This window comes from Amblyomma mixtum, chromosome 3 (assembly GCF_055824585.1).
Source record: "Amblyomma mixtum isolate Tamu chromosome 3, ASM5582458v1, whole genome shotgun sequence".
Classification (NCBI taxonomy): Eukaryota; Metazoa; Arthropoda; class Arachnida; order Ixodida; family Ixodidae; genus Amblyomma; species Amblyomma mixtum.
In genome coordinates, this window is record NC_143014.1 from 327,207,435 (window position 1) to 327,351,613 (window position 144,179).

Sequence of the window (144,179 nt, forward strand, 5' to 3'; positions counted from 1 at the left end):
CCGGGACTATGACCGGCTGTGGCTGGGACTAAGCGTTCAATTTCCTACCAGCTGTTGCTTTCATCACGTTGACGTCGCGGCCATAAGAAATGGAAATTGAAATGAATCTTTACAGAATACGGCCCCAGATATAGTAACATCATGACCTGGATGGCTGGATACTACATTTTCATAAATAAAAAAACCAAAATTATGTGTATTTGAAGCCCACTAAAAACTGACCAAACTTGAGTGCAATCTCTTCATCCATAACAAATGTAAAAAAATGCTCATGCTTTCCTCTCGCGTGCACTGCAACAGTTAAGTATTTCGGTTGATATATACATAATTTTTTTGAGTTGGGACGAACACATTATTCTCATATGTTAGGCGTTAAGAACAGTAGCAGCATATATCTACAAGTTGCGTGATGGTGAAAATATGCAGACCGGTTATGTACCGTTCGCGAATCTTTAGGAGAGAGCATTCATCGATATGGTGTAACTATATATGAAAACTGCTAGTTCAGTCGGCAAACAAAAATGAGCAAACTTCTCCGCACCATATGTAATAGTGCATTTATGGAATGGAGATTTCGGAAATCTCTAAACGTACACCAAATTCATTTTTTTGAAAATCGGTTTTAACCGAAAAAGGTGAATATCCTTGAGGTGTACGCCACAACTTGCTGGTTCTTGAGTACGTGTTACAATTAGTCACACGAGAGAATTAACAAAGCGCACAAGCCAGGAACACGATGTTACAACGGAATCGCTGGTTTACGTATTGCAGTTATGCGTTTTGAGGCATTGCTGCACTACTTAAGACCGAGAGCCTCCACCACCTCGGCAATCTTGGGTTCCATCACAACTCCGGATAAAATTGCGTTTCTAGCAGCACTGCATAACACAAAGATGGAAGTCCTATCCAGGTCCACGGCAGCACTTTCGCTTGGTGCCGTGCTTCAATTTCTACGTTGTTGTGCGGGATGACGATGAATGCGAGCGGATTATTCCGAACAACCATCTCACCCTAATCAGACTTACCAGCCACGCCGATGCCCACGCCTAATAGCCTCCCTGTGCATAGATAGGTCATGTTTGCATCGTAAGGCGCACCAGATCTTTCTCGACATAAAACGCCTCTTCACAGAGCCCGACGTGATGGGAGGCCGGTGGACATGCGCCACCGACCTTTACGAAAGGTGCAAACACCTACGCGCAGCACTTACCGCCACAGGCGAGTCGCTGAGCGGCTTTCACCAAACTGAACCCGCATAGAAAATGTTTACTTTCGGCTTTCCTCAGCCGCTTCTCTTTTTTCTACACGTCTCTTTTTGACATCTGAAGAAAGAACGAAGCTGAAGGTCAAAGCGACGAAGTCGCCGAAACTCGCGGAACATGGCGTAGTAAAGCTTTCGCTTTAATAGGAGAGGATTATCACGTCTATAGTGGCAGTGGACAGGATATAGCGGCTACAATGCGTTCCTCGCTCATAAACCTTTTTCTGTCTTGCGCGCGGGTTGGTAAACGACCAACTGCGTTCCCGCAAATTTAGGTTGCTGCTTTCCCTGAGACCAAGTGTGTTTGCCCAGTGTTTTTATGGCTGCATACTAGTCGTGAAGACATTACTAGTTTGCGGCGACGTCGACGCAAACTAGTCCAAACGGTCCTAGGATGGCCCGTTATCATACTAATGCGCATACGAGGTCTGTTAGAAAAGTATCCGACCTTTGGCCGAAGAAAAAAAACTGGCATAACTGGAGCGTTAGAAACCTAATCACCTTCGAAGTAGTCTCCTTGGGACTCCATATACATCTCCCAGCGGTGCTGCCATTGTTGGAAGTATTCCGAAAAGGCCCTTTTCGGAATGGAATTTAGCTCTGCTGTCGTTGCAGCCATAATGTCCTTTCTTTTTCTGAAATCGCGCTCCTTTCAATGACCTCTTGATTTTAGGAAACAGCCAGAAGTCGTAGGGGGACATATCATGAGAGTAAGGAGCCTGTTGAACTAGTACTGGTTTCTCGCCAGAAAAGTCTGAATCAAATGCGAGGAATGTGCAGGTGCAGTGCCGCGAGGGATGCGCCAATTTCTTGTTGACCTCAATTCCGGTCTCTTGCGCCGCACAGCACCACGTAGGCGATGGAGGACATCCCTGTAGTACTCTTTAGTCATTATTTGATCCTGTGGGGTGCGTACTCGTGGTCTGCCACACAGAGGGAGTCAAAAAAGCAGTCAGCATCACTTTGACATTGCTGCGCACTTGGTGGGCCTTCTTTGGTCTTGGTGACGTGGAATGCGTCCTCTGTGACGACTGAGATTTGGTTTCCGGGTCGTACCCGTACACCCAAGACTCGTCACTAGTGATTACGGCGTCGGTGAAGTCAGGGTAACTGTTTGTGGAATCCAGCATCTCCTGTGAGACTTCAACATGAAGCTGCTTTTTCTCCACCGTCAGCAGCTTCGGCACGAATTTCGCCGCAACTCTCTCCATGGCCAAATCTTCGGTGATAATGGAATGTGCAGAAAAATTGCTGATGTCCACCTCTTCCGCAATTTCTCGGATAGTCACACAGCAGTCCCGCATCACCACAGCGTTCACTTCGGCAATTACCTGGTCATTTCGGCATGTTGATGGCCGACCGGAGCGTGGCTCTCTCTCCACAGATGTGCGGCCGTCTTTAAACCACTTGCACCACTGCTTAATCTGTGTGCTGCTCACAGCATCATCACCGAAAGCCGTGTGAACATTTCGAATGGTTTCCACTTGGCTATCGCCAAGTTTCTGGCAAAATTTGAGGTAGTAGCGCTGCTCCTCTCGCTCCGCCATTTTCCTTGCAACAAAAAACCGACGAGAGCACTGCGCACTGCCTCACTCAAACGCTGCTTCCCAGCGAATGACGCTATCGGCAGGCGGGAAAAAATTCGTGCATGCGCACGAGGGTTCAAGGTCGGCTGCTGTAAGCGCGCTTGTTTCATATCCAACAGGTGTTCGCAAAAAAAAAAAAAATAAAGTCGCTGGTCTGCCCTGTGCTTTGACATTATTTACATATAAATACCAGCGCAAACCAGCAAGACACACGACGAAGAACGAGGACACACAAGCGCTTGTGTGTCCTCGTTCTTTGTCGTGTGTCTTGCTGGTTTGCGCTGGTATTTATATGTAATGGATCACCAGCTAGCCCGCACTCTTATCCTATTGACATTCTTGCATTTGGTTTAATGCTTTTGCCTGACTGGTTTGCCTGGTTCTGTTGCGGTTGTGACAGATCCATACCCACCTCAGGCAGACGACAAAATGGGCAACAATACAGTTTGCTTTGGTTTTCGAGTTTTCACTGCCAGTTCATCAATTACCAAGCGTGCCAATGACGGTCTTGTGATTCGAGAAATTAGTTGTAAAATATTGTTCATTGTCGGCACATGACAACGACGGAAGAATACTAAATCGAAGTATGCGTTGCGCGACGCAGCACTGTTCATCAGAACTTCAAGGGATGTAATCGCCGTTTAAGTCTTTCTGGTTTTGCCCTCCCTACTGCGCAGGCCCACAGGATGACGTCCAGTGACTGCCGGATGTTATTGTTTTATGAGAGGCATTTCAAGGCGTTTTGTGTCCTGTTTGATCGTACTCGCGCCACACTTGATGACGACGAGGTTAGCGCAAGGGGCCAGGCACGGGTGTCCGCGGGCGGTCTGGCCTCACCGCCACTGCTGCTGAGCACGGAGGCTGGGAAGGTCGCTCTAACTGCTGATGCTTTAAAATCCGAGTTGTACGTAACGCGTTAAAGGTAGTTGATTGATTGTAATAATTTACACTTTCTTGTAATTTTATAATTAATCGATTACTTCTTCCAAACGGTAACGTTCCCGGTAATTTTCTTTCTGTCTTTGCCTTTATTTGTTCCCTTCCATTAGAGAATGCCGGAGAGAAAGTTAAAGGTTGCAGTGCCTAACAAAGGCTTTCACTCCGGGTGACGTTCGGCCACCAGGTAAAGGAATGTGCTACAAGAGCATTCGGCATGAGCGCTTCAAATCATAAATACAATCCTAAACAGATAAATTTGGTCACATGAAATTCAGGTTACGCTAGGTCAGAAAAATAAAAAAAGCATCTGAAATAAGAAATGTAACGACCTAAGGCTAGCATAACATTGTTAATGGTTTTGCAATAACCAACCACCAGGAAATAAAACAGACATTACAAAAAATAGTCAAAATACTGTTACAGGTGATAATTTTAAAAATATGGTACTTCGTGGCACTGCCAGCAATTTTGCAGAAAACAATATACATTTTCAGGGCAATAAAGCCGAATGAACAATGTGTAAACCATACAAATGCAATGTCATGCTTGATCAATAGGGCTTTAAGGAACTTTTTGGTCACTGGTTTGTTAAATTTACAAACGCATCAACAAGATTTAATAAAAAAAGGTATCTGGTAGTCTGTATGTTGCCGGCCGTAGCTGGTTCTTATAATAGATGTCCTTCTGAGTCCTCTGCGAAAAGCACACTGTGAGCTTGACTTTGGTTTGGTAGTTATACAAAGAATATTGTGTTTTATGTACTGTAAGAGTTTGCAATGATAGACCTGGTTTGCTTTGATAGATAAATGTTTGGAAAAGAGCAGACGTGTGAGAAGAAGATCAGTTTTGCCATATACATTTTCAAGTATTCTGAAAGTTTCCTTCTGTGATGAAATTAACGGTATAGTTTTGAAGTGTTGTAATTCCCCACACCAGTGTGCAGGAAGACAGCCTGGAGTAGAACAGTGTGTAATGCATCTTTTTAACCAATGTGCAACGAGGTTTTTAATCTTATAGAGACATCCAACTGCCCGACTTAGCTCCCCTACTAAGCGGCTGACATCTGTATTCCAAGATAAGTTGCTTTGAAACCAAGCACCCAAAAATTTTTTGCTTCATTGCTTGATCTAACTGATTATTGCGGAAGCATATAGCGATTATCTAAAATTGAGGCTTATTTATTGGTGCAAAGATTGCATATTCAGTTTTGTTAGTGTTTAGCCATAATTTATTAATATTCTGCCAGCGGGACAATGAGCTGAAGTATTTATTCACTGTATCCTGAAGTGGAAGGAGTGATCTGCCGGAAAGGAAAAAAGTGGAACCTTCTGCATACATAATTAATTTTGGTGAACTTCGTATATTGCATACAACATTGATGCAAAGATTGAACAATATCGGTCCAAGAAGTGACCCTTGCGGCACGCCATACAATACTTTTTACAATTAAAGAAGTTTCAATATTTATTTAACATATCGAGATCTATTTGTTAAATAACTTCGCATTAGGTCTATTCTAATACCTCGCATACCGTAGTCATAAAGCTTAGTTAATAATATTTCGTAAATTGACACAAACAAAGGCCTTTTGTAGACCCAAAAGTATCTCTATTGTATACAGTCATTGTTTCATATTGTGTATTATTTCACTTTTAATGTTCAATAATTCCTGTTTAGTTGACTTTTTGTAATCATTATTGTACCTCACTGGTTATCTTATGTTATGCTACAACACCTTCTAGTCTTATGCTTATGACACCTTCGAAAACTGATAAGACGGGGAGCACTGATATAGTACGGGAAGTATTCGCTGAGTGATCAATCCCACCTTTATGAACTAGGTACACTCTTGCTATCTTGAGTTCATCGGGGAATATCCTAGTCTGAACTATACTATTAATATTATGGGTTAGAACACCACAGATAATATGGGAAATACATTTTACTGAACTGAACCTAACATCATTGAATCTAGCAATTGTGTTATCAAGATTCGCTATGAGTTTCTCAACTTCAAGCAGTGTTGTTCGCGACATTGCTGCTAATGAGTTCAGTATAGAAGGTTTCGGTAAGGCGAGCGCTTGTCCAGGTGGGCATGCAGGACTATATTTTCCACTGTGTATGGAATGATTACTGAGTATTCGGCAACTTCATCGTCACTAAAGTTTCCTTGTGGCGAGGGAACATGGGTAATACCGGTATTAGCGCTGCAGTGCGTAAGGTTTCAAACCTCTTGCCAAATTTTCCTAGGGTTGCACGCCTCAATAACTTTTCGTAGTAGTGTAAAATTTTAGTTGATTAATTAATTAAATAATTGAGCTATTTTTTTGTTCCAAAACAAATCGTAACTAACACTAAAGCTATGACAACCTCAACTTGACAGCAAACACAAGTGGTAGAGGGAACGTTTCCTTCTTGGCCAAGCTACAACACACCTGCTGCGCAGAAGCACGCGTGCAATCACGTCCAGACCACAACCGGGTCATCACCTTCTTCTACGGCAGTTATCGTCACGAGAACTAGCACATGACCGCGCTGTAGGGGCCCCCTGTCCTGTCAGATGACGCCACAACTTGCCTCCCACTACACCCAGCTTCGTAGAGGACCAGGATACTAGCATCGTAGTAGTGCGCAACTACGAGCTGATGCGGAGGCGTTCATACGCTAGAATACCACCCTTTCCTTCAGAGCATACATTGAAAGAGTGTTCAGTATAGCTGCTGATATCTTCACGAGGAAATGCGGAAAATTTACCGAGGACAACCTTGAAAACAATTCCTCTTGGAAACTGACGTGTGACAGAACATCAAGCAAGCCGCTATAGTTCATTGCAATCTGAGTATATTTGTGTTATGCCAATAAAAGATGGAAGGAAAATAGCGCACTAGAAATCGGTTACTTTGGTTTTCTACGCGTTAATTATTAGACCCACCGTTCTGCTCTCCCTGTCTAACTAACTGATTATGCTTTTTAGTTCATCTGCTAAATGACTGAGCAAGGCAATGTCATCAGCGAATCGCAAATTACTTATGTATTCTGCATTAACTCTTATCCCCAGCTGTTCCCAATCCAGGCCTCGGAATGGCTCCTGTAAACAGGCGGTAAATAGCATCGGCGTGATCTTCTCTCCCTGCCTGACATCCTACCTTACTAGAATCTTATTGCTGACTTTATGAAGCAATATGGTAGCTGTGCAGTCGTTATAGATATATTCAGGTATATTAACACAAAACTACACTACACTCTGATTCAGCAATGCCGGCATGACTACTGAGGTTTCAACGGAGTCGAATGCTCTCTCGTAATCAATGAACGCTGTATATAGAGATTGGTTATATTCTGCGCATTTCTCTTTCACCTCATTGACAGTGTGAATATGGTCTGTTGCCGAGTCTGCTTTACAAAACCCTGCCTGATCATTTGGCTGATTGAAGTCTAAGGCTGTTCTGATTCTATTAGCGATTACCTTAGTAGAAAATTCAGGGGGGCACTTTGTTGACCTAAAGTGCGGTGAGGCAAAAGCCGCACAGTGTTGCTGCTTGTGTCACTGATGTGTGGTTTATGATGTGAAGCTTCGCCTCCAAGAGTGGAACGCGACAGCGTTTTGCAACTCTGCCAGGGAGTCCACAGAACGCCATCGCCCGTTCGGCTCTTCGCCTTGCTCGTCGGTAAATAGGTTTTTGAGGAAAGGAAATGTATCTTGGAAAGGAGGAACCAACTGGCCCAAAGCTTCCCCTTGTGGAAATGTATCTGTCTCGCATATCTCGATGGACACCTGAACCTCGCCGTAACGGGAAGGGAGGAAGATGGGAGTGAACGAAAAGACCGTATTCACTAGACGCGCCTTTGTTCATTCCAAACCATCGAGCTGGCATGGCGGAGTGGTTAGCATGCTCGACTCGCATTCCGGAAACCGGGGTTCGATTCCCGAACTCGACCAATTTCCTACTCAGTTTTATTTATTCCTCTGGCCTGATTAGAAAGGTTAATTAGGCTAACTGGGTGATTAAGCAATTGACTAAACTTATTCCCGCTTACTTGGAGCACCACTATACGATCCCTTTAATTGGTTGCATGGTTACAGCCAAAGTACAATTGGCCCCGTTTGAAATTCGTGCACTGTGACGTCACGACCGTTTCGACCAATTGAAAAGCGGGACATTTCTGTCGACGACTCCTGCTTACAACGATGAGGCATTAAAGGCTCCCGCCTTAATACCTTGCAGGCAACTGACAGTAAGCTGATCGGTCTGCAATTTTTCAAGTCCTTGACGTCTCCTTTCTTAAGAATGAAGATAATGTTAGCGTTCTTCCAAGCTTCTGGTACGCTCGAGGTCATAAGGTATTACGTATACAGGGTGGCTAGTTTTTCTAGCGCAATCTCCCCTGCGTCCTTCAACTGGCCTGCTGTTACCTGATCCTCACCAGCTGCTTTCAACCTTTGCGTTTTTTCTAAGGCCTTTTTTACTTCCTCCTTCGTTACTGGCGGGATGTCCCATTGCTGTGTTCTACTGCTTCTATCATCAACGTATGATATAAGGATATTAATGATATATTAGCAGCATATGATATAAGTATATTAATGAAGCGCCTATATTTATATAGCCGTACCTAATATCGTCTTACCACGTATTCATAGATAGCCACCTGAGGTATCTACAGTTTCGTGTGGAGGCACTTCCGCGACTCACTGCACATAACTTTCAGTCATTTCATGACAGATGCCTCATCTCTTTTCTGCGCTCCTTAAATTTTATCATTGTCATATCGGTACAAGTATTTCTACATTTTGCTACTTAGGTACAGCAATGACGACCTTGCTTATCCTGTAACTAACGCCATTCAGATACCTATCCACCGTGAAGCTCGTTTTGTGCTAAACAACACATTTTTATTTCAATACCCAAAACCACCTACGACCAAGTCATGGCTGATTTTCGTGAATTATTCGTGTGGAACTAATTTTTCTTCCTACAATTGATGCATTTTTTTTGTTCATTCGACTAAATTCCCAATAGACAAGCCAATCCCTCTCATCCACTATCTTTAATCGTTTTTAATTTGCAAAGAATGACTTGTACAAACTCTCCTTTTTCTCCGTATAATCTACGACTTGGGTAGCTTATCTGCCTGTTCTCGCATTCGAATTCTCGTTGTCTGATGCTTGCCTGCTGTATTGACCGTTCATTGTGTTTATCATGTCACGACTTCAATTTATGCTCCCATCATTCAAGTCCTGTCCACCCGAATAACGCGATCTGCCGGGCTAGTTGGTTGCGATCCACGTGTATCAGCAGCGCGAACACAATGAGGGAAAAAATGCAGATGGGCCGGAGCACTGAACTTCCAACTTTATTTGAAGAAACTGAAACCCGCACTTATCCAGGTCAAACGCCCACCAGGCGGAATAATCAGCCAAAGCACGCGAACGGACTGGGAATCGTACGTTGTCCAGGACACCAAAAGATAAGAGGAACAACATTGCTAAAACCACACTAGACAATGAATTCCATGAAATAAAACACAAACGGCATGTGGAAAAAATTGGAAAAAACAGGGTTGAGGCTGACGCAATCAGGGTACCTGCAATCTCTCTCCTTTCGTCTGTAGCAGAAAAAGTACTGAAAGGTATGCAGCACGAAAGCGCAGCCCCAGATGATACACGTCAACGGAACAGAAGTGTTGCTGTTCTGCCTTATCTGCACCAAATATTGCATAATCTGAAGAAAACTGAAAGAAAAGCTGGCGTGGACATAGTCTTTTCAGCTCCACTGCGCCTGTCGAGCCAGTGCAACATAGTTAACAAAAATAAAAATAACAATGGCTGTACAACCAGGCACCGAGACCCTTTTGTGCTTTGTGAGGAGGGCGTTGTATATTCCATTCCTTTAACCTGCGGTAAGGATTACATAGGCCAAACAGAAAGTTGTTTAAATGAAAGGCTAATGGAGCACAATAACGATTTATTTTGGTAAATTTGCCCACCCACAGCCGGGGATCTGACAGCAAAAAAAAAGAAATGCATTCCTCGTTTTTAGAAAGCAACCGTCCTGTAGAAACATAAAAATCAACTGACACGCGAAATGGTTGAAGCCGCGTACATCTCAGGGCATAGGGGAGGTTGCGTAAGCACCCCATCTATCTCACTTTCTGAAAAATAAATCACTTTTATTTCTGGTTTTATCTGATTTAACCTGGTTTTTAGAGGCACACCTCACATGTTGCTCTTTTCTCGTTGTAGCCGTGTCAATTGTTGGCGCTCATCCTTCGTATCGCTATGGGTTTTTTTAACTGTTTTCTTGTCTTCTCGTGTTTTTAGCAAAACCGTGCCCTCAACTCTGTTTTCCCATCTTTTTATTTGTTTTTTATTTGTCCTTTGCGCGCCCTTAACCTTGTGTTTTCCATTCTTTTTTCCACATGTCATTTGTGCCTTATTTCATGGAATTCATTGTCTGGAGCGGTTTTAGCAATGTTGCTCCTCTTGTTATCTTTCGATGTCCTTGACAGCGTGTGATTCTCAGTTCCTTCGCGCGCTCTGATTATTCTCCCTGGTGGGCATTTGACCTGGTGTGTATGTAAGTGCGGGTTTAAGTTTCTTCAAATAAAGTTGGAAGTTCGGCGCTCTGTCCTATGTGCATCTTTTGAGGCGAAAGCTTCACTACGGGACCTCGCGCTTCGATCGTCGGGTGCATAGTTTTGGCCTTCAAATGACCTTGAGCTTCGAAAGCAAAGGAAAGGCGCATAACTGGCACCCTGGGACAGTGGACGCCTCAGTCGCGCGTTAAGCTACGAAACCAATGGAGCGGGAGCTTGGAAAGCAAAGGAAAGGCGCATAACTGGCCCCCTGGGACAGTGGACACCTCAGTCGCGCGTTAAGCTACGAAACCAATGGAGCGGGAGCTTGGAAAGCAAAGGAAAGGCGCATAACTGGCCCCCTGGGACAGTGGACACCTCAGTCGCGCGTTAAGCTACGTGGCGGTAGTGACAGATGTGCGCTGCATGCGTTGGCATTGACAACGCTGTGCCAGAAACGCGGGGCTGAAGCCATAGACCGTCGACGTTCATTGTGTTCATTGGCGTTGACGGCGTTTTACTTCCGATGATTTTAAGGAAAGCAAAGGGCCGATAACTGGCTTCCTTGGTCAGTGGACGCCTGAATCATAGGTACGTGGGGTAATGAGAGAGAGTTGTGGGCTGCATGCGCTAGCGCTGACAATGCTTTGGCAGACTCGCGGCACTGCTGCAATAGGCCGCAGCGTTCATTGGGTGAGCAAACTCTCGCGATCAACCATTAAATGCCACCTGCCAGGGTGGCAGGGAGGGTGCGCTGCCTATCAAGCGTCCGGAACGCACTCAGCGTTACAGACGCCAAGCCGCTTATAGTTGCCCGATACGTCAAAGCTTTCGCTCTCTAACAGGTTCAGCAGTAGTTGAACCTCAGCTAATTTTTTTCCAGATTGTGTTCGCGCTGCTGATACACGTGGATCGCAACCAACTAGCCCGGAAGATCGCGTTATTCAGGTGGACAGGACTTGAATGATGGGAGCATAAATTGAAGTCGTGACATGAGAAACAAGGTGAACGGTCGATACAGCACGCGAGCATCAGACAACGAGAATTAGAATGCGAGAACAGGCAGATAAGCTACTCAAGTCGGCGATTATAGCGGAGAAAAAGGATAGTTTGTACAAGTCATTGTTTGCAAAGTAAAACGATTAAAGATAGTGGATGAGAGAGATCACCTGTCCATTTAGAATTTAATCGAATGAACAAAAAAATGCACCAGTTGTAGGCAGAAAAATTTGTTCCACTCTATTAATTAACGAAAATCAGCCATGACTTGGTTGTAGTTAGCTTTGGGTTTTGAAATAAAAATGTGTTAGCAAATGCTTCAGTGCCCTTTAATAGTGCGTTCTTTTGCGTCTTTTTCAGTTACCTATTTCTGTATGCCACTCCTGCTTGAGCGCTCACCTGCAGTGTCTTTTAAGTGAACAAATATGCATTGCATTTAAAAAAGCTTTTAAATGAGAGGGTAGGTGCCAAGAGCCAAAAGTTCGCCAACGCTGCTAGTACTCCATTCAAACCGGCTAAACGAATGTACAAGACAGGTAAAAGTTTTCCAGGGCACAGGACCTCTTTTTTTTTTCCTACAAGCGTGCCATAAACCACAGGTTTCGATAAACGGAAGGGGATGTAAGAGACATTTAGAAGCAGCGCAGACCAGTTTTGCTCAGATAGCAGCAGTGATAGCAACGCAGCAAGGCCAGGCACCAACAACATTCACCCCAATCATATAAACATGATCGCGCATCCATTATGCCAAACGTATCTTCATTTAATGTTTATTTCATGCTTAATACAGGCGTATTTCCGCAAAAAAAAAATTACGAAAGGTAAGATAACACCAGCTTTTAAAAATGATGAAAGCTGATTACTCTCCACCTACCGACCCATAGGATTATCACCACTCTATAGGGAAAATCAGAGAAAATTATTTGAAACATTTTGTAATTACCTCAATACCTTTAACGTCCTCTTCCCACAGCATTTGGGTTTTTCAACAAAGCTTGTTCTTGTTAATACTGGCCATTTAAAGAAATCGACGAAAGAAGGGCTTTACGCTTCATCAGTTTTTAATCACGGAGCAATTATTCATTAGCTTCTGACCAAGCGCAGCCATACGGCTAGAAAGGAAAGCTATACAGCTTCCATAGAAACTTCTTAGTTCAAGAAAAATTCGTCCTCGTCTGGGGTTCGAACCCGGGACCACCGCCTCACCGAAGCAGTCGCTCTGCCAACTAAGCTAATCGGGACGGCTAACATATGGTAGTGGGAGTCTGAAATTATTAAACAACTCTCAGTGGGAACGACGTTAGTCCAGTGGGTCCAATGTTTAGGGGGGAAATCGCCCAGGGTGGAGTATATTTGTAGCAAGAGAGTAACTACTCATTAGCATCTACCCAAGCGCACTCATACGGCTACAAAGAAAGCGATACAGCCTCCAAAGAAACTCATTTATCAGTTTTTGCTGATCCAAATGCGTGCATGACACTATTTATCACAATACACTCTTTGGTAAGCTTGAGGAAGTTAACATCTCTGGAACGCTTCCTAAGCTTCTAAAACGCTGTTTACATGAAAGTAGTCAGGTTGTCTCTATCTCCTATATTTCTTTTTTTCTAGTGCGGGAGTTCCTCGAAGATCCATCTCAGGACCACTTTAATGTTTATATTGAGGCTGACTTAACTTCCTTTCTTACTCTAGGCGTATTGATACGTGAATGACACTTCCATTTCTAGCCCTGATACATGTCATCTCTCGTTTCCAAACCAAGTTCTGGCCTGTCAACATCTTGGAATGCTAAGACAAGAACATACTTTTTATTAGCGCCTCTCAGACAGCGTTCCCATTATTCACCTTCCGTCGACGAAATCTAGCACCATTTCACTTGTCACTATTTTCAAACCAAACTATATTACCATGTGACCTTCATGTTTCTGGGTGTGTAACTCAATAGTCATCTGAAGTATCATCACCAGATTGCCAACACAAGCGATAAAATAGCACCTGGAACTTTCCTTTTTTTAATGCACGCCCACACTTTATCTTTACCAGATTATTGTCAATGTACAGTTAATTTGTTCACGGTGATATCACTTGCGCCATCACATGTCGGGGAAAAAATTTTCATACACTTGTCTTGAATTCAGGTAGTGTATATAGATTAAAGCCGTAAGAAGTATCATATCCAGCCCACGCTATGCCAGTGGCACATCTCTAGCCCAAGGAAATATCTTCACAGTTGCTGATATCTTTAACACAATTCCGCCATTTTTCTATTCAGGATCCTCAATAATCAATTGTCACGTGTCGCATTCTTATTGGCAAACCTAATAATTCACGTCCGCTTTTAATAACAATTTTCTTTTCCCAAAACTAAGAAGTATTCCAAGCAGATCATCCACTTCACTTCAATGTTATTTTTGAACGCCCTGTGGTCATTAAAGATTTATGGGCATTGCATCGTTTTAAAAAAACATGACATCCCTTAAAGTCCACTACACAACGATGCACACCATTAACTTTTCTTAGGTCTTCTAAATGATTACTACCAGCGGTTTTTTATTATAATTTTGTTTTAGCATAATCTTCGTTATGTCCTCAAGCTTTATTCTTATGTACTTATATATCTGCTAAGTTCACATTTTTATATATCACATTCTTGCTTACTGTTGCTAGATCCTTGCTAGTTAATGTCTTGGACCGGATCTTGTTTGATTATTTTCGTGGTTTTCGTCACAGCAGGTCTCCTTACAGTCGTCAACTATGGGACCTTTTTTTGTGTGCAGCTTTTTGTAATCACCATAAATATCTCTAATAAAATTTCAATTCTGAACATACCTGTCAGTGTCGAGCGTTCGTTTCCTGCGTGCAGGATTGCTTTCAGAAACGTTGCCGGCTTTGAACTCGTAAGAACGAATCAACGTTATTATTTCTATTTTCTTGATTAGCGGCATGGCTGTCAGATTAGCGCGTTCATAATGTGCTTTAAGCATAACTGCATCAGCAATAAGGGAGTAATTACTCATTGACATCCACCCGAGCTCAGCCATACGGCTACAAAGGAAAGCTATACAGCTTTCCTTTCCTGGTCCCGGGTTCGAGCCCAGGACAAGGACGAATTTTTCTTTAACTACGAAGTGTTTGAGAAAGCTGTATAGCTTTCCTTTGTAGCAGTATGGCTGCGCTCGGGTGGATGTCAATCAGTAATTACTCCCTTATTACAAATCTAATCCACCTTGGAGGATTATCCTAAACATTTGACCAACACTGTTCCCTCTTCGAGTTACTGATCGATTCGCTCTCGCCCTACCATAAGCTTGCTGTCGCTATTAGCGCAGTTGGTAGAGCGACTGCTCCGGAGAAGCTGTGGTCCCGGGTTCAAACCCCGGACCAGGACGAATTTTTCTTTAACTGCGAAGTTTTTGAGAAACCTGTATAGCTTTCCTTTGTAGCCGTATGGCTGCGCTCGGGTGGATGTCAGTGAGTAACCCTTATTACAAATTCTACTCCACCTTGGGGGATTCCCCTAAACATCTGAACCAGAACTGCATCAAGACTGCCAGACTCTTTCTTGTTTTTCAAGGAACACTCGGACGCCAATCTGCGTCTACATTCCTTCCTCTCTCCGAGTAGACAGGCACGAACGGTTAGAAAAGCTGCCCTGTTTTCGTCTGGCAAAATAGCCTCTACAGGTGTGAGAGCTTTCTGTGCGTTGTTAAATGACATGTCGTCTAGAATGTACGTGGAGTTATTTTGTTTATGGATTACGACTATGTATGGTAATGCCTTATAGATCCAGTTGCTATGGAATCCTCTCGAATTGAAAAAATATATATGCATTGGACGTCCGCTTTTTTACGTCACGTTCATTAACAAAAAATAAAAAGAATGCAGGAACTGAAGGGAAGCAGCTGGCCCGTGTCAAGCCGGAATTTCAATCTTCAGACTGACGTTGGTCACAAGTCACTGCGTAAACAGCACTAGGCATTTTGTGATATGCGCTGTGTGAAACAGTTCAGATAATATTTGCCAACTGAAAAGACCACACTGGCTTTTGGCTATTATCGGCTGCTGCCAGGTCAGACCTAGGTTTGCGACAGATAGGAAAAGGATTACTGCACTTTGATTTTGTGCCACGTATATAACAACCAGCGCACCTCTTTCATTAAATTTTCTGCGGTAAAGCGGAGAATAAACTTGAGTGACCAATGGAAGCGTAACCTGCGCAAGAATTTGAAACAAAAGGTGCGCCTAGTTCCAATCTTTTGTCAAATATTTAGGAGAATCCCCCAAGGTGGAGTAGATTTGTAGTAAGGGACACACAGTTCCCACTTCGAGTTATTGATCAATTCGCTCTCGCCTTACCACAAGCTTGCCGTCCGGGTTGGCTCAATTGGTAGAGCGACTGCTCCGGTGAAGCGGTGGTCCAGGGTTCGAACCCTGGACCAGGACGAATTTTTCTTTAACTACGAAGTTTTTGAGAAAGCTGTATAGCTTTCCTTTGTAGCCGTATGGCTGCGCTCAGGTGGATGTCAATGAGTAATTACTCCCTTATTACAAGTTCCAATCTTTAAAGAAAACATTGTAAATAGCGCACGAAACAAATTTCGAAAGATCAAGTGTTCACACGAACAGAATCCACATTTGCGGTTACCTTCAGATCGAATATTGCGAATATTTTAATAAGCTTGCGAACTCAGATGCATATTCATAGAACATAAGTTAATTATGTCGTCCTTGTTGATGCTTTAAATACGCGGATTACAAAAAATATAAGCAATGATAGGACAGATTACTCAATACTTACAGCGCTGAATATTTCGCAAATAACCGCAAATGGCCTGGCCCACAAATTGAAGAAGGTGTAGATAAGGCCGGAAGTAACGGTCGTCTGCTCTGTACCACGAAACGGTTATCCCAAGCGTTGCGATACAAATGAAGACAAGACAGCCAAAACAACAGGGTAAACCCCCCAAAAACTCGGGATACTCTGTAAGGCATTGACATCGTTTACTCAATGTCATTTTTATGCCGCAGAATATAGTGTGGGCAGACCGGGCGTAGTGTGAATGAACGTGCGCGTGAAACTTCATCGTGAATGAAAGCGATGAAGGCAGAACACCGGCCCGCACTGTTGACAATATGTATTAAACCTCCAACATCACAATATTAGGATTCTGGCGGAATAAAAAAAAATGTCGCAGCACGCGAAATCATTGAGGCGCTTGCTAAAGAAACAATAAAATAAATAAATTAACGTGTTAACGGAATTTCATAACCAGGCCTGGGGTGCGGCCTAATCTCGGTGACCAGAACCCAAAACGCATTCCCTCATCAGGACAAGTTTTGGCAACCCTGGTGTAGCACTTGGCCACAACCTCCTATATGAATGCACCAATTAACCCTCCACCCTCAGTCCCCACCGGCTGCGGAGCAATTGACCAAGGCGGCGGTCAGACCTGTGACGCAGCGGAAGGTGCTAAGAAGCTCTGACTTCGGACAGGCGCCATTGGAAACGGAACCTGGCAACGTTTAACGCTAGAACCTTATCCACTGAGGCTAGCTTACCAGTGCTGTTCGAGGAACTAGCTGGTATTAAATGGGATGACATAGGGTTTAGTGAAGTTAGGAGGACAGATGAGGCGCATACAGTGCTGAAGGGTGGCCACGTACTATGCTGTCGCGGATTAGAGGACAGACAACAACTAGGTATGGGATTCGACATCAATCAAGATAGAGCTGGCAACAGAGGATTTCTATAGCATTAACGAGAGGGTGGCAGTTTCGTAATTAAGTTTAATAAGAGGCACAAACTGAAGTTAATGCAGGTATACGTGCCTTCATCCAGCCATGAAAACTCGAAAGTGAAGAGTTCTTGTAAATACGTAGAACCGGCAATGAATCATGTAAAAACACAGTATAGTGTACTGGTGGGTGACTTCAGTGCCAAGGGAGGCAGGAAGCAGGCTGGAGGCCAAGCAGCGGGGACTACGGGAATTAGGAATATCATGGAGTAGTTATTAGTAGAGTTCGCGGAAAGAAATACTTTAAGAATCGTGAATGCCTTCTTCCGCAAACGAGAGAACAGTAAGTGGATTTGGAAGAGCCCGAACAGCGGAACTAAAAATGAAATAGACTTCATGCTCGGTTCAATCCCGGCCGCGGCGGTCGAATTTCTATGGAGACGAAATTCTAGATGCCCGTGTACTGTGCGATGTCAGGGCGCGTTAAAGAACCCCAAGTGGTCGAAATTTCCGGAGCCCTTCACTACGGCGTCCCTCGTAGCCTGAGTCACTTTGGGACGTTAAACCCCCATAAAACCATAAACTTCATACTGCGCGCGCATCCTGGCATAGTGAAGGATATAGAGGTGACCAGAGGATGGTGAGGTCTCTAGTTAGCCTTTGAACAGAAAGCGGAGGAAGCTTGTAAGGAAAAATAACATCAGCGAGTGAGCCGTAAGAGGGAAAGCGATGATTTTAGGATCTCGCTGGAGTACAGATATTCCGCTTTAGCGGATGATGCGACCTCAGTGTTCAGGAGATAAATAATCATCTCATAAATATCATTACGGAGACCGCAGCAGAAGTAGGGGGTACGGTAGCTAGACGAGATACTGGCAAGCTCTCGCGGGAGACGAAAGAACTGATAAAGAAATGCCAAAGCTGTGAAAGCCTCAAACCACATAGATAGGATGGAGCTGGCAGAACTGTCAAAGATAATCAATAAGCGAAATGTAAACGGCATTAGGAAGCATAATACAGAGAAGATCGAGCAGGCTCTTAAGAAGGGAGGTAGCTTAAAAGCGGTCAGAAGTAAGTTAGTCAGTGGCAAAAATCGGATGTATGACCTAACAGACAAGGAGGGAACCTCATTGCCATTATGCATAAGGTAGTTAAGGTAGCCGAAGAATTCTACACAGATCTCTACAGCAGCCAGAAGCAGGATTCTAATGATGAAGCGAGCGGTGTGGGCACCCCACAAGTAATTAAGAGAGGAAGTAAAGAAACCTTTGTAAGCAATGGAAAGAAAGAAAAGCAGCGTGGGTGGGTCACGTAACTGCAGATTTGTTGAAAGACGGCGGGGGCATTGTGTTAGAAAGACTTGCATTCCTGTATACGCAGTGCCTCAACACCTCGAGAGTACCGAAATCTTGGAAGAACGCTAGCATATTCTTAATCCATAGGAAAGGAGACTTCAAGGATTTAAAAAGTTACCAACCGATCAGCTTATTGCCTGTTGTTTATGGTTTGGTTTATGGTTTATGGGGTTTAACGTCCCAAAGCGACTAAGGCTATGAGAGACGCCGTAGTGAAGGGCTCCGGAAATTTCGACCACCTGCGGTTCTATAACGTGCACTGACATCGCACAGTACACGGGCCTCTAGAATTTCTCCTCCAAAGAAATTCTAGCCGCCGCGGCCGGGATCGAACCCGCGTCTTTTGGGTCAGCAGCCGAGCACCATAGTGAGCCACCGCGGCGGCGCCTGTTGTTTACAAGATCTTTACTAAGGTAATCGCTAACAAAATTAAAGAAACCTTAGATTTCGGTCAACCAAGGGACCAGGCCAGCTTTCGTAAAGGCTTCTCAACAGTAGACCATATTAACACCATCCATCAGCTGAGAGAAAGGCGCAGAATGTAGCCAACTTTTGTCTATATATCTTTCATAGATTACGAGAATGTCATCTCGTAACCTGAAAAGGCACCCTGGGGCTCTCCCCTCCATTGTTCCCGCTGTGTGTGTCAAGAAACCATCTGGCTACCCACTCTCTGCCATAGAATGTATTTGACTGAGTCGAAGACTCTGAAGTCACGCAAGCATTTTATAACCAGGGCGTAGAATAAGCATATGTAAAAGCACTCGAAAATATCTATAGCAGTTCCGCAGTCACCCCAGTCCTTCACATGGAAAGTGATAAAATGCCAATCGGGAAGGGTGTCAGGCAAGGAGACGCGATCACTCCAGTGCTATTCACTGTGTGTTTACAGGGAGTAATCAGAGAACTGTAGTGGGAAGAGTTAGGGATAAAAATCTAATGAGGACTACCTTAGTAATCTCCCACTTGCTGATGCCATTGCCTTGCTAAATAACTCAGTGGCCGAATGGCAACGCATGATCGAGTAGCTGAAGAAGCAAAGCAGAACGGTGAGCCTAGAAATTAATATGAAGAGTTCTAAATTAATGTTCAACAGTCTCGGAGGGGAACAACAGTTTATAGTAGGCAATGAAGCATTCTTTGTGGTGAAGGAATACAACTACATAGGAAAGGTAGTTACCACAGATGCAGACCATGAGAGTGAAATAACTCGGAGAATAAGAATGGAGGGAGTACATTTCGCAGGTACTCACAGGTGATGAATAGCAGTTCACCAATATCCTTCAAGAGGAAAGTATATAACAGCTGCATCTTACCGGTACTAAACTAAGGGACAGAAACATGGAGGCAAAAGGAAAGAGTTAGACTTAAATTGAGGACAGCGCAGCGAGCTATAGAAAGTAATATGATCTGTAACATTAAGAGGCAGGAAGAGAGCAGAATGGGTCAGGGGAACAAACGCGAGGTAATGATATCGTAGTCTAAATCAGGAATAAATGGCCATGGGCCGGGCATGTAATGCGAAGGAAAGATAACTAATGGTCGTTAAGGGCAGCGGAGTGGATTACAATAGAAGGCAATTATAGCAAGGGGCGCAGTTGATATCCCCTCTGGATCTCGTAGAGGGAAATTGGGTTGATGATAATTGTTGTAGGATGCTTGACGTCTTGCAGATTCGAACTGCTCAATCACAATGCAAGAGGACACTTCTGGAGAGGTTAGCTTTATATAACAATTAAAAGCACAACGGAAGATACAAGCAAGGAGAAAACATATTTACACTTGACTGACTCGATGTGACGAAACCAGCCCTCGGTCCTGCCGAAACAGCTGGCTTTAAACCCTATGTCCCCGCCCTCAGTGGGGAGAATAACCAATCAGGCAACTGCACAAACCTCCACCCAATAAATTATTGGGTAAAGGAAAATATCACCAATCAGCAATTTGGAAAGGACAACACTACCAATCAATGATTGGGGAAAGAAGGTAACTCATCGCGACAAACTGTACACATATGTACACTTGCCACCATCACGATTTTGGAGAATTATGCTTTCCGGCTGCGAGCTTCGCGAACACTCTCACTTTCCCAGCGTCCGGTTGACCCAAGTTCCAGGAAAGCCACTTCAACCCATCTGTTAAGCATCGTCGCTCCCCATGCTCGCAGCTAGCGCGGCAATATCCTGTTGACCGCGCTTCAAGCAGTCAACGCACGCCGCTGCAGACATTGGACAAATGCCACGCACTGTGACGCGGGTCCGCCTCGCCGCACGCACGTGCACACAGGATGCGACCTAATGAATCCCTCCCTGAAGGGAGTTTGACCTTTCCCGTAATCCTCCGCTATCCGGCGCCCCCCCCCCCATATCCCGCTGTGTTGAGCAGCTGAGCTCACCCCTTCTCTGCGGTTGTGCGGAGGGCCCAAGAAAGAACGTAACGGGCATTCCACTAACGCGAACCGGATGCGGCAAACGATGTACAGCACCGCGAATTTCACTGGCGCTAAAGAATCAGTTGGGCGGATGAGATTAGGAAGTTTGCACTTATAAGGTGGCCGCAGCTGGCACTGTGCTGGGTTAATTAATTAGGAGGGATATGGAAGAGGACTTTGCCTTGGCGTAGACTTAGGCTGATAAAGATTATTATTACATGAATTCATTCAGCTTGTACGTTGTCGCAGTCAATCTCAGCGTACTGTCTTTCACTACACAAATGGGACACTTTCAACCTTCGCGTGCTCATGTCCAGCATGCACATGATCACTTACGGCATCTGGGTGGTCTCGTTCAGCTCGCAAATGGTCGTGTTCATCCTCAGCAAGCTGTCGCTCTGCTAACAGCTGGTCACGTACAAACTCAGTCATATCTATTTCAACCTGTACTTGATCACCTACATTTTGTTGTGATCAGACGCAAATCACGTACAATTCACGTTCACATCAAAGAACTTATTTATTTTTACTTATTTATTGAATACTGCGGACATGCTATGTGTCGAAGCAGGAGAGGGAAATACATACAGGGGGAAAAAGCAAAGAAAGTGCGATAGTACCGAACAATACAGATGCCACAAAACAAGCAACGCAAAAGTACAATTGAAAATGTGGTTACAGTACAGCTACTTAGCCAGCAGTGAAGATATAAAGAATGATTAGGAAGCAACGGGGAGTTCTCCGGTAGAGCATTGTATTGAGAAACTGTTCTCGGAAAAAAAGAAAACTTGTATGTAGAGTTCACAGCTTGTACGATCACGTGCAGGTTTTTTAGTAGGGGTAGGATTATTTACATATTTTTCTCTTCCTACCCTTCCGATGATACTAGTAGCTGTAACATTGAAGAGACAACTGAGCCCACAGCCTGTCGCCATTCAAGTCGTCAGTCGAGACCGACGCTAAGAATGCAAATGTGGCTAGCTTGGCGACTGGACAAACTGTCAAGGCCGATTTTCAGTCGCGGGTGAATTTTTCTGCCAACAAATTCTACAGATCACAGACACTTATACTGTAATGAGCATCTGTTGGATCACTGCCAGTCGCTTGTGTGGATGGAAAACAAAATACAGGCGTCGTCAGCAAATATTGGCATGAGGACTGGCTTGCGATATTAAGGCTTCGGGTAGCTGTTAAAAAGGTAAGGGAACAAAACTCTTCTCTGAGGCACACTTCGTGTTAGAGCGCTTTTCGAGCTTAAAGTGTACATTAGCCGTCTGTATTCATATGGAATGGTCACATATACACTCGTGAATTAATCGGAAATTAAGACTGATTAGGCGATTTCGTGATGGTTGATAGCTTAAAACAGATCTGAGACAGACAGGACGAACAGAAAGCGAAAGTACACAAGCCATGTCTGCTTTCGTTTTGTCATCTGCACCGTATTAACCTACAAATCAGACAGGGTCTAATACCGATGCCTTGAAAACGATTCAGTATGCAGCTTTGGAGAACGTATTCATATGCTCTCGTAACATAGAGGATATATACGTAGTGTAAAAAGGCCATAAGCGTACTGGTGGTTAGTGGCTTACTAGATTAAATCCGTCGCCTTGGACACTAAAAACCGGACGAAACTCAGTCACACACAACAATACAGTGCCTTCCTCTCTTCCAGGCACCATGGAAACATTACGATGGTTGCACTACGTCCCGTCGTTGTTCTACAACGGAGGAAGATCCTCGGTTTCCAAAGCGTGGCTCAAGAAGGTCAGAAGAGAATTCTTGTAGTAGCATATTGCTAGCATTTTGTTGATTATACACATAGAACCAAATGCACATCGATGTCTCGGGCTGCTCAGGAGTACATGTCGTCCTCTGAACATGAACGGCGAGTCCATGAAGGAAAGGTACGTAGCAGAAGGACATCGCCCCAATCCAGAATTTCCGTCAGTAAAGGAACTTGCTTACTCTTTATGCAAGCACGCTGTGGCCTTCTGCTTACTCAAAGCAAATTTATCAAAGGTGTTCAGAGGGCGACATTTTCTAGCAAGGTTCCCAGTGAATCGCCATATTCTTGCCATCAGAGAGAGCACACTCAAGCTAGTGCGAACGCGGGCCCATTTCGATGTGCACAGTTTTTATTGTGCCGTGAAATTCCAGAGTTCAGCCTTCTGAATTTCGTTTTTGCGTCCGTCTTTCATCCTCTGCACAAGTTGCCATTCCGCCTTCGTTCGTGCTTTCGCACAAGTTTGTGAGATTCAAATCTTGGGATGAAAATTTTTTGGTAACTTTACCAGGGAAGCTGCCCGCCTCTAACTTGCAGGCGCGTCAGCAATAACCTGCAGAAATGAATCTTAGTAGCTGAGTACTTCTCCCACGTGACATCATGGCTGATTTTAAACCACGTGTATGGAAGACAGCAGCTCACATAAAACAGGAAAATGGTCGCTATCCATGCTTTCGGGTGCCATGGTCTAGGTAACCCGAACATCAGTAGAATGCAGTGTCAAGTGTACGGCTGTCGCTAAAGAAGGAGGCTCAAAGAATGTGGGGTTTCCATCTTTCGCTACACTAGGTACAAATTTTTTCTGGTGTTGTGGGGTTTTAAATGGGGAGATAAATACGTTTTCCCCGTTTAACCGCGGCTGACCCAGTTTAAAGCCGCCCAGTCCCAACCCCGCGATCGCGTGCGCTATTGAGCGCACGCCGACCACGGCAGGCCTTGCTCGGAGGGAACTAAGGAACGACACACTGGCTGACACAAACAGGCATTTATTGCTACAACAAAATACGCTAAGGAACCGAGGGCGTCCGACTCACCAGCAAGGTTACGAGCGAATGTTCGCCCACGCCAATGCAGGGGAGATACTCCACGGCCGGACGGGACGAGATGCAGGAGAACGTTCCTCCCCATGAGGCCTCGCCACGCCAGCGGAAAGTAGAGCTTCGCGCCTGAACGTCAGCGCACATCCAAGTTCCCGAGCAGAGAGTGCCATCCACCCCCCCCCCCCTCCCCGCGCAGTAATCACGCCGTCCGTGGCGCTTGGTGTCGGTACGACGCCCTCCCTTGTTATTCAAGGTAACTAGCTATGCTAGGGAGGGTGCATCGCGGGGAAGCCAACCGCAAAGGACCAGCGGGGGTAGATCCCCACAGTGTCTATCAGTTGTTGACCACGTGCACCTTTTTTACGCCACAAACAGAACTATGGGCGCTGATATCGCCGAAGATCGTTGGAGGAGATGCGCAAAGGTCACAAAGTTGTTGCAGAAAAATATCTATCGTCTCCTTCTTCCACGCAGACACGTACACAACTGCGAGAGATTTGCTTGCGTCTAGCAGTGTCATCACCACAGCGATTCCAGTATCGGCCGAGTATACAAAAATATGTTCGAAAATTCACGGAGTATGTATAAGCCAGCACCTTCGTATGGACAAATCCATGTGCTATGTATTTTTTTATGTGCAATGTATCGAAACAGAGATTTGTTACTTTACAATCCAGCTTCTGACAGTGCGTAGACTAGAATAGGGTTTCTATCAAACAAAAAGATTCAGTTCTGCTAATCCACTATTTTTTTTTCCGGCAGTACTGCATTGCATAATAAAGGCACCACTTTTCGGCCGTCTGGAGCGCCTTGCGGTTCGACATGCATGCTACTGTAGCAAAAAGGGGTCCATTGCGAAAGCGACTATCACCGTCACAAAGAAAAGCGCCACCTAGAAGAAAGTTCATGACCGTGCAGGGTGGCATCATTGGGACATGCGGCTGCAGTGCTTCACAGCGCACGTTGAAGCTCGGATAGATCTTTGTTTTTGATCTCGTTATTTCAGCAACACATCGCTTCGCGACATCAGAAAATCTTTCGCGTCGGGGCCCACTGTGGTCAATCTTAAGCGGAAGCTGCTAATGGGAGATTCCTCAGGGGCGTCTTCTTTGCCGTTTAGTGAGGCTGTTATTGGGTAGTTCAGGAACATAAGCCCTGTTTATTGCGGCGACTCGGATATTCGATTCCAACGCAGGAGACGAGACTTTTCTCTGTAAGGTACAGACTTGGCCGCAGCACACATTTTTGCTCCAAAGCTTTCCGACGATGTAGCCCGCAGGCATGGAAGCGGCAGCCCTTTCCGCTTGCTGGATGGTCGCTGCAGTTGGCACAAACAAAGTTTGCCGTGCAAGACTTAAAGTCGTCCGCGCCACCGCACCGTTTTCAGCACCGTTCTCTGGCGCCAAACCTTGCAATATGTGAGTTGATATCCTGACTGGAGGGGTTATGCGTTGAAAACACAAAGGAGAGATTGTTGTAGGATGCTTGACGTCTTGCAGATTCAAATTGCTCAGTCACATTGCAAAAGGACACTTCTGGAGAGGTTAACTTTTATAACGATTTGTCGTGTCCGGTCGCTGTGTTGAATGCAGCGAAAGACGCACACGGTACTTTAAGACTTCGTTTATTTAAAGCCGATGAGGGTGCGACCAGCGTCGACCGAGGCAGGAGCCGAACTGGCCGCCCGAAGAAAGGAGGGAGTGGAGAAGCGTCCACGGCAGGGAGTGGCTTCCCAGAACAGGAGGAGGGTGCGGGGGCGCACCGTGGGGGGGCATCCGGCGACAGCGTGCGACGAGGGGCAAGCGGTCGTTAGGAGGGGATGCGAGTGGTCGTTAGGAGGAGGATTGAGTGGTCGTTAGGAGGAGGATGCGAACTGTCGTTAGGAGGGGAATGCGAGTGGTCGTTAGGAGGAGGATTGAGTGGTCGTTAGGAGGAGGATGCGAACTGTCGTTAGGAGGAGGACGCGGGGGCGCACACACACAAAAGCAATAAGGGGACACAACACTTCCTTCCCCCTTAGAAAGTTGCCTGGTATCGTGCAGGGGGTCGGCGCTCACGCGTGGAGGCGCGCTGGCTTTGTGCGCTCGGGGGAGAAACACTTGTAGGCTGGCTGTTGTTCGCTGTGCCTCCTAGGTCTGTCCTGGGCGAAGTCTCTTCTTCCGGGAAGAGGGGCCAGGCTATGTGGGAAGATGGTGCACGTGTTCTCTCCGCTGGCGGACAGCTCTCAGACGGCGTCGTAAATCTACGCAGCTGGTTGAGATGTCGGCGTGCTACTGTGCCATGTATGTTGACGAGCCAAGAGCGCAGGCCTATGCGTCTGACAATTGTAGCTTCCTCCCAGCGTGGCTTTTTCAGAAACTGTCGGGCGAGGACGCGCTGCCCCTCATTAAGCGTGCCGCAGCGCGGAATTGCTTTTTCTTCCCGGAACGTCTCTGCCTTTGGCTCGGGGAGGATGGCTGTGAGCTGGGGTCGCATTTCACGCTCGAACATCATTTTCGAGGGGGTCTCGCCTGTTGTGCTCTGAACCGTCGTGTGCTGCTTGAAGAGAAAGCGCGCAAGGCGGCGCTGCAGCGAGCCTGTCTGATCTCTTTCAAGGGCGCGTTTTAGCTCGGCTACGTAGCGCTCGGCTTGTCCGTTTGTCGCTGGGTGGTAGGGGGCCGATGTAACTGATGAGATCCCGTTGTCGCGATAAAACTTGAGGATCTCCGCAGACACAAACGGTGTTCCGTTGTCCGACACTACCTTGCGCGGCAGGCCGAACGTTGCAAATAGTGATCGGAGGTTGTCAATGACTGCTGCCGAAGTCGTCTGTCCCATTTGCCTTATCTCAAGCCACTTTGTGTAGGCGTCTACGACCACAAGGAAAGTGCAGCCCTCAATTGGTCCTGCAAAATCAATGTGCAGTGTGTGCCATGGTGTGTCTGGCTTTTCCCATTCTGGGACAGGAGCTTTCGGCGGGGCGCTCCGGCTGCTCTGGCAAGGCTTGCATTCTCGCACCACTGTTTCGATGTCGTTGTCAATGCCAGGCCACCACATGTAGCTTCTGGCACACTTTTTCATTGCAACGATGCCCCGATGTCCGGCGTGGATGAGAGACATAGCTTGTGCGCGTAGTTCTCTCGGCATCACAACTCGGGACCCAAATATGATGCAGCCGCGATGGGTGCTCAACTCTGTAGCTCGCCTGCGGTAAGCGTCGAAGTTGTCCCCTTTGAGTTTATGCACGTTGCCTTGTTGAACAGCTGTGTAAACTAGCCGGAGAGCTGCGCACTTCTGCGTAGATGCTGCAACTGTGCCTGCTGTAAGCGGAGGTTCTGGCAGTGCTTCGAACATCAGAACGTCTCCTGGTGGAAATGGTTCGTCAACAGTTGCGTCTAGTGGCAGACGGCTTAGCGCATCGGCGTTTTGATGTTTACTCCCATTGCAGTAGACCAGAGCGTAGTCGTACGCTGAGAGTTTGATGCAATGCTGCGTCGGCTCGATGACACCTTGCTGCTCCAGTTTGTCCAACTCTTTTTCAACTGAATCTCGGAGAGCAAACGGCACCGGCCTGGCCTTCAGAAATTTGGGTTGCGCGTTGTCCAACAACTCCAGTGTGACCGGGGGCCCTTCGTTTCCTGGAATCTCTTCCGAGAATACTCTTTCGTATTTCTCTTGGAGTTGCTCAACCATGTTCTGGCTCGGCGTCTGGTGTATGCCGCATATCATCACGCCTAGTGGAGAAAACCAGTTTCTCCCTAGAAGGCTTGATCCTGTGCCCTTCACAACAAGCAGAGGTAGCGTATGGGTCTGGCCGTTGTAGTTAACCTGCACGTTGGCAGAGCCCAATAGTGGCAGATTCTGTCCTGACCACGTTCGCAGGTGCGTGTCGTCTTGTTGCAGGGCGGGTGCGTCAGATGGCCATGAAGTTCGGAACGTGTCCTCACTGATCAGAGTACAGGCTGCGCCGGAGTCCACCTCGAACTTAATCAGCTGGTGATGTACGCTTACTTCTGTAAAAATCTTCGGTCGCGTGCCGAGATTCATGGTGTTCAGGTCGTACAACACAGATGGTGTTGCTGATGTTGTTCCATGGAGATCAGATAGCGGCGTATTCTCTGAGGCGTTGACGCTGTGATTAGGCTGGGAAGGTGACTTTATCTTGGCAAGTCTCCGTTTCGTAATGCATGCTCTTTCGATATGCCCTCGCTTGTGGCAAAAATTACACGTGGCTGACTGGAATCGACATCCCTGGGGGTTGTGTTGGTCGTCACACCGCCAGCAGCGTTGTGCCTTTTTGACCGATTTTACAACAACAGAAGGCTTGCGCACCTGGTTGCTTGTCTGGTGTACCGGCTCGGTGTTCCGGCGAATCCCTCTCTGCTGGTGACCGGTGCTCTCCGCTCGAACGGCGATGTCATAAGCTTTGCTGAATGTGAGGTCCTTCTCAGCGAACAGGCGCTGCTGCAGTGACTCATCACTCAGTCCGCACACAAATCTGTCGCGTAACATCACGTCCAAGGGAAGCATGGTGGTGTTAGCAGAAGAAGCTGCGTCTCCCTCCTGCCCGGTAGCTGTTGTCGACAGCGTTCCAAAATTGCAGTCGGCAGCGAGCTTCTTGAACGCGGCTACGTAGGCGCTCACAGTTTCACCTCCCAGTTGATCTCGTCGTTGGAAGCGAGCCCGGCTGTAGACCTCGGATGGCCTTGGGTCGTAGTGCTTTTGCAGCGCTTTTACGATGTCGTCGTAAGACACTGCCGCTGGTGTGCTTGGCTGAATAAGGGCGCAGACAGTATCGTAGGTCTGCTCTCCGCACAGCGTCAGCAGGTTGGCCCTCTTCAAGGCTGGGTCTGTGATGTTGTTAGCTTCAAAGTAGAACTGAAGGCGTCCAACCCACGATGACCACGATGAGCCGTTGAATTCCGGTATCTGATTGGGAAACCCTCGCGTAGCCATGGCTTGTCAATAGCGTTGCGTAGCGCGGGTCGAATCCACTTTCTCGTCGCCACTGTCGTGTCCGGTCGCTGTGTTGAATGCAGCGAAAGACGCACACGGTACTTTAAGACTTCGTTTATTTAAAGCCGATGAGGGTGCGACCAGCGTCGACCGAGGCAGGAGCCGAACTGGCCGCCCGAAGAAAGGAGGGAGTGGAGAAGCGTCCACGGCAGGGAGTGGCTTCCCAGAACAGGAGGAGGGTGCGGGGGCGCACCGTGGGGGGGCATCGGCGACAGCGTGCGACGAGGGGCAAGCGGTCGTTAGGAGGGGATGCGAGTGGTCGTTAGGAGGAGGATTGAGTGGTCGTTAGGAGGAGGATGCGAACTGTCGTTAGGAGGGGAATGCGAGTGGTCGTTAGGAGGAGGATTGAGTGGTCGTTAGGAGGAGGATGCGAACTGTCGTTAGGAGGAGGACGCGGGGGCGCACACACACAAAAGCAATAAGGGGACACAACACGATTAAAAGCACAAAGGAAGATACAAGCAAGGACAAAGCATATTTACATTTGACTGACTCGACGTGACGAAACCAGCCCTCGTTCCTGCCGAAACGGCTGGTTTTAAATCGTATGTCCCCGCCCTCGGTGGGGAGAATAACCAATCAGGTAACTGCACAAACATCCACCCAATGAATTATTGGGAAAAGGAAAACATCACCAATCAGCAATTTGGAAAGGATAACATAACCAATCAATGTTTGGGGAAAGAAGGTAACTTATCGCGGCATACACTGTACACATATGTACACTTTCTACCATCACGATTTTGGAGAATAATGCTTTCCTGCTGCGAGCTTCGCGAACACTCTCACTTTCCCAGCGTCCGGTTGACCCAAGTTCAAGGAAAGTCACTTCAACCCATCTGTTCAGCATCGTCACTCCCCATGCCTGCAGCTAGTGTGGCAATATCCTGTTGACCGCGCTTCAAGCTGTCAACGCATGCCGCTGCAGACATGGGACAAAAGCCACGCACTGTGGACGCGGGTCCACCTCGCCGCACGCACGTGCACACAGGATGCGACCTAATGAATCCGTCCCCGAAGGGAGTTTGACCTTTCCCGTAATCCTCCGCTATCCGGCGCCCCCCTTATCCCGCTGTGTTAAGTACGACTCACCCCCCCCCCTTTCTCTGCAGTTGTGCGGAGGGCACAAGAGAAAGAACGTAATGGGCAGTCCACTAACGCGAACCGGATGCGGCAAAACAAAGTACAGCACCGCGAACTTCACTATGTGTAAACCATTGGATTCTGAAACAGCGCACAGGTTTCGCGACGTACTCAGCGCTTTAATCGCTTTTAAACAAATCGCAAGGCTAATTTCCTCTGGTCGATCAGTTTCACTCTCCATTCTTTTGCTGAAGATTCCACGCGATGCAGTATTCGCCGCCCGTGAGGTACACCTCGGGATTTAAAGCATGCAAGAATGAATTTTTGCATCTAGCTCACCAGGACGTCTTTGGTAAGCCGCGTGTTTTGCATACAAGAGTGCGGGAGTGAGGCTTGCGCACTGAGGGAACTGATTTTCTTATGCTCTCGAAGGGTACCGGTTTGCTCTTCTGTTGAGACATAAGAGGTCGGCCCGTGTGAAGGGTGAATTGCGAAACGCAGCAGCGAGTACTGTACTCAGCAGCGAATGAACCAATGAGATAAATGTTATGGAGTTCAGTTGTCTTAGATTACACTGCTGCTACCTGAGCAGACAAGGGAATGGAAAAGAGGGGCTCGTTATGACATACATGAAAGCCAACAGTCACGTAATTATTTTTTAATTTGTGGTGTTCATTAATGGGAGACTAATAAAGTGATCATTTTTAACGATAATTAATTACAAAAGCAGAAGAAAAAACAACCCCATGCCGCCGGCGGTATCCGAAACCACGACCTCCGAATTTCGCGTCCAGTGCTCTGCCAGTTGAGCGACGGCGACGGCTGTCCAATCTTCTGCTTTCGGAGGTATTTATGTGTAGCGCAATCGATCCTTGAAAGTGTTCACCAGTGCCATCTTCGTCCCTAACGGCGGACATAATACACCCTGTATAACTGCGAGTGCCACGTAGGAACCCATTTGGTGAGGCTATCACTGGCATCACAACTTCCATTGCTTGCAAAGGCTCACAACGCTAAGTCGTCGTCTTGACGCGTCGGCAGTATCATTCACCACCTCATCGGTGTCCAGGATCATCGCGACGTCCACGTTCACCGAGTAGGCGGCACTGGCCTGGTCGTCGTCCTGGTGCCCGCTTCTTGCCGTGCGTAGTCGTGGCCGCGTCCTCGGCGGAGATGTCCTTCGGCTGTCGCACCCCCCCCCCCCCCCCCCGCCCCTCCAATGTTGTGTGCTTTCCTGACAGAGCAAGACCGCCTTGAGGTTGCGAAAAGTCTAGGCAGAAGTAGTCTGTGATATCAACTGCGAAACAAGCTGAAGAACGCATCGTTGTTATATCGACTGTTGCATTTAATGTAGCATGGAATCACTCAGACAGTCACTGAACATCGCAGGAATGAAACTGTAGCAATCGTCAATAGCAAACTTGTGCAGTTTCTCGGCTGACTGCTTCGTGTGGCAAGAAATTGTCTGAGCACCGCTTGCACTTCACGCTGCACACCGTGCTAGCTCCGAGTGAGGGCGAACAAAAGTCGATGCTGCTGACGCAGCCACAAAAGCGGAGCGTAGGCAGACAGTACAGAAGCCCGAGGTGAGCGAGGCGTCACAGCCCGGCAGAGGGCGGCCGAGCTGAAGCAACGCCCCCACGGCGCGGGCTAGGCACGCCGCAAGTGGGCGCAGTGCCCTTCGGCATCTGCGTGGCACAGCGCTCATCAGAATGAGACACACGCCAGGTTATGGCATGTCCACATCCTTCCCGCTGTAAGACGCTGGTCTTGGGGAAAACACGAAAGCATCCGGCTCGTGCGCGGCAAGTATCTGGTTCAGACCCCAGCGCTGCCTTGAAGGCCATGATTTTTCTCATAAGAAAAAGCGCCACGCACCTTGGTCACCACCCTTCCAGCGCTTGGGAAGGCGCCACACTATTTCCGTGGCGGAAAAGTTATTACACATTAGGTACGTATATTCCACAGCGCCTTTCACTGTGGTCCGTTTGCTCTAATGCGCGTGTGTGTACTCAACATTTTTTCACCCTAGCGTCATTGGTTTAGGTTTATTGAGGTTTAACGTCTCGAAGCAACACAGGCTATGGGGACGCCGTAGTGAAGAGCTCCGGAAATTTCGACCGCCTGGGGTTCCACAGTACACGGGCCTCTAGAATTTCACCTTTATCGAAATTCGACCGCCGCGGCCGGGATCGAACTCGTGTCTTCCGGGTCTAGCGTCATACGAGACTTTTTAAAATAGGGTGACGCTATCGGTTAAGGGCATAGGGTAAAAGCGGGGGGCCATTGCGCAGGCGCAGGACAATAACGCCCCGCCCTCCGGTTGTTGTCCTGCGCCTGCGCAATGGCCCCCCGCTATTACCCTATGCCGCTAATTGCTAGCGCCCCCCCCCCCCCTTATTCTAAACGTCTCTATTATCGCAGGATAAATTTCCCCGCCAACGACATACTAGCTTCGTTCACTTCATATGCATTTAAGCAGCCGCATATCCTTGAATTTCGAGCAGCCAGAATCCCAAACATCTGTTCCGGTCTCTGTGTTTCGCGCAATTTAGTGTGTTCCGTTATTATTGTTTATCCTGCATAGCTGTCGTACAGTGTTCTGACGTGCTGCCTGGCTTTGATAAGTTGTAACACTTTAATAAACCTTGCCATAACACCAGCCGCCGAGCTGCCGCGGTGGCTGTGTGGTTATGGTGCTCGGCTGCTGACCCGAAAGAGGTTGGTTCGGTCCCGGCCACTGCGGTCGCATTTTGATGGAAGCGAAGTGTCACAGGCCCGTGTACTGTGCGATGTCAACGCACCCAGGTGGCCGAAATTATCCAAGGCACTCCACTACGGCAACCCTCATAGCCTGAGTCGCTTTGGGACGTTAAACCCCATAAACCAAACCAAACCGACAGCCGAGATAATCAGACCACCTTGACTTCGCAGGTTATATCTGACCGTCAGTTTTAATATCTCATGTCCTGTACCAAGTTACTAAAGCTGCCCAAACTCGTGGCCATACGTACATGCTGTCTCCTTTTTCCGTGCAGCTTCCGAATGGAACGGCCTTTCTCATTGCATCGCGGCTATCATCTGTCCATCACTCTTCGTAAAAGCTGCAGGTGATCATTTTTTTACGCTGCAACAACGCGCAACCATTGCAGTTTCTTTTCTGTAATCCCATCGCTTATGTACTGTCTCTTACGCTGTTTTTTAAAGAGTACAGACACAGCATTTTGAATGTAAACGAACGATATAATTTTGATTTAACAGCGGAAGGAGATTCCTTATAGCAAGTTTATATCGCGGGCGTTTAGTGGAACACAATTTAAAATGGTTTTGAATGTTGTCCGAGAAGCCGCCAAGCATTCGAGTGACTTCAGTGTGCACCTGCCCCAACTATTGGTACGTCACGGATTCCAGTCATTCTTCACAGGAACAGCCAGTGCTTGCCGACTAGGCCGACGTCACCAGTGTTGTGTTAGTCTCCGGCTGACCGTGCCTTCAAGGTGCACTTCAGCGCTGTGGCCACCGAGACCAAAACTGCCGGTACAGAATGGTTTCTAATTAAATAATCACGCTGCGCACTGATATTTGGAGCTCATTTTCGTGATTACTAGGCGTGTAGGCCTCTTTCAAGGCAACAAAACGCACGCCCAAAAGGAAAAACGTGAACTGACCGAAAGTAGCGCAGAAGAGTAGAAATATCTGCGGCAACTTAACCGCAATTGCAAGAACCAGAATGCACACTGACGTATGTCTGTTAGGCCGGCCGGCCGCCCCTGAGATGGAGGCACTTATTTTAATTGTCCGCAAACCTACTCTCCTGAAAAATAGCTTCGCGAACGAAGAGCGGGAAAGAGACGATGCGTTCATCAAGTCGTGCACCTTCACGTCACGTATCCGCATGGCTGCGTCCCGCATACCGCGAGAACCGTCTTCCCGGCTGCGAAGAATGCGCGCTGGCGGCTCGCTCCAAAAACGCCTCTCGAAAGAAAAACTGCGGGGCCCTTTCCCGGGCGGCCAGACGGAGGAGAGGAAGAGGCGGCGCATGCGCACGCGGCAGCCAATGAGCGTGTCGCACGCAACATGGCGCCTGCTCAAAAGGAAAGTCTGAGCCCGAGACGAGCGAGATTATTTCACTCGGTGAGGCCGCCAACATGGGATCACCGCTCGTGCTGCTGTTCCTCGCAGCGCTCGTCTGCACCGGTGAGTCGGCGACCCACATTCCGCCGCCCGGGCGGCGCCGACGTTTCGGCTCCGTTTTCGTTCTCCACGACCCAAATGTTATCTCGCCCACATGTCGCCTTTCGCGCCTCTGTGACAATGACGCCTTCCTCCCCATTTTGCGCAGATATCACATCTCCGCAAAATGAGAATCAGTTTTTTTTCGCCCCTCGTTTTTATTTATTTTTTTTTTTTATTTTGAGGGGCCAGGAGCAGAAACGCCCACGGGATGTATGACGTTCCGTCTGAGTTGTCGCGATGACATGGCCTGGCTGCTCTGCGCCTGTTTCAGTCGTGTATGAGGGCGAAGCACTGACTTAAAGGTCGGCTCTGCTCCCCTGGGAAGCATTTTGACGCGACTCTCTGGGTCGTTTGGGAATTTGTTATTGTTGTTGTTTCTTGGCGTAGAGGTGAGGGTGGGAGGTGCCACATCAACCTGGGGTTGCTCAAAGACCGCTGCTTTTCGCCACGTGCTCACCTTCTATGTTTCGCTGTTTGTTGGCTCGAGAAGACTATTGAGGTATGCATGCGCCAGAGTGAAAGAGCCGGATGACGGAGTGCAAAGTTGCCGAGAGTGGTCGCTCTCGATTTAATCCCCTTACCTTGTGATCCTTCTACCTTGTGAAGATAGGCGCGCCGTTACATTTGCATGCATGTTTACTTCCTAGTCATGACGATGCTACAGTGACGGCTCGGGTGACAGTTCCTCCATGTGGCAAGCAATGTGTTCTAGCCTCGCGTTTGTGTTTCGTGGATCGCGAACACTTCCTCTTCGTTTCCGTCTTTCCGGTCGGCCAGCGGTTCAGCAACCAGCAGGCGCACGGCGCGACCACAGCAGGTGACAGCCGCATAACCGACACTTCTGTGTGCGGCTCTTGCCGATGTGTCGAGCCAGCACGCGTTCTTTGCTACTCCACAGAGAATGGCTGCCTGCACGCGCGTTGCACCAGGTGATCGGTTAACCGACCACCTCGGACACGAAAGTGGCCCGAAAGCAGGGCGTTTCAGCGGGTCCCAGAAGCCAAGCTGGCGGCATCAAGCGAACGCGGCAAGCGGAACTGCCGTCACCTACTCTGGGCGCCCACCGCTTCCTCGTTTCCCGGCGAATGCATGCCGCGGGGCACGTGGCAGCCGGTCGCTCAAACGGGACGCTCCAGAGATCGCTTTCGAGAGAACGAACCGGCTGCTGGGACGAGCACTCTCTCGGGAAACGAGCTTCGCTTACGAACGAGCGCAGCGAAGGTGGCGACGACTGCTTTCGTAATGCAAACGCCCTACTGTGGTGCAAGAGCCAGAGCGAGAATCGACAGGCTGCCTCGTACGACCTGTTGTGCGTCCATTGCATGCGACGCAGTCCTGCAGCGCCCCTTCTGTGACAAAGAAGGCGCATGAAAATGGCTAAAGGAAAAATAACCGCTTCCGTGAGAATGTCCATTTCGTCGCGCAGTTGCTTGCTCCCGTGGAGGTATTTCACGTTCGCGCGGTATTGTATTCGTGCATACAAAGCATGCACAGGTGGAATTCAGCACGATTTTCGATTCAGCGATAGGACACGTTGCGTGCTGATGCAGAAAGGAACGAGTGGTCGATGCAACTACAGGTTTCGTGGCAAGAGAATGCCCGCAAAAATAAAAAAATACATGCAGTCGTAACCTCATTAACCCTCTTTCATGAAGTCCCGGTTTAAAGAAAGGCTCGGCTCTCCACATTTTAAAAGTATTGACAAAAGAACTGGACGAAAGTCATGACACCGTGTCAATTGTAACTCCTACCGCTAAAAGCGGCGCCATTTTTCATGCAGTGATCGAAGTCAGCTTTTGTCTTGAGCTCTTTAGTGCTACTTGGGGTACTACACATTTTAAAGGGCCAACTTAACAACGCACGAAAGGCATAAAAATGCACGCTACACAGGCCCTCAACGTGGTGCGCCTGTGTGGCTTGCATTTCTGGCTTTCGTACATTGTTAAACTGGCGCTTTAAACAGCTTCTCAGTGAAGTCGCTGACGTAAGTGAAACTCGTAATGGGCGTGAGGAAGACCCGTGCCAGCAGTGGTTGTTCCTCCCCCCCACAGTGCAAGGCACGCGCCACCAGGATGAGGATCTCTCCAACCGCCCTCGAGTCGAAAGATAGCAAACAGGTTCTCCGCGGTCAGGTTGCAGTGGCTTCGCCAGTGACATCACTGCTATCGGTTGGCTGTTTTTACGAGCGCTTATAACCACCACCGCCGCCGCCGCCGCAAATATGCAGGCCTTGGTCGGACAGCGGCGCTATATACAGGCCGAGCGTCATCGCGCCCAAGGTCTTCGGAGCGCGCCTTTCAGGCTGCGTGACACATCGCTAAGATCACACGCAAGGACGTTGAGGAACCAGTGGTCCTCGCTTCTTCCCCAACCAGAGCACACCTGGCTGCCTTCCGCGGGCGGCGGGATGCTCGGTCCCACCTACTTTCGATGCACCACTCGAAGTTACGCAACGCGATGCCGGCGGCAGCTTTCTTGCCGGCCTGGTTCTCCCTTTCTGAATGCGGCAGCGACAACACGTGGACCCGAGGAATGTGGCACGCCCGCTTCTCCTTGAATCGGTATAGTTTGCAGAACCCGGCTGCAGACGTGCGCGACATATCGCCTGAGTAGCGGCGACCTAAATTAGGCGGCCGCATATGCGGCGTCTCTCCGCAACCATTCTTGAGGCCGAAACGACGGCTGCGACCATTAGGAGAAGGAAAAAGGGCTCCAGTCAAACTGGTTACGGGCGTGACTTGGCGGCGACTGCATTCTCGGCAGGATGCGCGCCTACGCACTGGGCGTTGTGCAACGAGGAAGCCCTTCGGTAACAATATCACCGCAGCAAAGCCCACGTGTGCCATCCTCTCTAGACCTCGCTTTCGGACTTGGTACCAGCCCGCCCTGCTGCAACCTGGGACAGGCCGCGTTACTGCTCGCACGAGGAATTCGCTAAACATAAACCTGCAAACAAAAACTTCTGGCATTGTTTGTTTGTTCTTTTCTCATTCCTTAAGAAGTTTTCTTTATTTCACCCAGACCAACCAAATATTGCGCGGCGACCGTTCATCGTAAATGGATGAACTGCTGGCGTAAGCGGCCCGACTGCCGACAAGCGGACTCCTTCCGGACTGTCGAGCAGTTGGCGCGTCGTCTGTCCACCGTCTCGGTGCCGCAGTGCTCGGGGCGCCGTTGAGCAAGCGGGCGACCGGGTTCCCGCGGCGCTCCGGGCGAGACTTCCGCCGGGGAAAGTGGAGCGCCTTTGGGCCGGTCTGGAAACGCGCCGCGCAGCCCGGCTCCGTCCTTCCACTGCTGTCAGGCGAGCGATCACTCGCGCGACTCTAGCTCCGTGAGGGACTCGATACCGGACTCTGTCGCACGTTCGACGCGTCTCGGCCACCTTTGAGCCTATCGCCCTGGCATTCCGGTGGTTCGTGCTTTCAGTGCGACGCGGTCCATTAAATGGTGCCACTCGCCCGGGCTCGCTAAGAAGCGCTCTTTGGACCGTGTCGGCCGTGCGTAAGAGAGGGGGGGGGGGGGGGGGGGCGCAAGAAATTTCACGTTAAGAACTTGACCTGACGCACCGAAAAGAAGCTCTCCCGGAGAGAGCCCGGCGCATCTGCGCGGAGAATCTAGCCGACCTCGTCGGCCGTCCTCGAAAGCACAGACCTGGTTTCTTTGACAGTCGCGTCGAGACCTGTTTTCTGGGCGCCAGACGTGGGCCGAGAAAAGTAAAGGGAGGACCGGCCGGGATGAGCAGCCGCGGGTTGAACGCACGTTCTTGACCCCATTCCGGCCGTTTGTTTTCTCGCGCGCTCCACATTCATCGGCGCCGCTCTTCTTGCAAAGCGGGCTCCCCTGCGGCCCCCGCCGCGGCGCCCCGCTGCGCCAGAGGCCTCCCGCGCAGTGGGCGCCCGGCGCGGGGTCCGCGGAGGAGCGCCAGGTATTTCCCCGGACACTTGCAACGCGCCGCTGTGCGCCATAATGCGGGAGCAGCACTAGCGCGGGGTGGAAGCAACGCAAGAGGGAAAGGATCCTCCTGCTGTTATTTCTGCACTGAAGTGGAAAGTAATGTGGGTCCAGAGGAAAATAATCCTGAACGAGCCGAAAAGTGCGCTCCTCACTCATAATGGTAAACTGATTTCTTTCCTACTGCCGTTACACGTGAAGAAGTCCATGACAGAAACAGGTTGCAGAATTCAGCGAGGCAGCAAAACGCAAGAAAACGAAAATGCTTGCGGCTCCATTGCCTTCGTTTGTTCAGCGATTTGCAATGCAGGTTTAGGACTCGGCTCGGTTTTGAGGGAAAGAACAAGAATCGAAGAGTGCTGATACCGGCGCCCTCACAGCGTTGAGAATTTACTGTCTCGCTGCGAGGGCTCATCGATAGCTCGTGATTACCCCGCATGAAAACAAGTCGTGTCCTTCACCGTGCGTCCAGTGCCAGTGCGTCATGTCCCCGAATTAGTCTAGTGGCAGTGGCGCCAACAACCAAGGATCGCTTATCGTCGTATCATCTCTGACTCATGCGCGCCGAGTTTAGCGGAGCCCTCCAGAGCCCAGAAATTCAAATTTGGCCCGACGACAGTTAAGCCGGCCTCCGCTGCGGAGATGTCTTCCCTGAAAGCTAAGGTGCGGCGTTGCTTCTCCAACCTAGAAGCTTTCTTATATTCAGCATCCGCGAGAGGCATTCCGTATATTCGTCGCCGCGGGAGACGACTCCGACAGCTTGCGCCTGAGTTCCGCCGCCTCGTAGCCCCAACAGTCCTTGCGTACCTGTCTGGCAAGTGGCCACCGTGCAACCGATGCTTGGGGCGTGACCAATGCGTGACTTGAATAGGCTGCCCGGCATAACCATCGGGTGTCGTGTTAGTCAGCGAGTGCAGGAGGAAGCATGGAGTTTGTATAGTTTCTCTAAATTACCTGGAGGGAATATTGGCGCCGCTGCTTGCCCAGGTATACTTCAAAGGGCGCTTCATGCAGGACATGAGTGCTGGCAGTCGCCGGCTACAAATTTAGCTTCACTAGTGTTTGGTCTAAATGTGGATGCGGCTCATAGGGGGAAATGTGGTTGATGCTGCAACCAAGATCAGCACTTGGCGCTAGCAGAACCATTGCTGCAGGCGACGCTAATGCAACAATTTCAGTGCTGACGGTAAGGTCGTCATTGCGATTTAGGTTATTCTACATTTTGAGCAATGTCAATTATGACCAGAGAATAATACTGCTAAACCGTAGTGTAACCTCAAATGTTCGTGCACAGATGGAGCAGAAATGTGATAACCTGTTGTATTATTATGCATGTCAAATTTTTTTCAAAGGAACGCTATGAAGGCAAAGAAAATCGATTACACTGGTATGCTATTCTTCCGGAAACCCCCGACAGATTTTTTTCTGGGCGAAGCACATTGGTACTTTAGGGTAGCACTTTCCTTTACGGAACCAAACCTCTTTCCAAGCCGGCCGGCAGATTTCAGAGGCAGAAACAATTGATGCTGCAGTCCGATAATTGCTTAGGTGAGCCAGACGTAATCCTCTACCGGAATCCAGCCTTATCGTCACCGAAAGTAACTGCGCTCGCAAAGAGATGGATTTGTGGACAACTCTCGAAGGGGGCAGGGGCTCGGTGCATTTATTGCCCTTTCTTCGTCTACAGTAGGCGAGGCAATGCGGTTTGCCTACTGAAAATATATAGAATAGAGGGCGTGGTCGTCGCATCCACGCTTCCGCCCTCCCGCAAAATTCTGCCCTGCACGTGGGCGAATCCTTCCTCACTGCTTTCATTATCTAATCAGACTCTTGATTCTCTTTAGTTGGGAAAAGATCCTCCCTCATGCGTTTTCGCGACGGAGGCGAAATGACCGAACAGCGGCGACAGAAAGCCTTCGACGAACCACGGCGCGCTGTAGCGCTGTTTGACTTAGCTCTGAGTGGGATACTTGCGAGCTGAGGCCGAAATGCGCTGGAAGGCAAGCTCGTGGCGCCAGCAAGCGGAGAGAGTTTTACTATTGCAAAGGCGGGCGCATCACCGGTATAATAGCTCTATGGCATCACCTCATGATAGCTCTCCGCCGTCCCCTTCTGTCCTTGAAGCCACGGCGCCGAGCCGATCAGATACTAACGCGCCTCAAAGCGTGCGCTCGTGTCAGCTGCGTCGTTTTTCTTGTCAAGGCAGCCTGTTTCGCTTTCTCTACTTTCGCTCGGTTGTTTTACTTCCTTTCGCACAGCGACAGCGACATCGCTGCATGACATGCACAGACACGTGATCAAACGATCGACGGCAAAAGCCACGCTCTGGGGTCGGTGTGCGTCTTCGAGATGGCAACGTCCTCTGCTCTTCGCCTGCTGGCGCTTCGCGTAACGGCACCCGGAGCGGGAGCGTGACGTTGCTGACGCATCGCTAGTTGTATACTGCGGACTTTGCCACTGAGTATCATCAGTGGTGTCGCTGGCAGTCGTCGGCTTTGTTGCGTAACCATGGAGTTTCCAAAGCTCTGTTCTCGGAAGTCGTGGCACTTGACCTCGCTTCACTTTATTACGTCAAAGACCCCACTTTGGGCGTATTACGTTACGTAAGGGGTACGAAAGCTGCTCGATTATTTTTGTGCAACGTGACATCACTGAACTGACTCTTTAAACTGTTAAGAAAGCTGGCTAGGCAGGTGATGGCAGCTACGTCGTGCATGGGAAAAGCCGTTCCAGTCGGTTGCAGTCCTAAGCACTTGTGGTGTGTTTCTTTCTGTCCGTGTCTTCTGTGCGCGCTCAAGAAATTGATGAAGGAAAAAGCAGGCGGATAAAGTCACATTTGTTTTTCGGGTTATTATTCTGAGGTAACGCAGTCAGGAAATGCGAATCAATAGAACGAAGCCACATTTTTGACTGAATCTTCCAACGCACTGTCCATTTGATTTGGATTACGGCTTATGGGTGTTTAACGTCCTAAAGCGACTCAGGCTACGGGGGACGCCGTAGTGAAATGTTCCGGCAGTTTCGACCACCTGGGTTCCTTAACATGCACTGACATCGCACAGCACACGGGCCTCTATAATTTCGCCTCCATCGAAATTGAACCGCCGCGGCCGGGATCGAACCCGCGTCTTTCGAGTGCACTGTCCATTTAAATCGTATCTCATTTACATTTCAAAACGTTGTGTAACGGCTAGCGTTAGGCATGAGGCGATTCTTCTAGAAATCAGCGCAACAGGTTTGTGTGCGTGTTTGTGCTTGTGCTCGAGAAACAAGCCGAATCCGCATCTTCGGTCAAACAGTGGACAAACCAAACACCAAGTTCACGGTTCCCGGCATTCCCGTGGCTGCTGGGCGAGCACAGCGCCGGTTTTCCCTCCAGGAAACCGCTTATCGCAGCGACTGGGCAACGAAAGCGTTTCCGGTCCCCCCCGCTGATTGATTACAAGCGCCGATGCCTATCGAGGCTGCACCGCCGACGGCGAATTCAGGAAGTGCCGCGGATCGGCACACATCTCTGCAAAATGGGCCACGGGTTTTCCGGGCTTTTCTTCTTTTCTCGCTCGTTCCCTGGCGCGCAGCGACACTGTTTCCCAACCAGCATTACATGCCGCGCGTGTCCCCTGGGTGGCCAGCCAGGATTGTCGATGCATTTCACCGGAATAAGGACGATGGAGAAGCGGACACGGCGCCGTGGTCACCGATGCTCGGGTTTCGCGTCACGGCACCTTGCGGATAAGCCGCATCACGCTTCCGGCGCATGATGTATGACTGCGATACGCAACGAAAAATTATGAGTTTCAGGTTGGTTTTGGGGTGCACCCGCTACGCTACACGTCTCGGTGGTTACGGCGTTCGGCAGCTGAGCAAGGCTTCGCCGGTACGATGCCGGCCGCATTTCGGTGGCCGGCGAAAAGGAGGTTTGTGCATGGAGATGAAATGCACAAATGCCCCTGTATTGGGATTTCGACGCAGCTTAGCAACCTCCATAAAAATTAATCGGCAGCTCTCCACTATGCGCTTTCTCGTTGTCGATGATGCTGCTTCGGCACGTGGAGCCTCAAGTTTCATGCTGCATTAAATTTTGCGCACTGTCTTCCCTTGCGGGCTTGAAACATCGGCAATTAGTTCCCCTGTTTCTTTCTTTGCACGGTTACAAAGCTCGAACATTGGGCATCCATGAATAGGCTGCAGTACTACCTGAATACTTCACGAATATATTCCCTGGAGCCTGGAAACTGGCTATTACCGACGCGCGCCCCGAATGGTCGCGGCTCGCAGTGCTTTCAGCCCGCGCGCACTACCGCAGTTGATAAATGAAGTATCAAATCAAACTATCCGGTCAGCCGCAGGCTTACGCTATCGGCATGCATCGAGCAGTCTCGTTCCACAAAACAGAGATGACAATTATGTTTCGGCAGTGCGGTTTTGCTTTTTGGCGGCCACGGTTTAAAAATTAGTATGTGCCAATTACCTCCTCCAAAATGCGTGCCGTTTTGAGGAGTGGCCATTCCGCTTTCCTCCCCAGCGTCGTCGGTCGGAGCTGCTTCAACCGCGGCTCGGCTACTGACGGTGGCCGGTCCAGAAGAATAACCCGAAAATGGAAGGCTAGGTGCAGAAATTCTAACTGATTAATTGCTGGTTAATGATAGTTCAAAGATGGTATGTCAAATACAGTTAATTGTCGAGTTAATGTTTCGTGTTCGACCGAAGGCCAACAAGATTGGCATACCGAAAGGCGTGGTTATTTGAAGCCCTCTGCGTGTATAAGGTATATTCATCGCTCGAAAACCACTCAGAAAATATTCCAAGTGCATTCTTCCTCTAATCCAAATGCCGTCAGTGTGCGACTCGCGCACCCGCACTCAGTTCGCTGCCGAGCTAGACTAAGTAATAGTAGGCAGCGATATCTAGAAGCATGGGACACTTTCGTGAGCACAAAACAGCAATTTACTGCGCCTCGTTTCGCTCGTGCCGCGAGTGGAGGAGATCATTCGGCATGGCGGAAGAAAGCAGCGTCTCCGCCGTCCGTCCCTGCCACGTGCGCAATCAGGCGTCCAGGATCTCAGCGGGCTTCGCGTGACGAGGTGCAGAGCCAGCACCAAGCGGTGTAGGAAGAGCGGTTGGCCAGGCGCCGCAGTTATTAGCTGATCGGCGCTCGATACCCTTAGCTACTTCTGCGCCATAAAAACCAATATAACTAACTAACTAACTACTCTATGTACACCGCGCAGTGCGTCTCGGTGCCGGCTTCATTTCATACGATGGCACGCTGCCAACGGCCGATGGCACGGTTTGAGCCAAAACGACGCGAGCGGGACGCGTTATAGACGTGATGTAAGAGGAAGCCGTGGCGTTTGACAACAGCCTCGCTTTTGCGCGTTAAATAGAAACTCCCCACCCCCCTCCCGAGCTAACTTTAACGTATGACGAAAAAGTAATCCTGCTTCTCGTGGTCACCGCATGCTGATATTACCTTTGGCAACGCGCAAATATATGATCGGCTAAGCAGTGCAGCGGCTGCGTACTGTCGTACACCGTGTCAATGTGTACGCGTCAGAGAGCCTCGTTTGGAGATGGGCCTCTTTTAACGAGTTAAAGTTCGTAGGTGCACGAGGTGAAGTCATCGCCAGCATTTCATATGAGCTCAAAGTGCGCTGTCGGATTCTCAAACGCTCGAGGTACCTTTAGTGACCCGCAGGTTCATGCTAGACCATCCCCCTGCGGAGTACGACAGTGCATGCCAGAGTTCTGTACTGTGTTCACGACAGCCTAAGTCGTCCAGTCCCATACGTAGCGTCTCCTTGAGCGGAGAGAACCGCATTGGTGACAGGACTCGTGGAGAAACCGGAGCAAACGTGCGTACAGCCTAACGGGATTTGAAGGTGATCACTTCAGGCTTAACCTACACGGATTAAACTGCTTTCGAACGGTTTATTATCGCAAGAAGGCTGCCGCAAATACATGAGCTTACACAGCCTAAGGATTCCTCTACACTGCATCGTCATGTTTGTTGCGGACTAAGTGACCGTCACGCGAGAAAAAAAAATGCTGGTCAGTTCTAGTCGAAACGAGCGTGGTAACCTTCATACCGCTCTAGGCTGTACCTGCTAGCTGCGCTGAAAATTAAGATGGTGTGAAAGCACTTCTTTTAATTCCAGCTATATTGTAAGGTTCCGCTCTGCCTGTGGTAACGGCGGCAATGGCACTGCGACTCTCCATGCAAGTGTCACATTGGAACAGCCACAGAAAAGTGCAAGCGCTTTTTTTTTTTTCATTACGCGATCGACCTCATGCCATTATATCATTATGGAATGACTTGGGCGACATGTAGCAGCACTAGAGAAGTGCCTATTTTCAAGGCCACACGATATCAATTTGCGCTGCACCTCTTTCATATTTAGGGAGAGACTTCTGTATGAGTCAACGCTGCCTAAATCTCCTAATTGCGTGTGTCTAATGACATATTTATTAATACGATAATTTTGAAGGCAAGAAAACACGACAGCGGTTCTCAGGCGCTCAAGAATCTCGTACTTTGTGCGGCTTTTAAAGAGTCTGCAGTCGTGGCTTGGAAGTGAAGAAATGCTGCGGCCGACTTTCATCCGCGATATTGACGCAGCGGTCAACACGGAACCCTTGCAGTTGCTGGCGCCAATGAGCTGCAAATGTGTACGCTGCGCATTGGTAACGAAAGCGCGAGGAGGAATCCAAAAAGAAATGCTTTCTCACTCAATAGGAGATGTAGAGAACATCAAAATATCTGCTCAACCTGATGTGGTTATGTTTGGGCGGGGAGATGACAAACGTTTAGTAGCCATCACTCTACATCTCCCTCCGAAAGCAACAAGCTACGGCAACACCCCATGTGCTCAACTGTCGCTTCGATATAGATAGCTTTAGACATCAGAAGCTGTCTGGTGTTTTGAATTCAGAGATATGCACTATATTTCCCAACAAGCTGTGCGTGTGCGGCTTTCAAGTGAGCGGCTCGGTGTTTAAAACCCCTAAAACGAATCATCCCTTGTTAATTCCAGGTCTCTGCTGGGTACGGAGGCAGACGAGTTTGCTGAGTGTGACAATTTCAGCCTCTTTCTTGCTCCTGTTAGCCCAGGGGAATTAGCTGCCATTTTTCGCCATCTCTAAGGCAGCGCATTCTGTATCGTAAAATGGTACTCGGATGTTGCCGGTAAAGCTTGTTATTGGCGTGACTGCCACAGTTCTTACCTGTATCTGATTTTTATTTTCATTTATACATACCGCAGCTCCTTCAGGGCTGTTGCAGGAGTGGGTATATCACAGAATAACGAGTTTGTTATCGACACGACAACGCCAAAAACACACACAAAAATCAAGAAACTCACACAACCAAGCGCGCGCACACACTCACATCATAGTACCCCAACTACTTTCAGTACTGTCTATGAACTGGTTCGGTGGAAGTGCAAGCCTGCTGCCAGTTCCAGTCGTTCCCGGGAAAAAGCTGCGTCCAAATAAGTTTTCCCACGCGTAGAAAGGAGCAACGTCTAGCAGATGGTAGCTTCGTAATGTGGTTGGTTTAGCGAACATTGGATAATTCTTTTTGAGAGGCGGTAATGAGAATTGACAATGTAGTTAAAAACTTTAGAGAATCAATGCGACCACTTTCTGAAAGAGGAGTTATATTTGCTGATGACAGCGCGGAGGAGAGGGGGGAGTTACTGTCACAACGCCGAAAAATAAAATCAACTGCTTGGTTCTGCACGGTCTTAAGTTTCCTCGTTTTGGTTGCTGAATGCAGGCTCGGATTTGTACATCGAAAGTTTAGTTTCTTTTGGAGCCATAGATTACGTACAAGTACAGAAGTTTCTTCAAGGCCTTACCGCATACTGAATCAATGGGTATAGATCATGACATGTTAGCCGTAAAAGTTACTCCGTGCTGCTGAACCCAGAAGCTGCTTAGTAACGAGCCACTGAAAAAATAATCGAAGTGAAGGAGGCGTTTGTTAGTGAAAGTGAGGACAACAATTTTCTCGACGTTTATGCTCATCTGCCACTTATCGCACCAGGCACATAAATTTAATATCTGTAATATTTTTGAAACAGAAACTTAATATTTGTCTTACATCTCGTACGTTTCCATCCAAGGTGCAAACTGAGAGATTCCTTCGTGTGTTTAAGAGCAACTTAAGAAAAATTAGTCTTTGTCCGGGGATCGAACCTGGGACCATCGCCTGTCTGGGGCAGTCGCCGTGCAAACCTAGCAGATGGCAAAGCCACGTCGAATTGATCAAGAACTCGAATAGGGAACGGTGTTATATTACAGTTTGTTTAGAGGAATCCCCCACGGTGGAGTTCTCTCTCTCTCTCTCTCTCCCACGGTGGAGTAGACGAGAAATAAGAGAGTAATTACTCCTTGGCATCCGTGGAAGGGCCCAGTCATTACTTACGTCGCATTTATTCTACCGTCATTTCGTTCGAGGTGCGGTGACCCAAACCGGTCCACGCAGATTATTCTACACTTTCTTCGAAAGAAAGCGCTTGGAGTAGTTTAAATCGACCGAGAGGCCGTTCCTCTGATGAATTATTCAGTAATGCCTACCTACTCAAAGTGTCTAGCCTATCTATTACACAGTCGGCACAACGCTACAAACATGAATTTAAACATTACAGCGCTTTCCGACCTGTGGCGCTTGTAGTTCATTTTGCAGCACGATCACTTGCGAGGGGTTGAGCAGTTTTCTGCGTGTAGATTGAGGACCAAGTATAGCCTCTAAATGTGGTGCCTCTGTATTTGATCTTCCTTAAATAGTTTTGAAGAGAACTTTGTAAACATTCCTTCCTGCGGTAATTCAGGGATAATTCGTTTTGTAAGGGTATAATTTTTCTCTTTTAAGCGTAATTTGCGCCCAGAGAGTAAGTGAATTTCATATAGGTCAGTATCTCTGTGTTACCGTTGTATTATCATGGCCTTCTTGTTTCCTTTATCAATCCGACTTGTCTCCGAGACTGCATTCGTCTCACTTCGCTGCGCATTGTGTGTCCGTTACCCTCCCCTCTGTCACAGTGACAAATGTTACGGGACCTAAAGCTTGTTAAGCTTGTCGGCGCCTTTTCCTAGCGTCCTCAACTATTTTGGTGGAATAAAATTGACTAATAACCTCGGGATTGTTTACAGTACCGTCGAGCCTCATGTTAAAGTAGTACGGTGTTACAGAAACGTATGCTCACGCAAATCTGCTGCGTTCTCAACATAAGCCACGTGAGGCGGCCTGCGGTAGTGGTTGCGACCACTCGTGAGATGAAATTGCGCTTTTTAGTTTGTTTCTTTATGTGTGCGCGCATGTCACAGCGGCTTGCTCCGAGCGGAGGCGTAGCACTTGAGAGTAATCTGAGCGCCGACCGGCGGTCGCGGCTCAGTAGGCGTACGCATACCGATCGACGAGCAGGGATGTTCGGGACTGTGAGGCAGCGTCCATGTGTTCCTTTCGGAGCGCAGCGGTACGAGTATACCTTGCGCCGTCTATCGCGGATTAGCCTCGCACGGTACTCGTGTCCCGGCCTGTCCACTTACGCACTACTGCGCTACAGATGTTTTGAGCTCGTCGCCTTCGGAGCACAAGCAGCGAGTGCCCCACGGTGACGTCTATGCCGCATACCTGCAGCACAGCTATAGAACAGCTTCGAGGTTCGGCGGTTGTCTCGGAGAAAGATGCTCACGGCACAGTCCACTCCCATTGCCTCGTCGAAGGATATTGCGGAAGGAGCGATAGCATTTCGCATCTCGATCCTTCGCTTGCTTTACACCGCCCTTCTCCCTCACAGTCTGCTCTGCAAAATTGACCAATGCCTGAAAATAACAATCATCATGCCTCCTGGAAACTTACCGTTGACCCAGAGACACTTTACTCTTATTTGTTCTTATCCCGCGTGCACAATAAAGGTAACACTAATCGAGCTAAGCCCAATCGACACAATGAGGTGAGCAGGCCAAGGACTCCACAGTTGCACTCTCGTGCGCCCTACGGGAACTGTCACTGCGCCGCAAAATCATGCACCCTCCCTTAACAACCCGATAACCACACCAGGCAGTTTTCGACAAAAACGACACCCTACCCCGAGCCATGTACGCGACATCATTAGGTTCACCTGAGTCCCGGAATGCCTACACAGGACCTCATCCGCGAACCCAAAAAAGTATTAGCCCGCGGGGTCGGTGTTCCATCAGGCCACTCCCTGCAACGCTTGAACGTATGCTTGACGTGAATCCTTGCGCCCTGTTTTGTATAGCTGCCTGCTCGCAGCGACACGAGCATATTTCTGAGAGCGTGCTCAAACATTTAGTTCGCTTGGTCAAGTGCGCGACCGCGCTGAGCATTCTGCCTCTCTCTGTCGCAGTTCGGTGCCAGCGCAAGGACCAGAACGTGTGCCGCAAGGACAACGGCCTGTTCGAGCACGAGCAGTACTGCGACTACTACTACGAGTGCGACGACGGAGTGCCGACGCTGCAGCTGTGCCCCAACGGGCTGGCCTTCTCGGGCAAGAACCGCGGCCTGCTCAACAACTGCGACTACCCGCACCGCGTGGGCTGCCCCGACGATGACGGCCGCATCATGGGCCAGACGCCGCAGAGCAGCGAGAACTGCCACTGGCAGTACGGCGTGTTCGCGCACCAGACGAGCTGCACGCGCTACTGGCAGTGCTGGAATGGCACGGCCACCATCCAGCAGTGCCCCTTCTCGCTGCTGTACAACGACGTGATGCACGCCTGCGACTGGCCCGACAACGTGCCCGACTGCCAGAAGCACCCCATCTGCAAGGACAACCCCAACGGACACATCCCCATCGAGAAGAGCTGCGTCCGCTACTGGCTCTGCGTGGGCGGATACCCGCGCCTGCAGCGATGCCCCGCTGGGCTGGCCTTCAACCCGACCGCGCTGCGCTGCGAGCTGGCCGACAACATCCCCGGCTGCGAGCTGCCGCCCACCACGCCCCCACCCGAGGAGGCCGACGAGAGGCCCCCGCAGAGGCCCCGGCCAGCCCAGCAGCAGCAGCCGCAGCAGGCCGTCAGGCCGCCCCAGGCTCCGCAGGTGAATGGTGCTATTCGATTTCTTTTGCGGTTTAGACTTCCCCACTTTGGTAGATACAGTAGACGCCCCGAATATTTCTCCCATCCAAGCGTTCACCGCTTCCAAAGTAGTGATACCTGCACCAAGAAACCCCCAACTTTTCTTTTTCCAGAAAAAAAAGGAAGAGCTTACATATCCCCACAATAATTTGCAGCTGACTTCTTCCTATATTTTTTTCCTTCTGGTACATGCACTCATAGGCGTGCATAGGCCTCTCTGTTAGGGGTGGGGGACAAAGTTCATGGTAGCGCCTGTTCATGTCTTCTGGGTAGAAGGAAAAAATATGGTACAAAATTTGCGTCCCCTTTCTCAAGTCTATTAGAGGGTCCAGGTCACCGCCCCCCCCCCCCCCCCGCACGCCTATGCTTGCACAGGAATGTCCAGTTTTAATAACTATAGGAATACAAAGAAATACGGATAGCGGCTACTAATCAATGCTTGTATTGTCATTTTCTTCGCCTCGTCATCTTGCGCTCTTTTCTACTTCCTTTGTGCGGACACGTGTTCACTCACGTGCGCGGTATCACAAGGTCAGAAACGTTTGCAAGCAAGTATAGGAAATATACGGGCTGCCTGACGTAACACGAGCCAGGGACTGTAATCGAACGGAGAAAAACGGTACTTGTAAGAATAAAACTTCCCATCAACTTCTATTTACTTTTTATCCGAACTGTTTGCAGACTTCAAAGCCACTGCAAATACATGAAAGTAGCCGACCGCCAAAAGAAACCGCAAATGACGCAATTTCCGCATCACTCTATCTCAGCAAATCGCAACTACGAAACGCGTAAATAAGTGCGAAATTTAAAAGCGCACCGAACAGAAGACAAATGGAAGCAATAAGCTATGCTAGACTGGTAGATTTGCCTTCGGAAACACTACCAGCGTACTTTTTTTTGTTTTTTCAGCGAAAATGTGACAGCTTGCTAAACAAAATCGCTAATAATTTCCCAGATTTCTTTCCCATTCACACTCCTACGATGCGCCGCTGCCGTTACGTCGTTTTTACTACGTCATCCCTCCGACGAACCCGAAAAGGCGGCGAATGTCCTGGCCAGTGAGAGAAAACGAACGAAACCGAAACCACTTTCCTGCCGATCATACGAGCCTCTGTAGCAAGATTTATCAGTAGAAGCCACGAAGTACAATCTACCACCTTTGAGGCTAATGGTGGCCTCGCCGTTCCCGAAGTAACAACCAAAACAGCTTGCGCTTGGCTGGCGCCCTTGAAATTGCCTGTGCACGAAGACTTCACGCGAGCCGGATACTGGGCAGCATGCGAAGAAGATGGCGCTTCGCTTTCCCGTATTTGAACAGCCGCGCTGCTTTCATAAATTTCGGCGCCATTTCTCGTCATGTGTGGATTTTTGGGTCACTCCTGGAGGGGGTCCATTTGATTTATGCATTCATAGAACTTTTTTCATCAAAAAATCGAGGTTCAGCATGGTCTTCTTAAGCAAAATTTCTCGCTTGGGGAAGAACGGCGGCGCTACCGCCCCCTCCCCCCTTAATTCCGCCCCTGCTGCCCCACCCCCGTCGAAAGAGTAGAGATATTAGGATACTCGAGACGTATTACCGGAAACATGTAGCGGTTTACCGGACACCTCCTGCGCACGCGCAATGACATGGGTGGAGCCAAGCGGGGCCTCTGCGCGTGCGTCTCCGGTATGCTCTGGTATAGCGCAGATGTACCAGAGTAAACGTATACCAGTTTCCTGGACGCCCGCTGCGCACGGGCAGTGGCCGCGCATGACCACGCCCTTGGTAGGAAGCGTCCAGTAAACCGGTATACGTTTACTCTGGTACATCTGTTGTTGGTAAAAATGGCCTCAGTCTAGCTGGACTTCGTACTTCCCTTTGCGTTCCTTTAGGACAAGGTTGAGGATAAGCATATTCTCAAACCTGTACTGTGGTGTGACATAAAACAGGTACGATTTGACACCCAGTCGTTGAAACCGACCTAAAATGTTGCTGAGAAGCGTGAGGACGCACTGGAAGGCCCGTCTGGTATCGAAGGGTGCTCTAGACGCTGCCCAAAATGAAAGGTTACAGGACGACGCCAACTCCGGCCATTGTGCCAGCTCATGTACGTCCTTCGCCGGCTGCGATTCGCAGAGGCTCCTTTCTCAAGGCGCTGCTCCGTCGACCTCCTTTCCCTCACACGACGAGAAGTCTTTGCCGCAACAGCGCGAAATCCGCCGTATCGCAGACATCCAGGTAGATTTGTCGAAAGCCACGCTGGCTTATCAATAGAGAATTTTAGCACCGCCGTACGGTAATTACAACTGCGAAAACTACGACCGTACGGCAAATGTGGCTAGGGAAGCACGGCAAGTAGCTTTACCGTATTGGCGGTAGGGCTGTCCAGCAGTACTAAAACTCTCTTATCTACCCAACTCGGTCGGCGGCCGTCATGCGAGCCGTTCGATCGCATGACTTGTCGTTTGATCGTTGATCGAAATGATCTCCCGAGTGCCACTCGCGCGAAAAGTTGCTCAAACGCTGGCTGGCCGACTAGCCTTAGTTCCTCTTCACCGCGCGTGCGCTGTGGTGAAGCATTTCTGCTGGCCAAGCCTATCGGTGTGCTCGCCACAGCTGTAGCGCCGCGCTGTTTAATCAGAGGTGATTAGAAGGCGGAGTCGCGAAACTTGAAACAAGGACATTCCATCTGACCAGCCACGGAGGACTAGCATAGAACCTCTCGCTGGATTAGCGAAGTCCGATTAGGTGCTGCGCATGGGCAGGACACCCTCTCCCCCTCGAAAATTTCTAACCAAAAACCAAAAAGACCGCCCCCCCCCTCCCCCCATTTTTCCTCGGAATTAAGTTCAAATGATGTGTAGAGGGATCATCTGCAAGGGTTGCCCGTAAATTCGCCCCAGGTGCTGAGCCGCTCACGCGGAGTAGCCCCGAGTCGAGTGGGCGATGGTTGCGAGCAGTAACGGTTGCTTGCAAGCCGCTCTCTCCGCCGTTCACATGTATTCACAGCAGCTTCACTATGCGGGCAGCAATAATGGCCACTTCGACGACGACGATCTTCGCGAAAAGCGCTGCCGCGGTTTCCTAGCCTTTCTTGCCTCGACGTTTCGCTGCAGTGACCGCACTCCGATTCAGCGCAGAAGCGCGGGCGCTACCACGTGCGTGCACGAAATGCCGTAGAAGGATCCGCGGAGAATGAAATCGATCCCTTCATTCGCGATTTTCCCACCTATCGCGCGGAAAAGCGACGGTAGCTAGGGTTTCCAAAAGGTATTGCTAATTCCTGATCAGTGCATCGTGTTTTGCTTTAAAGAGGAATTCTGATTCCAACTACAGCAAATGTGTCAGAAATTATGTCACCTTTACGGAGAACAGGGCTTGGATAATGCAGAAAATTGCGCAAAAGCAACAGTCGCCCCGTGAGAACTTCGCACAGTGCTCCAGGTGAATTTTCCGGCCACGGCTGTAGGCCCCACCCATGTCGCTGCGCGTGCACAAGAATAGACATTTACCTGGTGCAAGCTGAAGACACGCAGTAACAGGTGCGCGGCCAGGTGGGCAGCATACCTGCCATTGCATGTGCGCAGCAGGCATCCAGTAATCCGGTATACGACCAGAACGGTAGGGCGTCTTCCGTTGCCGTGCTTGCCTAGCCCATTACACCGTGGCCTAGCCGCATTTGATGTACGGCAGTACGACGCCCTTCTGATCGTGTCTCTCCAAACCAGCGCAACCATAATATGTACAGTAGTAGCAAATAAACGTAACATATTTTCAAATAACAATCATTCCTTTTGCAAGTACAGTAGTTTACGTATAGTTAGCATTTTTACCGTGCGACGGTGCTAAGACTGATGCTCGCTCGTCACCACTATGCTAAATCTACTGCATCTACTATAGTAGGATACAACTTCAAAAAACAGCAGTTGCTAACACTGAGCCGTGGTCCGCGCCGTCCTGTATTACCCCGCTGGAAAATCGCAACTGTAAACGAAATAAGCTTTTTAATGTCTGACTACACCAAACAATCCACGTATCAACAGACTAGAGCTCATAATTTTTTTCTTGTGATAAGCTCCTTATTTAGGTAACAAGAAACGTTTAAGCAGCGGCCTACTTTTTTGTCGTGAAAGAATTCTGTGCGCGGAGGCTGAATGTGGGCGGAGCTTCCCTGCAGACTTAAGTTGTATAAGCATGCGCATGCGCAGATAGTCCTGTGGGCGCCATATTGCGCAACGTGCCGGACAACTGCCACGTCAGGAGCAATCGGCGCGTGAGCACTTGCAGCGCGCGGTACGCGCTAAGCTAAACGTAGCTACTTTTAGCGACGCACGATACTCTTTCCCCTACCGTGATTCGCTTGCGCGTCACTAGCTACGCCTGCGTAGTGGTGGATAAGAACCCGCATTTAGACCTCCGGGCTGATGCGTATGCGCACTTGACTCCTCTCGAACGTGCACATGCGCAAATGGCTGCTCGTAGAAGCGGATGACGGTAGTAGATCACCGGATCGCGCTATGTTAGAACACTCTATTTCGACGGAAAGTAACGTAGAAATAGGAAAGCAGCGCAGCGACTGCTGTTGACATACGAGAATGTAAAGCGTCGCTAATTTTGCATGCTGTACAGACGGCTCGCGTGAAGCCGTCGTGCGCAGCAACCATTAGAGTCCGGCCGTGGCACATTATGGTGAAGTCGCTGAGATCGGGCACAAGCTAGATAGAAAAGGGAAGGATACAGGCCTTTGCTCCTTTTTTCCCTTTTCGTGACTTCCCACCTACGCACCCCTAGCCCGAGAGAGAATTTCTTTAATGAAAAAACTTAGAATTAAGCCAGCGTCTAAAAATCGCGGCATGCTATTCTACGTGGGGAAGACAATTAGGGATATAATGGCGGAAGGAGGGTTGTGCGGAAAAAGTAAAATAAAACAAAAAGGGGAGAAGATAAAATGCAGCCATTAAATGCGTACTAAGGTGCATCGGCGAGGAATGATGTTACATATGAAATGGTGAAGTGCATAGTCTGACATATCAGCTAAGTTCACTGCGTGAAAGGGGTCGCAAATAAAGTTGTGGTATGCCTGGGATGTTAAAGGACGCCGCTTCACAAATATCCTCCAGCTAAAAATTTCTTATTGCGTTTTGTGGAAGCTGAGATCTCCCGTCAAAATTTGGATTTACACGTGTCTTCGCGCCTTTCTCTCTCGTGTCGTCACTTTTTGCACACCGACATGTCGGCGCGTCCGCCGGCTGCCGACGCGGGCGGGAGGAGGAGGGCGGAGCTTGCGGCCGCGGTACACTCTAGCCGCGGCCATGGGAGCTGCGTGACGTCAGAAAGAGGGGTCACGGCTAACCAATGCCAGCCCTTCGCTGGTTACGTAAAGAGCGCGGAATTGCGAATTTTTAAAATTATACTGTGAATGATCGGTTCGCTTTTGAGGTCCCTTACGCGGCATGACATTCGGTGGTCTGTACTCTACATAATGCAACCGTATTATAAGAAGCCTCGAACCCCCTTTTCATGGACCCTTGAAGAATGGTTGAGGATGACATGCAAAGTGAAATTAGAGCTTGTCAAGATGTCCAGCATCCTTTAAATATGAAAACAAAAAATTCATTGCAAGTCTCTGTTGCCTAGGGCAGGCTCATCTCTGTGCTCATCTCTGGGGTGGTGCATTATCGCAGGCCGTGCCCCAGCAGCGGCGGTTCAGCCCACCCCCACAGCAGGCGCCGGTGGCTGACCAAGAGGAAGACTACGCCGATGCTGCCGCCCCCAACCGGGCGCAGGGAGTGGTGCGCAGGCCGGCCTTCCGGCAGGCCGCGGCCGCCGCGCCAGCTGGCGCCGGCAAGTAGGCCGCGCGGACGACGACGCTGCGGGCGCAACCCAACGCTCAGGCTGCCGACCACCAGGGACAGGGAACACCGCTGCGGCCATCGCAGTGGCTCCACGCCTCAATGTTTCGCCGCTACAACGGCACTCACGCGTTCGCCGCCAACGACAGCTTCCGTTCATCACCCGGCAACACTTACAGATCCGCAAAATTGCCCCCCCATCCTAAGCGACTGTCGCGTGACTCGAGAACACGGCATGCCTCAGATTAACGCGACTGACGAGAAACACAGTGACTGAATTGGCCTCAAACTGCCTCACAGTGTGACCAGCACACGCTCTGCTGTCAACGCTGCAACACGGTTCGGTTCGAGCAAGCACATCCCAAACTATTACAGACAGGTGCAACAATCGATTAGCCCTCTTCTAGTCTTGCCCGATTACGTTCTCATCAAGGACGACCCGAGTGGTTAGCACCATTCCCTCCAAAACCCAAACAGTGCAACCCTTTGGTCAGATGTTATGCAAAGTTTCTACAACTGCACATTTGAGAGATGGTAGTGGAAGCTCAGCTGTCCAGTAGGAGCTAAACCAGCCTTCCTGTGTATTCCACAGGCCATGCAATGCTTCTGCAGCATGATGCTGAAGTGGGAGTGGTTGTTGGGAGCTGCCACTGCAACTGGGTGCCTGCAGTTCCAGTGGGTCTTGTTCTGTCACACTGCAGCGCATTGCGCTTTGCCTTGACACTGCTGAAAATGCAAGTGAGCAGCTGCTTTCCAGAAACCAAGCCAATTATTTCCAGACACCATGAGTCTTCCCTGCTGGCCAATAATGTGATTTTCCAAACCTCATGAAATAATGGCCTGTGCATAAGCTCAAGATGATGACAGAATACGCTGCTATAGGCAATTGCGTCTTGCGTAACCTTTTCACTGGTTGAACACAACCTCACTAGTAGCGTACATAAAAGAAGCTCTCAATCTGTACATCTACTGCGCTTTTATCACTGCATACCCTGCAAGTGGCATATCTAGGCAAGCCTTCCTATTGCACTCGTGTGTCAAGGCAAAGCTCAAGCAATCAACCTAAAATGACATATAATGCTGTGCTAGAATTGGCTTGACGCTTTATAAAAAAACACCGTGGTAAAACACTTCTTGAGGAATCCTCTTACAGTCATACTTTACTCATTTTCCATCTTTTTCAAGTAATACGCCCACCTGTCAGTTAAATGTTAACTTTCAATTGACACTGAGCTAGCTCTAATTTGTCTTTATCTTCACTGTGTAAATACCAGAGAGTCACAAACTGTTTGTCACAGTGTTTCACATGTGAACCACATGGATATGCAATAAAACTTCTTGATACAAGAATAAATGAGGCAAGGCTTCCTTTATTCCTCATAAAAAGGAACGCTTAATAGGTAAAAACATTGAGGAGCTTCCAGGACACACCTTTTTTGCTGAGAACTGCAACACTGCCTACAGCTCGTCAGAAACAAGTGTGCCTGGCCCTCTTGTCAAGTTAATGCCTAACCCGTAAAACTGACACAGTCATATCGGTCTGGTCGGGCCAAGGTGAGTACAACAAAAGGCCTGGATTTTTCAGAGATGTGTCCCCGTGTCTCTGCTGAATGGGCCTTCGTTCACTAAAAGCAGACTGCACTGTCAAATGGGCCTCATTGGTACCGTCCCAGCAGCTCTCGGCCAATGATGAGTCGCTGGATCTGGGATGTTCCCTCATAGATCTGCACACAAGGGAGACAGAGCACAAATCTCATCAGACCAGCACAAGCCACATGTAGGCTGAAGCAAATGCCTTCCAGCCCTCTCTCAGTTCGGCAAGAAATAAAATGATATCCAGGAATCAAACAAACTCCTCCACAGAGTAAACATGTCTGCGATACCGTGTCCATAATCCATGATGTGCCTGTGGGTACTGATAATGAAACAAACGGCTGAACAGAGCAGAAAAGTGCCTGAATAAAGGCAGAAAGACACTGCTAAGTGCTGTTCAGTTGCACTGCAAGTCAAACTTGTCCACATCTGGTGTCATCAACAAGCGTAGCCAGTGTACCTACTGTTCGTAGGAAAGCAGTGGCTACTGCACCAGCAAGGACCTGTGTGAAGTGAAACACCGCAACAGTATGACTGGCTATGTAAAAAATAACCAATATTCTATGCAGTACTGGTAAGGAGAGATTACAAATGCATCTTGTATTGGAAGTGCCCTGCACACATGCTTCAAGAATGAATTGGTTGCTCCAAGTGTACCCAACACTAAAAAGAAAACATGCAGCTCCAAACATAGAACGAAGTTAACTGCCAATCATTAGAGCAATATATTCAAACATATTGGTGTCTTTTTCACAGTGGCAGTCTAGTTCTAACCAGTGTACAGCTAACCTGCAAATTAATAATCAGAGAGCAAAAATTGATAGCTATTTCTTGAGGGGCTAGGGCAAAAAATATTAAACTAAGGAAGAAAAAGTACACATCTGCGTGTGCAACTGCAGCAGTCTTGAATGTGCACTTCAGGAACGGGGCTGGCCCCGGCAGACTTCCCAATGTCACAGGGCAGGGAGGGGCACTGCTCCGAGACTAGCAGGCCACTTTTTTACTCCACAAACACCACCCTGAGACTGCCACTGCATGGGAACTCCAGACAAACAGGATCGTTATCACCTGCCAGACAACTGTACTTCAAGAAACTGATTAAATTCACTTTTGATTACATAATTAAAGCTCAGGCTTTATGCTAAACTCTGGACCTTAAAGTCAAGGGGGCCCAGGAGAGCCCCCCTCAAAGATTCCCGAGGTGGAATGTAAAGAAACCCCACTCAGCTTTTGACCAGCAAATGCCCGCTAAAGTACTGAGATACCATTTTGTCCCAATAGTCTTAACAGTTGACACAATAATTTAATAACCAAGGCAAACTGATGACATGTATATAAAAAATGTCTACAGTGCACTCTAGTTAATTCGAACTGTAGGTTAATTTGAGCCTACACTGGAGCCATCAATGTCAAGTGTACTAGAAAGGATCCCATTAGCTCGAGTTTGTCATAATGACAACAAATTATCAATTCCCTGCAAGTTCAAATTATCAAAAGACAATTGCATTGCACCTACGCAGTGTATCGAACTCAATAGCCCGGCTTCCCCACTGCTATTCAAACGGCAGTCGACCACCATTTACACAACGCTCTCTGCATAAGTCCGTTCAACCTCTCAATCATGTCATCATGCCACAAGCAGTCCATCGGTGGATAAAAATGTAGTATATTGTGTTTAACGTCCTGAAGTGACACGTGGACTATAAAGGACGCCGTAGTGGAGGGTTCTGGATTAATTTAGACCATCCGGGATTCTCTGTGCACTGGCATCATGCAGCAGACGAAGTTTTTGCACTCTGCCTGCATCGAAATGGAGCAACCATGGCCGGGTTTGAGCCTACGAACTTAGGATCAACAGTTCAATGCCATGCCACTGTGCCGCAATGGTGGGTAAATAAAAAATATACATGGCATTTTATTACCTTTAACTTGAAAACACAAAGACGTCAAAGCAAAAAATGTCACACCACTCGCTGTACCGTCGCAATTCACTGACAACCACTGAGTTAATTTCAGACAGTCCTTTTCACTGACTTGGCATTCTTTTCGATGGTATCCCTGGATATTCCCCAAATTCTCCAGGTGTACAAGGTTTTTCTGACAATTGCAAGGTTGGAATTTCCAGGTTGCCAGAAAACACTGGTTGGAAGATGTGCCACCCAGAACACGCCTTGTCGAGAGATTCCAACCCAGAACAGACGTGAACAGATGAAAAACGCAATGCACTGCTTGGATATGGCCTAAGACGTCTGCAATAGGTTACCAATGGCAGTTTACCCAACAACTTCCTCAGCAGCACCCCTTATGCACCTGGCTTTGAGTTTGTCCCCACTACAGTCTTTGCCAAACCCTCAAGACACAGATGCTAGCCTACACGGCAGCGCCTAACCTATAGACTTGTGGTGTGGCCTGAGCAACTGCATGCCTATGTCAGACACGCATGCAAATTGCCTGTAAAGAACGTTTATTCACACAAAGAATGCACTCTTCTCTACAACAAATCAACAAACTGCAGGGTACAGCCTTTGTCAAAAACATGCAGCCCAATGGGGTTTGCTTCTAAATAGAGGGGCATGCAAATATTGAAATCTACAAATATAAACCACATTTCAATATGAAAGAAAAATGACTTCGAATATTGAACCGAATACTGAATATCTGTTCAGTATGAAAAAAAATTTCCGGAAGAGATATTGAGTCTTCACTTAGGGGTGCAGGATGGCCCTACCTGCCTTAGATTGCAACCCCTAATTGAAGACTCGGTACAACTCCTTCCGGAAGTACACAGAATGGTCACTGTCAAACCCCTACCTAAGAACATGCACCCTACGCACCACGAAGGAAGACGCAAGGCGAGAGCCCGTGCCTTACAGGGCAAATACAAGGACTACCCCACGGCCGCTTAAGTGGATGCAGTGGAATATCTGACACCGCTCAAAGCATACGCGGTAGGTGCAGTGACCGGAACTGGTGCACCCCTAACAGCCCCAAATATATACACCACCTCCTCCAAGATGGTGGAGGAAGTGGCAATTGCATTAGCCATAGCCAACACCTCAGCTGACACTATATTCAGAGATTCAAAAGCAGCCATATGCAACTTTGCAAGGGGCTGCATCTCCCCCCCATCTCCCTCCAAATCCTCAGAAGCACCCGCCACACCCCCGCAAGGGAGATCGAGTTCTTATGGGTTCCGGCCCACTCGGGTAACCCGGGGAACGAGGCCGCCCACGATTACGCCCGAGGTTTCGTCGGTCGGGCAGTGGGCTCCTCGGACCTGAGTTTCTCGAGGGATGGCCTGAACTCGTTTCACGAAATAACACACCACTTTCGCCTCGAAAGACGCATCTTCCCTACACCGCACAAATCGCTCACGAAGGCACAGGAGACCACCTGACGTCACTTGCAAACCCATTCCCACCCCAACCCTGCGGAAATTCCGCTCATGTACCCCAGGCAATACTCCCCCATATCCCCTATGTAACAAGTGCGGTGACAGAGCCACACTAGACCATGTTCCTGTGGAACTGTCCGGGGGATACACCTCCCCTGGACCAAAATTCAGCTCCTAACTTCCGAGCAGTGGGAGGCCGTGCTGCTCAGCTCCGACCTGGAGACCCAACTCCGGGCAGTGGAGCAAGCCAACGAGGTCGACGTAACAGTGACCAAGACCTCACCTTAAACCACTTTCTGCTGGTGAATAAATGTTTGCCAATCCAATCCAAATCAGGAAAATATAGATAGGCAAACATTGCTGCCCCTACTTTTTTTTTTTGAAATCATGAATGGCCTTTGCAGCTGAAATAAACAGTCCAATATTATTGCTTGCAAGCGGAACGTGGGGAACAGCAAAGATTGCTGTTTTTATAGCCGGTTTTTCTCAGCAAGATCACTTTTTGAAGTTCACAAATTTTTTGAACTGTTCGGTTACTCGGACCATTTTTCGGGTTCTGCAGAGTCCAGAAAATTGGTCGGTTACTGTATCTGCACACCCCTACTTCTAAGCTGTGCAGAGGGGACTCTAAGTACCCCTTGAAGGTCCCAAGTTTCCAAGTGGTGAGGGCGAGAGTTCCTGTCACCTTAATGAGATTTGGAATTATGGCAATGCAAAATGTGCATCATTGCATGGCCCAGAAGCGAACCCAACGAGCTGCACATTTTTAACAAAGGCTGTAAATTCACTACACGGGATACTATGTTTGTAAGACAGAAGTGGAGAACTAGGAATAAAATGCAGGCTTTGGAGAAGAAGTGCATTCAGTACAACTCACCTTTGAAACTCAAATAAAAAAGGGTTAGCTATTTGGGCAAACTACACTTTACAGGCAGAGCTCACGCCACCACACATTATTGCGGTAAAGCCTACATAAGCTACACTAGCTGATGTGTTAATGACCGGTTAAGGGAGCACCACGAGTCACTGAATTCAGGTGGAAATGCACATCTTCCAAGTCACTGCAAAGAGTGCAGAAATTGTACTTCACTCTTTAGTAATATCAAAATTATTGGTCGCGAATGAACCCGTGCTAGAGAGGGAAGTCTGGGAAGCTTTTGAGATCAAGGTGCTAGGCAACAGGTGCATTAGGCACAACCCGGTTGCATTTCGGGCAAGAATATCAGTTTTTGGAAGGAGATCACAATTCACATGTGGCATCAGTGCCTCTGGGTCGTAACTGACAGCTTTGTCTTATCTCTCGTGTTGCGCATGGCTCATGATGATGCATGTGCACAGGAGGTCCTTACCCTGTTGGAGCATATCTTCATAACGGTTAAAATCTGTAGCACTGTACCACCATCCTTCTGTGCTTCCGCTCTCGTATACATGTTCCTTTCTTACCATTCTTTTTTTGCCACTGTAGTTTCTTGCACTCTTTTGCATCCAGTTTCTTGTGCTCTTTCGTATCCAGAACTGTCAACTCATAACAGCTGCAAAACTCCCTGTAGGTTCTATGCTTGAAAAAAAAATGAGAGGCAAAAGCCGAGGACACTATGCCATGATGACTTCCGGTCGATGTGACGTCACACCAATCTTATGGCTATATCGATACCCAGATTATACATCTTTCGGGGATATTAAGTGTTAATTACGCTTAATTACACATTTCTCCATCTAATTTGACACAAATGCAACGTTTTTCCGACCATTCTGTGGCAATTTTCACTATGCCATGATGACTTCTGGTGAATGTGACATCACACCATTCCCGTGGTTATATCGACGTCCATGCTATTTCGACACAATTTTGTCATTTTTGACTGTAATTAATAAACTAATTACTCTACAGTCATCAAACGTAGCTTTTAGTTTCATTTTTTTTCTTCCTCTATCTGAACCAACCATTGGTTTCCTCCTATCTTTTTTAGTTCCCGAGTTAACACGAGTTAAATGCTGCTAAAGGTGTGACACCCTCTGCTAACGGACAACAGTATGAGCCATTAAAGGCTTTCGCCTTAATACATGTGAAACAAAGTTTGCAGATGAGGACACCCACAGAAGGATTCAAACAAACAGCATGTGATTCCTCAAAGTAAAGTGCAAGAAAAGCTCAAATGCATCATTTTTTACAGGTGCAACATCTAGAAACAAGCAAGAAAACACTGAGTCAATGTAACGACTAGGCAAGAAGGTTAACCTGATAGATTTTGGCGTCACGCATGAGCTTCTCGACAGGATACTCGGAGTTGAACCCGTTTCCACCGAAGATCTGCACAGCATCCGTGGCACACTTGTTGGCAACGTCCGAGGCCAGTGCCTTGGCGATGGAGGCATAATAGCTATTCCTGCGGCCCTGGTCAGCCTCGAAAGCCGCCCGCATCCACGCCAGGCGCGACACCTCCACGCCTATCGCCATGTCTGCCAGCATGAACTGAACTGCTTGGTGCTGCAAAGAGAGGCCGCACGCTCTGTCCACGTGCTTTGTCCGCTTGGTGCTGCTTTCTCTCCCAGCCCCCTCTGAGCACACTTGCAGGCACACCCAATGCTGCCACAAGCAAGCTATGCCTGATGACCACACCCTTTAGATTTGCTACTTTCCTTCCAATTTTTTCTGTCTGTACTATTCAATATATATTACCATACTCGCAAAATGAACACACTTTCTGCCCCATGAGGTCCACAAAAAATTCCAGAAGAGCATTCATTACGCAAGGTAATGTAAAAAAAATTTATATGGAAACAGGCTGGTAGAATACAAACTCCATTTCATGTGCCCCACCACTGATGTTCTTAAAAAATCTGAATCATCAGGATTAAGGTGGACACAAGCACACACAATGCCACCATTAGGTGTCTGACTGCCAATAATAACGGTTTGGCCAATGGTTTGTAACAGCGCCCACATATGCCACTTTCAGCCAGTGGAGTGAGGCGGCTCTCAAAAGGTGAAGTGAAACCTGCCTGGACAGTGGTTCTAGGCAGAGCCTGAGAAAAATGACACACCTTTGTTGGTGTGGTCTTCACATGCATCATGAAGCGTTTCTGAGTCAGGACAGACACTTTTCTGGCACTTCCAAAGCATCGGAATATTTTGACACGCGCCTGTCCCCTTCTCAGCTAACAGTGACATGCGCACGCGTATGCCTGGTGGATGCTAAAATGCCTCCTGCTAGTGCACCTTCTGCACCAATGCATGTTGGATGAAAATTTTGGTGCATTCATTACATGAGGAAAAGAAAAGGAAATACACATTTTTATAGCGAAAATTGCAGTTGCATTCACTGCGCAGGTAAGTATAATATGTCTTTTTCCCACTATACTCTATGAGTCAAGCTGCATAGTTGAGTTGAAAGTCCTTTATTGGGCAAGAAAGGCATATGGCCATGAGCTGCAAAGAATAAATTAAGTTATGCCTAGGGACTCTTCCACAGGCAGGTTAGAAGCTTTCAGCACTGCAGGTATAGAGGGCACAAGTGCTGCCTATTTTCTTCGTGGCACAGGGGAGGGCTGCTGCTGCCTTTGCACAACATGAGGCCAGTACTGCCAGACCTTTAGTGGGGCTACACAAACTGGCCACAGACAGATGCAATTTGGCAGATAAATGCAGACTGTCCACAGCAGCCCACAATGTGCACTGCAGCTCATGATCTATGCACTGCGCAAGCCACAGTGCTCTACTGCCTCCGGAGAGGAAAATAGTCACAACAATGCCTGGCACTGAGCTCCATCCAGCACATGCACTGCCCGCAAGGCACATTAAGTAGAATGGGAGTGCCCAACCAGAGACATCTCCTGCCAGTTTTCTATCTCCTGCACCACTATTTACCAAATCCATATTGCAGTACTGTAATGCGGATGACCGCAAGTGTGGAGACTGGGCCCTAACGTGAGGCCAGTTCTGACAATAGTACTTTCATGCAAATAGTCTAATGCAATAAATGCTGCACTAATGCAGGAAAGGGCATTCCAATTCGCACTGGAACTAAACATGCCTAGAATACTGGACAGCATATGTTAAGTCTGCTTTTGGCCTCAGCACGACCACGCTTCTCTGGGCTGAAACACGGCAATGGAAAACACGTTTTTACACGGCAATGGAAAATTGCCACTCTCTGGTTTGTCAAATTTGCATGTTATTACAGTATTTATAGAGTTGTCATGTGTTTTGGTAATAATTGTTATCTAATTACTCTAATGGCTTTACAAAATATGTAATTCCTGATGTTTCGCGCATGTACTGTGTCTGCCCTTGTCCATATGTAATAGGGGGTGCGAGCTTGTCAAGCTGCCCGTAAGGCAGCTTTTTTCTCTCGCCCCCTCATGTCCTTTCAGTACATGAAATAAATGAAATGAAATGAAAGAGCACTGCAGTAGTGGCTGAGGCAAGCGTAGATGCACTTGTAGTCAGCAGAAAGGTGGCACATGTTTCTGCTTTTCAATACACACTGAAGAGCACAAGACTGTTACACAATATCACAATCTAGTACCTACAAATTTGCTCTGCGGTGCTCAGTCGTGCCGCCCCAGCTAACAGGCGCACAAACTAAATGTAGTTCCTCTGAAAGTGATTTTTATAAAATGCAACCTTTTGAGCTGTGGGCTTTTGGGCACCACCAGTCTGACGATAAGCGAGGCACATGAACGCTAGGACCACGCACCGCACAGATAGGCTGACCGAATGTCTTGCGCTCAAGGCTGTACTTGGTTGCTTCATCCAGGCATCTCTGGGCCACTCCCGTTGCGCCAGCAGCAACCTGGGCATCATCAAACGACACTCATCAGTTGCCACTGTTCGCTCAAGCACGAGGATGCACACAAATGCCCTAGGAATGAGTATATAACAGCTGTATCTTGCCGGTACTCACCCATGGGGAAGAAACGTGGAGGCTAACAAAGAGGGTTCAACTTAAACTGAGGACAATGCAGCGAGCTATGGAAAGAAAAATGATAGGTGTAAGGTTAAGAGACAGGAAGAAGGCAGAGTGGGTGAGGGAACAAACGCAAGTTAATGACATCCTAGGAGAAATCAAGAAGAAGAAATGGGCATCAGCAGGGCATGTAATGCGAAGGCAAGGTAAACCACTGGTCTTAAAGGGAGACTGAAGCACTTTTTTTGAAAATCAGGCTGGCAGCGGCGTCCTATAGACTTTCATGCTGTATACTGGAATATCGCATCGAAATAAGGCAAAAACAAGCGCGAATTGCCTTTTTTAGCAGAAATATGCGGCCTGTGCCGCGGGGCAGACCGTGCGGCGCGCCGCCGCCCGTGATTGGTCAAGAGAGGTCTTGACGACACTTTGAGGACTGGAGAAGCTGCCGATGCGGATCCGCCGCTGCGTTGAGTGCAGATCGCAGCTTTGCGTGGTGTTGTAAAAGCGAATATGGCGACTATTTTTTTACTGACCTCCAAAGAAAAGGATACTACAGTTTGTTTATTCCACGTATCACCTGAAACCAAAATGCAGACCATGCGTAGAAGGTGCCAGTACAACCTCGGCTCGAATTCTCGGAAAGGAAAGGGTGCGAACAATACTCAAGTCAATTACCACCACTGGACGCCTCCTGGCTCGCCCGGAAGAGCGTCATCCTAAAGAAAAGGCCCAAAGCGCTGTGCAGAAAAAATACTGTTCTCAGTAACCGGCGTTGTAGGTTGGGGCAAGAAAGTATTTCAAGGAAACGATGAAGCAGCACAAAGTTGATGTCAAAATGAGCGAAGCGCAGTGGCCAAGCACTGCGAGGCATGTGACCACGGGATAGTGTCACAATCATTGTGCACTCGAAACCAAGCCAAATACGTGCACAAGGCTGCTGCTTCACTCGTAGTGCATTCAGCAGATGCCAGAAAATATTAATCGCTTCCTAGGAACCGTTCGCCCTTCCTAGATTTGCAGTTTAGGTTCAGTGAAGTGGTGGCCGACTATACGTGTGTTTATAGCCACGCTAGCTGCAACTCGCCCGCTGCCACAACTTGATGAAGATACCGAATAAGGTTGCGAAACATGGTGTTTTGTAAAAACTTGTTTGGCATTCATTTCTCTCTTAAATTTGCATCCAAAATCAGAACGTTGAACGCTTTCATTTTAATCGCTTAGCTACGATTAAACGAGATGCCGCATATGAAGAGCTTCGATGCTTGCTTGCTTTGCTTTATTGTGCTTTGCTTTGCTTGCTTGGACACGTCGAACCCAGTATAAAATCACTAACCGAGCCTTGCTGAGCACGCCTCAGGTGGTCTGGCCATCACCTAAGCCGAGGAGAGCGACATATGCTTGAGCCTCTATAAGGTTTCTGCAGGGGCTAAGTGAGCATGTTTCTACTTATAGAAGAGGCGCTTCTTTGAAATGGGGACACGCCTCTCATGCGCGAGAAAATCGAAGGAACTGTGTCATGGTTCAGCCACGCCTTTTCGACAGAAATCTCCAGAGATCACATTAGGGACAAGCCCTGCATGTAGCCGCACTTACAAAAGTGCTTCGAGCAGAGTACGCTTGCTTTGGTCGGCTTGAATTCGTCACAGCAGCGAGCGCTTGCGCTGCGAGCTTATGGCGGAAAACAGTGGAAGACGACACAGTCGCGGCCGTGGTTGTTCATGGACACGACCGCAGAGTAGTACCTCGTGTTGAACATGATTCTTAAGGTCGCTGACACACTTTGTACATCACAATGCACACAGTACGAGGAACAACGTATGCAGCACGAGAAACAAGGCGTGCTGAAAGCTCGCTCGGGTGCGCCGAAGTATCCCCGGCTCCTCAACGTGATGTCACGTTGGCCGACAGGGACGAGGTTTTCCTTTCCGCTGTTCTCCTCTCCTGCGCTCGCGCGGGGCACGGGAGATTTAAACGTCGCGCTTTCAATTGGTGATTGCGGCACTGTTTTAGCCAAAATTGAAAAAATAATTTCACAGGCATGATCAGCAATGACACTACTTCAAAATCCTAAAAAATTGGCCGATTCGAAAACCGCCTCAGTATCCCTTTAAGTGTAACAGAGTGGATTCCAAGAGAAGGCAAGCGTAGAGCAGGGGGTGGCAGGAAGTTAGGAGGGCAGATGAGATTACAAAGTTCACAGGATAAGATAAGGTGGCTGCAGCTGGCACAGGGCCAGGTTAATTAGTATGGAAGAGGCCTTTGTTCTGCAGGGGGCGTAGTTATGATGATGATGATGATGATGCGGCATATGCAGCATCATCATCATAACTACGCCCACTGACGACGTCTGTCCATACTGGAACTTCCCCACCATGGGGACATGCAGCACATTGGCCTGTAATGTAACCCAGTCAGCTCCCTAAGCCTGCAATTGCCACAACTGCTGCAAAGGGGGCCCTGAGAAGAGTCAGCTTCTGCCCAGCACCATGTTCACAGGAGATGCCTCAAACAGCCTTCCAAACATACGACACCTGCTCCTGCGTGAGCAGTGAAAAGACTTGAACACTAAACAGCTCGCGTGCCACAAGCATGCCTGACCTGTGCAACCGGAGAAGTCAAAAACAGCCGCACTCACGGGTGCCCTGGTGCGGTCAAAGGTCCCCATGGCCACCTTGAAGCCATCCCCTTCCTTCATGAGGACATTCTGGAAGAAAACAAACCGCACACAAAATGCCTTGATGCAATGCAACACTTGGGAGCCCTTGATACGACCAGCCCACAGAAAAGTGAGAAATGCACAGGTTGCCCATTTCATAACCTAAGAAGGCTACTATCGGAGGATGTAGCGTGACAAAAGTTTTGGAAACAGAAACCACCCCAGATATAGGACAAACACTAAGAACCCCATATGACAGTGCTGACTGATATCAGGCAAGTGCTGATTTTTTTTAAATTAGCAGCAACATTTCATCTCTGCATGAGCCAGACAAGACGGGGATGTGTTCACGGCACACACTCTGACAGGAAAAAAGGCGGCAGAAAAAAAAAATGCAAAAGTACAGCATATGCACTATTGTCTTTCAAGTCTCATATGCAGCTAACAGCTGCACTCCGGTGAGTCTTCACTCACCGGAGTGCAGACTCCAACCAAAATTCACTCTGGTGAATTTTGGTTGGAAAGTAAGGAAAATGGTTATAAGACCAGTGTCCCCCTTTTAATAAACAAGTCTAGTGCACAGATGTGGTGGTTAGCTTTGTCATAGCAAAATACTATGGTCATGTGGGCAGCACGGGATGGTAAAGAATCAAACAAAAGCCCACCTGCGCTCCCTCGCAGGGGAGCCAATCTTAATGTCTACGCCACCGATGGCACCAAAAATCTCAAATTAATTAATCGGAAAAGCACAAGGGGAAATCAGATAGCGCTCATCATCGACAGTAACACAAAAGTGTAATCGCCATTTTCTTTTCACAGAGCTTCTGCCTTTAGCCCACCACTCACTTGCCCGACATTGAGAGCAACTGTGAACAGGTCAGAACATGCAAAGCACTCTGCCAGTACACTCCAAGACTGGTCGTACTGATCTGGTGCACATGAAAAACATGGCTTTACACCACAGTCTTGGCCCTTTGGCACTGCACGTCATCAGCCCCAAAAGACTCAATCCCCTCATATCTGAAAGCAGACCCACCTCTTCGGGGACGAGCACGTCTTCGAAGGTGACGCCACGAGTGTCCGATGCCCTCTGGCCCATGTTCCACTCCTAGCAGGCAGGAAGGAGTCACTTCATTACACAGCTGCACATCTCACACCCGCTACGCCATGCAACAATGCAGCAAGTGAGCAGCACACTATCGCCATGCTTCTGCTACTACCGTGTGAGAATGTTTCCGCAAGTTAACCGAGTACAGCCACAACAACAAAAAAGTAGAAACTCTGCAGATCAATCGGGGTTAAAGTGAAGGTACAGATGAGCCACAAAGATCCGAGTGAAATGAGATGGGAAGAGATCTTCATAAAATCAGACCGATGCTCAAGAAATCGCATCCTGTCCCAAGTGAATGAGCCTCCTTGACAGCTCACTGCTGAATCAGAGGCTGAGCTTCGCTGTTGTGCTCAGGCACACACGCACAGAAAGTCCACTCTCAGGGGACCTCTCGCCATTCAGGCAATACAACCGACTGGGTACAAGCTGGAGGAATGCTCTAATGCCTTTGTGACTGAATAAGTCAGGCTAGACGGCTAGTGTCCAAAGATACAATAGCGCAACAAAGCTTAAAGCCTTCAGGCCTCAGTTTATACCACTGGAAAAACTGCAACACGAACTTAATCAACAAAAAGAAGGCACAATGGCCCAGTTTATATTTCATTACAGAGCTCACAACAGCCAGCATTTTAGCCCCAGGGAGCACAATCAGCAAATATATGGCAGCATACAGCAAACAGAGAATACAATTTCCTTAACAACTGCTGCCACCTACACAGTACAATACAGTAATGTTGGCAATACAATTTTCACTACCCTTTTGCTACATGTGGCCTCTGGACTCAAGAATTTGGAACAGAATGCCTCTGATCCCCTACTGCATTTCCCCGACAGCAAGCACTGTGATCATTCTGCGTAGTTCTTCCCACTTTTCCAAATCGCCAAACTCGCCAATATTTCCAGGTTTTCCCCCTGGGCAGGCACCCAGCTCAAACAGGCTTGCCTTTCGTCCAGGAGTGACCCCAGGTGTGTCGCGCTCCACAATGAACGCTGTGAAGGCCTTTGAGGTTGGGCACTTGGGGTCTGGATTGGAACGCGCCAGCACAAAGTACCTGCACGCCAAACACAACAACGCTGCACATCGACGGGGGCGAGAGGAGCAAACGGGCACAGACCACCCGGCTATTCTAAGCGCTATATGTCCTGTGGCGCTGTTGGCAAATGCAAGATAAAGCATGAGCTGTAGCGCTAACGCTTGCCACACCACCGCTAGTCACCAGTGTAGTGAGGGAAAGCCTGCCGCCTGCATCCAAGCGGGCACAGCTTGGTGCTCGGATGTTTGATATATCCATTTTATGGCAACCACATTCAATATATAAAGTAAGAAATGCCCGTGTTAAAAATATTTAGGGAGAGTTCTATATAGTAATATCTGTGTTTGTCACAATGAGGTTTGACTGTACCACTCAATAAACTAATGCATTAAGGTATTTAAAGGAGCCCTGCCCGGAGCAACAGCACGTGCACAGGATTCTAATTGCAGTAGACTCTCAATAATTAAAACTTGGATAATTAGTAATTTCCACTAATTCAAATAATTTTCAAAATTGCGGTTGGCTGGCTATGTTTTCAATGCATTTTAAAGACACTAACTGGTACCGCGATTTATCCTTAATTCGGTAAATTCAAACTCAGACAGGGCCTATGCTCCCAGCACACGAAAGAGCGGCAAATAAGGTTGGATGTGTCAGGTTTCTCTATTAGTCCACGATGATTGCAGCTGTTGGCCACGCTTCAGCGACCTAAAGCCAAGCCAAGCCGCAAGGCAGTTCGAACACTAATTAGCACAGCGCTGGTATTTTCTTCCTTTCTAAAAGCCTTCTCGTCATCTGCGCACAAATATGCGTTCCCTCTCTTCCGTCCACATGGTCCTGCGTGTCGACAATGAGCACTAATCATGAGCTGCTCATTGTGTAGTGAAGGCTCCACTGCTACTGTGCCGCACTTGTGAAGGAGGCCACGGAAGACCTTGCTATTCTGGAGCAGTCCTGCTTTGATATTCCTGACAGTGGGCAGGCAGTACACCACAAATGAGTTACAAAAAATTGTAATTGCCACCCAGTTTTCTCTTAAAACCAGACGACCACCGCCTATTTTTGCATCACTTAAATTTGCTGTGGTGTAAAACTGTTTCTGATAGTTTTTTTTTTTTTTTTGTAGCCATTCAACTATTCGACCTTTGGATAATTCGGACCTTTTTTCCAGTCCCTTAAGGTCTTAATGTGCTTTTACTCTATCGGGAAACCAGCATATTATTCATAAATTTTTTTCAACCACACTTGAGCAAACATATACTTTATGTTGTGTTGAAGCTTTTAGCTACAAACAAATACACATTCAAAATATGCCTGGAAGCCAACATTCATCAAGGCAAGCACAGGGGAATGCTTTTTTTTTTGTGGTGTTCATCAATGTGAAGTTAATAGTGTAATTATTTTATCGCTGAGAGATAACTGATTAGAAACAACAAGAAAAACCAACCACTTTGCACTGGTGGGATCCAAACCCACGTCCTCTGAGTTTTGGGTCCAGTGCTCTACCAATTGAGCTACGGTGATGGCTGCCCAATCTTCTGCTTTCAGGGGTATTCACGTTGCACGCAACCTAACCTTGACAGTGTTCACCAGCACCACCCTCATCCATAGCAGCATATGTAGTACGTCCTGCATATTACTGCAAGTGTCACATAGGAACGTGACCTAGCAGTGAGCACAGAAGCTCGCAAGAACCCTCTTATGCTGAGAGACTGCCATAACTGAGGCCCTCGTTTTTTTTCCCTTCTGCTTTCTAATCAATTACCTTTCAGCCATGAAATAATTACACTGTTAATTTTTTACTCACAAACACCACACACACAAAAAAAAAACATTCACCTGTGCTTGTCTTGGTTTCGATGTGGCTTCCTTCATTCGTACGTCAAAACGAGCCACACATTTCCCCACCCTCGTCTGCTGATTTGTATGCATAGACATCCATAAAGCAAACTGCATTCAGTTTTGGTTCATATTAATGTGCACTTCAGGTAAATCAAACTTCTGGTTATTCAAAAATAAACGTCTGGTCCCCTGAAGTTTGAATTCATGAGAGTCTACTGTATATGTGACATTTTCTTCTACCAGCCATGGTCCTCACACAGCTCCTTTCGCAGACTGTCACTATTAAATTTTGATAGTTCACAAGCAGGTTATCCATATCCTAAAAGTGCCCTCAAGTTTTTTTATTGCAGGCAATGCCCATTGCAACAGTCAGAATCAAAAAAGCCTTAAGCATTCATCATTATGCAAATCTGACCTCTTGTGTTGCACTGCTCCGAAGACTATTGTCACCAACTCCAGTCACTTCTAACCGGAATTTTCAAATATAGTCCTGCTGCTAGACAAAATCAAGTGCACTGATTTAACAAGGTGAAAGTGGGACTGGCTGGTGTGTGCCCTACAAGTGAAAACAGGTTTATGGTTTGGTTTAGGGGATACAATGTCCCAAAGCGACAGAGGCTATGACGGATGCCGTAATGGAGGGCTCTGGAAATTTCGACCACCTGGGGTTCTGTAATGTGCACTGACATCGCACAGTACACGGGCCTCTAGCGTTTCACCTCTATCATCTTTTGGGTCAGCAGCTGAGCACCATAACCACTGAGCCACCGCGCCAGCTCTACAGGTAAAAATAGGCTTGCGAAGGACGAAACAGAAGAAGGGAAACACGGCAATGCCTTAATTTCCTTGTATGACTGATATGTATTTAAGCCATGAGCGTGCAATAAAATAGAGTACAGCTCCATGTTGTGTCCCTTCTGCTCCATCGTGTCTGAACACTGCATTCCTCTGTCGAAGTACAGTGATAAATATCAATACGATATCAATACGATCAATATCAGTACATTACGTTTTGTCCGAGCACAAATATCGTTAATGTGACGCCTTGATAAAACACCTTCCGACGGTGGCCAAAAGCTTTACTACATGAGGACAGCCCACCGTGTCTCTTGCACTTTACAAAACAGTGTTTTACCCATGCATCGTCGTGTCATTATTGTCACCAGATGAGCCAAATCCACCGCAGAAAAAAGGCTTCTCCAAAAAATCTCTAATTATTCCTGCATTATGGAGCACACAACTGCCATGCAGTGGTGTGTTCCTGATCGCGACCCTCCACTCCCAGCTAACAAAGAAAGCCGCAGCTTGCCGTGCTTGCCAGATGGTCTTCGTTCCAAGTTAGGAATACTGTGCAGAATGAATAACATGCACTATCTGTGGGAGGAGACTCTTCTCACTCCATACACAGCACAAGAGGAAACACCCAAAGCAGCAACTGCCGCAATGAAGTGGCCAGGTGTGCATGCCCAATTGCACTGCTCCAGCACAGGTACTCAATCTGGCCAAGAGTAAGTGCACAGCCCAGCATGCAATAAGACTCCGCAGAAAGCAAAAGTGGCTTGGTGCCTCTTCGCCAAATGATCCAGCTGCACACACAGCACCCCGGCAGTGGCCCCTGCTCACCAGTTTGCGACACCACCATTGGTGATCCACATCTTTTGGCCATTGAGGACCCACTTGTCACCCTTTTTCTCCGCCCGCGTCTTGATGCCAGCCACGTCGGAGCCTGCACCAGGCTCAGTCACGCAGTAGGCCTGGGAACCAACACACAAGCAGTACGGGTCACTCAAATGGCCTTACCACATCTGGATTGCAATACCCCGCAGACTGGTTCACCTCAGGCATAGCCAGAGCTGGCAGTGCTGTGTTTAGTGATCTTAAGAAAGTGAAATGACACACCGCAGCAGCTCAGTGGCTTTTACATTTGGCTGCCGATTCTAAGGTCGCAGGTTTACTTCCAGCTGCAGGCAGCTGTATTTCAATGGAGGCAAAATACAAAAATGCGCATGTGCTGTCCAATGCCAGTACACATTAAAGAATCCCAGGTGGTTTAAATCAACTGCGGTCCTCCACTACAGCGTCCCTCATAACCTCATAACACCACCATTTACAATTTAAGACAGTGAAACAGAAGCACCGACAAGAGGCAGCGATGTACGTCCGAGAAAAGCCACAACGGAGTACTCACAGCAAGCAGCGGTTCTTCTATGAGACGGCCAAGGTACTTCTTCTTCTGCTCTTCATTTCCGGCGAGAATGACAGGCGTTTGCTGAACAAGGTCAAAGATGAATGAAAGGAAGCATGTCACCATGACAACATTACTGAGCTGTCTTCACAGTTTACAAATGAAGAACACTGAACACGGACACGGCCAGCTATTTAACAAAGAAAGGCCAAGTTTGCAGCAAAACATTAAGATTTCATTAGTGCTTAATAAACAGCCTCAGCTGCAGGAGCCCCAAGTGGCAAAACAGACTAACACCCAATATTTACTCCACTCAAGCAGCCATTGCAAAAAGCCTCCTTAGGTGAACAATAATAAAACTAACGCTGCAACAGTCTGTTTTGATTCTGCCAAATGCCAGATTGAATTCCATGAACAGAAAGCAATTTCCTTACTGCAAAAATACCATTTCATTAGTTACTACGGCTCTACAAGTAAGCTGTACCACAAGCCATCGCAGAGATACACAGCTCAAATGGTAGCATAACTTTTATGATGGCATTTCTGTTCACTCGGAAGCAGCTATGCGCAGTAGACTTTTTTTCTTTTTTCTACCAAGTCTGTTCAGCGGACTACCATGTCTATACCTGCAAGCTTGCCCGATTGGTGCGTGAAGAGTGCAGAAGCACTGACCGAGTAAGTCTGCTACCAGAAAGAATTGGACCACAACAAGCAAAGTCAACTGTTTTGCTACCACGAGTAATGATTTTGCTTTCCACCAGGAGTGAAAATGACAAAACTGTGGCCACCAAGGGCTGCCAAATGATAAAGACGGCCGCATATGCTACAGATGGAGTCTGAAGCTGCAAGCTTTTGATGCATCGTGAACCTTGACGGCGCGGTCACTCATGCCTGCTGCTCCAATTTTCCTGCCAGTGCATGTAGCGAGCCTTAACCAAACGTTTCTATAATTGAGAAGGAGGGGGGGGGGGAAGGCCAGACAAGCTGCAGTGCTCGGCATGACCGGCAGTGCACAGATGCTTTCTTTCCAGCATCAGCACAACGCTGTGCAGACCATTACGCTGCTTCACTCACAAAGAGGCCATCCCTGAGGCTTAATGCCCACATATATACTCTTTCCAATCGCACCCGTGAAGTAGCACAGTGCTACCTTTGTAAAGTGCATGGAATTCACTACCACAAGGATGAAACTGTGCCCCTTCCTGCACTTCACTGATGCCTTCAGCGGCTAAGGTTTTTATTAAGGAGCAGCTCATTACACCCAAGATGGCTGCCAAAGAGGGCTTTTGGGTGAAGTAAATACAGATGCATCACGCAACAGCTCCAACAATTCAGAGAAGGTCACGCTTAATGTGGTGCTGCCTAAATGGCCATGTAACCCCCATCTTGCTCCACCAGAAATTCATAATGTGCCAAGCCTACATGCCAACCTCTTTGGTTGAAGCAGAGCAAAGTATGTGCGCAGGCAGGGTGAACTTTTGTGAAAGTCGCAAAGTGACCCCACATTTTCTTCGCAGCTCCATTAGCAGCCCATATCTCGCACTTGCCCCAATGCCCCTGGTGTAACAACACTGCATGGGGGATGATGGGCAGGCTCCCCTAGGCTGCTGCTTGAGCATGCAATGGCCAGAAGCGGCTGCCAGGAAAATTCACCCCCGTCACAAGGAGCACGCAAGCGTGAAAGATGCACCCAGCACATGCAACACCAAACCTGCACCGTGCAGCAATGGTCCGTGGAGGAAAACTGCGCAAGGCCCAATGGCAACAGCCAACCACAAACAGAGTCACACAGCATGTCCTTTCAATTATGTCTCCCAACAGTACCTAACTCAAGGGGGACACCATAAGCTTTTCTCCATTTTAATTTCGCCTCTACCAAGAAATACTGTTCTTTCATGAAATTTCCATAAGTTTCATAAACTCACACCCTGCGAAACGATTACCACGACAATCTCCTGCCAATAATTCCTGTTCCCACTTTCCATGTGTATGCCCATTTCGGCTGCTGCGCACCAAGGACAACTCAAGATGGAGCCTCATCTCTGTGAAGCCCAACAAGCTCTGAAACTTCTATATGTGCAAAGCCGAAAATCACTGCTGCAGGCTGACACACAGATGGGTGTGGCTAGATGCCAGAGCTGCAGGCAAGGCACGGTGCAAACCAAATGGGCAGGGCACGCAACTTCGTGCAAAGAATCCAGCACTCGTCCCCCTCACTTATGCCAAGCCCTTGTGGCTCTCTTGCGATCAGGAGTGTGGGCCCAACTGCCACAATTAATGCAGGTACCTTAGAAAAAAAACCTGTGCCCCTCGCATCACATTCCTCAAACTGGAAAAGAAACGTCGCTCCCACCCCTTTGTGTTTCAACATCTGCGTACAGGCTGTGTCAGCACAATTTCAAAGTGATGCTGCACAGAAAACTTTTTCCCGGTTAAATGGTATAATTTTACTTAAGAATTCCCACGCCCACCTCCTCTCCAATGAGCTACACGGTGAGTGAGCTCAAGTATGTGGTCATAGAACCTGATGGACCCAGCATGCACTGCTCTCATAATGGAATGGAGCTGCATAGCTACACCTGCCACTTCACTCTGGAGGAGGGTGGATAGTCTCGGACTTTCTTCTTTTTGTAATCCTCAACTCAAGCATAATCCTGGTGCTGTGCACCATAGTAGAACTGGCTCTGGCTTAAAACACATATCCCTACAACCGCAACCCTCGTGTTACAGTAGAGAAAGACTAAAAACTCTTCCAAGTACTGGTCTCACATGCTTACTGTCACAACTTATGCACTGCAGATATTTTGGTTTAAAAAACACTCCAAAACGACATAGTAACTCCCCGTCCCAAACATTTCTTCACACATTCGTAAGTCGCTATGCACAGTAAAAGTGCCAATTTCTGCTGCGAACATGTTTGCCTAAGTGCAGTTCTAAGTCCTAAGCGCAGTTCTAAGTTAAATTCTCAGGAAGCTCATTTGTCACTATCCTCAACATCAGCAACAGTCCATTTACATCCACTGCAGGACAAAGCACTCTCCCATATCTCTCTAATTAATCCTGTCCTGTGTCAACTATGCCCACCTTATCCCTGCAAACTTCATCTTATCTGCCTACCTGACTCTGCCACTCCCTGCTATGTCTGCCTTCTCTTCAAATCTACTCCATTACCCTAAGGGACCACTGGTCATCTGCTCTCTGCCCTTGCCCATGCCCATTCCTTCTTGATTTCAACAAGGACATCAATAACTCATGTTTGCGCCCTCATCCATGCTGCTCTCTTCTTGTCTATTAATGCTACACTTATCGTCTTCTTTTCTACAGCTCACTGCATTGTCCTCAACATGCACAACACACACATACATTTATGACAATTGTGACTTTCACTGTTTATTACATGCCTTGCCCAAGCCCATCAGTTATCTTGCGAAGGCAAGGTAACCGCTGTTCCTTAGGGGTAATGGAGTGGATTCCGAGAGAAGGCAAGCTTAGCAGGGAGCGACAGAAAGTTAGGTGGGCGGACGAGATTAAGAAGTTTGTGGGGATGCGGTGGCCACAGCTGGCACAGGACAGGGTTAATTGGAGAGACATGGGAGAGGACTCTGCCCTGCAGTGGGTGTAGTCAGGCTGATGATGATGATGATTACTGATTATTAATAAATTCAGCAAACCTTCATCCCTTTATTTATCCCAAAGGTTTACAAGCTGTAACAATGTATGAGACCCATGAGTGAGGCAATCAACTGAAAGAGATTATCCACAAGGTTCACCTTTCACACTGGGCATAATCTCGCATGCCGAGTCTTAGAGCAGCATTGAGCATAGCAATATAGTGCATGTGGACGTGGTTAGACCATACTTTGGACTGGCTGGTTCTGCATCTTCCCAGTTAAGAGCATCAGAACCAATTTGGACTAGTGTTAGGACAACTGGTGAAGACATATCTTAAGCCAGACACAGAGCACTACATCAGGCAACCTGTGTCTGTACTTTCCCCTTGACCCACCTGGTTTAAGCACTTCTATGTGAGAAAACCACACGTACTGCTCGTATATCGCATTTCTCCAAAGAAAGCCGCCGCGGTGGCTCAGTGGTTATGGTGCTCAGCTGCCGACCCGAAAGACATGGGCTTGATCCTGGCCACAGCAGTCAAATTTCGATAGAGGCAAAATTATAGAGGCTCATGTACTGTGCAATGTCAGTGCACATTAAAGAAACCCAGGAGGTTAAAAATTTCGGAGCCCTGCACTACAGCATCCCTCATAGCCCGAGTTGCTTTGGGACGTTAAACCCTTATAAACCAAATCTTAAACCATATCTCCTAAGACTCATCCTGCCTACAGGCTACCAAGCCACACCATTGCTTTCATTTCATTTGCAATGATACTTTGAAATGCCAGCATATAAATACTGCTTTCACAAACTAAATAATCTTCTCCAATATAACAATAATAATTTCCATTTGAAGGAGTCTGCCATAAGGTTTTAGCTGCCCGCATCCTGCAAAACATACGAAACCGTTGTTCAGAAGAAATAGGCAAGACTCAGTTAAGCCCCCAAATGGCTTTTTTGGCGTGAATGGCAGAAGGCATTCACGCCAATTTGGCAAAAAGCCCAGAATTTGCAGTACTAACCCTGGGAAATGTAAAATAGTACGTGACCAGGCACAACTTAAGTGAAAGAAAAGCATCAGTGGCCGTAAAATAGGCAAATAACCCTAGCCGGTCCCCCAAGGCTCTTTGTAATGGAATGTGTCAGCAGATCCTTCAAGTGGTAACAAAGTGGTCCCGGCATATTCAACTGTTAGTGCCTACAACTTGACCTAGCTAGGAATGATCTCGATGTCGAAAATGATGGCACACGTTAATAACACTACTAGAGGCAACACACATGCTGATGTATAATTCTGTATATACACTGACAATGAGCAAATTCACTTCTTAAAAAACTTAATTTCTCAGCTAATTGTATCCAGCTGCTTGCAGTGAAGCACGCTTTTCCCGCACATTTCTAGAAAATTTTGCCCGTTAGGAGCATTCACAGCAGGGAGACCGGTTTCCAAACAAAACACAAATGTGGGACACACCAACTCATGGCATGTGTCACATCTCAAGTATACTTACTTGCCTGAAGAGCACTCTTCCTACAAAGAGCATACCAGGCTTATCTACGCAATGCCTGAATCCAGCACATTTCCGACTGGCTGTCCGGGCGTACAAATAGAGGTGCACGAGCATGTGATGCAAGTGCTCCGCATTTTAATCCCCAACCGCTGCTTTGAGCCGTATCATTGATTCTGGTTCGTCGCTGACATCCGACTGCTGATCAGTGCGAATAATCCCCACTATTCATCTTTCTCTTTACCATACCCACACCCTTTTTAGAGTAACTACATAGTGGCCACACACAAATAGGGTGCAAATTAAGAAAGATGCCAGTACTGCAAGATGCCCACAAATACTTACAAAAAGCATGAAGCGTGACCACCAAAGAGAGCAATAGCAAAACAAATAGTGTGTCACAAAGCAAAAGTAATGTCATTTTCACTGCACCCTGTCGTACAACAATTAACGCCATTTTCTTATTATGCCAACAGCAATGGGAACCGTGCCAAATATGTGACATGCCACAATTGTAACAATCTCACTGCAATCAGCCCAACATATAATTTCCTAAGATGAGTTACCCAAGGTGCAGTAGATTTCTACAGAGGGGGTAATAACTCATTCACAGGCACTCCAGTGGAAACCACACTGCTTACAAGGAAAAAACTAGCTGCTCTGGTAAGCTTAACTGGTCCCCAGTTCGACCTCAAGACTAGACCACATTTTTTTTTCAAATGTGAAAATTCAAGAGTCATGTAGCCTTCCACTGCAGCCATATGGCTGCACTGAAGTGGACATTAATGAGGGAATACTCCTTTGACTTATATCTTTCTGTGTATATAATTACACTAAAAGTTACTGACTCGTATTAAAAGGCTGAATCTGACGTTTAAAGACACAAAGCATCACAAATCGAAAAAAGCTAGAAACCAAACCAAGTCGCAGATCAAAACGAAAGATGGCAGCAAAAGAGCCATGAAGCATGGAAATTAGTTTATCAACAACCAACGCAAAACAATGCAAGCCAATGCTGAGGCACTCCATGCCAAATGTACCTACTTCTAATCCCTTTTGAAAAATCTGCGCTTGTCTAGTGATAAAAGGTGCTTTCTCAAAGTATTCCTGAAGAAAAAACTTCCTTTTACAGAAACTGGCAATAAAAAATTTGCAAGCATCAGCCATCGGCATCAGTGCCCTAGCTCAGTTCTCTACAGTACAGGTCAGAGTAGCTGCTACTTTTGAGAGAGGTAAAAAGCGAGGCAGCCATGCGACACAAAGCTATGTCCACAGCTGTAGGAAGAGCACTGGTTGAGAAGCCATCTGCTATAAACCAGACACGAGGTGTCAAAAAAGTTGTGCCACCATTTTAAATCACGCAGACAACAGGTTGACTCTGATGACATTGGCAAAGCGAAGCAGACTGCTCTGAAGCATAGCTCTGGCTTGACAACTGTTCCCAATGTGCTTTTCCAATGAGCGGCCCACACGGGCATCCGGCATTAATAGCCTTGCTTCAGGAAGAGTAGAAAAGCCTGCTTTTGAAGTGCTCTGAACCTTCCTTTGATAGTCAGCAGCAGTGTGCAGGCTTCACTACAAACATCCATTGCTGTCCTCAGCAGATTATGCACTTGCCCGAAAAATTCCTTCTTCCTAACTCCTCAACAATTCTGAACAAAAAAAAGTTTAACGTAGTTCAGCAGCGTAGACGTGCGAAAGCAGGTGTTCATTTTTCAATTGCAGAGGACACTTAAGCTCCACTGTAAGGGCGTGATACAATAGCTTTAGTGGGTTAATGCCCACATATGCAGAATCAGCCATTCTCTACATAGAGGGGCTCTGAAAGGGGCTCTAATAAAGTTGCGGCTTGACTTGGATGTTAAAGCACGCCGCTTCACGAATACTGTCCAGGAAGAATTTTTTTAATGCGCTTTGTAGAAGCCGAGTTATCTTTAGTCAAATTTTGAATTTCAGCGTCATTGCGCCTTTCCCTTTTCTCTCGTCACTTTTTGCAGGCTGGAAGGTTGCCGCTCCTCCGCCGGACCCACCTCCGCGGGCAGAGCTTCCTCACCCCTCGTAACTACGCGGCTTATTGGGCGTGGCCATTTTAGCTGCTTGACATCTGAAAGAATCTAACCAACAGCCACCACTCAACTTGTATACGCAGGTGGGAGCGACAGAGGAGGGTGCGAGCATCAAAAAGTCGTCAGGAAGAGATCACCAACTTTCGTGCGTGATTGTGGGTTCTCTGCTGTGTGTAAAAGTGTATTATTTGGCTCAGGTGTTAATGACAGCCCAATGCAGTGATTGAGAGAGTTGATGTAGTCTCCTCAAAAGGTGTTTCAGAGCCCCTTCAACATTGATAGATCGCGGCGAGTTCTCGCACTACTACCAGCGCAGTGGCACAGCGGATAAGCGATGCGCCACAGCACTGATACACAGCACTGGTAGGTGGCTGTTTCCATCACAGCCACAGCTAGGGATTGCGCGACCCATGTTGCTCTTCCCGAGGAACCTCTCGCGATCAATCATTAATATAACTGCCGCCTCCCTCCCATTGGCTGCGGACTGCATGCTGCTCCTTCGAACTTATCCGGGCTTCCTCCCCCCCACTGGATGCAGCTGGCGCAACGCTCCTCTGAACTTACCCAAGCTAACCGAGCTAACTAGTGTAAGCTTGGGTTAGTTCGGAGTGCAAGACAACACAAGATGACAAGATTCTTGCTCAGGGTTGGCAAGTCTGGAATAGTGCTTTCGCACTAAAAAGCCACCTTCGAACCTTCAGTCATCCTACGTTAACTTTCCTCATCCTCCTTCCAAGGCAACCACCCTCCAGGGGGTTCTTATGGCAACTAACCCCTGGCTGCACATTCCTCCACTCTCGCCATACCCTCCTCCATCTGTGGCAACCACCCTCCAGCTGCGTATTCTTCTGCTGTCACCATACCCTCCTCTTTCCATGGTAAACACTCTCCAAATGACTCCCATGACAGCTACCCTCTCGTTGCACATTCCTTCACACTTACCATACATTCTTCCTTTTGTTGCACATTCCTCTACTCTCACCATACCCTCCTCTTTCCATGGTAAACACTCTCCAAATGACTCCTATGACAGCTACCCTCTCGTTGCACATTCCTTCACTCTTACCATACATTCTTCCTTTTGTTGCACATTCCTCTACTCTCACCATACCCTCCTCTTTCCATGGTAAACACTCTCCAAATGACTCCCATGACAGCTACCCTCTCGTTGCACGACTCAGCTATCGCCATACCCTCCTTCCTCTGCAGTAAGCACCCTCTGAATTGTTCCCCATGGCAAACCACCTTCCAGTAACGCACTCCTCCACTCTCACCATACTCCTTTGCAATAGCCCTACTCCTTCCACAGTAACCACCCTCCGAATGAGCATTCCTCTGCTGTCACCATACCCTCTTCTTTCCACAATAACCCTCCCTCCTCCATCGTGGTTACCACCCTATGGTTACGCCGGCTACTACTATGACACCAAACCCAGGTGACGGGCATTAAAGGGGCTCTGAAAGGGCTCTCAATAAAGTTGCAGTACGTCAGGGATGTTAAAGGATGCAGCTTCACAAATATCCTTCAGCGATAATTTCTTTTATACGTTTCTTAGAAACCATAAAGCATAAAGAAAGCATAAAACATACCCCCTAAAGCAGAAGGTTTGACAGCCGTCGCCGTAGCTCAGAGGTAGAGCACCGGACGCGTAATTCGGAGGTCGTGGGTTCGGATCCCACCGGCAGCATGTGGTTGTTTTTTCTTCTGCTTTTCTCATCAATTAGCTTTAAGCGACAATATATTCAGTAATATTCTTGGTTGATCAGCACCACAAAAATATGAATTAAAAAAAAAAAAATCCCCTGTGCTCCTTGGTTTCTGTGGCTGTTGGCTTCTCTCATATTTATAACGAGCCCCTCATTCCCCTTCCCTTGTTTACTTAATTGCTTAGCGAGGGTCTCGGTTCTGGCAGCCTTGACGCCATAGGAAGCATAAGAGGGTTCTCACACAGCTTCCACCCTCGCCGTTCGATGTCGTTCTACGTCACTACCTGCGGTTACTCAGGACGTTCTACGTCCGCCGCTTACGAACGTGGGTGGCGTTGTTGAACACTCTCAAGGTTAGGTTATTTGTAAAACATAAATACCCCCTAAAGCAGAAGGTTTGACAGCCATCGCCGTAGCTCAGAGGTAGAGCACCGGACGCGTAATTCGGAGGTCGTGGGTTCGGATCCCACCGGCGGCATGTGGTTGTTTTTTCTTCTGCTTTTCTCATCAATTAGCTTTAAGCGACAACATATTCAGTAATATTCTTAGTTGATCAGCACCACAAAAATATGAATTAATTAAAAAAAAAATCCCCTGTGCTCCTTGGTTTCTGTGGCTGTTGGTTTCTCTCATATTTATAACGAGCCCCTCATTCCCCTTCCCTTGTTTACTTAATTGCTTAGCGAGGGTCTCGGTTCTGGCAGCCTTGACGCCTTAGGAAGCATAAGAGGGTTCTCACACAGCTTCCACCCTCACCGTTCGATGGTGTTCTACATCACACCAGCGGTAAATCAGGACGTTCCACGTCCGCCGCTTACGAACGTGGGTGGCGCTGTTGAACACTCTCAAGGTTAGGTTATTTGTAAAACATAAATACCCCCTAAAGCAGAAGGTTTGACAGCCGTCGCCGTAGCTCAGAGGTAGAGCACCAGACACGTAATTCGGAGGTTGTGGGTTCGGATCCCACCGGCGGCATGTGGTTGTTTTTTCTTCTGCTTTTCTCATCAATTAGCTTTAAGCGACAACATATTCAGTAATATTCTTAGTTGATCAGCCCCACAAAAATATGAATTAAAAAAAAAAAATCCCCTGTGCTCCTTGGTTTCTGTGGCTGTTGGCTTCTCTCTTAGAAACCGAGTTATTTATAGTCAGAATTTAAATTTCAGCGTTTTTGCGCCTTTCCCTCTCCTCTAGTCACTTTCTGTCCGCTGAAAGGTCAGTGCTCCTCCAGTGACCACCCGCCACGGTGGCTCAGTGGTTACGGTGCACGGCTGCTGACCCGAAAGACGCGGGTTCAGTCCCGGCCGCGGCGGTTGAATTTCTTTGGAGGCGAAATTCTAGAGGCCCGGGTACTGTGCGATGTCAGTGCACGTTAAAGAACCCCAGGTGGTCGAAATTTCCGGAGCCCTTCACTACGGCGTCCCTCATAGCCTGAGTCGCTTTGGGACGTTAAACCCTAATAAACCAAACCAAACCAAACCAAACCTCCAGTGACCACACACACTCAGCACCACCGCCAGCTGCCAACACACATGGTAATTCCCCAAGGAGAAGCTTCCCGACGCAACAGAGCGATGTCGCTGACTGGCCGTAGCCAGAGTAGCTGCGTGACGTCTGAAAGAATCTAACTAATGGCCATCTCTTAACCAAGATACACAGGAGCATGAAACGAAGGAGAGAGAGAGTATGAAAAAGTCACCAAAATGGCTTAAAAACTTTTGTACATAATTTTGGGTACTCTGCTGCGTGTGGAAGTGTATTATTTGGCTCAGGTGTTCATAACACAATATAGTGATTAAGCGAGTTCATACATAGCTGAAGGAAGCGAGAAGGTAATACACGGACGAAGAAATACAAGGACAGGCACTAACTCCCAGCTGAAGTTTATTCGAGAAAAGTGTGCGTATAAATAGGAATGCAAATGGCCCAAAGAACACAAAGGTAGCAATCATCCCATTTGACACAACGCGTAGAAACCAAGGCACTAAGATTATCATGGCAACCCAAATGGTGAGGCTAAAAATTCAAATTCCCCATCAGTCAATCCTGCGGAAGTTTGACTAATACAATTAGCGGTACTCACGCACATGTGAAGGGCTTCCATGAGTTCACGAACCAATTGGTCACTGTGCCTAAAAAAGGATGGTTGTGCTGCCAAACAGCGGGGCGCACTGTTTCATTTTCTTTTTGTTGTTAGTACCACACGTGCAACAATGCTTCAGCATCTTATTCAGGGAATCTCCCTCAAGTGATCTCTTGTGATCTCCTAATTTTCCTTAATACAACGCCTGGTCTGGCCTACGTATAAAGCACTACAGGCAAGTGGCAACTTGTAGACAACACAGACAGCACACGGAATGAACGCGCATGTGTGCTTGATGATGCTCTTATTTCTTCCTTTTCTTTTTCCATTGTCATTTTCTTGCCAGCGCACCTGAGAACAGATAACTTCAGAGGTGCAGAAAACACCACTGGGACACTGTCTTTGTCAGGATGTGGTTTTTCCTGCGCCTCAGAAGTTGGGTGAATCTGGTCTCAGCAGTGCCGGCAGGAGAACGATGGTGGAAAAAGAAAAGGAAGAAGAGACAGTATCATAAAGCACACTGCCTCGTTCATTCCGTGCGCTGTCTGTGTTGTCTACAAGTTGCCACTTGCCTGTAGTGCTTTATACGTAGGCCAGACCAGGCATTGTATTAATGGTTTGGTTTTATGGGGTTTAACGTCCCAAAGCGACTCAGGCTATGAGAGACGCCGTAGTGGAGGGCTCCGGAAATTTCCACCACCTGGGGTTCTTTAACGTGCACTGACATCGCACAGCACACGGGCCTCTAGAATTTCTCCTCCAAAGAAATTCTAGCCGCCGCGGCCGGTATCGAACCCGCGTCTTTTGGGTCAGCAGCCGAGCACCATAACCGCTGAGCCACCGCAGCGGCGCGTTGTATTAATGAAAAATTAGGAGAGCACAAGAGATTACTTGGGGCAAATTTCCTGAATGACCTGCCGAAGAATTGTTGCACATGTGGCAATAACGACAAAAAGAAACAGTGCACACCACTGTTTGGCAGCACAACCATCGTTTTTTAGGCACAGTGACCAACTGGTTCGTGAACTCATGGAAGCTTTTTACATGCACTTGAATAACGCTAATTGTATTATTCAAACTTCCGTAGTATTGACTGACAGGGAATTTGAATTCTTAGCCTCATCACTTGAGTTTCAATGATAACCTTAAAGGTTTGGTTTCTATGCGTGGTGTCAAATGTGATGATTGCTACCACTGTGTTTTTTTGTGCCATCTGTGTTCCTATTTATAAGCATACTTTTCTCAAATAAACTTCAGTTGCGAGTTAGCACCCGTCCTTGCATTTCTTTTTCTTCATCCGTGAGTTACCTTCCTGCTTTTTCCGGCTGTGCGTTTCAACCAACTTGCCCAACTTTCTGCTCTTCTGAGCAAGTTTATGTACTCTCCTCAGAAGGTATTTCAGGGCCCCTTTAAACAGCTGTCTCTATACGAACACCATCATAAATCTTACACAAAGCATGCAGTTGTTCTCATGCTCACATCCCTCATTCTGAATAGCTCAATAAGCTGGAATGGCAAAGTGTGCCCGATTATACGCCACAAGCTAGTCCACCTGCAATTTACCACCAGTTTTAACTAGAAAAACATCTGGACAAAAAACAGCGGTCATATACGCTCCTCTGAGTGTTCTCGAATCCATGTCAACCCAGATGCACAAGCTGAAAAATCCATGTGAACCAGATTTTGTTTTTGCAATCTGTCTATGAAGGAACAATCAGTGGTCCCTGAACTGTTCAGCTTATCAGGGGATGCAGCTGAGCTGAGTTCATCTTAAAGAGAGTCCAATATACAGGGCGTTTCACCTAAGACTGTCAGCAATTTTTATCAATAGGCTTTTTAAATCAGAAGGGTGCTCTTTTCAGCATAGCACTGTCAGCGGTGTCGGCTGCCGTGGCCGGGATCGAACCTGCGTCTTTCGGGGGTTCAATCCCGGCCGCAGCGGCCGAATTTCGATGGAGGCAAAATTCTAGAGGCCCGTGTGCTGTGCGATGTCAGTGCACGTTAAAGAACCCCAGGTGGTCGAAATTTCCGGAGCCCTTCACTACGGCGTCCCTCATAGCCTGAGTCGCTTTGGGACGTCAAACCCCAATAAACCAACCAACCTATCTTTAAAAAGTGATGACAGCCTTAGGTGAAACACCCTGTATGTGTCATCACTGGACTTTATGGCAAGCATACTTTGGTGCACACAAACATGTCAGCCAATTGCGCACAGACTGGCCATGGCACCACTGCTTATCATGACATATGCAACCACAGCTCAGGAACAAGTCAGAACTTTGATTCTGTTCATTTAGAGGGGGCCCCAAAAAATGCCTGTCCTTGCTCCACACACACACACCTCCTCAGTCCATCTTTCAAGTCAAGACCTTCCAGCCCATGTGTCCGTTTCAAGGCCCTCGAGCTGGCAGCAACCAAGCACAGCAGACAACTTCCTCCGTTTCCTTCTAGTTCAAGAATGTAAAGCCATTATTTGCCCTTACGGCACTAGAGAAGTGTCTTGCAGTCAAAAGCGATTGTAGAGTAAAGGCAACATGAAGCATGGCCTCTCAGCTCAGAAACAACTTTTTCAACTATGATTCAGTCAGACTAATAATAAACAGAATAATAACAATATCGACTAAAACCCTCAAATGCACTACTTCCTACGTCCTCATCTAGAACACCCCACTACACCACTCACAAGTAAGGGTGCAGTGTTCTCGTTACATGTTCAATCTTCGGAGCAGGTTTTCGACCTCTATTCTGCTAATAATCCTTGGAGGAATGCTTTCCTTTCTTGTTCATCAAACTAAGCGAAAAAGAAAAGGGCCTTTCAAGATGCAAATTATTACTTTAAAAAACTTACTAAATTTAACGTTTTGCTCCCAGAATAACTGCCAAAAAAATAACAAATATCTTGTGAAGTGCCTGCAGAAGAGAAATTCTTTTTCTAGGTAATCACCTTACACTGACAACTCCATCCAATTAATGCTCTCAGTCAAAATTGATTCTTCGGCTCTTTCTGGTTACGCTTATGTTTGCCAGGCAACAAAAGACGCATTTTTTGGCGAGAAAATTTGGATGCGAAAATTTTCCCAATCAATTCAAACCCGTGACATCCTTACTGAAATTGACTGGTTGCCCCCGCTTTGAAATGAATGGCGGTGTAGTGTACCCTCTTGGATGCGTGTCACAAAAGCAGTGTCAGTGCACACATTTTACTAGCGGAAATGGCCAGTGATGGCGACAGCTGCACTTCGTATGTTTGTTTGCTCTCCAATTTCGCGGAGAGTGGTCTCTTTGTGATTAGAACACAGCACCCTCTCGATACAGGCCAACTTCTATGTGGCCTCGGTGTCCCTTCAACTGGTTTGTATGTGATGTGCGTGTAAAATTCCACTCTGTAGTTTTTCTTCCACAGCTGACGCCTCCATGAGTTTGAACAATGAACAGAACCTAGAGAAATGGCTTCATTAAAAGTATTCCCAGAAAGTTCTTTCCCCTGATGAATAATCAAGCACATTTGAAGATACGGTAGAATCTCGACACGAATCTCACGGGGCAGAGAAAAATTCATATGATCCAAAATTTCGCACGATCCGAAACAAACAAAATGCGTATGCTGAAGCATGGGAAATGTATTCGCGCAGATCTGTTTATGAATGACGAGATTTATTTACAGCTGCAAGGCCACAGCTTACTACTCGCACTGTATACAGCGCGACTGGAGATCACAACATAAGCAATGTGCACCGCTGCTCCCCCGATTCTTGTGTGCGCAGCGCGACTAGCGGTCATAGAGTCGGTGATGTGTGGGCAGCCTTTAGTGGTCGAGGGTGTGGCCACAGCTCGTATGTTCACATCATTCGTAGTGGCGTAGGAGAGCGTTCGGAACATTAAAAATTCATCACACTGTACGCAATGCATTCCGGCCGAGAATTTTTATGCATTCATATCATCATGTTCGTATCATCGAGATCCTACTGTAAATAGGCTGGTTGAGCAGGACACAATATCTGGTGCATTTTGCACGACGTGATGTAAATGAAAAACTTTTTTTCCCTAAATCTAACACATGCATCACGCTAAAAACAAAGCCCATGCAAGGAAGCGGAAGGCCGAAGAACATCAAGTTAGGGACAAAATTGGGCTCTGCAGGGTATTTTGTTTTCAGTATAATGCAATGAATGCATGCGAGATTGAGTTGCTAGAAGCCCAGCGTCTGCTCTGCACTAACTTCAAATCTAATTCTGCATTCATTTGTACAGCTAATGACGCAAGTTTTGTCTTTGTGAAAGGAGTACAATGAATGGTACAAAATGCAGCTGCAAGCACCAGAAAGCACAGCCACATGCAGACAGCCAAGGCCAGTTTAAGCAGCAGTGCCAAAAAGAACCAAACAGGACCTTTCAACAACATGCGCATTCAGCACTGGCCTGCTACATCTAAAGAGACCTCAGGGGCCAAAACAGGACTCCACAAATAACAAAAGATGCCATAATCAACAGGCAAGCAAGAATCATCATCATCATCATCAGCCCGACTACACCCACTGCAGGGCAAAGGCCTCTCCCATGTCTCCCCAATTAACGCTGCGCTGTGCCAGCTGCCGCGGCCGCTCTATCCCCGTAGGCTTCGTATTCTCATCCACCCACCTAACTTTCTGCTGCCTCCTGCTACGCTTACCTTCCCTCGAAATGCAGTCCGTTACCCTTAACGACCACCAGTTACTTTGCCTTCGGATTACATGCCCTGCCCAAGCACATTTATTCTTGATTTTGACTAGTATATCATTAACCCGCGTTTGTTCCCTCACCCACTCTGCCCTCTTGCCACAGCGTTTCAAGTCACAGTTTGGGCACCACTGCACAAAAAAAAAAAAAAGCTGAACTCTTTTCGAAAATGGTGCACTTTTTCACGCTGAATCCCAACCCAGACAAAGCGAATTCCTTCCAGTGAGGACACAGTTGCCTCCATCGGTGGGTAAAGGGTCACTGGAGCAAACCTGCATCTGAAAGCATGGTGGTTTTCCTACTTTCACACACCGTCTGGTGTACAAGTTACCAGGTCATCGCATCTGTAGCCAGAGAGGCCAATGGATAAAGCAGAGATCATTACCACTTAATGGTCATGAGATAAATGATGGCAAGGCGGAATCCCACAACTAGTCTTGAACTGAACAAAGTAAGCACAGCCCTTCTGCCGTGAGATACAAGCACTCCCACGGTGGCCAAGGACGTGTCGACCTGGAAACTTGTGCAACCGACGGCACCATCAGTTACAAATGTTTACAATCCACCACACCATTCATTTCAATGGTGCGGTGGACTGTAAACTTTTGCAACACACGGTATATAAAGCACGAAGACTGCAGTACACACGGACCTTTTTTTTTTTTTTTCCTGGTATACCAAGTATTGGGCGGTGCCCTTGCAGATTCTCTCAACACCAACTTGCTAGTCTCTGACAAACTAATCATCACCACGTACAGCGACCAGAAGCACTGCCTCTCGCATAAAATTTGGCACACGAACGGCGTTAAGCATGGACTGGAAAGCAAATAAAAATGGCATGGAAGCAAACGTGGCTTCCATGCCGAATGCAAGAAAGCGGACAAGTTCCTACCCCAAGCTCGGTACCTGTCAAAGCGAGACAGATTCCCGAGCAGGCGTGTGCAAACTCCTCGATGCAGAGGCACGTCTCAAAGCTCTTCAAGTCGGGCCCACCTGGTGTGTGAAGGAAGGGAGGACACACTTGAGCAATTCACAGCCGTTGGGGGGGGGGGGGGGGCCCAGGTTTGCACACAGCTGCTGCTTGGCACCCACCACAACGCCAGCCTTTGCGTCCGGCATCATCATCATCATCAACCCCTTTTGAACTATGCAGATGACGCATGGACCAATTTCAATGCATCTGGCATGGCAAACAGGAGCAAGAAGAGCCTTCTTTTGGCCACCTTTGCATCTTGCAGGGCAGCTGTGTGCAAGCCTGGACAGAAGCTATGTTTACGCCAAGCAGATCAATGGCAGCCAAACGGGGTGGCACACAAAAAGCCAGAAAGCAGTAAACAATTCAAAGCACCCAAGCATACTTTGTTGCCACTTTTGTTTGTTCTGCCATGTCTGCTACATATCATTTCTTCATGCCGTCACCAGACTCCCATGAGTTAAGTTTACTTGAACAAAAGTAAAAAAAAAAAAGCTTTCTGCAAAATCTGCAGGTACCAGGACCTGTGCCGGTGAGCAAGTTGTACACAAAAATGGCACGTGGAGTTCTAAATGCTGCCGCTAACTACACTACTTATTCTTCCTTGCATAAACAAGCATTCTTCCAGAGAAACCAGGTTTACCAAAACCTGTCGTCTTAAGACAGCACCAGCAGTTGTAGCTTCAAAAATATAACGTGCAAACAACTGATGTCGGATACAGACTCAACACTGGCATGCGAAGGAGTTACAAAAGAGTGCTCTAGATGATTGACTTCAAGGGCTGCTCTGCTCAGCCACTGAGCCAAAAAGACACAGCACAGCCACAGTGCATGTAGCAAGGAACGCTTGCACCAAACAAAACCTCTGCTTTGCTCCAGAGCTGCTCACGTGAGACTATAAACTAGCATCAATGTTGCTCCATAGCTAATCCAAGATTCCACAGCTAATCCGGCAGCAAAAGCATGCCTGCAAGCTCAGCAGTGCCTTCAGCACAACCTATATAGCAAGTGGTGGGCCTTTTTGCATTCATTAATACCAACCTACTGAAAAATGCAACAACATGCTTAACTACCGAGAGCAATGCTCGGGTGAAACATGACCTCTTAGGTCACACTACACAGAACATCCTTAAACTTGAATTGAGACAGTGGCAAAAGCTACCACACCACACTTCTCCACGACATCACTGGTGGCATAGAATGCCGAAGCACCTGAATATTTGTGTATACAACAAAAGGGCCATGCAACAACAAGAATTAGATCCTTCACTGCACTGGCTATCAATATCTTGGTCCTTTACCACTCTAGAATATGATTAGCAGTAGAAAAATGAAAATAGCACCATGTGATTTATTCCCTCAAGAAATCTGGCAATGTTTACTACTACAGTAGAACCCCGCTATAATATACTCGGACACAATAAAAACTCTGATATAGTAAAGTGAAACAGTAGTCCCATTTCACTTTGCATAGACTGTACATTTTTTTTTTCCAGTCATAGTAAAGATTTTTTTCAAAGCTATGGTAAAGAGCGTATGACCATGGCGACATACTTCCCACGGAATAATGACAACACGGCATGCGTGAGGCTTAACATTCGGAGGCAAATGGATACTAAAGACGACGAAACGGTGCTCTTTGAGAAAGCTTCACCACCAAACTCACAAACTGTGAGGAGAAGCTAAATTCAGGAAGTTTTTGGGGGGGCTGTGAGGCAAAAAGAAAAAATAAAGCAGGCTATGAATACAGAAAGAAGGCGGTACGGGTCGCTGAGAAAGGAAAGACAGTAAAAGTGCAGTGAAGACCAGAAATAAAGGGGGAACATTCGCAACACGGCAGAACGAAGCACAGGGAAGCGGCGGCACTGCACGGCGTTACCGCCACGCCTCGACTGCGTTGCTGAACTATTGCCTCTTAAACAATGCCAAGACTGAAATTAAACTTAAAACAAATTGAAATAAAACTCACATTAAATTCACAGCTGCATTGTATTTGTGCAAATGCGGTACTTCCACAAGACATGAACAAAATCGAAGACGTGATAACATGAAATGTGATAACTGAAAATAAATAATTATCACATAGTGGGGCAAGAAGAGCACGATGGAAGGTGAGTGTTACTTTTACAAACAAGCACTGTGTTTAGTAAGTAGCCAATTAATTACCAGAGAGCATCCTCAGAGCCGTGCCATCACCAACAATAGATATTGTAAAGACCCTGATATAGTCGAGATTTTTGCTGGTCCGACTCACTTTGCTATGCCGGGGTTCTACTTCACTCACCGTTTCATTCCCATCCAACTCAGTCCGCTAATAAAGCAAGCCAGCCAATCCCTGCTCAGCAAATATCCTCGTTTAGAACAGAACATTGCACCTTAACACCCCCCTCCACTAAGTAGGTCCAGAGTGAGCAGAGTCAGCAGTAAAAACCTCAACTGCTTACTACAGATATCTCCATAATGAAAATGGATATTGCTATTTATCAAGTTTCAAGACATGATCAATCTGAGTTCACCTGACAATATGGCAATACACATCTGTTGCCATCGCCCTTCTACGCCCCTTTTTCCTGTTTTGATCAGGTTGATTTCACAACCCACCTTTCATGGGGACAAAGCACTTGTGCACCTGTCTGCCTCAGTGGAATGAAATGAGTAATTTATTATACCTGCCTTTCTGTTTGGCCCCTTGACATCCACTGCTGTCATCTTTTTTTTTTGTGCCCCTTTTTCTGTTTTTGATGAGGTCGAGTTCATTATCTGCCAGCAAAGAGGGCAAAGCCCTTAAACACCTACCTGCCCCAGTGAAGTGGAGTGAGCACATTTATTTTACCTGCCTTTCTGTTTGGTCTCTTGAATTCCCAATAACATGTGTGTCCTGAAATCTTTGTTCACACTTGCATGCAATGTGAAACTAGATTTCTGCAGTGTGCAATCTGCTGACAATTGCAGCAACATTCTCAAAGTCTCAATTTACGCATCTACCTGAGTGGCCAATGTAACTTTTTCTACATGACACAGGCACTTTGCGACACCTGTAGTACATTCAACGCATACTTTTTTTCCAGTGGACAAATAGCAATCGTCTCTCTGAGCCTGGTTTTCATTACCACTTACTTCACCACAAACAGTGTTGTGAATACTACCTGGACATTGTACCGGTTTGCAATCTTTTTCGGTCCATTAGCTACTTCCAGTAATTCATGGACTTTGCTCACCTCAGAGAACATCCCACTGATCACATATGCAACATCATTTGCAACACTGCACAGATATTAAAAATTTATGCCCGTCACAAGCACCAGAACTTTCGGGCAGCCTTGATCCTCTTCCTTGTTTGCATGCAGTAAGGCCTAAATGTCCAACACTAAGGGCTGCCATCCTGGCCTGTGATGGCACATGACATCACTGGCCATGTGACAATACCCAACTGTCGTGCCTCATGAGTGAACTGTAGCAAGAGTTGGCCCCAGTGGCATCCCTTGAAATGGGACAACCCCTCCTCCCCTAGCCAGGAGAGTGCTACCTCTGCCTGGGTGGGCTGCACACAACTTTGTGCCATGTTCAGTGTAGCAAGGCCCAATCCCAATCAATCGGCCTTGGCAGTGATCACGTGCAACTAAGCAGCCTTCCCAAAGTCTTACCCCCAAAAGCCGTGACAACTGCACGAAGCATGCTGAAACTGTTACCATCATAAATAGTTTAAAAAATAAACGCATTCTCGTCCAACCTTTGCCCTGAGCATGCTCTGTGCCATGGAAGTGAGTCAACAAACCCACTGCAGAGTCCTTGGAGCTGCCCCTCATTTAACAGAGCCAGCTAACAGGGAAAGGTGGGCTGGTTTTGCAGCACTTGGTGTCCAGTTCTTATTCTGATGTCACAGGGTCACAGCATATAAGGTGCGTGTGGCTCGCCAGCATGCAGTCACTTAGATGCTCGCTACCATGGCAGAGGTGAAGGGCCACCCAAACCAGTACTCGAAATAACAATACTGCCACAAATGTGAGCACAAGCGACGACTGTGAAAATAGTAATCGCATACCCATGAAGTACAACATAGGTGACAACGGCAACAGGATCCTGCCATGCGAGTTTACAGTGAACAAACACAGCAGCGAGACCAAGAAGTGGGCACTGCTGAAGCTAAACGTGGCAGACTGCCACAGACTGGCCAGCCACAATGGTGCCAACCGGGGCTTTAAATTTCAGTGGTAGCTGTATATCTGACTGCCCCATTCATCAATAACATTGTCGCAAAGCAGCGTTAAGTGACCAGTTAGCACAAAAATTCACAGCAGCTTTGATGGTCACCTTGCAATTTTTTTGCCACAGTAAGCTGAAACTAGACAAGATGCTTTGAGAGACTAGCTAAAATATGCCGTCATCAAGTACAGTAAGAGCAGTGCCGTGATAGCATTGAGTTGAGATGGAAAGCCATTATTAAATTTCCTGTCTTCCAGTTGGCCCTGCTTCACTAACCAGCACTGAGGAAAAAGTGTGTTTGTCAGTTAAATGCTGCACAAAATACCACAGTAATGGATGGAAACTTGGGCAGGTTGATACATGTGCATATTGGGTGAAACACTGCAGCCAGACAAACGACAGACAGAAGAAGGAAACAACACAGACCAGTCCCTCTCTTGTCTGGCTGCATTGTTCCATTCAATATGCACAAGATACTAAGTTCAGGATCTGAGGTGCTGTTCCAAGTGAAACAGTACATGCTGATTTGGTATTTACTTTTGTACCTTGCATTTCTCCTTGCTTCCTGCCAAAAGCAACCATTTCCTTACTGTTCACTTCAGTGATAGTTTTTCTCAAGAGGCCTGCAAGTTGCACTTTTCCTCGGACCATTGCTGCACAGCTCTTCACATCCCAGTTGCAAAACTCGCCCTGAACACAGGCTCTTTCCTGGTTGCATTTTTCAGTCCTCAACCACACTGGCCCATCCAAGGCCCCGTGCTCGGCTGGAGTCCAAGTTTTGGGACACAAATCCCCACTCCCATTGAAGGATATGGTGGATCACCCAAGATCCGACAACCATAATGAACATTTCTGAAAACAAAGAGCCCCTGCAGGCACTCCACATCTGAACTCTCGATACTGTTACGTTCAGAGTTGGAAACTATCAGTACCATGGGTGTTGCGTGACAATGAACACTTCTCATGTGACAAAGTAACAGAGAGTGGCGCTAGATATTGAGATATAGCAACAACCCACGCCCCTTTACAGAATGCATTTAAACCATCACACTAACACAACCGATTAATGGGCTGCCTTAAGCAATACGACACGCAAATTGTGCAGAGTTTTGCAACTGGACTGGGCCAATATGCTGTCATGGCAACAAAGGCAAGCCACTCTTATTACCCCAAGGCCCGTTCCTTCAAGAATGGTTTTGATGCCCGAGCAGGCGTACGCAACCTCTTCTGTCACCAGACAATGGCTGACGAGGCTTAGATTGCTGCCACCTGGCGAGAGATGACACACAAGGATCAGGGGCACAAAAGTCCAATGGTCACACACCGCACCACCTCACCAGTACTCATCTCACAAGTTGGAACACACACACTAGACGTAGCCCCAGGGGCACCTCAAACAATGTGAACAGGTATAGTTCTAATTACCACCCATTGCACAACATTAGTTTCAAGCCTGTACTTTACGCACACAAAAATTCTGCTGCACATCCTTGCAAAACAATGATGAAAGCCTTTTCCAGAGCTTCAGCTATAGTTGAGAGCGCTCGAGAGAGAAAAAAAATTACACTACATTCAAGAGCTAGATGACACAACGTGCACACCAACGCATTATTATCAAGTGCACCTCTGATCATCATGTACAAGAAATGTGTTCAACAGCAGCACAGCAACATAATGAGAGCAAGAAGCTGGTTGTGAATAACATAACAGTTGACTTTCTATGTTTACAGGAGGAGGGAAGTGCACTGACCGTACTTTGCAGGAATGGAGAGGTTCATCAGGCCAACTTCGAAAGCCTTCTTGACAATATCCCAGGGAAACTGCAAAAGGCACGGCTCATTAGATGAAATGCTCTTCCAGACCCCATCAGTGCACAAGGCTTAAGCACGGGTGCTGCGTAAAAAAACATGGGCAAGAAGACGACAAGGACAGGCAGAGGTCCTGTCTGCACCCGTCCTTGTCATCTTCTCGTCCGTTTTTTGCACAGTACCCTTGCTTAACCATGCATGAACGACTCGTCCAACAGCATGCACTCGTGCACAAGGCTTTTTGCAGCTCCTTCCTTCCACACCAGGCCCCTGCAGACCCAGGTGCCACCCCAGCAAACGACATCCCCAACCTGTGCCACCAAGGCTGATGTCACAAATGCTACGATCAGCTCTGTATTGCAGTACAGCAGAACAAATCTGTGCAAGAGGGATACCGTGAAGGCGTAAAATGCAAAACAGCCATCGCAGACACCAAGCATAAACACATTATACAGCTGCATCAACTCACAGCTGGCACATTAAAAAATTGCAATGACAACCAATGATGGGTGCAATGGTAGGGACTGCAGCCAGCTGGGCTGGGCACTGTTTTAGATGTACCGTAGATCAGGCCACTACAAAGAATACCTACTCTATTTGCTGGGATACACTCTGCAGACTATACATGTTTCAATGCTCAAATTTTATGCTGCACAGACTACCTGCAGATGCACACTATATTACATTTTTTCTTCCTGTATCGCCCACTGTAGCACGCCATGCCCAACACAATTCTCACAATCGCAAAGTTTTTTTGTTTTTTTTTACAGACCTAGTTTGCTACCATTATTACTACGAACCTCACTGGCTGTATGTGCACTTACTAGCAGTAAACAGTACCTGCTATTCGATTCAATTCACACCACACTTTCACTGTTCGAACTATTCAAGCCTCCTAATTGTTTGGAAATTACGAATTTCTTGTTCATCTAAACTCACGGTGAAACATCGCGACATTCCCCAATGGCAGTACCTCATACCTGCCACACGAGTTAACTTCGAACTCTTTCCTCACAGAATCGACTTCCAGCATGCGGCAAATGTCCACGCGTGGCAGATGCCCAGGCGCACAAAATCATAGTGTTGACAACCACCAACAGCTGTCACCGCGCACTCACAGGTCGAAAAATGAAGTGCAGCAACGAAGTGCAGCACAATGCGGCAAGCCACTGCGTCTAGCTATGATGCAGACAACAGATGCGTGCGGACCTGACCAAGCAGCAATCCTCTCGTTTTATAGCACTACCATAAAATGTGCACGCACACGGAAGCGATCCGGCTTGTGGAGGATAGCGGACGGGGCGAAGTTGCGGGCAGGGTATTTCCCAACACTGCGTGCGCTACTGTGGTTGTTTCATGGCGAACGCTTTGACCATTCTAAATTTTTGCCAGTTAGAATTTTGAAAATGTGCATTTCAGGCCACTGAGGCTAAGAAAAATGACAAACCTCGCACCCGACGCATGGCCGCGCAACCTCCCCACGTACAATGCAACGCACTCTCTAGGGCATCTAACGGCGTGGCTTTGTTTTCGCGCCATCGCAGTTGGCGATGGCGTTTGGGTGGTTTGGGAAATTGGGGCCCATCGTGGGGCTTGCAGACCAGCAAAAGCAATGCGCGAGGGCTACGAGGGCTATGCTTTGGGCAGCATTCTACGACCAGTGCTTTGCCTTAGAGTGTCGCGAGGGAGGGTCGTCCCACTTGTGTTACAGCTCGGGTTCCTGCTCTTCTGTTCATTTTGCGAGCAGTCTTGCTGCGTTTTGCCAGCAGTGCCTTGCCTCGCTGTTAATCGACTGTCGACGTCACTCCTCCAGTATGGAGGTATCTGGCCACCTTAAAATGCTTCATGACAACTCTCAGTGCACTCCTTTTCTTTGTCATACAAGCCTTAAACCAAACTGTGATATTACGGCTTTTTTTCACTGACAGCAATTATTAGTTCAGAAATTTGTGAACAAGGTATTATGCTTGTGCCACAAGGGCAAATTTAATGCCAGTAAATACGAGCTCCAGGCGCACACGAGAAATGCCAATAAATGCGTAATGTTAGAGACAGAAATGGTAATAGCGCTATAGCAAGACGTACACAAGAAAGACTGACACAGGACATGCGCTAAACTATTCTGAGTTTATTTACTGTAAAGCCAGCAAATATATAGAAGATTTAAGGCATGCGCAAAAAACACAGGCACAACAAGGCCTCAACAAAACTGCACAAGATATGATATCTCAGTCTTGAAAAGGCGGACCGAAGTATCACTTACACAATCTAATCCCTTCTTTCTAATGTGGAATGCTTCCAAATGCTTCCACTCCTGCCCAGAATCTTTATCTCCCGAAGCTCACACTTCTTGCATTGCTGGCATCTTTTTTGCCCCGGCCCATGTTCTGCCGCACGATTACACACGAAGCACTCAGCGCAGTGCTGCAAAAGAAGTTGTGTTTTGTGCTCCACGAAGGCTTGCCCAGCTATGTGCGCGAATTGGGAGCGATAAAAAGAGCTCCTGCAGCAAAAAGCAAGGCAAGCAGTACGTGAAGTGCTCCACAGGTGTGGTGTACGAGATACCCCTGACCTGCGGAAAAGCCTATGTGGGCCAAACGGGGCGGTGCGTTAAATGACCGCGCGGCTGAGCACACATGCACAACAATCTAGGAGGTGCACATCTCTTGCAGCACTGCGCTGAGTGCTTCGTGTGTAATCGTGCGGCAGAACATGGGCCGGGGCAAAAAAAGATGCCAGCAATGCAAAAAGTGTGAGCCACAGCTTCGGGAGATAAAGATTCTGGGCAGGAGCGAAGATATGAACCACCTTTTCAAGACTGAGATATCATATCTTGAACAGTTTTGTTGATGCCTTGTTGTACCGGTTTTTTGCACATGCCTTAAATTTTCTATATATTTGCTGGCTTTGCCGTAAATAAACTCAGATGAAGTTAGCGCATGTCCTGTGTCAGCCTTTCTTGAATACGTCTCGCTGTAGCACTATTACCATTTCTGTGTCAAATAATGCACCATCTAGCCGAAATTGACATTCTTCTAAATGCTTAATGCCTAAGTGTGTTAAGGGGGGGGAGACAATGGTCTTGAAACGAAAATTTTTACTATTAGAGATATTGTAATGAAATTAAGTATGTATATATAATTCTTCCTCTTGTTTTCAGAAATAAGTTTCGCCATAGCTCAATTACTTCCCATATTACGAGCAAATAACTTCAGCCTAATTATTTTCTTACTGGTCATTAAGACACCTTCCCTAAATATTTTTTGGTTCCAATTGAAATGGAGCAGCAGCCAAAGACCTGCAATGTGGAGCTATGCTATTTATATTGTTACTGAGGTACATCACTATATTTCAGTTTTAGTAATGTCAAAGCATCATAATAATGAAATATAATTGGTGACATTATTGTTCACAATATTTCATGTGCTCAGTCAGCCAAGAAAAATTAGCATAGCTTCATGGCTTAGTTTGTTCTGAATTCAACGGTATAAGATTAATTAAAATCGCACAATAAAAACACAACAAAAACTTCCTTAACGCTAGTCATGAAGGCAGAAAGGTGAAGCTGAGAAAAGTGCATTTGAAGTGCATGCGCCAGCCATTCGGAGGTCGTTGCGGAGGTGAACGTTCCAACGTTCCAACAGCGTTGTGAACGTTCCAACAGGATTTCACAGCAGTAAGTGATATGGGGACGTAGAGAAGAGCACCAGCTTCTGAACAAGACCAAGGAGGTGGCCATTGGGGACACAGTCGTGATAAGTTACGGGCTTCAAGTTCTGCCACATTTCGCTCCGAAATCACCATTTTGACGCTTTGGAGGCATCAAATGTATCATTTTTAAAAGTTGGAGGTCAAATTATATCTTGAAACTTTGTAGGCAGGTACTCTAGAGTATATTGAACCTGAATAGAATATGCCACTTTTGAAAAATCAAAATTTTTGCTTTTTTTTTACCATTTCAAGACCTGCATCTACCCTTAATGCCATTAATTTTTAAGTTCATGCCACACGTACAGATCTAATATCATTATATGTATGTCATGACGATGACAATGCCTGCAAGGTAGTCAAAAATTGGAATTGATTTTAAACACTGCTAATGAGCACAAAATCTTGGCAAAGTTGTCCAAATGTAATGTAAAAATTATTGTGCCCAAAATAACCCTGCTTTTGGTTGACAAGTCGAAAAAGCAGACTTAAACTTGCGTGTCAGCAACGCACAGGTGCACGAGCCAATTTGTCAGAAGTGCCGGTCAAAATGGCGCCATTCACTTTAAAAATGCAGCAGAGGTACCTAATCTAACTAAAAGCTATCAATAAACCACTTGCTACTTGATAGCAAGTTGTTACTAACAAATCTGCATGCTTTTTACGCACGGAATGAGGTCGCGAGTACACATTTCTGTGTGATGAACTCAGTACCTTGGGAATGGCAGCAAGGCTAAGGTCATTAAATTTTTGCATGAGACACCACGTGAATGCCATGAAAACTTAATACCCGCGCCACACGGGCAAAATTAATGAGAGTAAGTGCCTACTGCCTTACTGTTTTAATAGCATTCACACGGTGGCTTTATAAGGAACTGCTCAGTACTGCAGATGCAATACTGATTTGTTTTCTTTTTTTCTTGTGTTGATATCTCCTCCCTTAATCACTGATGCCTTATGCTACTAAGCAAGTCAGCTTTTTGCACAGGTCAGCTTTTCTCTTCAACATTTTTTTTTTTTTGCTGCTTTGTCTGCGTAATGTTTTTACTGTGTAACCAGTATAGTCCCCTTTCGATGGAAAATCTGGGATCCATTTGCCTGTCTCTGTGAATGTGAGCATGTTTGTGTGTGCATGTGCATGTATAGACTGTTCCACAATTAAAACTTGCGCAGTAGAAGCAGTAGAATGCTCCTCACAGCTAAACCGGTGAATTGTTCGAGCTCAAATTTAGCACAGAAATGGCGTTTAGTCGGCAGAATTGTTTTATACCATACTTTTTGGGGTACTTGCCGGAATCAATAAAGTTGAATATTAGCATAGCCTGCAGTGACGACGAAACAAAACCGGCTGCTCTCTCAGCAGTTGCACTGGTGGCACCATCTCGCTGGTCGACCGTGGAAATTGGGCAAAGGACGGGGGTCATTTGCGGGAGCTTTGATGACTCTTCAGCAACTGCTTTATCAGTGATCATAAAAAGCTTAGTTTGGCCAAAACTGTACTAAGTTTGAAGACTTTCGTGGTACAGCATCCTCAAACTTCCCGCAAAACACTCCCCCAACCCCTTTGCCGAATCTCCACGGCCTACGAACGAAATGGTGCCCCCAGTGCAATCGCTGAGAAAGCGGCCAGTTTCGTTTCTAAAGACGATGCGAATATCCAACTTTTTCTTGTTGATTCAGGCAAGTACCCCAAACAAATGCGGCATAAAACAATTCTGCCGACCAAATGCCAATTCTGTGCGAAATTTGAGCTCGAACAATTCACCGGTTTAGCTATGAGGTGCAGTTTAAGGCGCGCGTTTAATTGCGGAACACGCTGTATGTGAAGCCTCCACCCCCTTGCACCCCTAGCAGATCGGGGCACCTTGCCTCCACCCGAGCATCCGGTGGGTGCACCTCCCACCCAAGACCCTCCACATCCACCAGAAGCCAACCCAGCAGCAGAAAGAAAAAGTGACTGCGAAATAAGACTCAGACGCAATAGGAAGACTATCACCGTAAAAGCAAAATGTACAACCTGTGATCTTGATGGATATGATCGCCTGTGCATTTTTTCCATTTTTTTTTTCCATCGGGGGTAATAATGCCACAGGCCTAACCGTGTGCAAGTCCCGTACCGAGTTGCACAGGAGACAAAGTGACTGTCAACGTGTGAGGAGCACCCAAGCTATAACTGGCTGGCAACTAAAAATCATCCTTGGTCCAACCACTGCATCAGCCTCTGTTGGTTTGTGAAAATATTCACCAAATGAACCCAAAACGAAAGATTACTTGTATTGATGCTTTCCACATTGCATTTCAACTGCAGCTATGGCTAGCCTCAAAACAGCCTGTTGAAAATAACCCAAGATTTTCAGAAACAGAAGTGAGTACATATAGCTTGTGCATCTGCTGAAAATATGCTCCATGCTGCTTGAACCTGTTGCTTTTCATTGTATTGCACTGTAAAGTCCAATCTATCAGCCTCACTGAGGAGGTCATGCTGCAACTAAGCTGAAAGCACGTTTATTTCACCAAGGCTGCAAAAAATGGGATATTCGAGCAGACTCCTTTCCATCGTTGCAAAATCCCTCTTGATGCAATTCACAAGGCAAGGAAAGTGGGAGTTTACGCAACCTGACAGAGCAAAGTAGCTGTGATTCCTTACATCCACTAACTCTCTCACATGATCAAGACAGGCAGGCATGAAAGTATAGCCTTTCTCTGCCCCTAACAGGCTTGCAATGCCTAGCATGGAAATCAACAAAGTATAGAAAAAGTCTTGCAGGAAAAAACATTACCGCATGTGTCACACGCTACATATCATCCCTTTATCTTACGGACAATGGAACAGTGGCAGGGGTGCACTGACTGTTTATAAAAACAAGCATACTGACTGAAAGGCCTGATTGGCAGCCACCTAGCCCTGCAGTGGCAATAAAGAAGTTGTGTTCTCCTTTCTGGTAACTACAAACATCAAATGGTATCACCCAAGAAAGGGCAACAATATTTATACTACACTCAGCACTTTCAAGAATGGTGAGGCATGAGTCCATCTGTCACACTACATCTTAAAGAAATCACTTGTCAGATTGACTTCTATGTCTCGCTCTCTGTCTCATCCACGCTGTTATTTTTTAATGTGATTTGCATATTTTCATGTACCTGAAGCCCGAGTATGACAGTATAAAACATCCAGTTGATATTCAACATCTCTGTTCACCTCCCCTCTTGTCGTCCTGTTAATTCACTTTTCACAACGTTTTTGGCAACATGCCCAGCCCACTTCTCACAACCTGTCAACGGGTTCGATCCTCTGGTCTCATCAACAATGTCCCTGCAAAGTCAGCTCAATGTCACATGTTCCAGCACCTTGAACAGAAGAATGATCGGCTATCCACACCCAAGCCAACAATGCATGTCAGCGTAGCGTACAGCCAGCAGTTGCCTGTGTAACCGCTGACTGTACGGCACACTGCAGAGTGATTTCAATGCGGCCTACCTCCCCGGTGCGGTCGTAGTGTGCTGCCTTGGGAAGGATCTCCTCTCGGGAAAATTTGCGCGCCAGGTTCTGATACTCCTTCTGCTCCTCCGACAGCTCTGCACAGACACACCACCCTCGCTCACTTCCAAGTCTTCGCAAGCAGAAATGAGCAACAACTCACACATTCAAGTGCGGAAATTCTCACAAAGCCCACACGACATGGGCCATAGCAACAACCGAAGACGTCTCGCAAAAAGCTTTACATGTGTCCGCACACTGGAACTCAGCACCAACCCTGAGACAACGTAACTTAAAGAAACAGCAGGTGGTAACATTAGGGCTACAGTCCACACCGTCCTGCACTGCTCCACTGATGACAAATCACCCCAGCAAATCAAAACAGCTTTTCAATGTTTGACTAAACCAAATAAGCCAGAGGCATCAAAACTCTTGAGCTTATAATTATGTCTACTGACTACCTTCTTGTTTAGGTTAATAAAAAAAGGTTTATCAGCAGATTACTTTTTGTTGCGGAGGAATTCTGTGTGGCCGTCCTATATGTGGGTGGAGCTTCACTGCAGAGTGAAGTCGTATCACCTGATACTTCACCTAATACTTCGCACAATTTTAAAACATAGGCTTTTTGAGTTAGAGCAGCGCTTTTTTCGGCATAGCATGGTCACCAGTGCAGTACATCAGAAAACCGCTAAGACATGGTAACTAACAGGCTGGTTAACTAATATTGAATAGTCAACTTTTTAACTATTACTGTTAGGCTCCTTAATTATTCAGAGCCGTGTAGCCCACTGTAAACAATATCCATATCAGTTTTTAGACTTTTTAAAACACAGATACCCTTGGCGCTGTGGCCCAACAAATATTGGTTTCATTGCACCAAAATACATGTGTTTTCGAGAAGCTTGCAGGCAAAGCAACCTCTCCAGTGCACGTAACTAGTCTAAATAGCTCAAATTTTCTGGGCCACAGTGCCAAGGGTAACTGCGTTTTCATAATTCTCAAAATTGAAATGGATATTACTTTCGGTGGCACACACGCCTCTCAGTAATTAATGAGCATAAAAGTAATAGTCAAATTTAACTATTCAATATTAGTTAACCAGCCTGCTAGTTACCACGTCTTAGCTGTATTCTGATGTACTACACTGCTGACAATGCTATGCCGAAAAAAGCACTTTTCTAACTCAAAAAGCCTATTTTTAAAAACTATGTAAAGTCTTAAGTGAAACGCCCTGTATATAGAACACCCTCCCCAACGTCTTCCACTGCAATGCCAGTCTTGCACCTTTTCACTCCCCAGCACAAGAGCATGGGCGAACTGGTTCATTGCTGGAAACTTAACTGCTTCACAATCGGACAATGGCACATAAGAGAAAAAACACAGGGCATGCTACATGTGTGCCCTGCACAGGAAATACACATCAGCAGTCCAATATTAAAACCATGACAGCTACATCATGTAGTCAGCACTGTGCAGACACATTGTCCTAAACAGCTGTGAAGGTCTGTGCCCAAACCAACACAAAGTGACTAGAGACAAGCACACACATGGTTATCTCACACTGCTCTGCTAGTTGGTTTGAGATTACTGACAGCAGTGCATGGCATGCCAGCAAAGGAAGAAGGCTGTGGTGATTACTAGCAAGTGAGCTCTTAAGTTATCGCTTCATACTGCCTAGACAGACAGCATTGACTCATGATGAAGATTTTATCATCATATACTGCACATTTATGTGATACGTAGGATATGGCAATAATTAAATAAGTCTCACCCCCCATATGTCTTTATGTGCAGTATAATTAGTAAAAACACCATGCTGCAAAGGAACGGTGCCACTGGCATTCCCCATGGCGACTCACCAAAGCAGTATCCCCCATTGTTTGCCTTGGCTGCAGCAGCAGCTGCCTCAGCAGACAGGGGCCGGCACTGCTGGATGGACTTCAGCGTGCGGATCGCCTGCACACGAAATGGACCACTTTGAGCCACACAAAAAATGCACCGGCTGCTCCAGTCACAGCTAAACAGAAATTCAAGCCCCAGTCATGCTTTTCTACACCTCTGTAACCTCTGTAGTGCCAACCACCAGTTGTATCAATGCGCCTCTGCAAGGAATCCATTTTTCTCTCTGTCCACGATTTATCAGCGGGTCTCAAGCAACACAGTGCATCTTTGTGAAATTCCACGCACACTCCCTGCTCGAAGAAACAGAATGCCAATGGAGATGCCAGGAGGATGTGGTGGTGCTTTGCAAAGCAGTGACTGACCAACCTGCAAACACTGACCAATCTGCCAATATGGCCACACCGTGGAGAGGCAGGTTTTCCACAGAAAACCACGCAAGCCAACCCGAACTGGACTGTTTGGCAGCAAGAGATTTATATGCCACATATCCTTCCTCTGAATTCAACAAAGCCTCATACAATCAATGACACCTCTGCCAACTACCTTTCTCTGCTGATGAGAAAATGTAGCACGTTCTCACATTTCTGTCATTTTTTTCTGAGCGCTCGCGGGAAACGTACTGCTACTCATTGAACTGAGGAGACAAGAATGCTGACACAGTATACACGTAACTAACATAAAGAGTGCACAGATAAGAATACTCCTCACACACACATGAAAACTACTCACACACACATGAATACTACTACCGGATCACCCACTGAGGCAATTACACAAAATGGAGATTTAGATTTACTGTCCTTTTCTGCCGTTTCAAAGATTAATGTTTGCGTGGCAGTGCTTCAGACATTAAACCTGCCTAGGAGCTTAATGTCAACGCGAAGGTTTTAGTTTTGTTTTATTTCTTCCCTGCGCTTCTCCCATGGCACCAAGCCAGCATCCTTGCTCAAATAGCCACTCGCTTTCGTAACAAATATTTACATCACCGGCTAACGGAGTCCATACTTAAAGCAGAACAAAAACTCAACAGCCACGCAAGCACTTATTCGGGTCAATTGCATGAAATATCAGGAGCCCGCAGCAGACGCGTATGCGCCCATCGCGACAAAACGACAGAATTATTCGTACAGAAGAACGAGGTCTTAGTGCCAAGCCGTATCTCAAGCCGCGATTCGCACATACTGATAAGCGATAGGTGACATCCGGGTACAAGTACGAACCGTACCCACTACAGGATGACCGTCCAATGTGCGACACAATAAGACACCTACACGAGAAGATGAGAGTGAAAACGTCGCAGAGGGTTCAAGGTGCGCCGCAGTACACGGTACACTCCGATCAATGAAACTGCGATCCCGATTTCCTTTTGCGCTTTGAGAGGAAAACCAGTTCTATGGAGAATAATTGCTCCCACTTTGCGCAACATTGTGCAAGCATGATTGCCCACAGCGTTCGACACACAACTAGCCTAACTGAGCCCGTAATCGGCGACTTATATCTAGTTTGCAACTCAATGCGCCGTAATTATGACGCCGCAGCGCGTACGACATGCGCGCATCTTTTCCTCCCGTCGACAGTTTCCATGTTCGAGACATAATCTGACTGGCAATCTTGATTGATTTACTTCAACAGCACGGCTAATCAGGACGCGCACTTTGTCATTCAATGCAATATTATTCTTTTTCTTTTCTTTTTTTCTGGCGGCTGAGTGCGTCGTCGGCGGCACCACACAGGCAGAGGAGAAAAGGATGACCCCCTGGCTCACCTTAGTAAGTCTCGCAGCCATCTTCGTCAGTGTAGCGATCTTCCCAAAGTGTCTCGCGTCAACAAGCGCAGCTGCAGCTCAGGAAGCCACTACAAGGAAATCGAGACTGCGGGACCTTGGCGCTACGCGCACAGCACAAGGACGACCGCCGCTATGACGCGCTCCACAGGCCGGCCGCTCGCTCGGCGTACGGCGCCGCGGCGCCGCTGCCGTCAAACGGGCTGAATCAACGAAAAAATAAAGATTAAGAACTCGCTGTTGCCAGACTTCAAGTCAGCGCGCTCTGACTTTAGGGCTGGCCAGTGAGGGCGCCAAGGGAGAAGAGGGTTCCAGGTCGTTATAAACATGGTTATAAAAGTACTGCTCGGCGCTTCATTCAGCCCTCATCAGACACCCTCGCCGGTCAGCGAATGTGTGAAGCTATTGCCGCTACATTTTGTTCATTTTATATTGTTTTTTTTTTAATCTTTGCGAGCAGTGTTACGACGGTAACGATCGAAGGTATCATGCCCGAAATTTGACTCGCTACCCCTCAATGAAGATTCTGGCGCCGCCGTTGCTCGGAGCAAGCCGTTTCCTGCTGTTTTGCCCGTATTTCATGTTTGGGCGTTTTGACTGATTCAGCCAAGTCTTGCCGTGAAGATTTTCCTTGGCACCACGTAGTGGGTGGTTGGCCCCTTATCTAGGGTAGCCACCCTACCTTATCGGCAGCAGCTGTCGGCAGCCCCGCGTGGGGAAGGGGGCGCCGGTTCTGCGCGAAGGCTTGTTTATGCAATAGCCAAGCTAATTCGAAACGCGTGTTTTCGCACTTCATACTCGCTTTAACGGCGTTAAAACTGTCATTTTTAGAGCGCAGCTGTTAAGCGCCCATTCAAGGGTTATGCGGCGTTGACGCCGGTGTAACCGACAGAGCGAACGAGCACAGAGGAGGATGAAGGCTCGGCTAAAGTCCCTTTATGAGCTTTTCTAAAAAAAGCTGATCTAGGGACTTTAGGCTCGGCGATAGCGAATAGAGAGCAAGGAGGAAAGCGGAGGAGGAAAGCGGAGGAGGATGCTAGGGCGGCTGCTGAAGACGGAGATGGTGCCAGAGTACCAGAGTAGCGCGCGCCCTCGTCCGTTCGTGCGGGTTCCGGGAAAAACGTCCCCAGAAAAAAAAAAAACAGGTCCCCGGAAAAAACGTCCCTGGCAAAAATGTCCCCAAACGGTTGCCATCATCCGCAGTGATGTGAGCATTGGTCTTGCATGTGGGAGCGGGCACGTGGGCTCTTACCCCATGAGGCGGATTTAAGTTGTTTAACGGTGGAACGAATCGCTGACCCGCAAACGCAACGGTGTGCCACTTTGATCTGGGCGTTCCGCAGATAGCCCACGTGGGCGTTCCGAAAGAAATCCATGGCAGCTGTTCTGCTGTGTTCGTCGCCCTGGTTGCCCTGTGTCTCGGCTGGACGACAAGCGTAGTTGATTTATGGTCAACACAACGAAATAGCGACTGCGGTTTATCGCTCAAGGCTCGGAACAGCGCTAGATGAGAGGGACACAGGATAGATATAAGCTAAATTCGTCTAATGCTGGGCGACGTATTTATAGGTTATTGATAGCGTGGAACAAGCACTGCTCATGTCCTGTACAATATCATCGAGCTATATCACACGAGCCCACTGCAATATTCAGGAGGTGGTAGCTCAGCGCCTACGCACATGCACCTGCAGAAAGCAGCTTCACGCTTGCAGCAGCGATTGCAAGGTAAGTGTACGGGTTAGCAGATGCGCATGGTGCAACGGTATGCAGAGCGCTGGAAGTTGGATACCTGTCCATGTATTGATTTAAACGCTGCGGTATTTATTTTCCGAATGGAGACTGCATGACCATGGTCGGGTCTGTAACTGCAGAATACTTCATGATTACATCTATTCTCAATTTTTTTGTCAAGTGGATTTTGGAAGAAATTATCCTTTGCGTAACTTGTCACTGCGGGACATTTTTTTCTAGTGAGCGCTTCCTCGGGGGACATTTTCTCCGGGCATCTTTTTTTCCGGGGACGTATCTTCCGTGGACGTTTTTTCCTACAGCCCCAGAAACCGCAGTCTCCGAAATCGCTACGCATTTATCCCACACAAATAAAGCTTCTGCCCCACGATGGGTGCTCGCCGTATTTGAGACACTCTGGATTCACGTCAAGGCACTCCAGAAGTTCTGTTACACGGCCGTTGATGAAGCGCCGGACATCCCGGATTTCGCCTGGACTAATGCATTTCCAGGTCAGCATGATAATGAATGACGTTATCAATACGATATTAGCTCAGAAAGCATCAGACACACGGCTGTTGCTGGCGCTCATGACTGATTTATGCAGGTCAAATGACAGGCGACGCAAAATGCACAGCCGAAGGCCTTGATGAGCGTTCAACAAGCACGAATATTTCACTACGTCTCAGTTCATATATCACAGGACGATTATACCCTCCCGCTGTCTGATGTTCGGTCATGCAACCGCGCAAAAGGACGCGCCAGGCTTTGGTGGCGTCGCATGCCGTGGTTTACGGCCAGCAAGCTCTGAGAGCTCTGACTTGTTTCGGGAATTAGTCAAATTGACCATGCAGCTTTTTATTTCTCCAGTATGCAAACATTTGACAAGCCACGTCAGCAGACCGTACGAATAACCGAGCAGCATATGCGAAAAGTTTCTACCCATTAGCAGGTAGCTGCTATTACTATAACCTTCCCGTAACTAACTGCGGGTCGCAGCCGTTAACTGTTACTAACAGGGTAATAATATATGTAACAAACAGTTACTGTCCCAAAGTTAGTAAGTAGTACTACCTTTTTTCTAGGAGCAATGTGTGGGAGTGAAGGAGCAATAGACAAAAAGCTGAAAAAAAAGGGCAAAATGAAAGAATAGGCCTTGGAATGTGTGGAAAGGGTTGACAAGCTCGAACAACTGGTTCTGTCCTTGACTAAAAAGATCGACGAGTTAGATAACAGAGGTCGAAGGTCTAATCTTGTCGTATATGGTGTTAAGGAAGACGAAAATGAGATTCACCAAGATTTGCTTGATGCTGCTGAGTAAACAATCTTTGAATATAAGATAGGAATAAAAACGGTTGGCGTTGAAAAAATCCACCGACTTTGCCGTAAGTAAACGACTGACAGTTGCAAGCCCAGACCTGTTATTCTGAAGTTACATCACTACCGGGATGAAGCCAATACACTGGGTGATTGCAAAAAGCTCAAGGGAGCGGAATACTGAGCTGGCGAGGATTTTTTGCGCGCAGTAAGAGAAGTTAGAAAGTAGCTATGGGAAAGAACGAAAGTGCATCGGGAGAAGAAAAAGGTTTTCTGTGGCGTCACCAGGAAGCTTCCAGCACCCGCGTTTCTCCTGGATGGTTCCGAGAAACCCCTGCCCAATCGACGACGTTTGCCTCGAGGCGTGCCGGATTGACCGTGAGGCGAGGCCGCGAGGGCAACGTACTTTGTTGCGTCTCCGTACAGGATCCAAAAGAACAACTGGACACAAAAACACTCACTTTCTGATCCTGACTCTTGTAAAATGTAAATAAAATCAGTCTTCTTTCGCAACCTTCGAACTCCTTCGCTCAGCGGCACTCCTCTCCTGGTGGTGGGAACGGGCGTCGTGCTGACCCGTTGTTCCGTCGAGCCGCGACCCCGAACCTCGTCTGTTATACGATGAGGTCAAAATAAATAACTGTCTATACATCTGGGATGGTCAGATCTTTGACACAGAGGAAATTACAAAAAAACTAAAGCATTGTCGACGGACCAGCCATGCGATCTCGAAACCGCCATCGGCCCTGACTATTGGTTTGGTTTATAGTGGTTTAATTTCCCAAAGCGACTCAGGCTATGCGGGACGCCGAAGTGAAGGGCTCCGGAAATTTCGACTCGAAATTTCGAAATTTCGATTCTTTAACGCTGCACTGACGTCGTACAGTACACGGACTAGTGCACTGCACGGGCTCGGGCCGGCCCGAAAGCCCGGCCCGCGGGCCGGGCCGGGACATGATCTGTTTTGCCGGGCCTGGGCCGGGCCCGGGCCTGAAGTTGCGGGCCCGGACCGGGCTCGGGCTTAAAGCTGCGTACCCGAGCCAGGCTTGGGTCTGTGCAGAAACGGCTGGTGTCCGACTATTCATTCACTATTGCAGAGTGAAGTACACAACTGCGGCATTGGAGCAGCGACACGGATGAGCTATGGGTTATAGTACGCGCTGAGAAAAAACTAAGCGTTATTCATTGTCTTATATATTTCCTTATTTCCATGCTGCGGTGCCTTAGTGGTCAAGGCGCTTGATTACTGAGCCGGGAAACCAAGGTTTGATCCTAGTCTCGGCGGCCGCATTTCTATTTAGGCGGCAAGCATGGCAGCCATGTACTTTGTAGTATCATTGCTCGTTGAAGAAACTCAGGTGGTCGAAATGATCCGGAGCCCTCTGCTTCGGTGTCTCTGACAGCCTGACTCCCCTTTTAAGCCACAAAAACATAGCTTTTAGTGTATAGCTATATTTTTCTCATGTGGAAAAATTCACAAACTAAAGCGCGTTTGGTTTTCGTTTTGATCAGCTGACCGGAACATCTCGTAAATGAAATAGCCACAAAAGCTCGCGAGAGTTTGTAAATCTCATCTCATAATCACATCTATCCCTCCTCGCTTCTTCAGCCTGGTTGTCATGACAAGTGTTTTGCCCTGTATGTTATCATGTGGTTCGCGCGTTACCTTCTCCTCCACCAGCTAGAGTAAGATTTAACCGGTCCTAATTGGCCATTGATCGTTCGTCATCCCAAAACATACCTAACACTATTAGAAATGCATTCGGGAAGAGCATATTAGTTTAGGACGCTAGCCTTCAAACACACACCATGAAATACTCAAGCCTTTTAGCTTTTCGTTTCTGCTGAAAGGCGACCAGTTCTGCTATGAGTTCAACCTGTGAGATCGTGTTCACTAAAAAAATGTCATCCCACTGCTTGCTAGGCAGCTTTAATGTTTATACTTCACGGGCGGCAAAATATAGCTGATTAAAATCATGGGGGAATGCAAAGTGGTCTATTACGCGCGTATGCAGCCCTTTTTTTTTGGCTCTCGGAACTTCCGAGTTTATATTTGCGCACCTACTCGAGATCACTATCCAAACGATGGGCCTGGCGAGCACTATACTGTTGATCACTTCCTTTTGGGTTAAAAAGAACCAACTTTCTGCGAGCCACACTGGGGTTACAGAACCTTTGTCGGCCAGTTTCTTATCGGTCTAGTAGCAGTCTACTTGCTCAGAGTGAGCAGTATACCTCAAGCGATACTGGCTCGGCCCGGGCTGGGCTTCACTCCGGGATTCACGGGCCGGGCCGGGCTCGCTAGAGCGATAATTTAGCGGGCCTGGGCCGGGCTCGGGCTTCAGGTCTCGGGCCCGGGCCGGGCTTGGGCCTCAGATTGAGGCCCGCGCAGTGCTCTAACACGGACCTCTAGAATTTCGCCTTCATCGAAATTCGACCGTCGTGGCCGAAATCGAACCCGTGTCTTTCGCGTCAGCAGGTCGAGCCACTGCCGAGTCACAACCACTGAGCCACCTCGGCGACGACCCTAACTATTCCCAGTGTTAATGCGCGCACCCTCTGAAACAAAGTCGAACAGCTGGAGGCGAATTTGATCGCTCTTGAACCTGACATTACCTGCGTGACCGAGGCATGCATGGCTGCACGCTGACATTGGAAACCATCAACTGGCTCCTACGGGTTACACCGTCGTGCGAAAACAACGGCCATCTATAGAGGCGGCGGTGTTGCTCTGCTCCTAAGGCAAGGCGTAAACTGCTCAGTAATGCCAGATATTCCAGGTGTACAGGCAGTCTGGTGCAAGATTCATTTATGCCAGAGCCACGTCTGCGTTGGCGCAGTGTATAGACGCTCCCATGCCGAAGTGGCTTATCTTGAAAAGCTTCTAAATCTAAAGTACATGCACTAACACATGTTGAGAAGCGCTATGATAATGGGAGGGGCTTTGATCTCCCACTTGTTAACTGGAGCTCTCTCTGCCCAACCAATGTAACGAAGAATATCTTGCTGACTTTTCGGTTTGTGCAGGGCACTTCAGGCTCTACCTTAGACCTTATTTTTGTAAGCGATTACTTTTTGAAAGACAAGAATAATGTAGATATTTTCGAAGGGCTATCTGATCACAATATGATTCTTTGCACTTTATTGATTCCAAATTTAATCCGCCAGCGTAGTACTTGAAAATGCATTTAAAAAAGCAGACGATGACGCTATTATGACCTACCTTGCCCACGAGTAATACGACTTCCACGAACTGGTCTGAGAGGGCTCTGCCAACATTGATGAATTCTGGTTACAGTTAACAGCACATGTTACTCACTGCTTGAGGCATTTTGTCGCGCAAATACGAAAGACCATAACCCGTGTATAACACGCGAAGTAATTCATTTAAAACGCAGAATTACAAGGTTGAGGAAATCTAACAAACTATTCCCAGTTCCAGACTTCTGCCAAACAATGATTTCGTTAAACAGAATGCTAAAAGAAAAAAACAAAAGCAGAAAAACAGCGCTTTTGCAGTACAACGCTCAGCAATTTTATTAAAGACTCTCCCCGGAAATTCTGGCGCTATCAGTCACAAAGATACCGTTGTCCGACTGAAGAACAGAAACAACCAAAAGCATGTAACTTATTCTTCCATTCCGTATTTGCCCCTGAGAATATCATTACGCATAGTGAAATAACTTCTTCCTCTTGTTCTTGATTCGATTCGATTTGAAGGGAATAACTTGCGCCTTAGGTGCGCCCCGTCCGAGACGCTGATGAAGGGCGACGAATTAGGGATAGCGACACTTTATCAGGAAATAGAGAGATTTACTGAAGTTTATATGCATAACTTACAATATTTACAGCAAGGTAGGAGAGAAATGAAACATGGATCTGGCTAGCTAGGCATAGCCGAAGATGTACACCTCAAGCCATAGCTCAAGACTGACTGGACTTCCGGGCTCAGTTTTAAAGCATCGAGGTACAGCCCACATTCGAATAACATCCAACTGCAGAAAGCGTCCACATGATTGTTCTCTTGCTGCATGCAACACCCCGTTCTACTTTAGAAGTACTCGCCGCCAAGACATACATGCAAGCAAAAGAACATCAAGCTAGTCACAGTTCTGCCCCCCCCCCCCCCCCCCCCCGACTTTCACAGCGCACGCGAAACCCTCCCTTAGGAAGAAAGGGAAACACACCAGGGCACCAAACCTCCCTTTCGCCTCGTGTCGCTTACCCTCCGCCATCGCTCCCGGCCTTCTCCACGCTACGGTTATTGAGGCAAATTGGCAGCATCGTTTCCATGCGTCCCTCCTGGTAGGGGTCCCTCTGCCTACCGCGATAAGCCATCTCGCCCCTTCCGTTTTCCCGAGAACCCGCCATGTCAGTGACCTCTGCCCAGCGGCGCAGCGGCTGGGAAGGGTGCCCAAAACTTGCCGCTTGTTTTGTTGACAAAACGACCCACACATCGAACCCCCTCCCCGCGAGTGCATCTCCTTTGTCGTACCCAGGCCTGGCCGGCCCAGCTCCTACATGCCCTCTTGTCGCCCAAGATCATCACTAATCCTCTGCACCGTTAATCTGCAAGCGAAGTTCGCGCGAAAGCTAATCCGCCATGCTTGCCATTTTTTCATTTCAACGGCCGCGCGAATGCTTGCCTGCCGACGGGCCCCTTGGCACCAAAGCGAGTTACTGCGACCGTGCGCGGTTGCTGTTGCTCCCCTCTATACTTCTCCTCACTATCCTCTCCCTTTCCCTTTTAAGATATTTTGCTTCACGTTTTTATTTTTAAATAAACCACTACCACCCCCATGCGCGGGCGCCTGGACTGTCTGTCTGACAAATGCCGCGTGCGTACGCCGATCTTTGCACGCATGCTTTCAGCCGAAAAGATATAGAGCAAAACGATGCGCTGGGCCAGGTTTTAGTGGTGTATGAACACGTGATGCGCGGGCCGCGGGCGAAAGGACCGCGCACTACGCATTCATGCGTCACCACACTGAGAGGCGCGCTGTCGGCCCGCAGGACTGGTCAGCGCGCCTCTCAATGTGCTGACGCATGAACACGTGATATTTTTGGGCTATAATTTTTCTATTTTTTGGCTACGGCACTTCGCGCCATCTGGCAGCACTGGATGCAGGGTTGCCAGATTGGGCTATTAATAGCCAAATTGGGCTACTTGTTGTCCGAGTTGGCGTCAGAAATTTCGTTTTGGCTATGTGGCTACTTTTGGGCTACATCTTTTTCGTGCGTGAAAAGAAAGTTAAAGTAGTTATAATGTGCTCTGTTACAATTATACAGTGGCAGAAATAAAAGGCATACTGGAATCAAAATGCAGGCTATAGAAGGTTAAAGAAATTGAACGCGTCTGCTACAAAATGACAATTTGTAAACGCTGTGTTCGAGAAAACTTGTACTTCAGGCGGTCAAGGATCATGGCCTTTCGATTTCTAAAGAGTGGACACTACGTGAAAGTTGCCCCCCGGAAACACTTCACGGCCTATGGATTCCACTTAATCCGCGAACTAACGCCCCCCCCCGCGCGCGCGCCACCGAATATAAACTGTTGCCGTCTGCACATGTGAGCGTTCTCCCATTGACGGTGCACCTCGGGTGACCATGACAACCATGGTACCAGAATAGAGAGAAAACATTAAGAGAACTTAAGTCTCCCTACGTGGTGCGAATGCGTAAGCATTAAATGCTACTATTTCGCTTCTGTTGCCTGGTTTCGTGATCCTCACGTGTTAACCGTTAACCATAGACGTGGCCTAGTGGTTTGGGCGTCCGCTTCGGCTGCGGTAGGTGGCTGGTTGGAAACCCACCGGCAGGCATGTTCTTTTCTTGTATTGTTTATTCTGGTTCTGTGGACACATTCTGCTCAAGACACGCATGAGGCAAGCAATGCTTACGCGCATTAATAAGGTCGTTTTCTGTTTCTTCCTATTCGCGTGGTGGACACAGCAAGCGTGCCGCTCGCAAGAGCCTACGCTTTTTCTGCAGCCTCAAGAGGCACACGTGCAGCCCTCGAGATTCATTGCAAGCGACGCGAGAGCGCCGTGTCCGTTGCTTAATCTGCGTGCACTCATGCGGAGCCATCCTTCGGCGCTGCGCGGATCCCACTGTAACTATCGAAGGCGGCGGAAGTTAGTGGCATGACATGGCATTAGATCCGTCGCTACGAGAACTTTCAGAATGGGCAAGTGGGCGATGTAGGTACATCCGGAACTACAAAAAGAAATTGGAAAAGGAGCCGGAATTCAAGGGTAATTGTTTTTCTCATTATTGTGAACATGCTGTTAGACTGAAGATAAAATCGACATAGATTATCCTCTAATGGCATATATCCTTGATTTATTCTGAGCTCATGCATATCGTAGAATGTAGCTTCAAGAAGGCGCATGCTCGATGCTTTGAGGCGACGCTCTCAGTGAGAACCTTTCTCTTAAAGCATAAAATTGAAATGTGAGGCTGCGTAAGTATACAGTAAGGTATTTCCACTGTCGATGTGTCTAATCTGCGCGCGAACATTTAAAAGGTGAAATATCCCTAAACTAGAGCTGCAATTGCGTTTTTTAGCGCCGCCTTTCTTTTGCGCATGCAGACTGGCGGGCGTCACCCGCCTCAGGTGATATGGCCTACTGCCGCGCCTGCAAAGTGGAACTGCGGCTCCGTCTTTAGGACCTGCATGGTAAGCCGCACCTGTTAGCCGCACTGGTTAGCGCGCATTACGGATGGGAAACGTAACAACGGAAAGAACACGCCGTGCGCACCCCCTCAGACATCATCTGCGTGAAATAAATATAATATGCAAATATTCTTGCCGAAAATTAATTCAATATGCTTAAGAAATGTCGTCAAAAAACAAATATTTTTGGCTACTTTTGGGCTACGCAAAAATTTCGCTTTTGGCTACGTTTGGGCTACTACGGAGGCCAATTTGGCTACCTGAGGTCGGAGCCATCTGGCAACCCTGACTGTCTGGATGCCATGCGCGGGCCGCGGGCGAACGGAGCGTCGTGTGAATCGGCCTTTACTGACCACCACCGTAGACCGCACTCAGCTTGCTTAAAGTACCACGACGATGCTGCTGGTGACAGCGCAAGGAACAGCTCATGCAATGCGAACGGTTTTTGTGACGTAAACGAACCGTGCGATATCTGCATGGTTGCTATCGCAACGAGATAGCTCATTTATTTTTTCTTTCTTCGGGCGAAGTTTCACCGCTTCATCGACACTGACGCTGCTATCAACGGCCCGGTTCGGATGACGCGGCTGGTACTTTATCGGGTCGCTTGCGGCCAGTGCACCTCTCGCACAGTGTACTCACCTATATATCTTACACCGTGATATAGAGGCAGTTGGTTCGTCAGTAGATGAACCGTTATGGAGGACGATGGGCCGTCTACGGCACTTGCGCGCTGGAATGAAACCAAGCGTAGACGGCGTGCCGAGGAGACAGCAGAAGAGCTCATCGAACGCCTGGAGAAACGCCGTGAAGGGGATGAAGTGGGAGTGAAAGAGGAGAGAGAAAGAGGGCCGTAAGGAAGAAAAATTATAGGGCACTTTGGCTCTCTAAAGTGCTGCAAGGCGAAAGCCTTTCCTGGCGCACTGTTTTTTTTTATTTTCTTATTTTTTAATTTTATTTTTTCTGTTTCTTTTCTTATTTTTATTTCAGTTATGAAACCCATGCATTCACTAGATGTGCCTTTATTCATACTGAAACCCGTGAAAGCATGGACTAGTTTCTGGCCATCCAGAAAGCTGCTGCGGAACCTCCGGAGTGGCTCTCGAGACTAGAGCCGCTGTGCAATTTGCTTGAATTTTAATCTGACGAAGCCAGGTTCATGCTGGATAACCACGACAGTGCCGTGTGTATGTACACAGCGTTTAGTGAGTTTTTTTTTGATGGTTTGGTTTGTTTAATGTTATGTGTCAAAGCCAGGCAATAAAGAGAAAAGCCTGTGTGGCGGAGTGGTAGCGTCTCCACTTCAAATGCCAAAGGCCCTGGTTCGATTCCCAGCCTCGACACAGGTTTTTTTTTTCTAAGTAGTGACGCCGAAACGCGGACACACTTGCTAACGGAACTTGATCACGACGATATGAGGCATTACAGGCTTTCGCCTTAAAAGGGAAATTGTATTTGAGGAAATGAAATTACGCCTTAACTGTCTCTCATATCTCGGCGGACACCCGTCATCCGTTTGTAGAGGAAGAGAGGAAGTGGGAGTGGAAGAAGAAAGAGAAAGAGGGGCCGTAATGAAGAAAATCAATTTGAGGAAAGGAAATTAAGCAGTAACTGTGAATCCACATCCAGGGACGAAGATAAAGAACGAATGCCCAGCGAAACGCAGCGCCGAAAGACTGACTTTGCAATTCGACTCAGCCATTTCCACTCGGCCAGCTGTAACTATGGCGTCACTCCAGGTTTAACCACAGCCAATTTTTTTGTATCTCATCCTGCATAACAAGGTTAAAGTGAATTCTGGCACCTACATTTCCTATAACACTTCCAGAGAAATCCGTCATAAGAATCACCTCACACTCCAAGGGTATCTTAGCGCTAATAATACCTAGTTTTTCGTTTTTCCCGCGAGTTGTGCGCGAGTTGAATTCTTTAGCTCAGACGGTGGTCGCACAGCCCACTGTATGCAAATTTGTTCAACTTGCTGGCCAAACTGTGCTCTCAGCAGCGAGTAAGTAAAGCTATCATTATTGCGATTATCATTCTTTTACTTATACCATGTATTATGAGCATCTGTGATGGCGAAAATGTGGATCATGCTCTTTTTGTTTTTGCTGTGCATCATATGAAACTGAGATAGGTTGATTATGAATAATCACTTTGCCCTATACTATACTGTTAACATAGGTCCATTATATTTTAACACTTTTTAGTTACCTTTTTGTATACTTATGTGAATGCCTGTATCACAAGTATACAGGCCCTTTTAACCCACACTCCTGTAAAAATCCTTGATGGAATTGACAACATTATGAAATAAATAAATAAATACATACGCTCTTGCCTGGAATGTCAGCGTCGCAAGAACCCACCACCCCACTCACCTGCTCCTCTGCAACCGTTACCGTGTCCAGCCCGGCTATTCGACCGTGTGGATTGACCGTTATGGCCTCTTCCCAGCACTGCCGCAGGGCACCGCTGGATCATCGTCGCCACTGATCATCTCACACGCTACGCGGAAACTGCCCCCCTGCGACGGCCTCTGACGTAGCCGGTTTCTTACTTCAGAACATCATTCTTCGTCACGGTGCGCCTCAGGCATTGCTCAGCGATCGGGGTCGCGTCTTCTTGTCCGGCGTCGTGGAAGCCCTTCTTCGGGAGTGTCATATCGTTCATCGCACGACGTCTTTGTACCATCCGCAGACGAACGGCATGATCGAGCGCTTTAACCGGACCCTCGGCGACATGATGGCCAAGTACATTTCTGCCGATAATTCCGACTGGGATCGCGTCCTACCTTTCGTTACCTACGCTTACAACTCTGCAACGCAAGCCACTGCTGGTTTTTCCCCGTATTTTTTTCTCTACGGACGCGAGCTTTCCTCCATCATGGACACCATACTCACTTACCGGCCCAATTCGTCCGAATTTACAACCGTCTCTCAGGCCGCTGCGCATGCCGAAGAATGCCGTCCACTCGCCCGTTCCTTTACTTCTCACGACCAGCACCGTCAGAAAAGCGCCCGCGCCGCTTCTCCCGGTCTCCCGCCGTCCTATCTTCCTGAATCCTTGGTTTGGCTTTGGGTGGCCTCCTCCAGCTCAGGACAGTCTACAAAACTGCTGAGCAAATACCAGGGCCCCTATCGCGTTGTTCAGCAGACATCCCAAGTTAATTATCTCGTCGAGCCCATCACGCCTTCGTCCGATCATCGCCGCCGCGGCCGCGAAATTGTGCACATATAGACCGTCTGAAGCCCTGCTACGATCCAGCTATCGTCTCGTGCCCTTAGGCCGCCAGGATGGCGCCTTTTCACCCCAGGGGTATTGTAAGAAAGGGAGTTGGGGTTTGCTGCCCCAGCGGCTAGCGCCGACGAAGGAGAGAAAGAAGAAGAAAGGAGAAGCTGGCGAAGTTCGGGTTTGCGCTTCCGAACGCCGGCCTGCTGAGCAGCACCACTGGAACAAGGACTGGAACAAGTCCACACTAACTGTGCGAGTCCCCTCATTACAAAGTAAATAAATAAATAAAGAGTTGTCCCAGCCCCACTTATACATGTGGGAGCCCCAGGGGCCCTAAATCGTGTGCTACTTGGGTAGTGCTTCCGTCAGCATCACGTGCATTCAAGGGAAGCCCAAATGTGCTCCCCGTAATTCGGACTCCTCACAATGCGAACAAATTTTTGCTCCCCTTCAGGTTCGAATTATGAAGATTCGATGTAGTAAACTGCTCCTCCAGACCTTTTCAAAAATAGGTGGAAGATCGTTGGACACTGCACTTGTGAGACAGCTACCAACACTTGCTCGTAAAACTCGAAAGAGTTGAGTTAAGAAGCCCTTCCACGCTCTACCACACTGCAGAAAAGCTAGCTACCTCAAGGGGGGCAAAAATGTCTTTATATCACCAGTAGTGCCTGGAGTCAGTACTGACATCAGGGTCTTTTTAGCAATCGACAGGGAAAGAATACAGACCTTTGGGTGAGTTGGTTCATAGCAGACACGCACAAGCGCAAAAAAACAGGGACAGAGAAAGAGACTTGGACAACACGAGCGCTTTTTCGCTTTTTCCCCCGCCTTCGCGCTACAGCTGAGCTGGAGGCTGAGCGGTGGTCCCAAAGCCTCTCTGCAAGCACACCCGACCCATGAGGGTGTTCGGTGACCCTACACACGTCCCCTGTGGACTTTTAAATGTTCTCGTGGTTAGGTAGTCGCCACCACCGAGTTGTTATCATTTTGTAAACACACTTGGCCCGATAAAAATTTTTTTTTTTACTTCTGCGCCGACCTGCCCCCAGTCTCCGTCATAGACTCTGCCTGCCATCATAGCCATATATGTGGCAATAGTGCAAGATAGGCTTCAATACCTTCAATTCCTTCAATACCTCCATTGAAGGAATTGGTGGGACAGTGGTGATGCGGTTGACAGTGGTGATGCGGGTGATTTGCGTATGTAAACTCCCTCACAATGCCGAAATCGCCAACCACGCTTCGCAGTCGTCTTATTCGCATGAAGGGCAGTCTGGGAGTCACCAAGCGGGGGACAACAAATAAGGCCAATGGGGGAAGGTCTCTTCGATGCTCTCTTCGATGCGGACCACTGCGAACATGCGAAATGAGGGTTCGGGCTACGCCTTGCGCCCTGCCTGCGCCAGGTGCACACAACAGTACAGGGCGCGTTTTAGAAAAGCAGACAAAGGCCATGCGATATTTGTGCAACGCGAGCCCATCGAAAGTCACACGTAGTGGAGGCGACTCTTCGCGTTATCGGGAATTTCCGGCATATCTTCCTGGAATTATCAGTTCAGAACTTTTGTCAGCTGTCTTCTGGAGAGACCGTACATGTATTCTAAGCAAAAGCGAAGATTGAGGAAATCGAATGTGTCAGCACAGAATTTTGTCAAAAATATGTACATCAAACAGAGGAGCATTTAATCACCTAATTAATACAGCTGCCAGAATGCGGTGGATTTTGGTTTTGAAAAATAAAAATCCTGAAAAAAGTTGGTGGAAAAAAGTGCACGAAAGATTCACCACACTCTAGCAAGGCGGCAAGAAATTCTGCCCACGCATAGGCTCCCTCTGAAAGCTCCTCGAGAAAGTCACATACATTCTATGTAATGAATTTACGCTCTTCCTCACATAATGCAGCACTTGCGACAGTGTCGCAATGCAACGTCGCAACGAAGATGTCGCAAATTTGTGTGCATACAGACTCGAAGTGCTTCCAACCAATCCAAGCCTGTTTTTTTTTTATCATATTCTTTTTATCAGAGGAAGAGATGGCGACGACATCAGCATAGGCCAAAATCTTAATTTTACACTGCACTAGTGAGAAGCCACGACTAGCTGTGTCTTTGAAGGAACTGAGCTATATGTGGTCGAGATATATAACGCGGGTTACAAAGACGATGCAGAACAGGCGATGCAAATAATATTTTTGGTAAGCTCTTTAAATGCATGCTGGAGGTGTGCCAGTGGGAGGGGTGGCTGGCAAGTCGGTTCTGGGGTGACAGAAAGATGTCTTGGCTGTATATACCTAGGGTTATTCGTTTTCGGGTTTTATATTTTTTCTAATTCGGGGGGTAAAAATCGGGCGGTATTTTTCGGCTTGATAATAGGGAAGAAATCGGGTTTTTCGTAGAAAAACTCAAAAATTCGGGTTTTATCGGGCTAAATTTGCAATGTATTAATTTATTCGATTTGCTCTAACCGGTATGTAACAATTAAGGCTATATTTTGGGCTGCTTTCAAGAAAGTATTGAAAAATTTGGCGTTTCATTGGTAATTAATTATTACTCGCAGTGAGAGGCAACGGTCAGTTTTGAGAAAAGAAACATTTTCTTCACGAGGGCTGGTCATCGACGTTCTACCCGTCCTTATTAAGATACATAATCCTCTGCATGCGCAACATCTCGGTTTCCATCCGAGACCTTTCTGGTCTCTGCAGGTACGTTAGCTAAGAGAACGTTCGCTCAACGTCACAGCTTCCATTAGCTAGGCACAACAATGACAACGCTGCATTTACTAGTCTTGGGTAACGCACGGTTGCGTCGTTCCAATAGTCCATCCCTTCAACACCTTCATTTGTGGGGCTTGCTTCCAGCAAGTACTGGCTAAACTCCTCGCGAAGCGAGCCTACATCGGCCAACACGGAAATGAAAAGAGGCCGGTAGTCATCAAACGACTGATTCAGCAGCCGCTTCTGGAACCGATCGAGTACAGCTCCCAGTTTCCACAGTGTCAACTGGTTTTTGTCTTTTGTCTGAGACGTTCCGTTTCAAAGTGCAGTCATATTTTGTGGAGATTTTGGCGCAAAACTTCGGGAAAAATCGGGTCTTACCCGATATTTTAGGAACTCATTCGGGGTGCAAAAATCGGGTAATATCGGATTTTACCCGAAAATGAACAACCCTATATATACCTTATCGTGGGGGGTACAGCGCGAACAAGACGAAGGACGAAGCAAGAAGACTGCACAGAAGAGCTCCGCGTAGTCTTCTTGCTTCGTCCTTCGTCCTGTTCGCGCTGTATACCGCCCACGATGCATTATTGCAAACTCGCCCAGCTATCCATCCTTCTTTAAGGTTTTTCTGTACATACCTGCCATTTCAGGGCAGCTTCCTCTCACAGTGGGCGCATGCGGCAGTCCTGGCGGCGCCCGCGTAAGTATACTCTGCGTAGGAGAAATTCCCGAATGACATGAGCTTCAGGGAACTACTCTCGCGACGAAATCTCCGAAACTACTGAAGATGAAGATGCAAAATTTATCAGCCTTTCTCACTATTTACCGCATGAGATAGATTCTAGTGCATAAATAGCCGATGTACACAAATTTGGAGTTCATTTGATTTCTCGACTCTTGCGTAAACTTGTATCTTTATGTCGTTGACAATAAATTAGAGTGGGTAGTCAAAACACCTCGCATTCTGCAAATAGCTCAGTTCTAGTTTTATATACTGATGTCACAGAGAAAAGTAAACAGCAAAATAAGGTTGAATAGAAACAATGTGCGTACAATTTTTTTTTATAGTCCTAACCCATTTGAACCCGTTTGAACCGGTTCGACGCGATCCGAACCGGTTCGAACCGGAACGGAATGTCGCTCCGGAGCCAGACCTTGAACTGAACCCGAAAGGCGTGAACCCGAACCCGAACTTAACCCGAAAAAATTCCGGTTCGACACCCTGATAAGAACAACACATAAGGCAAAATAGAAAAAGGAAGTGTTGCAATCGTACACACGTATTAGCTGTTTACATATACACAAAATGAGTCCTCAGCTCATGGGGACTAAAATCGGCTGTGTGCTTATATCAGCATATGTTCTTCAAATCCTGCAGAAGGCTTGATTTTTGAGCTGCTAATATCAAAGATGATTTAGAAGAACTTCAATCTGGTCTAGATCATGCATAGTACTTGAGAAAGCACAAAACGGTGCCTACAATGGCAAATACAGCGGAAGAACGACGCAGGACAAGGTCTATCCTGCGCTCTACAGTATGGAACTTTGTGACTGGAAAATTAACCTTCAAGTCAGTGCCATATGAGTCTTTAGGCTGCCTACAAACCGTTATTCACAGAAAGAAAAAAAAATATTAGTGAATGAATATTTTTGCATGCGAACCTGCATATTATTCTGTATTTATATATTTGGAGAAGTACGTGGAGAGGTCACCTTCTTGGTTGCGATACCACAGGTTCGCAACACCGCGGTAAAATAGAAGATGACGTTGTTCAATTTTGTAACGTCGTCCCACTTGTTATACGTGCTCACCCGCTGGTAGGATATAAGCCAGTCTTCGGCATCGTGGTCGTCAGTCCCGCTGAAGAGGGCGGGGTCCCGCTGGTGGAGGGAACTGTAACATAGGACTGCCGTTCCAACCTGCACGGGCTTGAAGGATGGCGTCGGCGGGCATACCGGGGGTCGGTAGCGTGTGGCTGCGGAGTTCTAGGGCGTACGGGGATCGATACCTCGCACCTCCACCAAATGTAAGGGTGGTTTATTTGGTGACGCTGAGGACGACGTAAGCAGCGGTGAAGCAGTGGTAGTCCGCCGTCGGTCGGGCTGAGCAGGGTCTCGCTCGGAGCGATGGCAGTGCGTCTGGTCTAATGCCCATCTTTTTCTCCACAGTTTACATTGCCCCTCAGGGTCAGTGTCATTGTTTTGTAGGCCAGTTGGTCATACATATTTCAAGAAATGCTTCTATTGGTCACACATATTTCAAGAATATGTATGACCAACTGGCCTACAAAACAACCCTTCTAAGCTATATTTCTTCTTGGCGCTCTGTGGTGTTTTTCTACGTTTTGTGCTTGTCTGCCGCGCCGAAGCATTTCTTGAAGTCAGTGTCATTACAGAGGGCGAGTGGCAAATATACAAAAAGTTGCTAAGGTTTAGCTTTGGTTAAACCTGGTAGGTTGCGTAAGCATCCATAGCGTTCCATTCGGGATCATCACCGGTTGTAGACGATTCGGTTTCGATAGAGGCGCGCTGCGCGCGTCTAGCAGCGTCTTGAGCGCGCCGCTTGGCAAGGCGCTGTTCGCGTTCTTCATCTGTCTCCAAAGCCCGTTGTCGTTTCCTGGCTTCGGCAAGCCGACGTAGCATCCCTTTCTGTTTTTCAGGTGGCATAACGATGGAGCCGGCAAGCGAGCGAACGCATCTTATACCCCCCCCCTCCCTCGTTCTCAGCCTCCTCTCCACACTCCGCAGCTGGCGAGAGCACGGCGAGGGCAACGCCTCTTGCCGCCCTTCAAGCTCAAACGTGCCTCGCGGCCGCCCCGACGCGAAGGGCTGAAACCGGCCGTAATAATGCTTTCGCAATAAAACTGAGAGAAAAATACAGTTGATGACGTGAATGTTAGACAGCACCTGAATATACATTGTTAGCTAGTGCTACGAGGAACTGCTCATAATCTTCAATGCCAGCAACTGCTGCGGGAAGGTGGTTCTGGTCACGTGAGGTTCCCGGCAGGAATGACTGCGAGAAGCATTTCGTGTTCCATGTCACAATTTCGACTTTCCGATTATGATCAATGCAGCGGGATACATGAATTGGCTGGGGGATGAGGTGATCACGAAGAGCGGGATGATGGTACAACATGTGAAACAGGGTGATACGAAACACTTTTCTACGCGATGTGAGCGATGGTTGGCACAGATTAGACTTATAGTAGTTATACTCGCTGTGCGGTTGTAGTTAGCAAAGATAAAACGTAGTTATTTTTCATCATATCAAAATCATTAATTAGGTTGTCATGAGCAGGGTCCCATACAGGTGTTGTAACTCGAGTTTGGATCGTATTAGTGTTTGGTAAAGCAATTATTTCTAATTAGAAGGAACATTAAAAAAGTTTCGACCGAAGTAGCCAAGCATGCGATTCGAATTTTTAATTATGTTCTCGGTATGAAGAGACAAGTTAAGATTAGAAGTAATGTGAACGCCAAGGTATTTATATTGCCACGTATAGTGTCCGTTCGTTCGCGCTCAAGGCCGCAGGAAAGGGCTGTTATCATTTTTGTTTGTGACGCGAGAAGCGACCGGACCAATCTCGATTGATCACAGCCATAAAGAGCTCCATCTACGTTTTTCTAGATTAATGTAGATGATCTTGACCTGTTATCTCGAAGTTTTCTTGCTGGCTTTAAATTGAGCGATGCCGCGAGCGGCGGGCATTCATAGTTCGACGACTGACGAGCACGTTTGTTGCTTACGCCGCCACCGAGTGATTCAGTTCTTTTGCGGGTGCAAGTCAGCCCAAATAAAGAGCTTCGTTTACAAGACTTGTTGGTGTCTTCCTGACCGCTTGACTGCCGTCACTACAACGTGACATCTGGTGGAGGTACTGGGTAGCCTTCTATGTACCGGACACCCCCAGCAAGCCGTGACGCCAGCCCTCTGAGTCATTCACCGGAGGACCTGACTCCAGTACACCGCGCAAGCCGACGTCTCCTAGGCGACGCACCTGAGTTCGTTACTCTGCCGGACCCTACCCGGAAGCGAAAGCAAGTAGCAATGTCCACCATGAGCTTGCCCCAGACGACCACTCCAATCATTCTTCAGCAGCCCCAGGTGCCACCAACCTTCGACGCTTCGCCTGGCGCCGACCCCGAAGAATGGCGAGCAGTTCGACCGTGTGGCTGTCTTTAACAACTGGGACGATGCCACGAAATTTAGGTACGTCTTCTTCGCCCTAGAGGGACCAGCAAGAGTCTGGTTCGAGAATGAGGAAGCCAGCCTTGCCAACTGGGAAACCTTCAAGGAACAGCTTCTGCGCTTTGTGTGTGTGTATTCGTGCCTTTCTTTTGTCCCGTCGTCTTCGCGCAGTTTTGTTTCGCTCTAGCTTCTGAACACCTTCACAAACGTCGTGCGAAAGGAGAGAGCCAAGCAGCTGCTACAGTCTCGCATACTACACTCAAACGAGACCGTTGCAGTGTATACTGAGGAGATGAAGCATCTCTTCCGGCGTGCCGACATGAACATGAAGGAAGAAGAGAAGGTGAAGTTGCTTATGCGAGGAGTTAAAGAGCAACTTTTTGCCGGCTTCGTCCGCAACCCACCGAAAACAGTCGCGGAATTCTTAGAAGAGGCATCCACGATGGAAAAAACTGTTGGTGCCCGAGCCCGCCAGTATGACCGCCAGCAACGCTTTTTGTCAGCAAGCTGCCTGAACACCGCTAAAAACGATAACCTGCGAGAGGCTATATGGCAAGTTGTGCGAGAAGAGCTCCGACGATTGCTGCCAACGGGAACGCAGCCGCAGCTTTCATCGCTCACTGACGTCGTCCACAGGCCTTGGGTGTGACGCCGACACCCACGACCCCTCTGCAGCCCCCAGCCATGACTTACGCCGCAGCTGTGCGCCGTCCTGCCCCTCGACGACGGGGCCCAAGCCCCTATCGCCCTCAGCCAGCTGCGTTGGACCGCCGCCCTCTCGCCCCAACCCGCCCGTCCTACGAGCGTCGCACAGGGCCGAGGAAATGCGACGAGTGGAGAACACCCGACCAGCGCCGCCCACTATGCTTCCACTGCGGCGAAGCCGGTCGCATTCTCCGGTACTGCCCATACAGGAGAATGGGCATCCGAGGGTTCTCGTACGACGCCCCACGACCCCGACCCGGCCAGCGACCAGCCGAAATTGAAGAGTTCTTTCGTCGGGAAGATACTCAACGCCCAGCCGCCTATCACGTTCCCCGTCGCCATCGTCACCGCGCTTCGTGTCTCCTAGCCGAGGCTACGCCGTGCGTGGACGCTCCCCCAGCCCCCGAAAGTTAAACTGAATAAAGCAGCCTCTGGAGGTGAGGTTGCTTCTAAGCGCAAGGACAAAGATCCTCCACCGACGACAACTCCTACGACACCTCCTACGACACCTCCGACGACACCTCCGACGACACCTACGACGACAACTTCGACGACAACACCGACGACGACGATGACGCGGTCAGATTTGACGCCTACGCCCACCGCAGCCTCACTACCCGACGAAGCCGAGATCGGACACCAAAGAAAACGTGCAATACAAGAACTAGAACAAGTGACCTTGAAGTTACGGTCGACGGTCACGCGGTTACTGCCTTGGTCGACACGGGAGCTGACTACTCCCTCATGAGCGGGCCATTCGCTGTCCGACTCAGGAAAGTGACAACAACTTGGGATGGCCCGCTGATCCGCACCGCAGGTGGTAACCTTATTATGCCGTCAGGACGCTGCACTGCGAGAGTTACAGTAAATGGGCGAACCTATGCTACAGCCTTCCTGGTCCTACAGAAATGCTCGCGAGACGTGATTTTGGGAATGGACTTCCTGAATGAACATCGGGCGATCATCGACCTTCGATCCAAGTCGATCAAGCTTTCCACAGACAAAGCCATATCTGCAGCGACGACAGCGACTCATCGCGTTGCCTTAAACGTCCATGACGAAGCACTGAGCGTGCCGCCCCGATCAAGTGTCTTCGCCTGCACAGGTACTAGAGACGTCGAAACTGCCGAAGGCATCGTCGAGGGGAACACCCAGTTACTCCTTGATCGAGGACTAGGCGTCGCAAGGGGAGTCGCCAAAATCCGAAATGGCCAAGCCCAGGTGCTGCTAACGAACTTCACCGAAGAATACCGGCATCTAAACAAAGGTACGACGATCGCTTTCCTCGACGAGCTGGCAGACATCAGAGACATATTTGCCCTACCCGACCAACCCGTAGAACCATCTGACCAAGGCTATCAACCAACGTTTGATATCAACCCAGCATTACCACGGAGCAGACAAGACCGAATACGCAGTCTTCTTCAAAAGTACAGCGATTGCTTCTCATCAGCATCGAATGTGCGACGAACCCGGCTTGCCAAGCACCGCATTGTCACAGACGAACACGCCCGACCCTTGCGACAGAGCCCCTACCGCGTATCGCCGCTAGAACGCCAAGCTATCCGCAAGCAAGTTGAGGAAATGCTTCGTGACAACGTCATCCAGCCATCCAGGAGCCCCTGGGCAGCACCGGTCGTCCTAGTGAGAAAGAAAGACGGCACCCTTCGCTTTTGCGTCGATTACCGCCGTCTGAACAGCATTACGAAGAAGGATGTCTACCCCCTCCCCCGCATCGACGACACATTGGATCGGCTATGCAACGCTAATTACTTCTCATCGATGGACCTGAAGAGCGGGTACTGGCAAATTGAAGTCGACGAAAGAGATCGCGAGAAGACTGCGTTCATCACGGACGGGCTCTTCGAGTTCAAGGTGATGCCATTCGGCCTCTGCTCTGCCCCAGCGACGTTCCAGCGAGTAATGGATACGGTGCTCGCAGGCTTGAAGTGGAAAATTTGTCTAGTCTACTTGGATGACGTTGTTGTCTTCTCCTCAAGCTTTGAAGAGCATCTCAGAAGGCTTCGGACAGTGCTGGAAACAATCAAGTCTTCAGGACTAACACTGAAACCAGAGAAGTGCCACTTCGCCTACGAGGAGCTGCTGTTCCTTGGTCACGTCGTAAGCAAGGATGGAGTTCGCCCAGACCCTCAGAAGACGGCTGCGATCGCAGAGTTTCCATAGCCTAACGACAAGAAATCTATACGCAGATTTCTTGGACTGTGCGCTTATTACCGGCGATTCGTCAAGAACTTCTCGCGCATCGCTGAACCTTTGACCCAACTTACAAAGGCTGACGTGCCTTTTATATGGGAAACGCCGCAAGTGGAAGCTTTCAAAGAGCTGAAGCGCCGCTTACAGTCCCCTCCTGTGCTCGGACACTTTGATGAAAACGCCGAAACCGAAATTCATACAGATGCAAGCAGTGTGGGCTTAGGAGCGGTCCTCGTTCAGAAAAATGGTAAACAGGAGAAAGTTATCGCGTACGCAAGTCGTTCACTGTCGAAAGCCGAAGCCAACTATTCGACGACCGAGAAAGAATGTCTCGCCATTATTTGGGCCACGTCCAAATTTCGACCCTACCTGTACGGACGACCATTCAAGGTTGTGAGCGACCACCATGCTCTGTGCTGGCTTGCCAATTTGAAGGATCCCTCTGGCCGCCTTGCTCGTTGGAGCTTGCGTCTTCAAGAATTTGACATAACTGTAGTATACAAATCTGGCCGCAAGCATTCCGACGCAGACTCCTTGTCCCGAGCCCCCGTCGACGCAGCACCGGAAGAGGAAGACGACGACGCTTTCTTAGGACCGGTAAGCGCGAGCAGTTTCGCGCAGCAGCAGCGCTCCGATCCTGAGTTGCAAAGCCTAGTTGCTTATCTGAAAGGAAAGACCGCATCGCCTCCCCGAGGGTTCAAGCGCCAACTGTCGTCCTTCGTCGTTCACAATAATGTCCTCCTGAAGAAGAACTTCGCGCCCAACGGGACAGTGCATCTTCTTGTCGTGCCCAAAAATCTCAGGCAAGAAATTATGCAGGCATGCCATGATGAGCCGACTGCAGGGCGCCTCGGGATTGCTCGCACGTTGCACCGCATCCAGGAGAAGTACTATTGGCCGCGGCTAGCTGCCGACATTTCCCATTACGTGAAAACGTGCCGTGAATGTCAGCAACGCAAAACGCCTCCGAATAGACCAGCCGGACTCCTGAACCCCATACCACCTCCAACTAAGCCCTTTCAGCAAATTGGGATAGACCTCCTCGGCCCCTTTCCGACTTCGTCATCGGGTAACAAATGGATCATCGTGGCCACCGACTACATGACCCGATACGCCGAAGCAAAAGCGTTGCCCAATGGTACCGCAACAGAAGTGGCTAAATTTTTTGTCGAACAAATTCTCCTGCGACACGGCGCCCCCGAAGTGCTCATCACAGACAGAGGAACGGCGTTTACAGCGGAGCTGACGCAAGCCATTCTCAACTACAGATATTAGTGTGGGCTTAAAAATAAATAAGAAAAAAAGTGTCCTGCCCGCACCGTCTTACGACACAACGGGCTATTCTCAACTACAGTCAGACAAGCCATCGGAGGACAACTGCCTATCATCCGCAAACCAACGGACTCACAGAGCGTCTGAACAAAACTATCGCAGACATGCTCTCCATGTACATCGACGCCGAACACAAGACGTGGGACAAAATTCTGCCGTACGTGATCTTTGCCTGTAACACTGCCGTCCAGGAGACTACCAGGTTTACCCCATTCCAGCTTGTATACGGCAGGAAGCCCACGACAACACTCGACGCAATGCTCCCGCACGTTTCAGACGAAGACAACCACGACGTCGCCGCCTACCTTGATCGCGCCGAGGAAGCCCGAAGACTTGCGCGGCTTCGCATTAAAGACCAGCAGCACGCCGACGCCCCACGCTACAATCTGCGCCGACGAGACACGAATTACAAGCTAGGTGATCGTGTTTGGATATGGACGCCAATTCGCCGCCGTGGATTGAGTGAAAAGTTGCTTCGACGCTACTTTGGCCCGTACAGGGTTCTCCGTCGCATCGGTGACCTCGACTATGAAGTCATCCCCGACGGCACTACAGCATCTCAACGACGACGCACACGCCCGGAAGTCGTACATGTCGCACGCCTTAAACCTTACTATCAACGCTAATGGACTCGATGTTTACATTCTCCGTATTTATTTTTCATTTTTTTAAGCGTCAAGGCGACGCTTCTTTGGAAGGGGGGTAATGCCACGTATCATTGTAGTGTCCGTTCGTTCACGCCATGGTTCACGCTCAAGGCCGCAGGAAAGGGCTGTTATCATTTTTGTTTGTGACGCGAGAAGCGACCGGACTAATCTCGATTGATCACAGCCATAAAGAGCTGCATCTACGTTTTTCTAGATTAATGTAGATGATCTTGACCTGTTATCTCGAAGTTTCCTTGCTGGCTTTAAATTGAGCGATGCCGCGAGCGAAGGGCATTCATAGTTCGACGTCTGACGAGCACGTTTGTTGCTTACGCCGCCACCGAGTGATTCAGTTCTTTTGCGGGCGCAAGTCAGCCCAAATAAAGAGCTTCGTTTACAAGACTTGTTGGTGTCTTCCTGACCGCTGGACTCCCGTGACGAGACTGATTCTAACGAAATGTTATCGATGTAGTAGTGAGGTGGGGCGGAAGTTTTTCTAGCTACACGCATGACTGCATTTGTTAATATTTAGCTGCATTAACCATTCTCTGCACCAGTTCTCTATTGTCTTGAGGTCTCACTGAAGTAATGTAATGTCGTTAGCGTTGGTTATTTCGCTTAAATGACGCAATCATCAGCGAATATATGAATATGAGAGTTCACAAGAGAGGGGAGATCATTAACTGAAATTAGAAAGAGCAGGGATCCAAGAAATGAACCTTGTGGAACTCCGGAAGACTGCTCTGTAAAACTGGGTTACAACCGTTAGCAAAAACAAATTGTAAGCGGTTAAGTAGACATTCAATCCATTTCAATAAGTTGCAGTCAATATTCAGTTGTTTTAGGTAGTGAAGTAAAAGTTTGTCATACCTTGTTGAAAGCCTTTGAAAAATCTCGAAATAAACAGTCAGCTAGTGATTAGAGGTCTACAATACGATGCAATGCATGTGTAAACGATATTTTAACTGTTTCGCAAGAGTAAGATTTTCAAAAACCATGTTGCGCTGGCGTAAAAAATGAGTTCAATTCAAGGAAATTAACAAGGTTGGTGACTATTATATTTTCGAGCATTTTGTAACAAGTACTGGTAAGGGATATGGGACGATGATTACTAAGGGGATACTTTGCTGCTGGATTTGTAAACTGGACCCATCTTTCCGATTTTCCACTCAGTAGGTAGCGTTGACTGATCAAGTGATTGCTGGAAAAGTTTGGTTAGTATAATGAAAGAAAAAGCTGCAGTGCTTTTTAAGAACTTTGGGTTACCGCGGTCATAACAGGGAGCGGAATGACCACTTAATCAATAAATAAGCTTATTGACGCCCGGAGTAGCAACAGTTATAGGTGGCATGAAAACATATATTGTTGAAGTGGTGAGATGTAGGTATATGTACTATAGGAGACAAAAGTGTTACACTCCACGCGGCGGGAGCCGGAGCAACGGATGGATGGATGGATGGATGGATGGATGGATGGATGGATGGATGGATGGATGGATGGATGGATGGATGGATGGATGGATGGATGGATGGATGGATGGATGGATGGATGGATGGATGGATGGATGGGTGGATGGGTGGATGGGTGGGTGGATGGGTGGATGGGTGGATGGGTGGGTGGGTGGATGGGTGGATGGGTGGATGGATGGATGGATGGATGGATGGGTGGATGGGTGGGTGGGTGGGTGGATGGGTGGATGGGTGGATGGATGGATGGGTGGGTGGGTGGGTGGATGGGTGGATGGGTGGATGGGAGGGTGGGTGGATGGGTGGATGGGTGGATGGGTGGATGGATGGATGGATGGATGGATGGAGAGCGCCCCCTTTGAAACGGGGTGGTGGCAAATGCCACCATGCTCAGCTTTTCTTCTTTATTTTTTTTTTGTTTACTGTGTTGGCAATTCTCATTAAGAATCGCCACCATCTTTACCTACGGTTTCCTACAATTCTAACCTTATGCCACATCTCTGCAGCCACCAATCCTCCAATCGCTTTTTGCTGACTTCCACTGCAGATTTATTTACATGACCATTGTTATCTTTAAACCCTAGGGCCTCAGGAAGAGTGACTGCGCCTACATCGACATCCGGATGGATACCGTCACATTTTATTATGAGGTGTTCAATTGTTTCCACAGATCTACCACACACTGCACATGTGTCATCTTCTTCGTTAAATTTCTTTTTGTAGCTGCGCGTTCTAAGACACCCTGACCTAGCTTCAAAAAGTAGGGCACTGCCTCTAGAGTTATCATAGAAAAATTCTTTCCTGATCTGCCTTTTCCAGCATCGATATAGTTCTACGCTATGTTTCTTTTCCATTGAATTCATCCAATTTTTAACTTCCGCGTTTTTAACCTGTCGTTTAATGCTCTTTCTTTCTCCGTCCTCATGACCTGCATACTTACTGGTTAGTTTTCTAGTTCTTTTCCGCCACTGTGAGTCAACGCTCTTTCTGTATAAATATTTAAATACCTTAGCTGCCCACCTGTTATCGCGCAATTTCCTCAGGCGTTCTTCATATAGTATTTTACTCTTAGCTTCCCGTGCTTCGAACGGTGCCCAGCCCATATCCCCTTGTACTGCCTCGTTTGTTGTTTTGCCGTGGGCACCTAGTGCTAATCTTCCAACAGCTCTCTGATTTACGTCTAATCTCGACTGAACTGCGTTGCAACGCCATCTACAGGCGGCATCTGGGATCGAGACAGCCAACGCATGACCTTTATTATCAAGACTCAGCAGGCATGTCACTTGGCTCGTTTCAAAGTTTCGTTCTTTAGCTCGCCAAAATGCCGCAGTTTTCCGTTGCGCCGGCTCCCGCCGCTTGGAGTATCCCATTTTTGTCCTCTATAGTACATCAGATATGGCTGTGAAGTTGTCAGCGAATGCGCGGTTAAGAATCGTGGCGAAAATGTCGGAAGGGATGGGGTCGCCTGATGGGTCAGATAAGGCGGTGCTGTCGTCGGTGGACGGATTAATGACATGCCAAAATTTTATCGCATTGGTGGTTAACATAGAGGGCAGTGCATGTGAGTGGAAGTACTCTTTAGCGCCTTTGAGCACCTGAACATGCATGTTGAAACCGCCGAATACGAAGCCCATCGCTCACTAGTTCGCGAGAGCTTTGCAATGCAGTAGAGTCGTTTCTTTTTGTTAGATAAACCCTAAATGTGCTTATTACACCAGGGAGTGTTTGAGCGGGTGGTGCGTTGAGGAATGCATTGTTCCGGGAGTTGGGCGACTATAGCTGTGGACATGCTCCATGTTGGTTTCAACACTGCGGATATCAAAGCTATGAAGGAAAGCATCGATAAAAGAAGATAGTTAACTATGTATCGCCTGAAAATTTCCTTTCTTGTAGTATCGTATTATTTCTTTCTTTATGTTAGTATTCGGAGGGGCTAGATTAAAGTCAAAGTGTATTTGCAAGTGGTTGCTGATGCCCGGCAGGTATGTAATAGGTGAGACTATGTCAGATCTATTTGTCAGGATTAAATCTAGTGTATTCGCCGCTTTGGCTGTTATTCTAGTTGCTTGTTTACGCAATTGCACTAACGAGAATACTAAGCACACACCTAAAAAATTGCTCCTTTGAGACGAGAACGGGGTCATTAAAGGGGAGTTGGTATTCCGTACGTGTTATTTTCGAAAAATTGAAGTCGCCAATAAGAAAATACTGAAATAGATCATGGTGCTTTGTTTCTAAGTGTATCCATGAAAAAGTATGACACCAGCTAGGGAAAGGCTTAGGTGATCGAGATCAAAGAGGTTAGACTGAAGTATAGTACAACAGCTCGAAACAGGTCTCAACATCATTCATATATACCAGGACATTACAGGAGCGCGGACAAAACAAAATGTCCAAACAGAAAATCATGTTTTAATTTAGATCATTGCGCGAAAGTGGATTGAATGTAGCAAACAGAAGTGTTAACTAAAGCAAAGAATATAATGAGCCAGAAATATGCCTATTAAGAAAATGTACAGCATGAAATAAGTGTGCAACACAAGTGCAACGCACAGGTCTTTATCAAAGAATTTACTTTTATGTACCTCTTCCTGACCGTATTAGCTGCATAAAGGCATTATCAAAATGATCAAAATTGCCAGTTTTATTTGCTTAGGATAACGTTAGAGTATTAAGGACTTAATTCATAAATACACTTCAAATATTTCCGTAAATCATCATACTCTTCGTCCTGGGTTACAAGAGCTGGGACTTCATGAGATAATTTTCATGGTGCATTGACAAAAATTTCAACGTGCTGTCAGCATATAAGGATTTTATATGGGTGCTAAAAAACACCCTATTTCTAAAATTTCACTGGCAGGAGGGAGTAACACTTTCTTAACTACTCTGCTTTGTTCCTAAGTAAATGTAAGACGTGTATGCTGACCTCTTACACCTGTTTTGCAGCAAAAAGTTCCAAAATATGTAGCATAAGATATGGCACTAATGCACTGTGAAGATTGATGCCTTAGCTGGTCCAGTAGAGTGAAGAGCTGGGCGAGTTGGTACATGATTGTAGAACAAAAACCAGCGTACGGTGACAGAGAACTCAAATGCCAGATAGCATACGTCTTAATCAAGTTGCAGGCCAGCTTGCGACAGGGATTCCAACAGACTACATATAAACTCAAGACGTACCCTCAATTATATGCCTTCCTTTTCAGGTAGCATACGTCTCTTGTGAAGTTGCAGGCTAGCTCGCGACAGGGATTCTAATCGACGTCATATAATGTCACGATGAGAGATTCATGCTTTTGCCTTCACAGCACGTAAGCAGCCTTAAGTGCCCTCTGCTTTTTTATGTCTCCTACTGCAGAATATGGGGTAGTGTGCTCATTGCCCTGAATGCGGCGCACGCTGCGCCCTGAAGCCGTAGATGTTGCCGGTGCTGGAGGCCGCTAGGAGCGCTGCTGCATATTATTGAACATCTCATACTCGAATGCGATAATATCCATCCGAATGTCGATGCAGGCATAGTCACTCTCCCCGAGGCCTATAGGTTTAGAGATAACAATGGTCATGTACATAAATCTGCGGTGGAAGTGGTGGAAGTTAGCAAAAAGCGATTGGAGGATTGGTGGCTGAAAAGCAGAGATGTGACATAAGGTTGGAAGTGTAGGACTGAAAACGTATTTTAAGCAAATGGCGAATTTTAAGACCAGTTTCTGACACAAATAAATTTTTAAAAAAGCCGAACATGACGGCAACTACCACCATCTGGTTTTAAAGGGGACGCTCCTATCTTAATTTTGCCATTCGCCTCCATCGAAACTCAGCGGCAGCCGCGTTTCGATGGAGGAAAAATGCAAAAGGCGCCCGTGTGCTGTGCGATGTCGGTCCGACCAACAGTGACACCTCGAAGGCAAGATACTTGGTTTTGAAAATTGCTTTTGAGGGAATGAAAGGAACAATAAGTGTCTCACATCTCGGTGGACACCTCAACCCTCAACCTCGCCGTGAGGAAGGGATGGAGAAGAGAGTGAAGGGGTATAAAGAGAGGAAGAGGTGCGGCCGGGGAGTGCTCAGGATTATTTTTGATCGCCTGGGGTTCTTTAACGTGCGCTGACGTTGCACAGCACACGTGCGCATTTTGCGTTTCGCCTCCATCGAAACGCGGCCGCCGCGGTCGGGATTGAACACGGGTCCTCTGGCGAAGAGGATACAGAGCAAAGGGGAGAGGGAGGTGAGAGGAGGGGCAGTGGCTCGGATAGGGGCAGATAACGCCCTGCAAATGTCGTTCGCTGGTGCTGGCCTGAGCCAGTTACGCCTGTGTACGCTGTGCTTGCAATCGGTGATCAAAGACTGCACGCCGCACTTGTCGACGCGCGATATCTCCAGTCCACTGCGCTGTAGTACATTCGTATTACTGAGAACCGTAATCATGCAGTGAATTTTTTTCTTTGTCGAGTCGACTTCAGCAGTTGGCTTAACTGCCACATATGGCGCTGTTGACCATCGACTAACCTTCGATTCATGGCCCAGTCACGGGTTATTATTTCTACGCAAGGGCCGTATTGGATTTTTTAACTGGGCCCTCGTAATGAATCGCCTCGTCTTTCTTTTCTACACTTTTGTTACAAGCAGTTATAACTTACATGCTAGCGTTACTCGTCGTTTTCTTTCGGACCACGTCCAAAGCCCGTGTGTATACAGCACCTGGATTCGCGGACATGGCAGTCGTTTGTACCGTTCGGACGCAGACAGCTGGCGCATTCGAAGGCAATGGTTGGTAGCACTGTCCCGTTGAGAATAGTTGCGTGTTCGTAGAAGCTGCAGTGAGAGGCACCGCTCGATTCCCAGTTCATTCCAGTATGTGCGGCGGAAGTGATGCTAAAATTTAGGCTCGAAAACTCTAGCCGCTAACAACCGTTGTAGTGTTGCAGCCACTACTCGTCGGTGCAATAAAAAATGAGAGAGTTGATCAATGTTGAACTTAACGCACTGAACTTATTCAAAATTAGGCGCGAAATGATCGTAACAACTGCTACGCTTCTCGCAACATTCGAGCAGTTACCCAAACGAGCTTCTCGTCTCTCGTTGTCCCGAGTCCGACTGAAAACTCGTTACAAGGTCAAAACAGGACCATACCACTCGCGGCGCCTCCCGGACGCCAGAGCTTGCGCTGTCACAAACCGCCCCTGTCCCCTCTCCCGGACAGGCAAGGAAGTGTCTTGGGTTTCTCGGAATGGCATACAGTTGTGCTCTCCGCAGCGTCACAAAGTCTCAACAAGAATCAGCAGATGGCCTTTCGGCATGGTGTGTTCGGCCTTGCGCGTCAAAGTCGTACGTGTCTCACCTCATGACAGTACGCATGAATTTAGGTTTACTTTTAGATGTGACGAACTGCCATTGTGTGGTTGCGGTTCTCGTCCAGTGGCGGTCCTAAGGGGGCGGTCGTCCCCCTCCCCAAAAGCCTTTGCACATCTTCCCGAACATCCGTTTTCGGGCTCTCACAGGGCGAGATGTGATTTTTGACGAAGCTTTTTCGTCTGTGGTGCGTCAAGTAGTCCCCTATTTTGTACGTTCACCATGTTGGCGCCTGTCTTATTTCATACAACTCTATGTTCTATAGGTTTCACGAGTAAAATTCGTAGCTGTTGTCAAGGTATCGGGGTCCTGCCGGGCCCCCATCGTTTTCTTGCCTCAGCGCCGGCGCGCCCACGGCGGCGGCGGCGGCAGTGCCATTCATCTGCGGTTGGGTTGACCAGCAACCTCGTTGGGGCGGAAGGGAGCCATCCATTCATGTACTTATTCCACCATGGTCGAGCAGGCGGGCTTGACTTCCCGCTTGCTCTTTGCTTTGCCAGGTAGTGCTCGAGTGACATGAACGCTCTGTATGTGCTACCTCGGACGGTACGCGGCCGGGCGCCCCACCCCGGCCGCTCGTGCAGTGAAAATATTTGTCGCGCGTGAAAATAATCGCGCGCGCGATTAGTTCGAGTCAGGTCGCTACGTACAATTTGTCGTTTTCTCTAAATGATTGTTCACAGTGGCCGCGCGCGCGCTCTTATTTTCGGACAGAGCCTGGACATTTGCGCACGAGCGGCGCGAACGTGATTACTTGTTGTATTTCATACATAGCGCACAAAGCTCTCCCCTGTCCTTTCTTGCTATCACTCCCCTCGATACTTCTCCTCGCTATCTTCTTCTCCCTTTCACCTCCGCCGGCTGCAGCTCGCGTGCTTGAGATATTAGATGGCAATTGCCGCGGCCGGCAACATTCTTTCTGCACCCTTTTTTATTTTTTCTTTAAAATAAACCACTACCACCTATCCCACTATGAGAAACAGCGACGCCAGTGTGGGGATCATCCCTTCTGTTGGCTTCACAAGGCGCACCGACCAGCCGCCTTGTCGGAGGGGACCAAGGGCGGAACAAAGCCCGTACCCCGAGCTGAGCAATGAAGGCCGCCAACCGCGCTCGTGAAATGCCCGGACAGGCGCTTTGACCTTGCTGGACCCAGCGTGGAGGGATATCTCACCAGACGACCTGTTTTCCCCTGGCATCGAAATGAATATTGCTCGCGTAACCGTTAACATTCAAGGCAAGAGTTACAGTATAACATCTATATCGTTCGCCATTTATTTTTCACCAAAAAACCCACAAAAATCGTTGTACAAATAAAATGTAAATGAAAAATTGTTGTTTCTATTTTTTCTTTTTTTTGTATGCGGAGGTTCGTCCCCCCCTAAAACCAATCTCTGGGACCGCCACTGTTCTCGTCAAATGTGATGTGGTACCGCGGAGTAGTCGGCAGCGATATATACCGTGTAGGCTCCCTAGGTAGCGAAAAGTGTACCACTAATCGCTGGCGCGTCGGAAGCGTCGGAAGCGTCGAAATCGTAGCCCGGAGCGCGAATAACTGATTAATTTCGAGAAATGACTCCTTCCATCCCGCAAAACTGCGCGGAGACATTGTGCACTGCGTGTCGAATCCAAGACGTCGCACTGTTGAGCCGACGGGCGCGCTCTAGCGATTTCGTCGTTATCGGCGTCGAAAGAGGTTCACCACCTCTGTGCGCTAGTGTGTGCGGGCGGTGTGCTTTGCGGCTGTCTTTTTTCTCAAAGCGCTCGAACAACAGTCGGCGTGGCGTCCCTCGTCTGCGTGCAGTGGGCTGCTGGAAACGGCTCATCGCAGAAAGCATTTCATCTCAGACCTTCGCGGAAGGCAGTACGCTGGAAATGGGTATTGATTTCTGTTCCGATAGAAATATCGTAAGAAGCTAAAAACTCCCCTGCTTGCACTGCCGGCCCGCTATTGCGCCATTTGGAATGGTGCTTACTGTGTGCTAGCAGCGGTGATATTGCCAGAGCCGCCTTCTTTTACTAGGTGGGTACACAGCTGTGTTCGGCGACAAGTGGCAATGAAGGGAAAGCTACGGGCACAGAGCGTCCGTAAATGTGTCACCCGCCTGGCCGTTCGGCCTCCGCGGCGTCAAGTTTACGCTGATCTCGGTTTCGGTTCCGTGTTGCCTGTTGCCTATTATGGCCGATTTCATCGAACCAGAGCTGTTTTCAGTATCGCCCATACGAGCTTCCTTTCACCTACGCTGATGACCTGGGAAAAAACTGTGAAGGCGGGAGTACTAAAAGGACAGATAAACCACACGCGCAGGTCCCATTCCGACGGTATCAGATAACAAGACCTGAGCATTGGACCCGTCGTGGATGCTGTGGAACGTAAGCGTTCGCCACGCGAAATGCCCCATATCTGCGCACCACGATGGGATAGAACTCAGAAACAGGCATCCGATGCCCTATTGTCATCTGTTCATGTGTAACGACGCTCGACTCAGAATAACTGAAATCGATATTTATTAGTCGCCCTGTCGCTTAATGACGCGTCCTCAGCGTCGCTCGGTCCGTCGTCTGGGCTTTCTGCTGTCCTTTGATTTTCTTTGTACTTCGCACACACACACACACACAGAGAAGACAAAGGGCCTGCATGAGCGCACTGTTTGCTCGAACGCGGCGAAGGCTCTCCGAATCGCTGATTTCACTTCGTCGTGACTTGAAGCCAAGCCTCGGTGTGGAATGTGCCATGGCCTTGCTTCTCTGTCTTCGATTCCTCATGATGCTTTCGCATCTGATCGTAATCGAGGCCTCTCTGCAGAATAAAGCAACAATGCTTGCTTGCATACTAAAAGGCCATGGCGAAGCCGTAGCGATCATATACACGCAATACACCACGCGTTTCAAGGAAGCTCGGCATCAATTTTTAAAAATACTTCTTTTGACGTATAAAGATGCCTTCTGTGTTACATAATACCAGAGTTGGTGGACACCAGAAAACAGGTGAATCATGCTGAGCTAGCAAGCTGGTTTTAGATCGCTAACTTTTAACTGTTACAGATCGGTCAGATAGATACTGGCTTGGGCAGGACATGTAATGCGAAGGCAAGGTTTTCTCCTCTACAATGATGCAGAAGACACTACTACGCACGAAACACCATATTGATTTGCCTACGACCGCAAAAAATTGATAATCGAATTTTTCTGTCATGCTGTTTCGGTTTCAACAGCCGATCGCTGTGACGTCAGAGTGTGGTTATACATCACGTGAGGCATGGAAAAACTGCGATGTAATCGCTGCTTCATCTTTTAGTTGACTGTACAGTGCTGAAGGCAGCCTTTCTCAACAGCCAGAATGACAACGAATGTAGAAGCAGCGGTTATACTGCAGTTTTTTCTTGCCTCACGTGCGTGACCTTTAGCCAAACTTCGACGTCACAGTCATCGTTCGGCTGTTGAAACCGAAACCGAAATAGCACAAGAAAAAATTCGATTATGAATTGTTTAACGATTGTAGGAGAACACCACGTGGTGATACATGGATAATAATGTCTCATGCATCATTACGAAGAAGAAAACACGCACCAAAAAGTTAGGCGTCTATACTCCTTTAAGGGTAACAGAGTGGATTCCAAGAGAAGGCAAGCGTAGCTGGGTGTGGCAGAAAGTTTGGTGGGCGGATGAGATTAAGAAGTTCGCGGGGATTCGGTGCCCGCAGCTCGCAACGGACAGGGTTAATTGTAGAGACGTGGGAGAGGCCTTTACTCTGCAGTGGGCGATGTTAGGCTGATGAGTTTGGGTTTCTGGGTTTATGGGGGTTCAACGTCCCAAAGCGACTCAGGCCATGAGGGGCGCCGTAGTGAAGGGCTCCGGAAATTTCGACCTCCTGGGGTTCTTTAATGTGCACTGACATCGCTCAGCACACGGGCCTCTATAATTTCGCTTCCATCGAAATTCGATCACCGCGGTCGGGATCGAACCCGCGTCCTTCGGGTCAGCAGCCGAGTGCCATAACCACTGAGCCACCGCGGCGGGGTTCAGGCTGATGAGATAGGTGCCTGGTGGTAACTGGAGATTTTTAGTTGACCATTAGCAATAGCCACATATCAGTTTTAGTAGTTCGAAAATGCAATTGCCAGCGCCGCTGTGGGTCAACAAATCCTGCCAATTTCAAGCGCGATTAGAAGATATCGCGCCAGCTATGAACGCACAACGACGCACACCTGTCCACCTCATTCCATGGTGTCCCCTTGCCTGACACCTTTGCTGATTGGAATTTCAGCACCTTCCTCATGGAAGGATATATGTTGGCTGTGCAGTTGCTGTAGATATTGCGATAATCCGGGATCTCAGGCAGGTTTCCCGCAGGAGTGAAGACAGACGATAGGACGGAGGTTATGGATGGGGGGGGGGGGGGACAAAACTCAACGTATATCTACAAATATTTTGCATTTACCAATTAATGCGGAATACCTTAGTAACCGGCGATCCGCTGATGACACTGCATTGCTAGGTAACTCAGGGGACAAACTGCGAAGCATGTCCAAGCACCTAGGCAATAAAGCAGGGCGGCGGTTATAAAAATTAATGCGCACAAAAATAAAGTAATGCTCAAAAGACTCGGAGGGGAACAGCAGCTTATACGACAGGGAACGAAGCGTTGGAAGTGGTAAGGGTGTGCACTACTTAGTGCGGGCAGTGGCCGCAGGTCTGGACCACGCAAATGAAATAACACGGAACGAAAGGGTGGTGTGCGTTGCGCAGGTATACTCTCGGATTATGAACGGCAGTTTACCACTGTCCCTCATTAGGACAGTACATAACAAAGTTTATCTTATACCAGGGCTCACCTATGGGGCAGAAACATGGACGCGAACGAAGAGGGTCCTACCGGTTCTATTATCCGTACCGTTGCGTTTCCGATGGTATCGAGTTCACGCCGCAACGTACAGACGCGAGCAGGCTTGCATCGGAAGGCTCGAGCGGTCCTCTGCAGAGCAAACGAAACGAAATTTTGCAGCAGGCACTGGTTTTCACGGTCGGTGCTTGCGCTGAAGCGAAGCTGCATAGGAATAAAAGCTAGAGGAACAAGCACACAGCACTTAACACAGCACTTGCGCGCTATGATTTATTCCGCAGCACATCGCTCCAGCGTACTAAACATGTCTGCTCACGAATGTACACATAAGGACGTTGCTTGCTCGACTGAAGTGATGGCCGCACGTAAATGCTACTGGGGCTCAGCTAGCTGAATTGCAATTCAAGCACACGACGGCCGAAGGGGAAACCATCGCAAACCGTTTCGAGCTTCCAGCGTTATGCAATGATTTCGCAAGGCCTTTCCTACCTGCAACAATGCAGCAGTGAACCCGAGACATGCTCTCATTTTAACGCGATAACATTAAGGAGGTCGTGTCGCAGAAAATC

General features: G+C 47.9%; 2 protein-coding genes across 3 annotated transcripts; one reads left to right on the plus strand and one right to left on the minus strand.

Annotated features, from left to right (window-relative positions):
* The first annotated feature begins 33,917 nt into the window (after nt 1-33,917).
* Nucleotides 33,918-56,265, plus strand: LOC149355872 (protein obstructor-E-like). The gene is made up of 3 exons (XM_089584025.1): nt 33,918-33,983; nt 48,350-49,041; nt 54,744-56,265. Exons 1-3 carry the CDS (start codon nt 33,935-33,937, stop codon nt 54,909-54,911), a joined length of 909 nt encoding a protein of 302 aa, XP_089440151.1. The 5' UTR covers nt 33,918-33,934; the 3' UTR covers nt 54,912-56,265.
* On the minus strand, nt 56,262-107,373 carry Mcad (Medium-chain acyl-CoA dehydrogenase). 2 transcript variants are annotated; one of them, XM_089584023.1, is made up of 13 exons: nt 107,171-107,373; nt 105,363-105,459; nt 103,504-103,601; nt 96,257-96,326; nt 90,223-90,323; nt 73,643-73,723; nt 73,078-73,208; nt 69,522-69,630; nt 68,504-68,575; nt 67,447-67,515; nt 64,599-64,694; nt 62,138-62,386; nt 56,262-56,635 (listed from the first exon to the last, which is right to left on the minus strand). In XM_089584023.1, the coding sequence occupies exons 1-13, from the start codon at nt 107,189-107,191 to the stop codon at nt 56,567-56,569; spliced, it is 1,263 nt and encodes a 420-aa protein (XP_089440149.1). In that variant the 5' UTR covers nt 107,192-107,373; the 3' UTR covers nt 56,262-56,566. The 2 variants fall into 2 exon arrangements, with proteins under 2 accessions (XP_089440149.1, XP_089440150.1); XM_089584024.1 differs by lacking the exon at nt 90,223-90,323 and adding an exon at nt 95,675-95,775.
* Between the last annotated feature and the right edge of the window lie 36,806 nt (nt 107,374-144,179).

Coding starts and splice junctions, on each gene's coding strand:
- LOC149355872 (XM_089584025.1), top strand. CDS start 33,935: ATGGGATCACCGCTCGTGCTGCTGTTCCTCGCAGCGCTCGTCTGCACC. Junction 33,984..48,349: donor CGCAGCGCTCGTCTGCACCG/GTGAGTCGGCGA, acceptor TCTCTGTCGCAG/TTCGGTGCCAGCGCAAGGAC. Junction 49,042..54,743: donor GGCCGCCCCAGGCTCCGCAG/GTGAATGGTGCT, acceptor GCATTATCGCAG/GCCGTGCCCCAGCAGCGGCG.
- Mcad (XM_089584023.1), bottom strand. CDS start 107,191: ATGGCTGCGAGACTTACTAAG. Junction 90,324..96,256: donor CTCCATTCCTGCAAAGTACG/GTCAGTGCACTT, acceptor TTCACACACCAG/GTGGGCCCGACTTGAAGAGC. Junction 62,387..64,598: donor TCGGTCAGCCTATCTGTGCG/GTGCGTGGTCCT, acceptor CTCTCTTTGCAG/CACCAAGCAGTTCAGTTCAT.